This window comes from Hyperolius riggenbachi, chromosome 4, assembly GCF_040937935.1.
Source record: "Hyperolius riggenbachi isolate aHypRig1 chromosome 4, aHypRig1.pri, whole genome shotgun sequence".
NCBI lineage: Eukaryota > Metazoa > Chordata > Amphibia > Anura > Hyperoliidae > Hyperolius > Hyperolius riggenbachi.
The window spans coordinates 15679027-15823205 of NC_090649.1; the positions used below are offsets into that span (position 1 = coordinate 15679027).

At 49.1% G+C, this 144179-nt stretch overlaps 1 protein-coding gene across 3 annotated transcripts; it reads right to left on the reverse strand.

Moving 5' to 3' along the window:
- Nucleotides 1-40755: 40755 nt before the first annotated feature.
- On the reverse strand, nucleotides 40756-96930 carry LOC137570311 (cytochrome P450 2G1-like). 3 transcript variants are annotated; one of them, XM_068278952.1, is made up of 9 exons: nucleotides 96853-96930; nucleotides 77978-78140; nucleotides 71236-71460; nucleotides 66985-67145; nucleotides 65869-66045; nucleotides 65179-65320; nucleotides 59545-59732; nucleotides 43160-43301; nucleotides 40756-41133 (listed from the first exon to the last, which is right to left on the reverse strand). In XM_068278952.1, exons 1-9 carry the CDS (start codon nucleotides 96895-96897, stop codon nucleotides 40925-40927), a joined length of 1452 nt encoding a protein of 483 aa, XP_068135053.1. In that variant the 5' UTR covers nucleotides 96898-96930; the 3' UTR covers nucleotides 40756-40924. The 3 variants fall into 3 exon arrangements, with proteins under 3 accessions (XP_068135053.1, XP_068135052.1, XP_068135054.1); XM_068278951.1 differs by lacking the exon at nucleotides 96853-96930 and adding an exon at nucleotides 88678-88845; XM_068278953.1 differs by lacking the exon at nucleotides 96853-96930 and adding an exon at nucleotides 87157-87283.
- Between the last annotated feature and the right edge of the window lie 47249 nt (nucleotides 96931-144179).

Consider the following 144179-nt stretch of genomic DNA (forward strand, 5'->3'; position numbering starts at 1 on the left):
CGCATACCATAAAGATTTCATAAGAAAATATGTAGTTTCATAATTCAAACCACACTGTTCCTTTCTACCCTGATTCATTGCCCTTCATATTAACATTTGTACATAAGAAATATATCAATTTGAAGAATGATAATAAAGTTTAGAACAAATGAATCAACTTTTTCAGTAGAAAACTACATATAATTACACAAATCTATACATCAGTCCTGAAAGAGGGACAAATGAGGAGGAAAGAGGGACAGCGGGACAGGGCTCCCAAAGAGGGACTGTCCCTCCAGAAGAGGGAGAGTTGGGTGCTATGGAGAATGTCCTCTCTCGGATGGAGGTGATGTGAGGTCTCAGACACACTGTAAGGGCCCTCTTCCACCAGCGCGTTTGCGCTGGCTGAATCGCAAAGACGCAAACCGCTAGCGATTTTACAATCGCTACGGTTTGCTTTTTAACATAGGAATCGCGGTAGGTAATTTCCACTACCGCGATTCGTTTTTTACGGGAACGCGAACGCGCGGCGGAGCTATATTTGCCGCGATTTTGCTATGCAGTGCATAGCATAGCAAAATCGCGGCCGCAAACGTCGGGGAATCGCGATTCAGCAATCGCTAGCGTTATTATTATTATTATTTAGTATTTATATAGCGCCGACAAATTATGCAGCGCTGTACAGTGTATATATATATATCTTGTCACTAACTGTCCCTCAAAGGAGCTCACAATCTAATCCCTACCATTGCCATATGTCTATATTATGTAGTGTAAGTACTGTAGTCTAGGGCCAATTTTTAGGGGGAGCCAATTAACGTATCCGTATGTTTTTGGAATGTGGGAGGAAACCGGAGTGCCCGGAGGAAACCCACGCAGACACGGAGAGAACATACAAACTCTTTGCAGATAGTGCCCTGGCTGGGATTCGAACCAGGGACCCAGCGCTGCAAGGCGAGAGAGCTAACCACTACGCCACCGTGCTGCCCCTAGCGTTCAGCGTGAACGCTAGCGACTGCTGGTGGAAAAGGGCCCTAAGTGCTTTTCTGTGTGCTTTTTGGCCTCCAGAGCTGTCTGAGAGCATTTAAAAAAAAAACAAAAAAACAAAAAAAAAAACACTCCCATTGACTTACATTAAAATCATGGTAAAATTGATTTTACTGCAATTTTAATGTAAATCAGTGGGAGCGTTTTTTTTTTTTGTTTTTTTTTGGTTTTTTTTTATAAAAGCTTTCAGAAATGCACTTATAGTGTGTCTGAGCCCTGATGGTGCATAATCCTGTAGTCTTCTTCTAAAAGCCGGAAAGAACAGGAAGAGAAAGAGGTAGAGTACAGTGGTCCCAGACAGTCTGCAGACATCTTTAACCACTTGAGGACCACAGTGGTAAACCCCCCTAAAGACCAGGCTGATTTTTACTAAAATGGCCACTGCAGCTTTAAGGCAAAGCTGCAGGGCCGCACAACACAGCACACGAGTGATCCCCCCCTTTTCCACCCACCAACAGAGCTCTCTGTTGGTGGGGTCTGATCACCCCCCAGTTGTTTATTTTTTTAAATAAATATTTATGTGCATGTTTTTGTGTTATTTTTTAATGTTTTCCTTTTTTTTTTCCATCAGCAAACCCCTCCCTCCCCTCAGCCGGCCAATTGTGGCTGTCATATGAGAGCCGATCACTCTCTTGTCCCCAGCACAGCGCTGCTGCCGATCACAGCACTGTACCGTGTAACTAGACGGCGATCACGCCTGCTCGGAGACTGAAGAGGGGGCGGAGCACCGCCCCCCCCCCCCCCCCCCCCCGAGAAGGAGATGCGTGCGCACCCTGCGTGCGATCTCCTTCAGTAGCCGACTCTAGGACCTGACGCCAATTGGCGTTAGACGGTCCTGGGGCTGCCGCCGCGGCCATGCCCGTTGCCGTGGAGCAGTCTTAGAGTAGTTAAAAAGTAGATCCGAGATAAACTTTTACTCATTGCATAATTGTGCCCCTTACATATTGTTTATAGGGCACGCCTCAAGCCAAATACTTTTTTGTTTGTTTTAATACCCTAATTTCCTATAAACTAAACAAACTTCGCCCACATCCCCTCCAGCACCTAGGCACTCTGAGACCCATGTAGCAAGGGCTTATGGGAGCTCAGTCTGGGCAGGAGGAGGAGGTGTTACTAGCCAGAGATTTCAGAGGCAAGGGGCCAGAGAGGGGAGTGGAGTTTTCACATGCTGAGGGATGGAGATGCAGAGCAGCTTGCCAGAAAATGGCTGCTCTCATTGTATCACAGGAAGAAATAAGCATATACTGTTGAAGCTGTTTGCAGATAGTTAGACTTGCTGTGTACACTATCTACACTTTAGATAAGATATATAGACAAGTTACTTGTTATAGTTAGTTTTTCATCTCGGATCCACTTTAAAGCACACCCGAGGTGAGAGGGACATGGAGGCTGCCATATTTATTTCCTTTTAAGCAATACCAGTTGCCTGGCTGCCCTGCTGACCCTCTGCCTCTAATACTTTCAGCCATAGCCCCTGAACAAGCATGCAGCAGATCAGGGGTTTCTGACATTACTGTCAGATCTGACAAGATTAGCTGCATGCTTGTCTCTGGTGTGATTCAGACACTTTTGCAGCCAAACAGACCAGCAGGGTTGCCAGGCAACTAAAAGGAAATAAACTTGGCAGCCTCCACAGTCTTCTCACTTCAGTTGCCCTTTAAGCAATACGGCCTGGCAGTTCGGCAGATCATCTCCCACAAATACTTTTACCCATATACCCTGAACAAGCATGCAGCAGATCAGGTGTTTGGGCCAGTGCACACCAAAAAGCACTAGCGTAATTGCAAATGCTCAGTGCTTTCTGAAGTGATTTTTCTAGGGCTCGTTTCCACTATTGCGTTGCGAATCGCCGCGGTAAAATGAAAATTCGCATGAATGACGCTGTATGCGAATTTAACCATGGCAGTGCCAGTGTGCATTTACATTGATTTCCATGCAAATTCACATGCAAATTCGCATGAAAATTCGCATACCAAAGCCGCAGGTGATTTCCCTATTAAATACATTAGCGGCGATTCGCATGCATTCCACTCACAGGCGAATTCTGCGGCTCTTTGTGCGTTTTTTCACTGCTGAAAAAAAATGCACCTCAACAACGCTACAGTGGAAACAGGCCCATCCACTTGCATTACATGTGCGAATCCGCATGCGTTGGACGCATGCAGATTCGCGATAGTGGAAACGTGCCCTTAGGCTGCATTTCCACTTGTGCGGTGCGAATCGCCGCGGTAAAAATTTTCATGCGGATACGAAATTCGCATGCGGGTCCATGCGAATTTTCATGCGAATTCGCATGGATGACGATGTATGCGAATTTAACCATGGCAGTGCTGGTGTGCTTTTCCATTGTTTCTATGCAAATTCGCATGAAAATTCGCATACCCAAACCTCATGCGAATTTCCTATTAAATACATTGTATGCGATTCGCATAGCGGTATGCCGTATGCGAATTCTGATGGCTCTGCCATGCAAATTTTTTCTGCACAGAAAAACGCAAAGGAATCCTGACAAGTGGAAACAGTCCCATTCACTTGTATTGCTATGCGAATTTGCATGCGAAAAAAACGCATGCGAATTCGCGATAGTGGAAATGAGCCCTAAGCCACTCTAGGCATGTGCCTAGCAATTTTCTAATCATGCCTAGTGATTTTTGGAGCGTTTTGGTGTAGCGTTTTATTTTTTTGTTACAGTAGAGCTGCAACTGAACAGCTTCTGTAACAAAACCGCTTGGAAAATCATTAAAAATACAATAAAACACTATACCACTGCATCACCATTGACATACATTGTGTGCTTTTTGGAAAAATATTCTGCAAGTTCAGCGGTTTCTAAAACCCACATTGCAGAACGCGAACAAATGTGTTTTTTCATGCGCCCCATTGACTTACATTATGTACATTTTACGCAACGCTAGCGTTTCTGCCTAGTGTGTTCCCACCCTATGAGATCACTACTCCACAAAATCCATCCCCTTCCTGATTGGAAGGTGATGCTGAAGCTGGTGCTAAAGTCAGGAAGTGAAAAGCTCAATCGCTCATCAAAATTGCCCAGTGCTCAGAAAACGCTGGGAATCGCTTGGGGGAAAAAAAAACACGCACACAAAAACGCTCAGCCCCTGCGATCGCGCTTATGCATTATAATGCGAACACAGCCTAAACGCTTAAAAAGTGCTCTAGTGGGTTCCAAGCTTCATAGTGGCTGCAGAAATGTCTCTCGTGAAATGTAAGGGCACAGCACATGCACATTGCATCTGCATGCCAGAGTATGCAGGGTCTACACTGACCATACTGCTGTATCCTGCAGGAATCAGTCTGCGCAAAATCATTTGCATCTCAACAGGGCCACATTGTTGTGACGGCCTCTTCGCTGCCCCCAAACGAAGAACAGCACTAGTGTCAAAAACACACTCTCACTGCCTGGAAGTGCCCTGATTACAACCGGGGTGGGCAGAATAACCCCAGACAGTCTTCCCCTCAGGCCTCTTTTCCACGGACAGTTGAACTGTGTGCCTCACCATACCCCCCCTTCCCCCTTTCCCCTACCCCACCTGTCGCTTGTTGATGGTAAGTATTGGTTAAGCTGTGGCACCTCGGAGGACGTGCGGATCACAGCACTTGCTGTGCACTACACGTCAGACAAGGGGCCACAGAGAAAGTAAGGTGGTAATCCTGGAACTCGGGCCCAGAGGTTCGCCTCAGACCAGAGTCCAGGACCCATAAGCATTAGCCGGCAGGGGCATGTGAGAAGGACGGCTAGAGGCACTTTGCCCACGGTCATCCTTGTGCATCTCCCTCCCGGTAGATACCTAGCCCATGAACCCAGTTGGTAACAACTGGGGCAGGGGGGGCCCTCTCATGCCTTCGGGAAATGAGATGCCCCTTTGAGAAGGACCCAGAGGGCGCCGCATGCCTGGTTTTGTGGCAGTGTTATAAAGGCACTGCCATTTTCCCCGGGTATGCGACTTTAAGCCCTAATATTCAGGGCCCCTGCCGAAAGGCTGGAGCCAAGAAAGTTGAACTGTGTGGTAATTAGGCCTCCTTTCCACGGACTGTTGAGCTGTGTGCTCAGCAAGCAGTTACCAGGCAGCAGTGAGCAGTTTCCAGGCAGCAGTGAGCAGTTTCCAGGCAGCAGTGAGCAGTTGTGAGGGCTGGTGCACACCAGACTGGTTCCTGAGCGTTTTTGGAAATGCTAGCGGTTTAAAAACTGCTTGGCTAGTGTATTTCAATGGCCTTGTGCACACCAGAGCGGCTCGTTTTTTCCACAAACGGAAACTCGGGGGCTGCAGTATTTTTTAGATTTCTGAGGCGTTTGTGCCTCAATGTTAAAGGGGCACTATTGCTAATTTCATCTATTTTCATCCCCTTAACATACATATGCCTTATTGGAGTTATGCTATTGCTCAGTATATAGTCCTATCAAAATGTAATTTTACACTTGTAATAAACATTTACAGCCAGGCAGTCACGTCAGTAGTAAAACCTTTCCGACGCCAGTTCAGCATAAACCATTCTGTAGCAGGGAGGCATCTGCTACTGATCCTTGAGCTGCCGTTATTTTCAACCCCTCTCGCCAGCTCATTTATTCTTTACCACGTTGTAACTGCACTAATGTGCAGTTACTGAGCGTGCAGTTACAGAGCCCACAGCAGCCGCCGTAAAGTGCAGCACGGCAGCACGCAGCATCCTCCGTACAGCGCAGGATGTACCTGTACGGCTGTGTGATGATACGCTGCCCGGCTGCTAAGGACCCCTTTTGTGAAGCCGGCAGTTTGTGGAAAAGAAGCCTAACAGTTTGTGGAAAGGAGGCCTTATTGTAGTCATCTCCCAGGGGAGGACCGTCCATGGATTACAACCCCAAAGAAAAGTTTCCTACCTGGTAGCAAATAGCATGAAGGCCCATTTCCACTATTGCGATTTCGCATGCGTTTTTCGCATGCAAATTCGCATAGCAATACAAGTGAACGGGACTGTTTCCACATGTCAGGATTCCTTTGCGTTTTTCTGTGCAGAAAAAATTCGCATGGCAGAGCCATCAGAATTCGCATACCGCATACCGCTATGCGAATGGCATACAATGTATTTAATAGGAAATTCGCATGAGGTTTGGGCATGCGAATTTTCATGCGAATTCGCATGCGAATTTGCATAGAAACAATGGAAAAGCACACCAGCACTGCCATGGTTAAATTCGCATACATCGTCATCCGTGCGAATTCGCGCGCGAATTTGCATGAAAATTCGCATGGGCCCGCATGCGAATTTCGCATCCGCATGCGAATTTTTACCGCGGCGATTCGCACCGCACAAGTGGAAAAGCAGCTTGAATGCAAGAGTACACAAACGGTGATCTTAGAGGTATTTCACTGCCTATCAACTGTCCGTGGAGAAGAGGCCTGACGCTTGCCTGCTTGGCCCAATACCAGATGGGGAATAGCGTGTAGTAACGCAGGTATTCCCCGAAGCCCTATTTCTGGCGGTGCAATGCAGTCCAGTGGAAGCGACATACTCATACTACATCACTGCTGCCAGTTTACAGTGTGAAACCAGCCTCAGCCAGAGACCCTGAACCAGCATAATCAACAAATCAGGTACTCTGACTACGAGATTAGCCATATGCTTGTTCCAGGGTTTTGATTCAGACACTACATATGCCAGAAGATCAACAGGACTCCGAAGCAACTGACATTGTTACAAGGAAATAAATATGGCAGCCTCCATGTCCCTCTCACCTCGGCTTCCCTTTAAGACCTGGAACCCATTAGGCAGGGCCGGCCTTAGGTTTCACAGCGCCCTGAGCGAAACCCCCTCTTCATCCTCTTCCCACGTGCATATACACCCACGCACGCACGTATACACACACACAGGCCCATATGCAATTCCCCTTTTCTCCTGAGATATCTCCTAGAACAGGGGTTCCCAACCTTTTTGACGTTGTGACACATCACGCCAAACGCTCAGATCTCCATGACACGTCACATATGTATAATAGAAATAATACTATTAATAACCACGAATGGATGGAAAGAATGCATTATCCTGAATACACTTAAAAATGAAGGCTAGAACCTTTCAGGAATATTAAGAAAAACAATCAGTGGGACAGTTAGCCGCCTCCCCCCATTTAGAATGATAGCACAGTACTGACAATTTGCACCACGCGTTGCGTCCCCCCCAAACGCCCTCAGACTCAGTACAGGTAGGTAGCCAGGTATAGGTGCCCCCAGTATAGGATCTCATGTGTGGGTGCCCTCAATATAGGTTGCCAAGCATAGGTGCCCCCAGTATAGGAAGTCAGTTGAAGGTCTCCATCCCCCCTATAGGTAGCCAGGCATAGGGGCCTCCAGTATAGGAAGTCAGGTGTTGGTGCCCTCAGTAAAGGTAGCCAGCTATAGGTGCCCTCAGTATAGGCAACCAGCTATAGGCGCCCCCTTGGAAGCTGGCGCCCTGAGCGAATATCAAAGGCCGGCTATGCCATTAAGTAACACAGCACTTTAATATCACCGCAGGGCTGTGTACAGTGATTAACCGATGTTTACAAGCGCTGTACAGTAAACTGTACAGCGCTTCCGTTTAGCAATTCACCCTTTAAAAAAAATAAAATAACTTTATTATACTTGCCTGGTGTCTGACTTCCATCTGTAGCCCCACCCCCTAAAGGAAGAGGTCATAGGTGCTTCTCTTAAACCAATCAGAGAAGCGCCTGTGACCTCTTCCTTTAAGGGGTGGAGCTATGGACATAAGCAGGAAATCCAGACACCAGCTGAGTTTAAAGTTTTATTTAAAGTGCAATCGCTCGGCCCCCCAAAGCGTTGCAAAATCACTTTGAAAAGCGATTTTTTTTTCAGCGCTTATATACTTTAGCATTGAGCGTAAACGCACTACATGTCCTCAGAATCATTTAGTTCACCAAGCATGACTGGATCATGCCCGGAATTGGATTTGGCACAGTTCAAACTCGGAGCAAAGCAAGACAGTAATAAAAGCACAATAAGACAATAGATAAAAAGATAAAAGCACAATAAGACAGTAACACTAGCAGACCGTGGACACTGGACAGCAAAAGAGGTGGTGACATAGTAGCTACAGTATAGTATCCAGCTGCAGTTGCGGTTACCACCACTCACTTTCAATCACCGGTGATCCCAAAACGCTGCCAAAATCGCTCTAGTGCAGTGATGGCTAACCTTTCAGAGGCCGAGTGCCCAAACTGCGACCTAACATCGACTTATTTATCTACGAGTGCCACTGGGGGGTTGGGGTCGCGCGCCGTGCCGAAAAATGGGCGTGGCCATGATATTGTATGGGCGGAGCTAACTTAATGATGTAACAGCGAGGCATAAGAAAGCAGTGTTTTCCGCCATGATGTGGTGAAACGAGGTTTCGCATCATGGGTGTGCAGAAACTGTATGATGCTATTTATACCCGCCGTAACCCCAAAGCAGCAAATATAGCCAACTATGACCATTAAGGGCTCATTCACACTATTTGCTGCACTGTCAGTTTTGATGCAACGCACATAATGTAAGATTCATATGGTAACATGAAAGTTAATAGACTTCCATGTTACCATTCACACTACAGGTGTGCGTTCCCATGCGTTACGTTGTAACGCATCTGGGAACATTTTAACGCACAACGCATACGTTTCCCCGATGGGTACAGCTGCCGATGTCCATGCTTTAGCGCACCACAACGTGCATTCAGTGCGATCACTGTGCGTTGGCAGCGCATGCATGAAATCGCGTTCGTGCATACGTTCTGTAGTGTGAATGAGCCCTTAATAATAAATGCAGCAACAGTTACCCCAGACACCAGAAAATAAACGCAATGTGTGCAACATTTCAGCAGAAAATCTTGCAATGTGGGCCACATTGCACCAGAAAATAGACGCAGTGGGCCACATTGCACCAGAAAACAAACAGCGGGCAGCATTTCACTAGAAAACAAACAGTGGGCCACATTTCACTAGAAAACAAACAGTGGGCCACATTTCACCAGAAAACAAACGCAGAGGGTAGCATTTCACCAGCAAACAAACGCAGTGGGCCACATTTCACCAGAAAATAAACGCAGAGGGTAGCATTTCACCAGAAAACAAACAGCGGGCAGCATTCCACTAGAAAACAAACAGTGGGCCACATTTTACCAGAAAACAAACGCAGTGGGCCACATTTCACCAGAAAACAAACGCAGAGGGTAGCATTTCACCAGCAAACAAACGCAGTGGGCCACGTTTCACCAGAAAATAAACGCAGAGGGTAGCATTTCACCAGAAAACAAACGCAGTGGGCCACATTTCACCAGAAAACAAACGCAGAGGGTAGCATTTCACCAGAAAACAAACACAGTGGGCCACATTTCACCAGAAAACAAACGCAGCGGGCAGCATTTCACCAGAAAACAAACGCAGTGGGACACATTTCACCAGAAAACAAACGCAGCGGGCAGCATTTCACCAGAAAACAAACGCAGTGGGCCACATTTCACCAGAAAAACGCAGTGGGCCACATTTCACCAGAAAACAAACACAGTGGACAGCATTTCACCAGAAAACAAACACAGTGGACAGCATGTCACAGGACATAAACACAATGTGACAAAACATTTTACCAGAAAATAACACAGTGGGCCGCATTTTACCTGAAAAAAAAAAAGTAATGTACTCACCTGACAGAAGTCTTCTCTCTCGGCTGGGCTCTGGCGCGCATCTCCCCCGGACATTTCTCCTGCAGTCTCCCGCGCTGCCGCTGACAGGCAGAGTGCAGGGCTATGGGAAGATGGCGCCCGAAGCCCTGTACTGGAGACACAAAGAGACTGCGGGGCTGCGGGATATGAACTGGTTCGGCGGCGTCTAGTAGACGCTGCGGCCAGTTCATAAGCAGCGGTGGCGTGCCAGCAGATGTACCACACACGTGTACTCAATTTTTCCCCAATTATGAAAAAAATGATTAAAAACGCAGAGAAAATTGCTTGGGTGTGTCTATTCATAAATTGCCAATCAATTTTCCTAAAAATTGATCACAAAAACCAAACACACCCGATCAACTTTTATCGAATAAAAATAGGAAATCCGAACGTATTTCTTGCTCTAATAAAAAAAAAACTTTCGATTTTTCAGGAAATCATTTTTATTGAATTGTCATAAAATTGGATCATTTTATTGGATAGTGTGTGCCCAGGGTTATCAAATGGTGCTGAGACACTAGCGGATTATTTGATTGACTGCCTCCCTTTAAGAGGTGATTATGAATGAAGTAATTTGTGTTGAATGAGGAGCTTTAGCCAACATTTTTATGTAACAAAGAGTGAATGAGGATTACAGGCCAGGGGCTGCGTTGTCCTCACACTTGGCTCATCTGGAATACGCCAGAGGCGAAGTTACAGGAAGTGGCAGCGTCCGCTCCCTCAGCCCCTGCCAGACAACTATCTTCACTGAAGAGACGTCTGTTACTGACACACCATGTGAGCTGCTTTTGTGTGTTTTCTGAGATGTTAACATTGAAGGATTTTCCTCAGGCTGGGAACACGCTAGGCGGTGCGTGAAAGGTTGCGTTTTGCTGCATATGTCATAATGAAGTGAGTTTTGAGTGCATCCGCGTTTCACGCATACATTTTTCTTGCGTTTTACAGTGTTTGCGTTTTGCACATATGAATCGCAAGTGCGTTTTTGTGCGTTTAGTATGCATTTCTGATATATGTTTTGTGCATATTTTTGGGAATGTGGCCAGTATAAAAGTATGTTCTTGCACAATTCTTTCATGACTTCATCAGGAAGTCAACAGGAAGCAGAAATACATCCTCAAAAATGATTTATACAAAAACGCATGGAAAAAAACATCAACAAATTAAAAACACAATAAAGCGCTATACCCCTTGTCACGGACGGTTGCGGGGCCGCAGGCGCGTCCTGTAACCGCCCGTGAAGAAAAAGCGATCGCACTCGATTCCCTGCATCGATTGCGCTTCAAATCGATACAATCTGGGTTGAGTGTGTAGGGGGAGCTGAAGTCCTTTTCTTAGCAGAGAGAGCACCATCCTAAAGGCTGGATGGCTCTTTTGATATGCTAATGAGCCTGGGCCCAGAGAGTCCCTGGCTTCAAGCTGTGCGGATGGCCCATCCATCAGGTATAAGGTGACACCTAGCTGATCTCATGTAGATGTTAATTAACCAAGGGGTGATCAGGATGCCTAGGTGCAGCCAGGCAGGCTACAAATCTCCGGGAGGTCTTGACACCTTGCTCACTGGTAAAGATCAAAGGGAAGTCAGCTGTTAGCAGCTAGAACACATCCTGAATAAACCTGAGTCTCATAGCATAATCCATAACTTCCCAGATCTGTCATATTTCTGGGGTTCCTGAGATGGCAGCTTCGCCAAACGTGGGGGGAAGTGTAGCATGAGCCCCGGTGCTGGTTCTGAGGAAGTTTCAGAACATTCTGAGGTAAGGACTGCCAGTTAGGCAGTTTGAAAATGCCCTGATGATACCACAGGGGTCCCACCCCTCATGTCTGGTATCAGGGCGCTGGGTAAATCAAGACAGACCTGAAAATGTTAATAAATCTGCCCTGACCTGTACGGTTCTGTGAGATAGAGCCCATATGGTTAAGGCATGATTTCTGGCCCCCAGGACAAGGGGAGGGCTCATCTCATCTTCTAAGGGGGTGTATGGCTCCCCGCCCTCACTCCCTCCTACTGAATCAGGGGCATAAGAATGGCAGAGGAGCCAAACTCAGTGTCCTCCACCCTGAAAACATCTTGAACTCATCAGATGCCAGCTTGAGGATATGCTGGCATCCACCTGGTCTGAACTCTGAACTCAAATTGAAACCCAGAACTCTGTTTTCCCACAAAAAGGACATCTTTCCAGGAACTAAGTATTTTTCTCCCTTCTTTTATTTTTTATACTGGCTATTACTGTCTTAATAATTGTGATTTTAATAATTGTCTGTATATATTAATTATTTATATTGCGTGAATAAACGACTTTCTCCAAGTCATTCACTGTCCGCTACCCTGCTTATCAGCACACGCAGAACTGATCCCGGGTCTCTGAAGATACGCTACTGTTTGTTTGTTGTTGGCTAGACAGAATACCGTGTGTTTAACCGTTTTATTCGCAGGACTAGTCAGTCAGTTAGTGGGCTCCACGGTCCCATGGTAACCGCGGTGGTGGCAGTTTACTCTGAACCAGTAGGTGACGTTGTAATTACCCGTGTCTCACAGGCTCCCTTCTGAGTTGTCTGCGGCTAATTCTTAACGGTTCCTGCGCATTGACTGCGACCAGAGTTCGCACGATCTGTGCGCTGGCACCGTTTAGAAGGCTAAGTGCGGTCAGCCACTAGGGCTCCTGTGACAGTGTTAGGCAGCGGTTGGGACCTGTGTTGTGCTGAAAGTATCTACGATAGCGCTAGCGCTATCGAGAAACGAACTAATTCGTTGGTGTAGCTGGAAGGCAATATATTTTTTATATATACAGAGAGACTGTGTAGCCAGTACCCCTCCCCAAAAGTTTTATTTTATTTGGCATGGAAATGTCCGGGAACTACAAGAAAATGTGCCTGGCGGACCTGCAAAATCTTTGCCAAGAGAGAGGCATTGATTTCGGCCGCAAGACACAACGGGACCTGGTAACGGAATTGTTTCAATGGGATACCCAGCAACTGCGGGAGCCGGGGGTGTCCGCTGAAGTGGATACCAGCCCATCTGACCCAAGTCAAGGGGAGCCAGAGACTGAAGATTCTGCGCATACGGAGGTTGAGCATCCTGTGGGCCCTGCTGCAACAGTTACGCAGGAGAATGTCAGTGTGGACCCCAATCCCAGAGTTTCTGAAAGTACTCGCCTGGAACCGGCCAGTACTGGACTGTCCGTTTGTACTGATCCGCTGATGCAGCAGGCATTACAAAAGCTGATGGACACTGACCTGGACAAGTACCTGCAGTACATGCGTGAGGAGCGCCAAATGCGGGAGGAACGGGAGCGGCAAGCCGCTGCAGCCGCAGAACGCCACGCAGAGAGGGATGCCGCTGAGCGAGAACGGGAGCGCCAACGACAGCATGAGCTAAACATGGCAAAAGTGCAACAGGCCAGCCGGAGTTCACCGCCCAGCCTCCCTGCTGAAGGAGCTGCACCACCCGTAAGTGCAAAATTTAAATTTGCTAATATTGAAAAAGACACAGACATTGACTTGTTTTTGCGGTCTTTTAAAAAAGCATGCCGTCAGTATCGTCTGTCCCAAGACCAGTGGGCCAGACATCTGACACCTTTGCTGCGCTACAAAGCGCTTGATGCCTTCGCAGAATTGCCTGCGGAGAAGGATAATGATTATGCTGCTATAAAAGACGCTATCATTACTAAGTACCAGCTGACGCCAGAAGCCTATCGGAAAAAGTTCAGGGCCTGGCAGAAAAAGTCTTCTGATTCGTACCAAGATGTGGCCAGCAGCTTGCTCACCACACTACGGCAGTGGACTCTAGGCCTCACCAAAGGGTCTTATGGCGTCCTGGAGGACTTGATAGTCCTCGAACAATTTCTGAACATTTGCCCTGCTGATGTACGGCAGTTTGTGTTGGAGCGCAAGCCTGCATCAGCAACTGTCGCTGCAGACCTCGCGGAGACCTTTGCAACTACCCGGGTGTCTGATGCACGCCGAACCGCACCATCCAGCTGGAGGGGAGGTCAGTCCAATACCTTGGCAGACTCTCCTGCCCCTGTGAGCCGTCCGCCACAGAGGCCACCCAGCGCAGCTGCTGCACCCAGGCCTGCAGCGCCTGGAGAGGTCACCTGTCACTACTGCCGCCAGCCCGGACACATGAAATTCGACTGTCCGGAGCGGAGACAGACACCACCAGCACCTGGATCATCTGCATCACCTGCACCTCACCCACAGCAGAGGCAACCCGCCAGCGAACCACAGCCTGGATCATCAGATTTTGTCCTGTTTGCACGCGGAAAGGAAATCCGCGACCGAACCGACCAGCAGCAACTTGTTAGAGTGAACGGCAAAGTTGTCACCGGATTTCGAGACACCGGAGCTGACATCACGTTAGTTCACTCACATCTCGTGCCAAAGGAGAGCATCAGCTCCAGCCGATCCCTTGCCCTTACTGGAGTAGAGGGCACCCTTTTCCACATAGCCCACGCAAGAGTGAAGCTGGATTGGGGATTAGGGATCCGCGAAAGGGTTGTTGGGGTTATGAAGGATCTCCCAGTCCCTGTGTTGCTGGGGACTGATTTGGGCAAGCTTGTGTCCTACTATGAACCTGCCACGACCGCCTTGTCGCTCACGGAAGGAGACGGACTCTCCACCCACCACCAGGTACTTTATACACTTGGGGGAGCACCAGGGGGAGGCGGGTTGAATGTGCCCAGTTCAAGGGTACCAGGTTCAATAGTGCCTGCTTCAAAGGCACCTGAGTTTGATGTACAGACTGTCTGTTGTGATGATGCTGTAACTGTACCTGAGTTTACTGTACAACCTGTCTGTAATGAAAAAATGTCTATACCTGTCAATGTCATTACAGCATGCAATGATAACTTGAGTAATGTCCGTCTGTGCCATTCTGACAGTGTACCTGTGCTAGCAGTACCGCGCCGCTGCACTGCTCAGAACCCGAGCTCAGAACAGGTGGAGGGGGTTCCGGCCTCCTCCCCCTCCTCTGACCGCAGGGATGAGACCTTTCAGCCGCTGGCCTCGTGTGACATGAGCCAGTTGGCTGAAACTAACAGCGCCGTATTCTCAGCCGCACTACAACGTGACCCAAGCCTGGAGGTGCTCAGGCAGCAAGCCGCTGAGCCCCTCGCAGACCGGGCCGCTTTCAAGGTGTACTGGGAAGGTGGGAGACTGTACAGTGAGTCTGTACAGCCCCCTACAGGTAGATCCCACGCGAATACCAAATGGCTTGTGGTCCCGAGTGCGTTCAGGGGACATGTGCTGAAATCCGCACATGGTAATCCTCTGACAGGGCACTCAGGGGTCCGCAGGACACTTGCCGGTATTCGGAAAACAGTTTTATTGGCCCCGGATGAACAGGGATGTAGCAAACTACTGCAGAGCATGTGCCGTCTGTCAGGAGCTGGGAAGGTCCAGGGATCCCCGCGGGGTTCCCTTAGGTCCACAGCCACTTAGCAGGGGAACCCTGCGTGGGCTGGCTGTTGACGTAACCAACCCACTGCCCGTTGTCAGCAGTCCCGGCAGACACCACGACTGCAGTGGCGCAAACGCCCTGTCCAGAACGGTCCATGTCGGGTCAACCCGGTTGGTAGCAGACCGCGACCGGTCCAGGGGAACCGAGCCACAGGCTCCAATAGGTTTTCCCGCCGCACCGGCAACCCGAGACCCGTCAGCCTGGTTGGCCGACACGCAGCGGGCAGCCGACCCCAGAACGCCAACGGGGAACTAGATCAGATCTCGCAGGTTAGCGGCAACGACACACATCTTGCTGATGAATGTCTATCTGCCTTCTCCCCAGGGAGGGCTGTCACGGACGGTTGCGGGGCCGCAGGCGCGTCCTGTAACCGCCCGTGAAGAAAAAGCGATCGCACTCGATTCCCTGCATCGATTGCGCTTCAAATCGATACAATCTGGGTTGAGTGTGTAGGGGGAGCTGAAGTCCTTTTCTTAGCAGAGAGAGCACCATCCTAAAGGCTGGATGGCTCTTTTGATATGCTAATGAGCCCGAGCCCAGAGAGTCCCTGGCTTCAAGCTGTGCGGATGGCCCATCCATCAGGTATAAGGTGACACCTAGCTGATCTCATGTAGATGTTAATTAACCAAGGGGTGATCAGGATGCCTAGGTGCAGCCAGGCAGGCTACAAATCTCCGGGAGGTCTTGACACCTTGCTCACTGGTAAAGATCAAAGGGAAGTCAGCTGTTAGCAGCTAAAACACATCCTGAATAAACCTGAGTCTCATAGCATAATCCATAACTTCCCAGATCTGTCATATTTCTGGGGTTCCTGAGATGGCAGCTTCGCCAAACGTGGGGGAAGTGTAGCATGAGCCCCGGTGCTGGTTCTGAGGAAGTTTCAGAACATTCTGAGGTAAGGACTGCCAGTTAGGCAGTTTGAAAATGCCCTGATGATACCACAGGGGTCCCACCCCTCATGTCTGGTATCAGGGCGCTGGGTAAATCAAGACAGACCTGAAAATGTTAATAAATCTGCCCTGACCTGTACGGTTCTGTGAGATAGAGCCCATATATGGTTAACCACCCTGGCGTTCTGATTAAATCGCCAGGGTGGCTGCGGGAGGGTTTTTTTTAAATAAAAAAAAAACTATTTCATGCAGCCAACTGAAAGTTGGCTGCATGAAAGCCCACTAGAGGGCGCTCCGGAGGCGTTCTTCCGATCGCCTCCGGCGCCCAGAATAAACAAGGAAGGCCGCAATGAGCGGCCTTCCTTGTTTTGCTTAGATCGTCGCCATAGCGACGAGCGGAGTGACGTCATCGACGTCAGCCGCCTCCGATCCAGCCCTTAGCGCTGGCCGGAACTTTTTGTTCCGGCTACGCTGGGCTCAGGCGGCTGGGGGGACCCTCTTTCGCCGCTGCTCGCTGCGGATCGCCGCAGAGCGGCGGCGATCAGGCAGCACACGCGGCTGGCAAAGTGCCGGCTGCGTGTGCTGCTTTTTATTTGACGAAAATCGGCCCAGCAGGGCCTGAGCGGCAGCCTCTGGAGGTGTTGGACGAGCTGAGCTCGTCCAGACCGCTCAGCAGGTTAAGGCATGATTTCTGGCCCCCAGGACAAGGGGAGGGCTCATCTCATCTTCTAAGGGGGTGTATGGCTCCCCGCCCTCACTCCCTCCTACTGAATCAGGGGCATAAGAATGGCAGAGGAGCCAAACTCAGTGTCCTCCACCCTGAAAACATCTTGAACTCATCAGATGCCAGCTTGAGGATATGCTGGCATCCACCTGGTCTGAACTCAAATTGAAACCCAGAACTCTGTTTTCCCACAAAAAGGACATCTTTCCAGGAACTAAGTATTTTTCTCCCTTCTTTTATTTTTTATACTGGCTATTACTGTCTTAATAATTGTGATTTTAATAATTGTCTGTATATATTAATTATTTATATTGCGTGAATAAACGACTTTCTCCAAGTCATTCACTGTCCGCTACCCTGCTTATCAGCACACGCAGAACTGATCCCGGGTCTCTGAAGATACGCTACTGTTTGTTTGTTGTTGGCTAGACAGAATACCGTGTGTTTAACCGTTTTATTCGCAGGACTAGTCAGTCAGTTAGTGGGCTCCACGGTCCCATGGTAACCGCGGTGGTGGCAGTTTACTCTGAACCAGTAGGTGACGTTGTAATTACCCGTGTCTCACAGGCTCCCTTCTGAGTTGTCTGCGGCTAATTCTTAACGGTTCCTGCGCATTGACTGCGACCAGAGTTCGCACGATCTGTGCGCTGGCACCGTTTAGAAGGCTAAGTGCGGTCAGCCACTAGGGCTCCTGTGACAGTGTTAGGCAGCGGTTGGGACCTGTGTTGTGCTGAAAGTATCTACGATAGCGCTAGCGCTATCGAGAAACGAACTAATTCGTTGGTGTAGCTGGAAGGCAATATATTTTTTATATATACAGAGAGACTGTGTAGCCAGTACCCCTCCCCAAAAGTTTTATTTTATTTGGCATGGAAATGTCCGGGAACTACAAGAAAATGTGCCTGGCGGACCTGCAAAATCTTTGCCAAGAGAGAGGCATTGATTTCGGCCGCAAGACACAACGGGACCTGGTAACGGAATTGTTTCAATGGGATACCCAGCAACTGCGGGAGCCGGGGGTGTCCGCTGAAGTGGATACCAGCCCATCTGACCCAAGTCAAGGGGAGCCAGAGACTGAAGATTCTGCGCATACGGAGGTTGAGCATCCTGTGGGCCCTGCTGCAACAGTTACGCAGGAGAATGTCAGTGTGGACCCCAATCCCAGAGTTTCTGAAAGTACTCGCCTGGAACCGGCCAGTACTGGACTGTCCGTTTGTACTGATCCGCTGATGCAGCAGGCATTACAAAAGCTGATGGACACTGACCTGGACAAGTACCTGCAGTACATGCGTGAGGAGCGCCAAATGCGGGAGGAACGGGAGCGGCAAGCCGCTGCAGCCGCAGAACGCCACGCAGAGAGGGATGCCGCTGAGCGAGAACGGGAGCGCCAACGACAGCATGAGCTAAACATGGCAAAAGTGCAACAGGCCAGCCGGAGTTCACCGCCCAGCCTCCCTGCTGAAGGAGCTGCACCACCCGTAAGTGCAAAATTTAAATTTGCTAATATTGAAAAAGACACAGACATTGACTTGTTTTTGCGGTCTTTTGAAAAAGCATGCCGTCAGTATCGTCTGTCCCAAGACCAGTGGGCCAGACACCTTTGCTGCGCTACAAAGCGCTTGATGCCTTCGCAGAATTGCCTGCGGAGAAGGATAATGATTATGCTGCTATAAAAGACGCTATCATTACTAAGTACCAGCTGACGCCAGAAGCCTATCGGAAAAAGTTCAGGGCCTGGCAGAAAAAGTCTTCTGATTCGTACCGAGATGTGGCCAGCAGCTTGCTCACCACACTACGGCAGTGGACTCTAGGCCTCACCAAAGGGTCTTATGGCGTCCTGGAGGACTTGATAGTCCTCGAACAATTTCTGAACATTTGCCCTGCTGATGTACGGCAGTTTGTGTTGGAGCGCAAGCCTGCATCAGCAACTGTCGCTGCAGACCTCGCGGAGACCTTTGCAACTACCCGGGTGTCTGATGCACGCCGAACCGCACCATCCAGCTGGAGGGGAGGTCAGTCCAATACCTTGGCAGACTCTCCTGCCCCTGTGAGCCGTCCGCCACAGAGGCCACCCAGCGCAGCTGCTGCACCCAGGCCTGCAGCGCCTGGAGAGGTCACCTGTCACTACTGCCGCCAGCCCGGACACATGAAATTCGACTGTCCGGAGCGGAGACAGACACCACCAGCACCTGGATCATCTGCATCACCTGCACCTCACCCACAGCAGAGGCAACCCGCCAGCGAACCACAGCCTGGATCATCAGATTTTGTCCTGTTTGCACGCGGAAAGGAAATCCGCGACCGAACCGACCAGCAGCAACTTGTTAGAGTGAACGGCAAAGTTGTCACCGGATTTCGAGACACCGGAGCTGACATCACGTTAGTTCACTCACATCTCGTGCCAAAGGAGAGCATCAGCTCCAGCCGATCCCTTGCCCTTACTGGAGTAGAGGGCACCCTTTTCCACATAGCCCACGCAAGAGTGAAGCTGGATTGGGGATTAGGGATCCGCGAAAGGGTTGTTGGGGTTATGAAGGATCTCCCAGTCCCTGTGTTGCTGGGGACTGATTTGGGCAAGCTTGTGTCCTACTATGAACCTGCCACGACCGCCTTGTCGCTCACGGAAGGAGACGGACTCTCCACCCACCACCAGGTACTTTATACACTTGGGGGAGCACCAGGGGGAGGCGGGTTGAATGTGCCCAGTTCAAGGGTACCAGGTTCAATAGTGCCTGCTTCAAAGGCACCTGAGTTTGATGTACAGACTGTCTGTTGTGATGATGCTGTAACTGTACCTGAGTTTACTGTACAACCTGTCTGTAATGAAAAAATGTCTATACCTGTCAATGTCATTACTGCATGCAATGATAACTTGAGTAATGTCCGTCTGTGCCATTCTGACAGTGTACCTGTGCTAGCAGTACCGCGCCGCTGCACTGCTCAGAACCCGAGCTCAGAACAGGTGGAGGGGGTTCCGGCCTCCTCCCCCTCCTCTGACCGCAGGGATGAGACCTTTCAGCCGCTGGCCTCGTGTGACATGAGCCAGTTGGCTGAAACTAACAGCGCCGTATTCTCAGCCGCACTACAACGTGACCCAAGCCTGGAGGTGCTCAGGCAGCAAGCCGCTGAGCCCCTCGCAGACCGGGCCGCTTTCAAGGTGTACTGGGAAGGTGGGAGACTGTACAGTGAGTCTGTACAGCCCCCTACAGGTAGATCCCACGCGAATACCAAATGGCTTGTGGTCCCGAGTGCGTTCAGGGGACATGTGCTGAAATCCGCACATGGTAATCCTCTGACAGGGCACTCAGGGGTCCGCAGGACACTTGCCGGTATTCGGAAAACAGTTTTATTGGCCCCGGATGAACAGGGATGTAGCAAACTACTGCAGAGCATGTGCCGTCTGTCAGGAGCTGGGAAGGTCCAGGGATCCCCGCGGGGTTCCCTTAGGTCCACAGCCACTTAGCAGGGGAACCCTGCGTGGGCTGGCTGTTGACGTAACCAACCCACTGCCCGTTGTCAGCAGTCCCGGCAGACACCACGACTGCAGTGGCGCAAACGCCCTGTCCAGAACGGTCCATGTCGGGTCAACCCGGTTGGTAGCAGACCGCGACCGGTCCAGGGGAACCGAGCCACAGGCTCCAATAGGTTTTCCCGCCGCACCGGCAACCCGAGACCCGTCAGCCTGGTTGGCCGACACGCAGCGGGCAGCCGACCCCAGAACGCCAACGGGGAACTAGATCAGATCTCGCAGGTTAGCGGCAACGACACACATCTTGCTGATGAATGTCTATCTGCCTTCTCCCCAGGGAGGGCTGTCACGGACGGTTGCGGGGCCGCAGGCGCATCCTGTAACCGCCCGTGAAGAAAAAGCGATCGCACTCGATTCCCTGCATCGATTGCGCTTCAAATCGATACAATCTGGGTTGAGTGTGTAGGGGGAGCTGAAGTCCTTTTCTTAGCAGAGAGAGCACCATCCTAAAGGCTGGATGGCTCTTTTGATATGCTAATGAGCCCGAGCCCAGAGAGTCCCTGGCTTCAAGCTGTGCGGATGGCCCATCCATCAGGTATAAGGTGACACCTAGCTGATCTCATGTAGATGTTAATTAACCAAGGGGTGATCAGGATGCCTAGGTGCAGCCAGGCAGGCTACAAATCTCCGGGAGGTCTTGACACCTTGCTCACTGGTAAAGATCAAAGGGAAGTCAGCTGTTAGCAGCTAGAACACATCCTGAATAAACCTGAGTCTCATAGCATAATCCATAACTTCCCAGATCTGTCATATTTCTGGGGTTCCTGAGATGGCAGCTTCGCCAAACGTGGGGGAAGTGTAGCATGAGCCCCGGTGCTGGTTCTGAGGAAGTTTCAGAACATTCTGAGGTAAGGACTGCCAGTTAGGCAGTTTGAAAATGCCCTGATGATACCACAGGGGTCCCACCCCTCATGTCTGGTATCAGGGCGCTGGGTAAATCAAGACAGACCTGAAAATGTTAATAAATCTGCCCTGACCTGTACGGTTCTGTGAGATAGAGCCCATATATGGTTAACCACCCTGGCGTTCTGATTAAATCGCCAGGGTGGCTGCGGGAGGGTTTTTTTTAAATAAAAAAAAAACTATTTCATGCAGCCAACTGAAAGTTGGCTGCATGAAAGCCCACTAGAGGGCGCTCCGGAGGCGTTCTTCCGATCGCCTCCGGCGCCCAGAATAAACAAGGAAGGCCGCAATGAGCGGCCTTCCTTGTTTTGCTTAGATCGTCGCCATAGCGACGAGCGGAGTGACGTCATCGACGTCAGCCGCCTCCGATCCAGCCCTTAGCGCTGGCCGGAACTTTTTGTTCCGGCTACGCTGGGCTCAGGCGGCTGGGGGGACCCTCTTTCGCCGCTGCTCGCGGCGGATCGCCGCAGAGCGGCGGCGATCAGGCAGCACACGCGGCTGGCAAAGTGCCGGCTGCGTGTGCTGCTTTTTATTTGACGAAAATCGGCCCAGCAGGGCCTGAGCGGCAGCCTCTGGAGGTGTTGGACGAGCTGAGCTCGTCCAGACCGCTCAGCAGGTTAAGGCATGATTTCTGGCCCCCAGGACAAGGGGAGGGCTCATCTCATCTTCTAAGGGGGTGTATGGCTCCCCGCCCTCACTCCCTCCTACTGAATCAGGGGCATAAGAATGGCAGAGGAGCCAAACTCAGTGTCCTCCACCCTGAAAACATCTTGAACTCATCAGATGCCAGCTTGAGGATATGCTGGCATCCACCTGGTCTGAACTCAAATTGAAACCCAGAACTCTGTTTTCCCACAAAAAGGACATCTTTCCAGGAACTAAGTATTTTTCTCCCTTCTTTTATTTTTTATACTGGCTATTACTGTCTTAATAATTGTGATTTTAATAATTGTCTGTATATATTAATTATTTATATTGCGTGAATAAACGACTTTCTCCAAGTCATTCACTGTCCGCTACCCTGCTTATCAGCACACGCAGAACTGATCCCGGGTCTCTGAAGATACGCTACTGTTTGTTTGTTGTTGGCTAGACAGAATACCGTGTGTTTAACCGTTTTATTCGCAGGACTAGTCAGTCAGTTAGTGGGCTCCACGGTCCCATGGTAACCGCGGTGGTGGCAGTTTACTCTGAACCAGTAGGTGACGTTGTAATTACCCGTGTCTCACAGGCTCCCTTCTGAGTTGTCTGCGGCTAATTCTTAACGGTTCCTGCGCATTGACTGCGACCAGAGTTCGCACGATCTGTGCACTGGCACCGTTTAGAAGGCTAAGTGCGGTCAGCCACTAGGGCTCCTGTGACAGTGTTAGGCAGCGGTTGGGACCTGTGTTGTGCTGAAAGTATCTACGATAGCGCTAGCGCTATCGAGAAACGAACTAATTCGTTGGTGTAGCTGGAAGGCAATATATTTTTTATATATACAGAGAGACTGTGTAGCCAGTACCCCTCCCCAAAAGTTTTATTTTATTTGGCATGGAAATGTCCGGGAACTACAAGAAAATGTGCCTGGCGGACCTGCAAAATCTTTGCCAAGAGAGAGGCATTGATTTCGGCCGCAAGACACAACGGGACCTGGTAACGGAATTGTTTCAATGGGATACCCAGCAACTGCGGGAGCCGGGGGTGTCCGCTGAAGTGGATACCAGCCCATCTGACCCAAGTCAAGGGGAGCCAGAGACTGAAGATTCTGCGCATACGGAGGTTGAGCATCCTGTGGGCCCTGCTGCAACAGTTACGCAGGAGAATGTCAGTGTGGACCCCAATCCCAGAGTTTCTGAAAGTACTCGCCTGGAACCGGCCAGTACTGGACTGTCCGTTTGTACTGATCCGCTGATGCAGCAGGCATTACAAAAGCTGATGGACACTGACCTGGACAAGTACCTGCAGTACATGCGTGAGGAGCGCCAAATGCGGGAGGAACGGGAGCGGCAAGCCGCTGCAGCCGCAGAACGCCACGCAGAGAGGGATGCCGCTGAGCGAGAACGGGAGCGCCAACGACAGCATGAGCTAAACATGGCAAAAGTGCAACAGGCCAGCCGGAGTTCACCGCCCAGCCTCCCTGCTGAAGGAGCTGCACCACCCGTAAGTGCAAAATTTAAATTTGCTAATATTGAAAAAGACACAGACATTGACTTGTTTTTGCGGTCTTTTGAAAAAGCATGCCGTCAGTATCGTCTGTCCCAAGACCAGTGGGCCAGACATCTGACACCTTTGCTGCGCTACAAAGCGCTTGATGCCTTCGCAGAATTGCCTGCGGAGAAGGATAATGATTATGCTGCTATAAAAGACGCTATCATTACTAAGTACCAGCTGACGCCAGAAGCCTATCGGAAAAAGTTCAGGGCCTGGCAGAAAAAGTCTTCTGATTCGTACCGAGATGTGGCCAGCAGCTTGCTCACCACACTACGGCAGTGGACTCTAGGCCTCACCAAAGGGTCTTATGGCGTCCTGGAGGACTTGATAGTCCTCGAACAATTTCTGAACATTTGCCCTGCTGATGTACGGCAGTTTGTGTTGGAGCGCAAGCCTGCATCAGCAACTGTCGCTGCAGACCTCGCGGAGACCTTTGCAACTACCCGGGTGTCTGATGCGCGCCGAACCGCACCATCCAGCTGGAGGGGAGGTCAGTCCAATACCTTGGCAGACTCTCCTGCCCCTGTGAGCCGTCCGCCACAGAGGCCACCCAGCGCAGCTGCTGCACCCAGGCCTGCAGCGCCTGGAGAGGTCACCTGTCACTACTGCCGCCAGCCCGGACACATGAAATTCGACTGTCCGGAGCGGAGACAGACACCACCAGCACCTGGATCATCTGCATCACCTGCACCTCACCCACAGCAGAGGCAACCCGCCAGCGAACCACAGCCTGGATCATCAGATTTTGTCCTGTTTGCACGCGGAAAGGAAATCCGCGACCGAACCGACCAGCAGCAACTTGTTAGAGTGAACGGCAAAGTTGTCACCGGATTTCGAGACACCGGAGCTGACATCACGTTAGTTCACTCACATCTCGTGCCAAAGGAGAGCATCAGCTCCAGCCGATCCCTTGCCCTTACTGGAGTAGAGGGCACCCTTTTTCACATAGCCCACGCGACAGTGAAGCTGGATTGGGGATTAGGGATCCACGAAAGGGTTGTTGGGGTTATGAAGGATCTCCCAGTCCCTGTGTTGCTGGGGACTGATTTGGGCAAGCTTGTGTCCTACTATGAACCTGCCACGACCGCCTTGTCGCTCACGGAAGGAGACGGACTCTCCACCCACCACCAGGTACTTTATACACTTGGGGGAGCACCAGGGGGAGGCGGGTTGAATGTGCCCAGTTCAAGGGTACCAGGTTCAATAGTGCCTGCTTCAAAGGCACCTGAGTTTGATGTACAGACTGTCTGTTGTGATGATGCTGTAACTGTACCTGAGTTTACTGTACAACCTGTCTGTAATGAAAAAATGTCTATACCTGTCAATGTCATTACTGCATGCAATGATAACTTGAGTAATGTCCGTCTGTGCCATTCTGACAGTGTACCTGTGCTAGCAGTACCGCGCCGCTGCACTGCTCAGAACCCGAGCTCAGAACAGGTGGAGGGGGTTCCGGCCTCCTCCCCCTCCTCTGACCGCAGGGATGAGACCTTTCAGCCGCTGGCCTCGTGTGACATGAGCCAGTTGGCTGAAACTAACAGCGCCGTATTCTCAGCCGCACTACAACGTGACCCAAGCCTGGAGGTGCTCAGGCAGCAAGCCGCTGAGCCCCTCGCAGACCGGGCCGCTTTCAAGGTGTACTGGGAAGGTGGGAGACTGTACAGTGAGTCTGTACAGCCCCCTACAGGTAGATCCCACGCGAATACCAAATGGCTTGTGGTCCCGAGTGCGTTCAGGGGACATGTGCTGAAATCCGCACATGGTAATCCTCTGACAGGGCACTCAGGGGTCCGCAGGACACTTGCCGGTATTCGGAAAACAGTTTTATTGGCCCCGGATGAACAGGGATGTAGCAAACTACTGCAGAGCATGTGCCGTCTGTCAGGAGCTGGGAAGGTCCAGGGATCCCCGCGGGGTTCCCTTAGGTCCACAGCCACTTAGCAGGGGAACCCTGCGTGGGCTGGCTGTTGACGTAACCAACCCACTGCCCGTTGTCAGCAGTCCCGGCAGACACCACGACTGCAGTGGCGCAAACGCCCTGTCCAGAACGGTCCATGTCGGGTCAACCCGGTTGGTAGCAGACCGCGACCGGTCCAGGGGAACCGAGCCACAGGCTCCAATAGGTTTTCCCGCCGCACCGGCAACTCGAGACCCGTCAGCCTGGTTGGCCGACACGCAGCGGGCAGCCGACCCCAGAACGCCAACGGGGAACTAGATCAGATCTCGCAGGTTAGCGGCAACGACACACATCTTGCTGATGAATGTCTATCTGCCTTCTCCCCAGGGAGGGCTGTCACGGACGGTTGCGGGGCCGCAGGCGCGTCCTGTAACCGCCCGTGAAGAAAAAGCGATCGCACTCGATTCCCTGCATCGATTGCGCTTCAAATCGATACAATCTGGGTTGAGTGTGTAGGGGGAGCTGAAGTCCTTTTCTTAGCAGAGAGAGCACCATCCTAAAGGCTGGATGGCTCTTTTGATATGCTAATGAGCCCGAGCCCAGAGAGTCCCTGGCTTCAAGCTGTGCGGATGGCCCATCCATCAGGTATAAGGTGACACCTAGCTGATCTCATGTAGATGTTAATTAACCAAGGGGTGATCAGGATGCCTAGGTGCAGCCAGGCAGGCTACAAATCTCCGGGAGGTCTTGACACCTTGCTCACTGGTAAAGATCAAAGGGAAGTCAGCTGTTAGCAGCTAGAACACATCCTGAATAAACCTGAGTCTCATAGCATAATCCATAACTTCCCAGATCTGTCATATTTCTGGGGTTCCTGAGATGGCAGCTTCGCCAAACGTGGGGGAAGTGTAGCATGAGCCCCGGTGCTGGTTCTGAGGAAGTTTCAGAACATTCTGAGGTAAGGACTGCCAGTTAGGCAGTTTGAAAATGCCCTGATGATACCACAGGGGTCCCACCCCTCATGTCTGGTATCAGGGCGCTGGGTAAATCAAGACAGACCTGAAAATGTTAATAAATCTGCCCTGACCTGTACGGTTCTGTGAGATAGAGCCCATATATGGTTAACCACCCTGGCGTTCTGATTAAATCGCCAGGGTGGCTGCGGGAGGGTTTTTTTTAAATTAAAAAAAAACTATTTCATGCAGCCAACTGAAAGTTGGCTGCATGAAAGCCCACTAGAGGGCGCTCCGGAGGCGTTCTTCCGATTGCCTCCGGCGCCCAGAATAAACAAGGAAGGCCGCAATGAGCGGCCTTCCTTGTTTTGCTTAGATCGTCGCCATAGCGACGAGCGGAGTGACGTCATCGACGTCAGCCGCCTCCGATCCAGCCCTTAGCGCTGGCCGGAACTTTTTGTTCCGGCTACGCTGGGCTCAGGCGGCTGGGGGGACCCTCTTTCGCCGCTGCTCGCGGCGGATCGCCGCAGAGCGGCGGCGATCAGGCAGCACACGCGGCTGGCAAAGTGCCGGCTGCGTGTGCTGCTTTTTATTTGATGAAAATCGGCCCAGCAGGGCCTGAGCGGCAGCCTCTGGAGGTGTTGGACGAGCTGAGCTCGTCCAGACCGCTCAGCAGGTTAAGGCATGATTTCTGGCCCCCAGGACAAGGGGAGGGCTCATCTCATCTTCTAAGGGGGTGTATGGCTCCCCGCCCTCACTCCCTCCTACTGAATCAGGGGCATAAGAATGGCAGAAGAGCCAAACTCAGTGTCCTCCACCCTGAAAACATCTTGAACTCATCAGATGCCAGCTTGAGGATATGCTGGCATCCACCTGGTCTGAACTCAAATTGAAACCCAGAACTCTGTTTTCCCACAAAAAGGACATCTTTCCAGGAACTAAGTATTTTTCTCCCTTCTTTTATTTTTTATACTGGCTATTACTGTCTTAATAATTGTGATTTTAATAATTGTCTGTATATATTAATTATTTATATTGCGTGAATAAACGACTTTCTCCAAGTCATTCACTGTCCGCTACCCTGCTTATCAGCACACGCAGAACTGATCCCGGGTCTCTGAAGATACGCTACTGTTTGTTTGTTGTTGGCTAGACAGAATACCGTGTGTTTAACCGTTTTATTCGCAGGACTAGTCAGTCAGTTAGTGGGCTCCACGGTCCCATGGTAACCGCGGTGGTGGCAGTTTACTCTGAACCAGTAGGTGACGTTGTAATTACCCGTGTCTCACAGGCTCCCTTCTGAGTTGTCTGTGGCTAATTCTTAACGGTTCCTGCGCATTGACTGCGACCAGAGTTCGCACGATCTGTGCGCTGGCACCGTTTAGAAGGCTAAGTGCGGTCAGCCACTAGGGCTCCTGTGACACCCCTGCACCATCATTGACACACATTGGGCTCTATTCTCAAAGAGGCCAAATCACCGCAAAATTACCGCCAGCGGTAATCTCCGCATTTTTTTTTTGCATTCACTAAAATTTTCCGCATGTTTTCCGCATGCGGTAAAAAGAGTGCGGAAACGGCCATTAAACATGCGGTAAACATGCGGTAAAAAGGTTGCATGTAAAATAGTTTAGAAAAAAAAATTCAAAGTCCACCAAGCACAGCACTTAAGCCTCCAGATGTCATTAAAATCAATGGGATGCAAAATATATCACCTACTACTTGTACGTGATAAAAAAAATCGGTAATTAACGCTGAAATAATGCGTCTGAAATATTTTGTAAATGTGTTTTTTTTTTGGCGAAAATACCGACTTTTGCTGAACTTTTTACGCATTACTACCACAAATTTACCACATGCGGAAAATTTTGTGAATCTCAACATGGCGATGTTTTGGTCGCAAATTTCCCACACTGACTTTACCGCATACGGGAAGTCATTGAGGGCTCGTTTCCACTATCGCGAATCCGCATCCGTCCAATGCATGCGGATTCGCACATGTAATGCAAGTGGATGGGCCTGTTTCCACTGTAGCGTTGTGGAGGTGCGTTTTTTTTCAGCGGTGAAAAAACGCACAAAAGAGCCGCAGAATTCGCCTGCGAGTGGAATGCATGCGAATCGCATGCAATGTATTTAATAGGGAAATCGCATGCGGATTCCCCATGCGTTTTTTGCTACGAATTCGCATAGGTACAAATGTAAATTCACACAGGCAGTGACATGGTTAAAATCGCATATACCCTCACCTATGCGAATCCGCGGCAAAAAACGCATGGGGAATCACATCCGCATGCGATTTCATCAGCGGTGGAATCCAGGCGAATCTGCACCGCAATAGTGGAAACTAACCCTGAGAATAGAGCCCAATACGTGTGTTTTAGATGGGTTTTGGAAAAATATGCAGCAAGTTCTGCATTTCAAAAATGCACCTTACAGAATCCAAACAAATGTGCTTCTTTCATGCAGCCCATTGACTTACATTATGGCTATCATTCATAAAGGAGCTGTCGGTAAGGGGAATCAATGCAGAAAAACACCGCTGCCGGTATTTTGGACTTCTGGGTGGGTATTCATAGAAAAGGATACAGTTGCGATAGCAGTGCGGAGATTCCCCGAGCTAAGCTGGCGGTAGGCTGGCGGTAGGCTTGCGGAGACACGGAAGCTGCCGAGTTGATACATTTCTCCGTGTTCCGCTCTGCTGCAGCTGCCTGGGAGGTCTGTGTGTCTCCATTCACTTGCATTGGTATCGCCACATCAGAGGGAGCGGTACTTCCCGACCTCACACCGCTTGCGGTAATCTTTATGAATTGACAGTTTGTTACATTTTTTATGATAATCACCGCACAAGGCGGTGATTTATCACTCTGCTCGGTAGTGTCATTTTTTCATGCGGAAAGAGCCTTTATGAATGCAGACTTTGCTAAGTGGTCTGTAAAGTCAGCTGTTTTCAGCCTTTCCACATGCGGAAATGCTTTATGAATGATAGCCTATGTGTGCTAACGCTAGCGGTTCTGCCTAGTGTGTCCCTACTCTGTATTCTCTTCCAGTGTCCCCAAAATCTGAAAATACTCGATAATAGAAGAAAAAACAAACAAACGGGCACCATTCCAAAGGTGACACGATTCATCTTTCCTTTTTTTTTTTTTTTGTGTCATACGATTTTGATCTGTTCGATTATTTTATCAAACCGACCATACACCATTTCAAAGCAATGAACATGATTTTTCCAACACATCCAATCAGATTTTTAAAACAGAATAATCGATTGATTTTTTTCGATCAAAAAAAGATTATTTTCAATTTCTTCTGTATTCGATCATTTTGGTTGAATAAATGGGAAAATGGAACTGTTTGATTGTACCATGTATGGGCACCCGAAACCTCAAGAAAGAAATAAAAAAGAATCTTCATATTCCTTACCACAATTAGACAGGAGTACATGTAGTCGGCCTGACAGCCTGCGCAGTACACTCCGCACCACGTCAGTGTGACCACGGGCGGCGCTCGCGCAGGCGCAGTAGATGCCGACCTGGTGAGGTCAACATCTTCAACAGAGGGGATCCCAGGACACCAGAGCTGCGGGGAGGGACATATCGGCTGCCGGGGCTGGAGGAAGCACTTGGTAAGTAGAACTCAGTTTTAGGCCCAGTGCACACCAAAACCGCTAGCAGATCCGCAATACGCTAGCGGTTTTGGGAGCTGATTTCAGAGCGATTCTAGGTATGTTTAGAGAGGTTTTCTAAACATGCCGAGCGTTTTTGGGAGTGTTTTTGTGTAGCAGATTACACATATTGTTACAGTAAAAGCTGTTACTGAACAGCTACTGTAACAAAAAAACCTGGCAAACCGCTCTGATCTAGCGTTTTTCAGAGCGGTTTGCGTTTTTCCTATACTTTACATTGAGGACGAAACGCTTCCCAAAACTGCAAACGCGCAGCAGGAGGCGCGTTTGCGGCTTGGCAAAAACCGCAAACCGCCGGTGTGCACCATCCCATTGCAATACATTAGACAAGCGCTTTTAGAGGCGGATGCGGCCGGCGGATCGCTCCACAAACCGCTCGGTGTGCACTGGGCCTTATTAATATTTCTATATATTGCCTGATGCTTCCTTTAGGGCTGGAAGCCACAAGAGCGGTTTTGTGAGCATTTCTGGAGCGATTCAAAATGCTAGCATTTTGCCAAAACGCTCAGCTAATGTTAATGGATGGGGCAACTTCCACTGGAGCGTTTGCGATACCCCAAATCACAAACGCAGGACCTGCAGCATTTTGGGAGCGTTAGCGCTTCAATGTAAAGTATATAAACGCTGGCTTAATCGCTCATTAAAACCTGCATGGAACGATTTTGCTAGCGTTTTAACCTTACCACACACTGTAACAAAATGAAAATTAATTGAAAGGACCAATCAGACTTTAAAATGCTAATCGCTAATCGCTACACAATCGCCGGCAAATTGATAAACTTTGTAAAATCACTTCCTAAGACACTCATGAGACCGCTGACAAACTGCTCATACAAAATGCTAGCGCTTGCGAATTAGCGATAGCATTTTGCAGTGGGTTCCAGGCCTGAGGCTGGTTTCACAGTGCGAAGTTAAAGTCCCACGTTACAGCAGCCAGTAACGCAGCCTAACTCCCAGCAATGTAAAATCAATGTGCTGTTCACAGTGCCCACGTTGCGTTGTAGTATAACGCAGCACGGTAAATGAAAGTGCTGCATGCTGTGCGTTACACTCGTATGTGGCTGCGTTAGACTGTTTGCACATGCTCAGTAATTTTTTTATTTTTTTTTAATGTCCCGCATGCGCCGTTTTCGTTCGACCCATATGAGTCAAAAAGTATGCATCACGTTCGCATGAAGAGACGCATAACGCAGATCAATGTAACGTCCAACTTCAAAGCTAACATGCGTTGCGTTAAGGGCACGTTATGCGACCTTAACATCGCATGTAACGCAACGTCTTAGTGGGAAAGAGCCCTTAAAGGGAACCTTAACTGAGAGGGATATGGATGTTTCCTTTTTACCACTTAAGGACCACAGTGGTAAACCCCCCTAAAGACCAGGCTAATTTTTACTAAAATGGCCACTGCAGCTTTAAGGCCAAGCTGCAGGGCTGCACAACACAGCACAGATAAGTGCTCCTGTAAGGCCAGTTCTAGACTTTCTGCTGTACTTCTGCTGGAGCGGCCATACTTGTGCAGGGGCGGCCATACTTGTGCAGGTGCGGCCGTACTTGTGCAGGGGCGGCCGTACTTGTGCAGGAGCGGCCGTACTTGTGCAGGAGCGGCCATACTTGTGCAGGGGCGGCCATACTTGTGCAGGGGCGGCCGTACTTGTGCAGGGGCGGCCGTACTTGTGTAGGTGTGGCCGTACTTGTGCAGGGGCGGCCGTACTTGTGCTGGAGCGGCCGTACTTGTGCAGGTGCGGCCGTACTTGTGCTGGAGCGGCCGTACTTGTGCTGGAGCGGCCGTACTTGTGCAGGGGCGGCCATACTTGTGCAGGAGCGGCCGTACTTGTGCAGGTGCGGCCGTACTTGTGCTGGAGCGGCCGTACTTGTGCAGGGGCGGCCATACTTGTGCAGGTGCGGCCGTACTTGTGCAGGTGCGGCCGTACTTGTGCAGGGGCGGCCGTACTTGTGCAGGGGCGGCCATACTTGTGCAGGGGCGGCCGTACTTGTGCAGGGGCGGCCGTACTTGTGCAGGGGCGGCCGTACTTGTGCAGGGGCGGCCGTACTTGTGCAGGTGCGGCCGTACTTGTGCAGGTGCGGCCGTACTTGTGCAGGGGCGGCCGTACTTGTGCAGGGGCGGCCATACTTGTGCAGGGGCGGCCATACTTGTGCTGGAGCGGCCGTACTTGTGCAGGTGCGGCCGCACTTGTGCTGGAGCGGCCGTACTTGTGCTGGAGCGGCCGTACTTGTGCTGGAGCGGCCGTACTTGTGCAGGTGCGGCCGTACTTGTGCTGGAGCGGCCGTACTTGTGCAGGTGCGGCCGTACTTGTGCTGGAGCGGCCGTACTTGTGCTGGAGCGGCCGTACTTGTGCTGGAGCGGCCGTACTTGTGCTGGAGCGGCCGTACTTGTGCTGGAGCGGCCATACTTGTGCTGGAGCGGCCGTACTTGTGCTGGAGCGGCCGTACTTGTGCAGGTGCGGCCGTACTTGTGCTGGAGCGGCCGTACTTGTGCTGGAGCGGCCGTACTTGTGCAGGTGCGGCCGTACTTGTGCTGGAGCGGCCGTACTTGTGCTGGAGCGGCTGTACTTGTGCAGGTGCGGCCGTACTTGTGCTGGAGCGGCCGTACTTGTGCTGGAGCGGCTGTACTTGTGCAGGTGCAGCCATGGTTGGGCAGGTGCAGCTATGCTTGTGCAGTTGTGGTCATATTTGTGCTGGAACAGCTGTGTGAGGAATGGATATGGTGTGAGGATATGGATGGTATATGTGGTGATGACGATATGTACAGTAATACGCAGGACATGGCGACTATTTATGATATGGTCATGATATTAGCGGTAACTTCCATCTGGTTTGTCTGCTATATCTCCCATGTGTATTCTGCTTTGAAGCGATTGTCATCTGGCTGTACTACATTTGCATCTACAGTAGACTTCAGTGAATAGAGCTGGGGTTAATCAGACAATGGCAGAAATTAAGGGTTTTGTTCCACCTTATCTGGAGCTGAAGCTTTGAAGTCATTGACAATTGAAACATTTACACTTCTGTTGATGAAGGCTGTTAAAGCATTGTGAAGAACTCTAGACTAGTCAGGAAGAGTCTCCTCACTATTTCATTGTGAGGAAATTGAATTATTGGTAGAGGTGCAAACTATATCCTGTAAATTACATCTATTGGAAGGGGTTGGAAATCTCTTCAGACTTTAAAAACGGAGACAGGAAAGCTTTGATGCTAGGAAATAATGTTGAGGAAGCCTTTTGATGTCTGTTAGGATACAATCTTACCTGTTGAATCCTGCAACCTTCAAAAAGCTAAAACAGGAACCCTTTAAAGTTCGCATATCACAGGAAGACTAGGACAAGCGTTCGGTGATGTCACAAACGGGGAAATTGCATTAGTTCCTGGGGGCTGGACATTAAATGCCCCAGAAGTCACTTCGGACTATTTAAGTTGGTCCAGGACAGTCACAGGTATCTTCTCCTAGAGATAGTGCATAGCTAGGGATGATCTCGAGTCCTGGTCGAAAAAACTCCCGCCGACAACGTTTAGACATTCAAGTTGGTAACGTTTTAATCCCTATTTTTATTTTTACGCAAATATCCTTGTGTGTATTTTTGTAACTTTTATCTTGTAACTTTTACTTTGTACTTTTTTACTTTGTTTTTGTACATCTTTTGTATATATTAATTTTCTGCATTGTTCCACGTTTTTCTGGAATATTAAATTGTTATTTAAATAAGTTTGACTTCTGCTGTACTAAACTAACACTCATAGCCTAGAAGAGACTGAAGTGCAACTGTGTATAAATCCATGCCTAATTGTACGTTTGAGCAACCCTACCGTATGAGATAGTAATTGCATTGTGTGTGGGGGCGTTTGTCATATGTTGGCCTAAAGCGCGCAGCTGACCCAACGTACGAAAACGCCAGTGCGAGTAGCTCGACAGCAGAGTGGCTAACAGTATCCAGTATAGTGAACGACTGAACCAGACTCAGCGGCTCGATCCTGGGCAAGGAGAGCTGGTGCCGGTGCACTCCTCCACGCAGGTACACCACCCCTGCTCCACACAGTGATACTTATATTCGAGAAGGAGGCACTCCACAGGCTTGAACTTGCGTTCAGTTTATTGCATGTCGTTACAGTATCGTTCGGAACGACTGTTAGTGGTTTTGCTTCACTACAGTGTAAGATTGCAACTGTGCGTGTGTGTGCGTGGCGCTCCCGTATTCGGCCTAAAGCGCAAAGCTGACCCGAATACGAAAACGGGAATTGCGTGTTGAACACTCGACAGCCGAGTGGACGTGTCTAGCAAACCGCTAGTGGTGGCAGTAAGGAGCTTTTGAGGGGTCACAGCCTTATTTGTAGCTCGAATAAGGCTGCTCCCTGCTTGATCTGGTCAAACCCGCAGTTGGGAACCGTATACGCAGGCATGCCGCGGGCCGGTTCCTGACAAGCTGTACTTCTGTAGGTGCAGCTATGCTTGTGCAGGTGCAGCTACCGTATGCTTGTGCCGGTGCAGCCGTACTTCAGTAGGTGCATCTATGCTTGCACAGGTGCAGCCATACTTGTTTAGGTGTAGCCGTACTTGCGCAGATGCAGCAATACTTGCACAGGTGCAAAAGTTACTGTGCAAGTGCAACCGTACTTGGGCAGGTGCAGCCATACTTGTGCAGGTGCAGCCATACTTGTGCAGGTGCAGCCATACTTGTGCAGGTGCAGCCATACTTGTGCAGGTGCAGCCATACTTGTGCAGGTGCAGCCATACTTGTGCAGGTGCAGAAATACTTGTGCAGGTGCAGCCATACTTGTGCAGGTGCAGCCATACTTGTGCAGGTGCAGAAATACTTGTGCAGGTGCAGCCGTACTTGTACAGGTGCAGCCGTACTTGTGCAGGTGCAGCAATACTTGCACAGGTGTAAGAGTTACTGTGCAGGTGCAGCCGTACTTGCTCAGGTGCAGCCGAACTTACGCAGGTGCAGCCGTACTTGGGCAGGTGCAGCCGTACTTGCGCAGGTGCAGCCATACTTGCGCAGGTGCAGCCGTACTTGTGCAGTATAGTCGCACTCATTGAGGGTGAGTTGCATGGCATCCAATGTCTTCCCTTGTGCAGGTGCAGCCGTACTTGTGCAGGTGCAGCAATACTTGCTCAGGTGCAGCAATACTTGTGCAGGTGTAGCCGTACTCGCGCAGGTGTAGCCGCACTTGCGCAGGTGTAGCCGTACTTGGGCAGGTGTAGCCGTACTTGGGCAGGTGTAGCCGTACTTGTGCAGGTGCAGCAATACTTATGCAGGTGCAGCAATACTTGTGCAGGTGTAGCCGTACTCGCGCAGGTGTAGCCGCACTTGCGCAGGTGCAGCCGTACTTGGGCAGGTGCAGCCGTACTTGGGCAGGTGCAGCCGTACTTGCGCAGTACAGTCGCACTCATTGAGGACTAGTTGCATGGCATCCAATGTCTTCCCTCCACTTAGCTAAGTATCTGTTTTTTTGCTTTTCTCCAGTTTGGGGTTGCTGTACAGCCAGTGTCTGTTAATGTTCCTACAGATGTATGGAGAGCGTTTCTATACATGGACAGGAATGTCTGCAGCTCGGAGAGTTCATTACACAGGTTATGAGTCCAGTATTTGGGTACAGGGTGTTCTAGTCAGCCATTAACTTGGAAGCTATTTCACCTTCTATAATAAAGTCCATATTTTTTCAGTAAACACATCATGCAGGGAACTCCTATATTTAGAGGGGTTAGCAGAGCTGTGGTTAAACAAACTTTACTTAAAGCAAATGTCAGTTGTTTGACCTAAAAATTAGCCCGGCCACTGGGGATGGTTGATAAGATATATGTCAGAGTTGATGCAAGATTATGTATGTAAATTTTTGTGTGCCAATTTATGCAACTTGAAAATAGACCAATTGCATCCCGCCGAGCCGGCATTCAGCTGGACCATTGTCAGGCCTGGATCACTAGCTAATGAAAGCCTATGGCAGGGATTCCACAGGAGGGGTGTGCCACCTGCAGCCATTTCTGCCACTCCCCTCCTGCGCTCAGGAGGGTGGCGAGGGACCCACCTGTGCTTATGGGGCTGGAGGAAGCCCCGGGGAAGTAAACTTCTTTTGGGCAGCACGGTGGTGTAGTGGTTAGCGCTCTCGCCTTGCAGAGCTGGGTCACCAGTTCAAATCCCAGCCAGGTCATCTACAAGGAGTTTTTACATTCTCCCCGTGTCTGCGTGGGTTTCCTCTGGGCACTCTGGTTTCCTCCCATATCCCATACAGATATGTTCCTCCCATATCCCATACAGTTAATGTTCCTCCTCCCCACCAATGTGCGGCCACCCTCTCCTCTTATGCTGTGACTAGTGTTGGGCAGAGGCGTAGCTAGGATTTTCAGCGCCCGGGGACAAAGACTATTAATGCGCCCCCCCCCCAAAGTCAAGGTTGCGGCGCGCGCAGCGTGCCGGGCCAAAAAGGGGCGTGGTCACATAATAAATGTGGGTGTAATTGTGGGTGGAGCCAAATGTATATGGAGGTTAGCAGGCTCACGCTCACCCACCCTCCCTCAGTATGTACCTTCCAGCATGTTCCAAGACAAATTCAGCAATCATGAGCCCCCCCCCCCATCAAGACAAATTCCGCAATCATGAGGCCCCCAACATAACCAACTCAGCAATCATGAGGCCCCCATCAAGACAAATTTAGCAATCATGAGGCCCCCAACAAGACAAATTCAGCAATCATGAGGCCCCCATCAAGACAAATTTAGCAATCATGAGGCCCCCAACAAGACAAATTCAGCAATCATGAGGCCCCCAACAAGACAAATTCAGCGATCTTGAGGCCCCCAACAAATCATGAGGCCCCCAACAAGACAAATTCAGTAACCATGAGGCCCCCAAAAAGACAAATTCAGCAGTCATGAGTCACATAAATAGACAGCATTTCACATAAATAGGTAGAATGCCCCCTTAATATGGTAGACACCTCTCACCTGGCAGCAGTTCTCCAAAATACACTCAATCTGACGTGGTTCCCCAAAAATAGGTAGCCCCAGGTCTATAGTTGTCCCCAGAATAGGTGGCCAGCAGTATAGATGTCCCCAGAATAGGTGGCCAGCGGTATATATGTCCCCAGAACAGGTAGCCAGGGGTAGAGATGTCCACAGAACAGTTAGCCAGGGGTATATGTGCCCAGTATATGTAGGCAGGGGTATGTGTGCCCAGTATATGTAGCCAGAGGTATATGTGCCCAGTATATGTAGCCAGTGGTATATATGCCCAGTATATGTAGCCAGGAGAATAATATGTGCCCAGTATATATAGTCAGGTGTATATGTGCCCAGTATATGTAGCCAGGGGTATATATGCCCAGTATATGTAGCCAGGGGGTATATATATGCCCAGTCCACGTAGCCAGGGGGTATATATGCCCAGTATATGTAGCCAGGGGTATATATGCCCAATATATGTAGGCAGAGGGTATATATGCCCAGTATATGTAGCCAGGGGTATATATGCCCAGTATATGTAGCCAGGGGTATATATGCCCAGTATATGTAGCCAGGGGTATATATGCCCAGTATATGTAGCCAGGGGGTATATATGCCCAGTCCACGTAGCCAGGGGGTATATATGCCCAGTATATGTAGCCAGGGGTATATATGCCCAGTATATGTAGCCAGGGGTATATATGCACAGTATAAGTAGCCAGGGGGTATATATGCCCAGTCCACGTAGCCAGGGGGTATATATGCCAAGTATATGTAGCCAGGGGTATATATGCCAAGTATATGTAGCCAGGGGTATATATGCCCAGTATATGTAGCCAGGGGTATATATGCCCAGTATATGTAGCCAGGGGGTATATATGCCCAGTCCACGTAGCCAGGGGGTATATATGCCCAGTATATGTAGCCAGGGGTATATATGCCCAGTATATGTAGCCAGGGGTATATATGCCCAGTATATGTAGCCAGGGGGTATATATGCCCAGTCCACGTAGCCAGGGGGTATATATGCCAAGTATATGTAGCCAGGGGTATATATGCCCAGTATATGTAGCCAGGGGGTATATATGCCCAGTCCACGTAGCCAGGGGGTATATATGCCCAGTATATGTAGCCAGGGGTATATATGCCCAGTATATGTAGCCAGGGGTATATATGCCCAGTATATGTAGCCAGGGGTATATATGCCCAGTATAAGTAGCCAGGGGGTATATATGCCCAGTCCACGTAGCCAGGGGGTATATATGCCCAGTCCACGTAGCCAGGGGGTATATATGCCCAGTATATGTAGCCAGGGGTATATATGCCCAGTATATGTAGGCAGGGGTATATGTGCCCAGAATAGGTAGCCAGGGGTATATGTGCCCAGAGTAGGTAGCCAGGGGTATATGCCCAGTATATGTAGTTAGGGGTATATGTGCCCATTATATGTAGGCAGGGGTATATGTGCCCAGAGTAGGTAGCCAGGGTTATATGTGGCCAGAGTAGGTAGCCAGGGGTATATGCCCAGTATATGTAGTTAGGGGTATATGTGCCCAATATATGTAGGCAGGGGTATATGTGCCCAGAGTAGGTAGCCAGGGGTATATGTGCCCAGAGTAGGTCACCAGGGGTATATGTGCCCAGAGTAGGTAGCCAGTAGCCAGGGGTATATGTGCCCAGAGTAGGTAGCCAGAGGTATAGGTGCCCAGAGTAGGTAGCCAGGTGTCTCCCTCCCCAGCAGGAGGGGAGCAACGCAGAGAAGAGCTGCTCTCTCTCCCTCGCTGTCCCCTCCAATGTCTGTCCGGTGGCTGGCAGCGGCGGGCGGAACTTACCTCCGTCTCGTCGCAGCGCCGGATGGATCTGCCGCTACTCCGGTCTGGTTCAGACCAGAGCAGCGGCTGCGCACCCGAACTTCCGGCCGGCGCTGGAGCGAGACGGAGGTGAGTTCCGCCGGCCGCTGCCAGCCACCGGACAGACATTGGAGGGGACAGCGAGGGAGAGAGAGAGCACCTAAGGTGAGGGAAGGAGGGGGGAGATGGCACAGCTCTCTCTCTTCTCTGCGCTGCTCCCCTCAGCCCCGCAAAAAAACCAAAAACCCGAAGCTCAGCTGGGCGCCCTTGGGGACCCGGCACCCCGGGGCACTTGTCCTACCCTGACCCCCCCCCTAGCTCCGCGCCTGGTGTTGGGCGAACAGTGTTCGCCACTGTTCGGGTTCTGCAGAACATCACCCTGTTCGGGTGATGTTCGAGTTCGGCCGAACACCTGATGGTGTTCGGCCTTTTAAGTTCGGGTTCGCCCCGAACTACTAATTGGCCGCCGAACAGGGCCGAACAGGGCCCCTGTTCGGCCGAATACTGCCCCCCTATGGGGTCGCAGGCATAAGGGGGGAGCATGCCCCGATCGCGGGGGGGGGGGGGGTCGGAAATTCCCCCCACCCCCTCCGCTAGCGCTCCCCCCTCTGCCCGCTTCCCCATACAAAAGTTTCAGGAAGTACCGGTCCGGTGGTAGTGGGTGACTGGCAGTGGGCGGCACTGTGAAGTGAGTGACTGAGGAGGAGGAGTCCGGAGAGTGACGCGTTGAGGGAGGCCGGGCAGCGGGCGGTTCAGCAGTAGTACCGTACTACTGCTGAACCACCCGCTGCCCGGCCTCCCTCAACGCGTCACTCTCCGGACTCCTCCTCCTCAGTCACTCACTTCACAGTGCCGCCCACTGCCAGCCACCCTACCACCGGACCGGTACTTCCTGAAACTTTTGTATGGGGAAGCGGGCAGAGGGGGGAGCGCTAGCGGAGGGGGTGGGGGGGATTTCCGACCCCCCCGCGATCGAGGCATGCTCCCCCCTTATGCCTGCGACCCCATAGGGCCTCCAAAAGCGGGATGTTCGGGGAGTTCGGGGTTCGGCCCGAACATGCCAAACATTGCGGCCATGTTCGGCGAACTTTCCCGAACCCGAACATCCAGGTGTTCGCCCAACACTAGCTGTGACCCCTCCTGCCCCCCAAAAGGCCCTGAGCAAGAGGGGGGCCCGTTTTTTTTTTTGCAGGGGGGCCCAGGGATTTCTAGGTACGCCCCTGCCCCGACCACAGAGGACTTCAGAAGTCTTAAGGAGCTGAGTGCTCCTGAAGACAGATGGTTCCGTACTGCACACACGCGAGAGAGGGCTCTTGCACGGGAGAAGCACGTAGCTGCCTATCTTCAGGAATACTCGGGCTCCTGAAGCCTCTTTCTGCGGCGGACAGCAGTATTTGAGCAATTGGTGGAATACTGCTACCGGGGGAGCCAACGCTGGAACGAGAGGACCATGAGTGGATCGGGAAGACTCTATAGGACCCAGAGCCTTCCCTCTCCTTAGATAAGTATCTGGCTGATTTTTATTTTTTTTTAACAGTTCCCACTGACTTTAAGGTTGAGCTCATACAGAACAATGCTCATCCCAAAAAGTTTCTCCAAGTTGCGAGGCCTGGGATGTCCACCTGCTTCCAGCACTGCGGGTTTCCTCCATGCTTCACAGCTGCACACTCTCTTCTGCCGTTCGCCATCACCTGATCACATGACCACATGAGTCATGTGATCAGGAGCTGGAAGCAAGCAAATATAACTCAGCTCCTGCTGTTACTCTGCAATGTGGGGATTGGGTATGGCAGGGGGGAGTTTGGATCCCATGACAATTTCACAGAGGGGCCCCCTGGGATCTAACCCCCCCCCCCCCCCCCTCCTTACCCAATGATGAATGCTCTCACTGATGTTTAATGCATGAAGCACCTGTTTGCTGAGTTATACATGGTTCAGGGTTAGGGGAAACCTTGAGGAGGTTATCTGGCTTGCACAAAATGCTGCAGCCTTTTTGGAAACTACGGTGCTCCATTTTAAACAGAAGTCATGATTTTATTTCAGTCTGTGGAAAAGGCTCTTATGTGTATTCAGAGGGCAAACAGGTCATTTCTGTCACAAGTTAACACCGGCCATTCTAAGAAAAGGAACAACGTTTCTCTTTTGTAACTTTTTGATCCAAGAATCTATTAAATTGGGGTCTCTATTTTTGAAGTCCATTCTTCATTCCAGTTCTGGGTTCGGCTATCAGGTGGAAGGACAATCCCTTTTTTCGGAAGTCCCTTCGCCGCTCCTTGAGGTTGAAGGTGTCGGTGGGGTTGGCGGGATGGAACGTGAACTTCTGGAGCAGAGCGGTGATGAAGAGGAAGACCTCCATCCGGGCCAGACCCTCCCCTGGACAGACTCTCCTTCCTGCAACAGAAGTTTATGCAGGAAAGTTATAGCACCCATTTATTTACAGTAAACCTGTTCATTTAAAAAAAATAAAAACAGTAACCCCATCACCAACAACAGGAGGACTTTAATTAGTAACACACATTAAAATTAGTTTCCATTCTCTTTATTGCCCATACAGTTGGGATTTTTACACAGATGTCATTACTTGCGTACAAAGGCAAGTTCCCCAAGCACATTGAACAGCTCATTGAATAGCATTACTGGGAGCTGTCATTACAAGGAAAAAGTGGATGATTAAATTCAACTATCATTATTTTTGGTGGAAAAAAGCTAAGCTTTTCTGTTGTTAGGGCCCATTCACACATAAGCGTTTTGACGGCGATTTTGGTAAACGCTCAAACGCTATCGCTTTTGAAAGCGCTAGTGTAATTAAAACCTATGGGCCCGTTCTTACTTGGTTGTGCTAATCGCCGCAAATCACCCAAAATCATGAAACGCAAACGCGTCCCCTGCACCATTTTTAGGCGATATCTCGGTCGATCGCGTTTCAGTGCTATAGAAGCGCTAAACGTGATCGCGGAAAAAGCGCCGCAGTGTTCAGTGATTTTTCCGCTGAAAAATCACTCACTCAAAATGCCGGCGGTTTTGCGCTTTCAAGTGTGAATGGGGCCTTAAGAGGAGTTGTTCAAGCAGTTGATAACATTGAACAAACAGAGCAATTATAGTGTTTAAGGAGTACATTTGCTACCTGATAGGCTTTGTGCTGTAAAACACACACTGTTAATCGGTATTCAATCTCTCTGGTGACAGTGTGAGGCAGAGTTCTGTACAGACATGTTGCTAACCTTCAGTGCTGTTGCTATGGAGGTGGGAGGAGGGACAATATTGCAATGTAATGCAAGACATCCTAATTACAGCTTACATATGTTTTGCATTGGACATATAGCAAACCTTTATTGAGTAAAATTATCTAGAATTCAATTAGGGGTCATGGTAATTACCACTTCTTCCAGATCTGCAAAGAATGCTGACAACTGCTAATAAACAGAGCAAGATTTAATAAGGACCAGCTAACGCCCATAGGCGTCAGCAGGTCTTAAGTGGGTTACCATGGAAACGGCCGCTCGACCGAGGGGCCTTTCCATGTCAGTTCACGGAGGGTGTCTCCGTGAACAGCCGGAGAGCCGCCGATCGCGGCTCGCCGGCAAAATGTAAGCACGCGGGGAAGAAATCCCTGCTGTTTACATCATATGGCGCTGCTGCGCAGCAGCGCCGTGACGTAGATCGGCGTTCCCTGGCCTCTGATTGGCCGGGGATCGCCGGCATATGATAGGCTGAAGCCTATCCTTCAATGCGCAGGACGGATATCCGTCCTGCGCAGCCCATGGAGGGAGAGGGAGGGACGGGAAGGCAGGGAGCGCAGAAAATGCTACGGAGCGGCATACAGAGTTCCCAGTGATGGGGGGGTGCATACAGAGTTCCCAGTGATGTCGCAGAGAGTTAGTGCCACTACGTATTTTCCGCAGTGACGTTTTTGATTTATCTCTGACGCTAGGGCACACCTATGTTACCATGTGGCTCTGCGGCGACCTGCAGCGTATTTCAGTGGACAAGAAGTCATGTAAGCCTATGGCATGACGTGTGTGTTAAAATGCCCGCCGCAAGTTTTACGCTTTGTGCATTTGCAGAAGGTAATTTTAGCAATATGCTTTTATGCTTTGATCGCTTTGGCCACAGGAAGTGAGCGTCACTTCCAGCTGCCAGACAGGGATTACCGCATACTAACGCGGTAATCCCCAAAGACCTGTTTTGGGCGGTGCAGTGCGCCCTCCCGGGCTGCACCATACCGCTACCACCAATCTGCAGTCTGAATCCGGCCTCAGGCTTACAAAAAGTCAAAAGCCACAATTTTTTCGACTTCAGGCTTTGATCATTTCTATCTCTCCATTCTCAGTAGGAGACATGCCTAATATGCTGGTGCAATGGAAACTCTTACTGGTGTGGGTGTGATACCCATAGAGGTCTGGTGTGGGTGTGATACCTATAGAGAATGGAATTAGTGCCTCCTGTTTGCAGAAGTTGCCCTCGTCGTCCAGGAAGTTCTCCGGGTCAAACTCATAAGGGTTCTTCCATTGCTCGGGGTCCGCCAGGGAGGAGGCAAGAGCCACAAACACTTTGGTTCCCTGAAAAAGAAATGTCAGTTTAAACTGTAGAATTGATCTCGGTTGTTGCATTGCTATGGAGAAATGTTGGCAGAGGAGCTCACACTTACTGAAGATGAATTTTACCAATAGGGATGGTCGCTGGATTCCGCTGGATTAAAAATTCTGTGATTCCGGCCGGAACTTGATGATTCCGTTCCGTTTTCCGTTTTGCTATATCACTATGGCGGAATTTCCACGGAAAAATATGAAATTCCGCAGAAATTTTTTTTCCCACCGAACTGATTTCGGCCTAATAAGAAGAATTTCTGCTCAACATACTTCCTTTCTCCCTCCTCCTCCCTTCCTCCCCCGGGGGGGTCTTGTCTTCCAGGGAATTGTAGGATTTCAAAAGCCAGCTTACATACCTTGGCCGGGAATCAAACCTAGGTCTAGTGCTTGGTAGGCTGTTTGGTAGGCAGCTCTCTCCACCACTATACCACCACCAACACTACATGCTGAAGTCAGCCTAGTATGAACCATTATGATATATCCAAGAGAAAAATGAGCTTGCTTAGGGAATTGTTGGATTTCAAAAGCCAACTCACATACATTGGCCAGGAATCGAACCCAGGCCTGCCGCTCTGTAGGTTGCTATCCTAACCATTATACCACCAACACAACACACTACAATGCTACATGCTGAAGCCAGCCTAGCATGTACCCTTGTGATGTACCCAAGAGAAAAGTGAGCTTGCTTAGGGAATTGTAGGATTTCAAAAGCCAGCTTCCATACATTGGCCGGGAATCGAACCCAGGTCTTGTGCTTGGTAGGCTGCTATTCGGGAGGAGGAAGGGAGGAAGGAAGGAGAAAGAGGACTAAGGGAACAGTCAATAGGGTCTATGGGCTACCATTTAGCATAAATAAGGTTCCATTTGCGATTATTTAAATTTTTCCGTCGGAATCCAGAATTCCACAGAATTTCGCAAAAATCCGGCGGGAATTCTCATAGCGACGGAATTCAGCGATGGCGGAATCCGCGAATTCCGGCGGAACAGAATTTGCTCTTTCCGATCATCCCTATTTACCAATCTAATCTGTCAAATGTAAGTTAGAGAAGCATTCTGTACATTTTTTTTTAAATGTAATTAAAGTATAAGAATCTGTACAGATGTTCAATCCTTGAAGTCAACAGATGTTCACTGAAGGTTTTATACAAAGCAGCGCTTTCAGTTGGTCAAACATGGATGGAAAGTACTTTTGGCCAGTTTGGATTTGCCTAAATACAGAGCTGCAAGCAATTTATATCAAATTTCATGCAATCGAGAATCATTATAGAGACTATCACCAGCTATTATTACACAGTCAGAATACTTGGCACTGAAGTTGATGAAAGCATAGATACCGAAGGTGAGTATAGAATCGTAATTTAACGCCAGGGCATACCAAAAATGCTAGCGGATCCGCAAACGCTACTGGTTTTTGAAGAGATTTTCAGAGCAGTTCTAAGCATGTTTAGAGAGATTTTCTAAACATGCCGAGCGTTATTGGAGCATTTTTGTGTAGCACGCGGATCTAGCGGTTTTCAGAGCGGTTTTCCACTTTCCTATTGTCACGGACGGTTGCGGGGCCGCAGGCGCGTCCTGGAACCGCCCGTGAAGAAAAAGCAATCGCACTCGATTCCCTGCATCGATTGCGCTTCAAATCGGTACGATCTGGGTTGAGTGTGTAGGGACAGCTGAAGTCCTTTTCTTAGCAAAGAGAGCACCATCCTAAAGGCTGGATGGCTCTTTTGATATGCTAATGAGCCTGAGCCTAATCTGCCCCAGAGAGTCCCTGGCTTCAAGCTGTGCTGATGGCCCATCCATCAGGTATAAGGTGACAAGCATCATGGCAGAAGCAATCTAGTTGGGCTAAAAGCCAGACCCACTGGCTCATTCCCAGCAGGGGAGGCGACACCTCGCTGGCTGCTCCAAACTTCAAAGAGCCTTTGCCTGGGAATAACCTGAGTCTCATAGCAAATCCATAACTTCCCAGATCTGTCATATTTCTGGGGTTCCTGAGATGGCAGCTTCGCCAAACGTGGGGGAAGTGTAGCATGAGCCCCGGTGCTGGTTCTGAGGAAGTTTCAGAACATTCTGAGGTAAGGACTGCCAGTTAGGCAGTTTGAAAGTGCCTGATGATACCACAGGGGTCCCACCCCTCATGTCTGGTATCAGGGCGCTGGGTAAATCGAGACAGACCTGAAAATGTTAATAAATCTGCCCTGACCTGTACGGTTCTGTGAGATAGAGCCCATATATGGGTAGATATGATTTCTAGCCCCCAGTACAAGGGGAGGGCTCATCTCATCTTCTAAGGGGGTGTATGGCTCCCCGCCCTCACTCCCTCCTACTGAAGCAGGGGCATAAGAATGGCAGAGGACCCAAACTCAGTGTCCTCCACACTGAAACATCTTGAGCTCATCAGATGCCAGCTTGAGGATATGCTGGCATCCACCTGGTCCGAACTCTGAACTCAAATTGAAGACCCAGAACTCTGTTTTTCCACAAAAAGGACATCTTTCCAGGAACTAAGTATTTTTCTCCCTTCTTTTATTTTTTATACTGGCTATTACTGTTTTAATAATTGTTGATTTTAATAATTGTCTGTATATATTAATTATTTATATTGCTGTGAATAAAAGACTTCCTCCAAGTCATTCACTGTCTGCTACCCTGCTTATCAGCACACACAGAATTGATCCCGGGTCTCTGAAGATACGCTACTGTTTGTTTGTTGTTGGCTAGACAGAATATCGTGTGTTTAACCGTTTTATTCGCAGGATTAGTCAGTTAATGGGCTCCACGGTCCCATGGTAACCGCGGTGGTGGCAGTACCCTGAACCAGTGGGTGAAGTTGTAATCACCCGTGTCTCACAGGCTCCCTTCTGAGTTGTCTGCGGCTAATTCTTAACGGTTCCTGCGCATTGACTGCGACCAGAGTTCGCACGATCTGTGCGCTGGCACCGTTTAGAAGGCTAAGTGCGGTCAGCCACTAGAGCTCCTGTGACAGTGGTGGCAGCGGTGGGATCTGTGTTGTGCTGAAAGTATCTGCGATAGCGCTAGCGCTATCGAGAAACGAACTAATTCGTTGGTGTAGCTGGAAGGCAATATATTTTTTATATATACAGAGAGACTGTGTAGCCAGTACCCCTCCCCAAAAGTTTTATTTTATTTGGCGTGGAAATGTCCGGGAACTACAAGAAAATGTGCCTGGCGGACCTGCAAAATCTTTGCCAAGAGAGAGGCATTGATGTCGGCCGCAAGAAACAAGGGGACCTGGTAACGGAATTGTTTCAATGGGATACCCAGCAACTGCAGGAGCTGGATGTGTCTGCTGAGGTAGACGCTGACCCATCTGACTCAAGGCAAGGGGAACCAGAGACTGAGACTCCTGACCGTACAGAGGTTGTGCATCCTGAGGGCCCTGCATCAACAGTTACGCAGGAGAATGTCAGTGTGGACCCCAACCCCAGAGTTTCTGAAAGTACTCGCCTGGAACCGGCCAGTACTGGACTGTCCGTTTGTACTGATCCGCTAATGCAGCAGGCATTACAAAAGCTGATGGACACTGACCTGGACAAGTACCTGCAGTACATGCGTGAAGAGCGCCAAATGCGGGAGGAACGGGAGCGGCAAGCTGCTGCTGCTGCTGCTGCTGAACGCCACGCAGAGAGGGATGCCGCTGAGCGAGAACGGGAGCGCCAATCTGCAGAGGCGCGGGAGAGACGACAGCATGAGCTCAACATGGCAAAGGTTCAACAGGCCAGCCGGAGTTCACCGCCCAGCCTCCCTGCTGAAGGAGCTGCACCACCCGTAAGTGCAAAATTTAAATTTGCTAATATTGAAAAAGACACAGACATTGACTTGTTTTTGCGGTCTTTTGAAAAAGCATGCCGTCAGTATCGTCTGTCCCAAGACTAGGGATGGTCGGAATGCCAATTTCTGATTCCGCGGTAAATCCGCATTCCGTCATGTACCGATTACCGATTCCGCCTTCCGCTACCAATTTCCGCATTCTAATGCGGAATTTCCGCCGGAAATCGCGGAAATTCCGCCCGACTTTAACATCGATTTTCTCAAAAACTATAAGGTCTTTTTGAAAACTTTTTTTTGCATCTTGTTCAGAAGATTCTGTTTAATAAACCCTAAAAATTTGGTGTTTCTAGGACTTACGGTGGCTTTGCTATTAACTGCTAAAGTCGGCAGATTTTTACTGTAATATAAAATGCAGAAAATAGGCAGATGCAGATTTTCTGCATTTTACATTACAGTAAAAATCCACCGACTTTAATGGTTAATAACAAAGCCCCCTTAAGTCCTAGAAACACCAAATTTTCAGGGTTTATTAAACCAAATCTTGTGAACAAGATGCAAAAAAAAGTTTTCAAAAAGACCTTATAGTTTTTGAGAAAATCGATGTTAAAGTCGGGTAGAATTTCCGCGATTTCCGGCGGAAATTTCCGCGATATCCGGCGGAAATCCGCCTACGGCACTTACATTACCGATTTCCGCATTCCGATGCGGAAATGCAATTTCCGATCGGAATTTCGGAAATTGCATTTCCGCGGAATCCGAATGAGCATCCCTACCCAAGACCAGTGGGCCAGACATCTGACACCTTTGCTGCGCTACAAAGCGCTTGATGCCTTCGCAGAATTGCCTGCGGAGAAGGATAATGATTATGCTGCTATAAAAGACGCTATCATTACTAAGTACCAGCTGACGCCAGAAGCCTATCGGAAAAAGTTTAGGGCCTGGCAGAAAAAGTCTTCTGATTCGTACCGAGATGTGGCCAGCAGCTTGCTCACCACACTCCGCCAGTGGACACTAGGCCTCACCAAAGGGTCTTATGATGTCCTGGAGGACTTGATAGTCCTGGAACAATTTCTGAACATTTGCCCTGCTGATGTACGCCAGTTTGTGCTAGAACGCAGGCCGGCTTCAGCAACTGTCGCTGCAGACCTTGCTGAGACTTTTGCAACTACCCAGGTGGCTGATACCCGCAGAACTGTCCCATCCAGCTGGAGAGCAGGTCAGCCCAATACCTCGGCAGACCCTCCTGCCCCTGTGAGCCGTCCGCCACAGAGGCCACCCAGCGCAGCTGCTGCACCCAGGCCTGCAGCGCCTGGAGAGGTCACCTGTCCCTACTGCCGCCAGCCCGGACACATGAAATTCGACTGTCCGGAGCGGAGACAGACACCACCAGCACCTGGATCATCTGCATCACCTGTACCTCACCCACAGCAGAGGCAACCCGCCAGCGAACCACAGCCTGGATCATCAGATTTTGTCCTGTTTGCCCGCGGAAAGGAAATCCGCGACCGAACCGACCAGCAGCAACTTGTTAGAGTGAACGGCAAAGTTGTCACCGGATTTCGAGACACCGGAGCTGACATCACGTTAGTTCACTCACATCTTGTGCCAAAGGAGAGCATCAGGTCCAGCCGATCCCTTGCCCTTACTGGAGTAGAGGGCACCCTTTTTCACATAGCCCACGCGACAGTGAAGCTGGATTGGGGAGTGGGAGGAATCCAAGAAAGGGTTGTTGGGGTTATGAAGGATCTCCCAGTCCCTGTGTTGCTGGGGACTGATTTGGGCAAGCTTGTGTCCTACTATGAACCTGCCACGACCGCCTTGTCGCTCACGGAAGGAGACGGACTCTCCACCCACCACCAGGTACTTTATACACTTGGGGGAGCACCAGGGGGAGGTGGGTTGAATGTGCCCAGTTCAAGGGTACCAGGTTCAATAGTGCCTGCTTCAAAGGCACCTGAGTTTGATGTACAGACTGTCTGTTGTGATGATGCTGTAACTGTACCTGAGTTTACTGTACAACCTGTCTGTAATGAAAAAATGTCTATACCTGTCAATGTCATTACTGCATGCAATGATGATTTGAGTAATGTCCGTCTGTGCCATTCTGACAGTGTACCTGTGCTAGCAGTACCGCGCAGCTGCACTGCTCAGAACCCGAGCTCAGAACAGGTGGAGGGGGTTCCGGCCTCCTCCCCCTTCTCTGACCACAGGGATGAGACCTTTCAGCCGCTGGCCTCGTGTGACATGAGCCAGTTGGCTGAAACTGACAGCGCCGTATTCTCAGCCGCACTACAAAGTGACCCAAGCCTGAAGGTGCTCAGGCAGCAAGCCGCTGAGCCCCTCGCAGACGGGGCCGCTTTCAAGGTGTGCTGGGAAGGTGGGAGACTGTACAGTGAGTCTGTACAGCCCCCTACAGGTAGATCCCACGCGAATACCAAATGGCTTGTGGTCCCGAGTGCGTTCAGGGGACATGTGCTGAAATCCGCACATGGTAATCCTCTGACAGGGCACTCAGGGGTCCGCAAGACACTTGCCGGTATTCGGAAACAGTTTTATTGGCCCCGGATGAACAGGGATGTAGCAAACTACTGCAGAGCATGTGCCGTCTGTCAGGAGCTGGGAAGGTCCAGGGATCCCCGCGGGGTTCCCGTAGGTCCACAGCCACTTAGCAGGGGAACCCCGCGTGGGCTGGCTGTTGACCTAACCAACCCACTGCCCGTTGTCAGCAGTCCCGGCAGACACCACGTCCGACTGCAGTGGCGCAAACGCCCTGTCCAGAACTGTCCATGTCGGGTCAACCCTGAGGGTAGCAGACCGCGCCCGGTCCAGGGAAACCGAGCCACAGGCTCCAATAGGTTTTCCCGCCGCACCGGCAACCCGAGACCCGTCAGCCAGGTTGGCCGACACGCAGCGGGCAGCCGACCCCAGAACGCCAACGGGGAACTAGATCAGATCTCGCAGGTTAGCGGCAACGACACACATCTTGCTGATGAATGTCTATCTGCCTTCTCCCCAGGGAGGGCTGTCACGGACGGTTGCGGGGCCGCAGGCGCGTCCTGGAACCGCCCGTGAAGAAAAAGCAATCGCACTCGATTCCCTGCATCGATTGCGCTTCAAATTGGTACGATCTGGGTTGAGTGTGTAGGGACAGCTGAAGTCCTTTTCTTAGCAAAGAGAGCACCATCCTAAAGGCTGGATGGCTCTTTTGATATGCTAATGAGCCTGAGCCTAATCTGCCCCAGAGAGTCCCTGGCTTCAAGCTGTGCTGATGGCCCATCCATCAGGTATAAGGTGACAAGCATCATGGCAGAAGCAATCTAGTTGGGCTAAAAGCCAGACCCGCTGGCTCATTCCCAGCAGGGGAGGCGACACCTCGCTGGCTGCTCCAAACTTCAAAGAGCCTTTGCCTGGGAATAACCTGAGTCTCATAGCAAATCCATAACTTCCCAGATCTGTCATATTTCTGGGGTTCCTGAGATGGCAGCTTCGCCAAACGTGGGGGAAGTGTAGCATGAGCCCCGGTGCTGGTTCTGAGGAAGTTTCAGAACATTCTGAGGTAAGGACTGCAAGTTAGGCAGTTTGAAAGTGCCTGATGATACCACAGGGGTCCCACCCCTCATGTCTGGTATCAGGGCGCTGGGTAAATCGAGACAGACCTGAAAATGTTAATAAATCTGCCCTGACCTGTACGGTTCTGTGAGATAGAGCCCATATATGGGTAGATATGATTTCTAGCCCCCAGTACAAGGGGAGGGCTCATCTCATCTTCTAAGGGGGTGTATGGCTCCCCGCCCTCACTCCCTCCTACTGAAGCAGGGGCATAAGAATGGCAGAGGACCCAAACTCAGTGTCCTCCACATTGAAACATCTTGAGCTCATCAGATGCCAGCTTGAGGATATGCTGGCATCCACCTGGTCCGAACTCTGAACTCAAATTGAAAACCCAGAACTCTGTTTTCCCACAAAAAGGACATCTTTCCAGGAACTAAGTATTTTTCTCCCTTCTTTTATTTTTTATACTGGCTATTACTGTTTTAATAATTGTTGATTTTAATAATTGTCTGTATATATTAATTATTTATATTGCTGTGAATAAAAGACTTCCTCCAAGTCATTCACTGTCTGCTACCCTGCTTATCAGCACACACAGAACTGATCCCGGGTCTCTGAAGATACGCTACTGTTTGTTTGTTGTTGGCTAGACAGAATATCGTGTGTTTAACCGTTTTATTCGCAGGATTAGTCAGTTAATGGGCTCCACGGTCCCATGGTAACCGCGGTGGTGGCAGTACCCTGAACCAGTGGGTGAAGTTGTAATCACCCGTGTCTCACAGGCTCCCTTCTGAGTTGTCTGCGGCTAATTCTTAACGGTTCCTGCGCATTGACTGCGACCAGAGTTCGCACGATCTGTGCGCTGGCACCGTTTAGAAGGCTAAGTGCGGTCAGCCACTAGAGCTCCTGTGACACCTATACTTTACAATGAGGCAGAAACGCCTCAGAAAACCGCAAAAATGCACCAGCCCAATTACTTTCATTAGCCAAGTGGTTTTCCCCCTGCAAGCGTTTTAAAAAAGGCTCAGAACCATTCTTGGTGTGCACCAGTCCTTAGGGCTGGTGCACACCAGAGCGGGAGGCGTTTTGCAGAAACGCATACTCCCGGGCTGCTGCAGATTTTGGATTGTGGATGCGTTTCTGCCTCAATGTTAAGTATAGGAAAAACGCAAACCGCTCTGAAAAATGGCACTTCAGAGCGGTTTGCCAAGCGTTTTTTGTTACAGTAGCTGTTCAGTAACAGCTTTACTGTAACAATACATGAAACCTACTACACCAAAAACGCTTCACAAAACCGCAAATTGCTAGCTGAAACGCTACAGAAAAAGAAGAAAAAGCGTTTCAAAATCTGCTAGCATTTTGCGGATCTGCTAGCGGTTTTTGGTGTGCACCAGGCCTTTGAGTCAGAAATCATTTAGGAGGTTTAGGATTAGGGGAAAGGACAGTGAGAAGCTAGATTTAATTCTTAGTCGTAGAGACGGTCAGTGGGATGCAAATAGTTTGAGTTGATGCAGGATTATGCTATTTTCATGCAAATGTATGTAACTTAAAAATGGACCAATTGAAATTCCACCGTTGTGGGATTTGACTTGTCTGTAATCAATCTGCATACATTTGCATTCAAACTTTGCATAATCCTACATCAGTTTAGAATTATTGGCATCTCATTGTAGTGATAGGGAAAATAGCTGAAATGCAATGGGACAGCACAGTGGTGTAGTGGTAGGCGCTCTTGCCTCGTGGCGGTGGGTCCTGATTAGAATCCCAGCCAGGGCACTATCCGCAGATAAGTTATTTGGTTTCCCTCTAAATTGGCCCTAGACTACTATTAGTGTTGGGCGAACACCTAGATGTTCGGGTTCGCGAACGTTCGCCGAACATCGCCGCGATGTTCGAGTGTTCGCGCCGAACTCCGAACATAATGGAAGTCAATGGGGACCCGAACTTTCGTGCTTTTTAAAGCTTCCTTACATGCTACATACCCCAAATTAGCAGGGTATGTGCACCTTGGGAGTGGGTACAAGAGGAAAAAAAAATATTTGAAAAAGAGCTTATAGTTTTTGAGAAAATTGATTGTAAAGTTTCAAAGGAAAAACTGTCTTTTAAATGTGGAAAATGTCATGTTTCTTTGCACAGGTAACATGCTTTTTACCGCCATGCAGTCATAAATGTAATAAAGAGAAGAGGTTCCATAAACAGGGACCGGTAACGCTAACCCAGCAGCAGCAGCAGCACACGTGATGGAACAGGAGGAGGCGCAGGAGGAGAAGGCCACGCTTTGTGAGACACAACAACCCAGGCCTTGCATGAGGACAAGAAGCGTGCGGATAGCATGCTTTGTACCGCCATGCAGTCATAAATGTAATAAAGATAAGTGGTTCAATAAACAGGGACCACGCGGCAACGCTAACCCAGCAGCAGCAGACGTGATGGAACAGGAGGAGGCGGAGGAGGAGAAGGCCACGCTTTGTGAGACACAACAACCCAGGCCTTGGATGAGGACAAGAAGCGTGCGGATAGCATGCTTTGTACCGCCATGCAGTCATAAATGTAATAAAGATAAGTGGTTCAATAAACAGGGACCACGCGGCAACGCTAACCCAGCAGCAGCAGACGTTATGGAACAGGAGGAGGCGCAGGAGGAGAAGGCCACGCTTTGTGAGACACAACAACCCAGGCCTTGCATGAGGACAAAAAGCATGCGGATATAGCAGCAATGCTTTTTGCCACCATGTAGTCATAAATGTAATACAGATGAGAGGTTCAATAAACAGGGACCGGAAACGCTACACCATCCCAGATGTTCATTGGTCATGTTACTTGGTTGGGGTCCTGGAGTGTTGCGTAGTCATTTCCAATCCAGGATTGATTCATTTTAATTTGAGTCAGACGGTCTGCATTTTCTGTGGAGAGGCGGATACGCCGATCTGTGACGATGCCTCCGGCAGCACTGAAACAGCGTTCCGACATAACGCTGTCTGCCGGGCAAGCCAGCACCTCTATTGCGTACATTGCCAGTTCGTGCCAGGTGTCTAGCTTCGATACCCAATAGTTGAAGGGTGCAGATGGATTGTTCGACACAGCTACGTCATCTGACATGTAGTCCTTGACCATCTTCTCCAGGCGATCGGTGTTGGAGGTGGATCTGCACGCTTGCTGTTCAGTGGGCTGCTGCTGCATGGGTGTCAGAAAATTTTCCCACTCCAAGGACACTGCCGATACCATTCCCTTTTGGGCACTAGTTGCGGCTTGCGTTGTTTGCTGCCCTCCTGGTCGTCCTGGGTTTGCGGAAGTCAGTCTGTCGGCGTACAACTGGCTAGAGGAGGGGGAGGATGTCAATCTCCTCTCTAAAGTCTCCACAAGGGCCTGCTGGTATTCTTCCATTTTGACCTGTCTGACTCTTTCTTCAAGCAGTTTTGGAACATTGTGTTTGTACCGTGGATCCAGAAGGGTATAAACCCAGTAATTGGTGTTGTCCAAAATGCGCACAATGCGTGGGTCACGTTCAATGCAGTCTAGCATGAATTGAGCCATGTGTGCCAGAGTCCTACCAGAATCCTCATCATCCTCTTGTGAGCGTTGTGATAGTTGTTGTGATGCATCATAGTCGTCACCTTCCTCCTGGTCTGCTTCTGCTGACCATTCGCGCTGAATTGTGGAAGTCCAACGTGCACCGCTCTGGCCCTCGTCAGTGGTGGCATGAAATTCCTGCTCCAACTCCAGCTGTTCCTCCTCATCTTCTTCGTCATAGCTGCTGGGGCCAGCGTTCCCTGAGGCGGATGGCCTGATGTTGGTACCATCACGCTGATCGTTTTCTCCTTCAGATTCCCCCAGTTGCATCATGACAGCTGTTTCCTTGATTTTCAACATTGACCTCTTCAGTAAACACAGCAATGGTATGGTAATGCTGACTGAAGAGTTGTCACTGCTCACAAGCAACGTGGATTGCTCAAAATTTTGGAGGACTTGGCAGAGGTCCAACATGTTGGCCCAATCGGATCCACAGAAGCTTGGCAGCTGTCCGGATGCGCCTCGGTACTGCGCCGTCATGTACTGGACCACTGCACTCTTCTGCTCACAAAAGCGGGCTAGCATGTGCAGCGTAGAATTCCAGCGCGTAGGGACATCACACAGCAAGCGATGGTGGGGGAGATTGAAGCGCTCCTGCATCTTGGCGAGTGCCCCCGAAGCAGTACTGAAATTTCTACAATGTTTGGCCACTCGACGCACCTTCAACAGAAGATCGGCCACGCCTGGGTATGTCCTCAGGAACCGCTGAACTACTAGGTTCATCACGTGCGCCAGGCAAGGGATGTGTGTCAGCTTAGCCAACCTTAAAGCGCGAATGAGATTACTCCCATTATCACACACAACCATGCCCGGTTTCAGGTCCAGCGGTGCCAGCCACAAATCCGTCTGTTCCTTTATTCCCTTCCAAATTTCCTCCCCTGTGTGCTGCTTATCCCCAAGGCAGATCAGCTTCAGCAACGCTTGCTGACGCATGCCAACAGCTGTGCTGCACTGCTTCCACGATCCTACTGCTGCTGGGTTAGCGTTTCCGGATGAGGTACAGCTTTGAGATGCGTTGGAGGAGAAGGAGTCAGAGAGGTAGGTGCTGCTGTTGTTATCCAGTGGGAGGGACGGCGGTGCAGCTGTTTGCGGCGTGGGCAACACCCGCGCCGTAGCAGGTGAGGAATCGCTGCCAGGCTCCACAAGGTTCACCCAGTGCGCTGTACGCACTCGTCCAGGTGTCAGTGGTGAGGTGAACCTTGCAGGCAACGGCATTCTTCAAGCTTCGGGTTATTTTGCTGACCACGTGCTCATGCAACTCAGGCACTGCAGAGCGCGCAAAGTGGTAGCGGCTGGGAACCACGTAACGTGGGATGGCCACTGACATCATGCCCTTGAAGCTGTTTGTCTCCACCACTCGATATGGCAGCATTTCGCAGGCCAGAAGCTTGGCTATGCTGGCTGTTACTGCCACGGCCCGGGGGTCATTTGCTGGCAATTTCCTCTTGCGCTCAAACATCTCCGACACAGACAACTGAACCGTAGCGCTGCACACGGAAGGGCTGTTGGTTGTTGTGTTTGATGAACACTGGGAGACCTCAAGAGCACTACTCCGGAAAGTGACAGTGTCAGCGTCGTCTGATGTTTGTGAATGTTGTGAACCACGCAATGGCTGGGCTACCGCTGCTGCTGAGGCGGGTCTGGTGGTGAGTCTGGTGAACCCAAGGGAGGCAGTGTTGCTGGTACCCTGTCCTGCCGAGTTTGCCCACAGAGTGGGATGTTTGGATAGCATGTGGCGGCTCATGCTGGTGGTGGAGAGGTTGTTAATACTTTTCCCCCTGCTCAGGCGGGTCTTGCACACCTTGCAAATCGCCATGGTAACATCCTCAGTGCAGTCTTCAAAGAAAGCCCAGACTTTGGAGCACCTGCCTCCTTGCTGGCGATTTCTGTTTCCTCCTCTTTTGCCTCTCACTTGAACTTCCACGCTTGTGGTGCCTGAAATTGCGCGCCGCCTACCTTGTGGCACAAGGCGAACTCGTGCAGCAGTGGGTTCTTCAACAGACTCATCTGTGCTGCTGCTACGACGGCGATGTTCTCGTTCACAAACAAAATCTGGGTCTCTGTCCACATTGTCCATACCCTCCTCTTCCATCTCCTCAAACTCGTCATATGTCATTGTGGGGGCCGCCGCCGTGGAGTAGAGCTCCCCAGAACAACCTCTGCGCAGCTCACTCCAACGTCGTCTTCCAGATCTTGTCGGCCGACCTCCTGCAATTGCAACCCCTCCTGCCCAACTTGCTCTGGGATTTGGGTTTCCGAGTCCTCCTCGGACTCGCCTTGTATTTCAGTGCGCGGTGCATTTCCCACAGTTAATGGTTGTGAATCTGGGCACAACATTTCTGGCTGTTCCTCCATTGACCTTTGAAAGGTGGAAGTTTGTTGGGCTGGGAATAGCTTCTGCGAATACCCCATTGTGTCCTGAGGTAATTCATCGGACTGGTTATCTGGCAGTTGTGTGCGTGGTGTCGCTGCCGGTTGTGTCAGCTTTGTGCCCACTGGCTCCTTGTAACTGGCTGAGGACTCGGACCTCGTGCGTGATGTGCTGGTGCTGCTTAACCCACTGCTGGACGCTTGAGAGGTCATCCAAGTAATTATCTGGTCCTGTTCTTTTGGATCTGTGAGGGTGGTTGTCCTGGACAACATGGGCGGTATTGAGTGGGTTTTCTTGGGTGCTCCCCTGTGGCCTGTACGTAAACCGTCAGGGAAAACACCTCTTCCCTTGCCCCTCCCTCTTTCACCGGATTTCTTCCTCATTTTACTTATCCTTACAGTACACGCTGACTGGCAGCAGTACAGTGGCAGTACAGAAATGCTATACAGTACCACTATTCCCAGCAGCGACACAGAGCACAATGCTATACAGTGGCGGGTGAGCGGTGTACCACTATTCCCAGCAGCGACACAGAGCACAATGCTATACAGTGGCGGGTGAGCGGTGTACCACTATTCCCAGCAGCGACACAGAGCACAATGCTATACAGTGGCGGGTGAGCGGTGTACCACTATTCCCAGCAGCGACACAGAGCACAATGCTATACAGTGGCGGGTGAGCGGTGTACTACTATTCCCAGAAGACACAGAGTGGCAGTAAACAGAATGCTATATAGTGTGGCTGAGCGAGGTACACAGAGTGGCAGTAAACAGAATGCTATATAGTGTGGCTGAGCGAGCGGTGTACTACTATTCCCAGCAGACACAGAACAGTAAACAGAATGCTATATAGTGTGGCTGAGCGGTGTACCACTATTCCCAGCAGCGACACACAGCACAATGCTATACAGTGGCGGGTGAGCGGTGTACCACTATTCCCAGCAGCGACACAGAGCACAATGCTATACAATGGCGGGTGAGCGGTGTACCACTATTCCCAGCAGCGACACAGAGCACAATGCTATACAGTGGCGGGTGAGCGGTGTACCACTATTCCCAGCAGCGACACAGAGAACAATGCTATACAGTGGCGGGTGAGCGGTGTACTACTATTCCCAGAAGACACAGAGTGGCAGTAAACAGAATGCTATATAGTGTGGCTGAGCGAGGTACACAGAGTGGCAGTAAACAGAATGCTATATAGTGTGGCTGAGCGAGCGGTGTACTACTATTCCCAGCAGACACAGAACAGTAAACAGAATGCTATATAGTGTGGCTGAGCGAGCGGTGTACTACTATTCCCAGCAGACACAGAACAGTAAACAGAATGCTATATAGTGTGGCTGAGCGAGGTACACAGAGTGGCAGTAAACAGAATGCTGAGCGAGCGGTGTACTACTATTCCCAGCAGCGACACAATGACTGGGGGGACCCTGGCTAGCGTGGCTGGAGCGCGAACTACCCTGCCTGCCTACCCAAAGCTAAACCCACAGACAAATGGCGGAAATATGACGTGGTTCGGGTATTTATTTACCCGAACCACGTGACAGTTCGGCCAATCAGAGCGCGTTCGGGTCCGAACCACGTGACCCGTTCGGCCAATCACAGCGCTAGCTGAACGTTCGGGGAACGTTCGGCCATGCGCTCTTAGTTCGGCCATGTGGCCGAACGGTTTGGCCGAACACCACTAGGTGTTCGGCCGAAGTCGAACATCACCCGAACAGGGTGATGTTCTGCAGAACCCGAACAGTGGCGAACACTGTTCGCCCAACACTAACTACTATACACACACACTACATGATACATATATACACATATGACAATGGTAGGGACTAGATTGTGAGCCACTCTGAAGGACAATTAGTGACAAGACAATATGCTCTGTACAGCACTGTGGAAGATGTTGGTGCTAAATAAATACTAAATAATAATTAATATTTTCCTGACATTTTTCATTTTGGTGCAGGGAGAAGTCGGAAGAGGCAATCTCAGGGAAAATAACAAATGTTTTTACTTTACTGATAACCTAATTTCTCCCTTCCTGCACATGACATAATTCGGTTCCAGCTATTGCCGACATCCAAATTACGGTGATTTTATTGCGGTGACCAAATCTGGCACAGTGCGGGTCCGGAGCGTACACCAAAATAACCTGCTTCGATCTACGCCTCTTTGGCTAAATGACCTCCTTCACCCCCTGTATTCCCACAGGCCACAGTCAGCGGGAAGTTTCCTCACCAGGGGCGTAGCAATAGGGGGTGCAGAGGTAGCGACCGCATCGGGGCCCTTGGGCCAGAGGGGCCCCGTAGGGCCCTTCCTCAACTACAGCATTAGCTCTCTATTGGTCCTGTACTCATAATAATCACTTCTATAGATACTTTGAATAGTGGTAATCATTAACAAGCTGTTCCCCATCCCTTTCTCGCACCTCTGACACTGTAGTTGCCATTGGCAGGGATTGCTATGTATAGAGTGCTTGGGGGTAATCAGTAACAAGCTGCTCCCCATCCCCTTCTTGCACCTCTGACACTGTAGTTGCCATTGGCAGGGATTGCTATGTATAGAGTGCTTGGGGTAATCAGTAACAAGCTGCTCCCCATCCCCTTCTTGCACCTCTGACACTGTAGTGGCCATTGGCAGGGATTGCTATGTATAGAGTGCTTGGGGGTAATCAGTAACAAGCTGCTCCCCATCCCCTTCTTGCACCTCTGACACTGTAGTTGCCATTGGCAGGGATTGCTATGTATAGAGTGCTTGGGGGGTAATCAGTAACAAGCTGTTCCCCATCCCTTTCTCGCACCTCTGACACTGTAGTTGCCATAGGCAGGGTTTGGTGCGCCATATCAATTGTTATGTATAGAGTGTTTGGGGGGCCCCACTGTAAAACTTGCATCGGGGCCCACAGCTCCTTAGCTACGCCACTGTTCCTCACCTTGGGAATGTTGCATCCTCTGAACTTTGTGTCTTCTGCCATTTTGTGTGCAACCCCCAATGGAGAGATGTCCACGAATCTCATCACCTCATGCACCACGGCGTTGGAATACGGTAGCTGGAAACGGTCTGCGATTCCGGGAAGTCTGTCTGGACCAATCACCTCATCCAACTCCTTCTGCATTTGCTCTGCAGACAAACAGGTCAGTGTTCACCCAACATCTAGGTAACAACCATAACAGTTTTCTTCCTGAGCGATTGGATTCCCTGCAAAGGCTTTTTGGGGAACTGTCATGGTGGCCACACGTGATACAAAAATGATCCAAAGGACAGGTTGTACAGAAGAACTGGATGGTTTTTTTTTTTATCTGTTTGAGAAACTTGATTGAATTAGCTTTTTTTTTTCAATTAAAGAAGATTGGGAGTCGTGGATTCATTTTTTATATAACATTTAATGGTGTAGGGTAGAGTGCCCATTTTTTGATTTATAGATCCAATAATTCTTTTTTCAGAGTTTCCCATTCCAAATTGGAGAAAAGTGTATTTTTTTTCATTTTATCTCGTTTTTCCCTATAAAATACATAGAAAATAAAGTAATTACTGAAAACAAGTATTACCCACAAAAAGCCTGATTTGTGGCAAGAAAAAACAAGATATAGGTCATTCAGGTGTGAGAAGTAGTGATAAAGTTATGGCCAAATTAATGGTAGTAGCGCTGACAGGTAAAAATGGCTCTTGATGGTAAGGGTAAAATAGCCTGTGGGCTGAAGTCGTTAAATAGGCCCTGTAGTGACACATAGTGGATCACCATAAATTATTCAGGATAGACATTTTCATGTTAATTTTCCTGGTTTCAGCATAAAAAACATGTCCTATGTCTATATATTGCTGTATATTGGTATGTAACCCCTCCCTCCCAGTGATGTCACAGCCCAGGCTGTTTAGCTATACAGAATTCTCCTCCCAGAACATTTCTGGAAACCAGGTATTGTTTCTACTGGCTTCAGAACACAGAGTAAACAAAACATTCTGCAGAGACCACCTGACAGGACTAAAGATGTGATGAATTTCAGACTGTAAATCAGGGTGAGGAAAGATTTTACAATGAGCAAAAACTGACTAAATAATCTATAAATGAACATTGTAGAGCAAATAAAAAAAGGAGGTTTATTCATTTCATTATTTTTGCCACAGTTCCTCTTTAAGATGCATATTTTGACTTAATTGCCATTTGTGGTTAATCCTATATGACTGTGAGGCCCGGTGGATATCCTGTCTTCTAACCAGTGCCTATGCCCCAATCTCCCCCGCAGTCTTCACCCTGCGTGGCACATTCCCGCTCAGCCTCGGGAGACTCTCCACGTCTGTACAGAATGTGGGTACATGCGAAAATGGCGCATGGTGATGCCGCTAATCTGTCTTCCGCTGATTGTTAATTGACGTTAACACTAAATCGTTAATTACCGTTTTAAAAGCGTCTTCTCAAAAACGCTAACTAATGTTTATATTGATATTAATAACTCTAACGCTCTTAATAGTAATCTTTATTTAAAGCTATTATTTTTTTCTTGACTAATTGCTATTTTTCATTTTCATTGCTTATAGTTTATGAACCTTAACGGTAGGCTATGCAATGAAAATTTAATTTCCTATTTTCTTTTGGAAGATTTTTATTTTTTTTTTAAACCTCCAATCCTGCAGTTACAGTGTATTAAAGTTAGTTAACGCTTACAGTACTGCACATTACTTGAACAAAGTTGATAACGTTAATGTTAATATTGTTTTTTTTTTAAATCCTGAATCTGGGACATCTTTAGAATTTTTAACAGTGTTACATTAAATCCTTTCACCGTTGTGCAGTTAACTAATAGTCTGCTGTTTGACTTATGTATGGCGCTATTGATAAATAAGGGCACTGTGCGCAATAACGTCTACTGTTTGGCATATGTATTGTACTATTGATAAACAGGCCCGTTTTTAGGGCCGTGCGGTCGCCCTGGGCGCCGAAGGAGTTGTGGGCGCTGCAATGGAGGGGGGAGTCAGCCACGGAGAGGGCAGCCAGACCTCCCCCTCCCTTCCTCGCCGCGGGCGCCCTCCGTGCTCCCCCCTCTGAGTCTGACTGCAGGGAAGGGAAGCGATGTCACCGCTGTGTAGGGAGGGGCAACTCACCTCCCTGGATCCAATCGCAGCCGGTCTCCTCTTCTGGCTTCTCCTTACAGCCGCTGATACACACGCTGCTTCCGGCTACAGGGAGCAGCGTGTGTATCAGCGGCTATGAAGAGAAGACAGAAGAGGAGACCGGCTGCGATTGGATCCAGGGAGGTGAGTTGCCCCTCCCTACACAGCGGTGACTTATATGTACAGCGCTATTGATAAATAACACTACTGTGCACAATAACGACTGCTGTTTGGCATATGTACTGAGCTATTGATAAATAACGTCACTGTGCGCAATAACGTCTGCTGTTTGGCATATGTACTGAGCTATTGATAAATAACGTTACTGTGCGCAATGACGTCTGCTGTTTGGCATATGTATTGCACTATTGATAAATAACGGCACTGTGCGCAATAACGTCTGCTGTTTGGCATATGTACTGAGCTATTGATGAATAACGGCACTGTGCACAATAACGACTGCTGTTTGGCATATGTACTGAGCTATTGATAAATAACGGCACTGTGCACAATAACGACTGCTGTTTGGCATATGTACAGCGCTATTGTTAAATAACAGCACTGTGCGCAATAACGTCTGCTGTTTGGCATATGTACTGAGCTATTGATAAATAACGTTACTGTGCGCAATGACGTCTGCTGTTTGGCATATGTATTGCACTATTGATAAATAACGTCACTGTGCGCAATAACGACTGCTGTTTGGCATATGTACAGCGCTATTGATAAATAACAGCACTGTGCGCAATAACGTCTGCTGTTTGGCATATGTACTGAGCTATTGATAAATAACGTCACTGTGCGCAATAACGTCTGCTGTTTGGCATATGTATTGCACTATTGATAAATAACGCTACTGTGCACAATAACGACTGCTGTTTGGCATATGTACAGCGCTATTGATAAATAACAGCACTGTGCGCAATAACGTCTGCTGTTTGGCATATGTACTGAGCTATTGATAAATAACGTTACTGTGCGCAATGACGTCTGCTGTTTGGCATATGTATTGCACTATTGATAAATAACAGCACTGTGCGCAATGACGTCTGCTGTTTGGCATATGTACTGAGCTATTGATAAATAACGTTACTGTGCGCAATGACGTCTGCTGTTTGGCATATGTACAGCGCTATTGATAAATAAAAGCACTGTGCGCAATAACGTCTGCTGTTTGGCATATGTACTGAGCTATTGATAAATAACGTCACTGTGCACAATAACGTCTGCTGTTTGGCATATGTACAGCGCTATTGATAAATAACAGCACTGTGCGCAATAACGTCTGCTGTTTGGCATATGTACTGAGCTATTGATAAATAACGTTACTGTGCGCAATGACGTCTGCTGTTTGGCATATGTATTGCACTATTGATAAATAACGTCACTGTGCGCAATAACGTCTGCTGTTTGGCATATGTATTGCACTATTGATAAATAACGTCACTGTGCGCAATAACGTCTGCTGTTTGGCATATGTACAGCGCTATTGATAAATAACAGCACTGTGCGCAATAACGTCTGCTGTTTGGCATATGTATTGCACTATTGATAAATAATAGCACTGTGCGCAATAACGTCTGCTGTTTGGCATATGTATTGCACTATTGATAAATAACGGCACTGTGCACAATAACGTCTGCTGTTTGGCATATGTACTGCGCTATTTATAAATAAGGGCACTGTGCGCAATAACGTCTGCTGTTTGGCATATGTACTGAGCTATTGATAAATAACGTTACTGTGCGCAATGACGTCTGCTGTTTGGCATATGTATTGCACTATTGATAAATAACAGCACTGTGCGCAATGACGTCTGCTGTTTGGCATATGTACTGAGCTATTGATAAATAACGTTACTGTGCGCAATGACGTCTGCTGTTTGGCATATGTACAGCGCTATTGATAAATAACAGCACTGTGCGCAATAACGTCTGCTGTTTGGCATATGTACTGAGCTATTGATAAATAACGTCACTGTGCACAATAACGTCTGCTGTTTGGCATATGTACAGCGCTATTGATAAATAACAGCACTGTGCGCAATAACGTCTGCTGTTTGGCATATGTACTGAGCTATTGATAAATAACGTTACTGTGCGCAATGACGTCTGCTGTTTGGCATATGTATTGCACTATTGATAAATAACGTCACTGTGCGCAATAACGTCTGCTGTTTGGCATATGTATTGCACTATTGATAAATAACGTCACTGTGCGCAATAACGTCTGCTGTTTGGCATATGTACAGCGCTATTGATAAATAACAGCACTGTGCGCAATAACGTCTGCTGTTTGGCATATGTATTGCACTATTGATAAATAATAGCACTGTGCGCAATAACGTCTGCTGTTTGGCATATGTATTGCACTATTGATAAATAACGGCACTGTGCACAATAACGTCTGCTGTTTGGCATATGTACTGCGCTATTTATAAATAAGGGCACTGTGCGCAATAACGTCTGCTGTTTGGCATATGTACTGAGCTATTGTTATTTATATAGCGCCGACATATTACGCAGCGCTGTACAGTGTGTGTGTATATATATATATATATATATATATATATATTGTCTTGTCCCTAACTGTCCCTCAAAGGAGCTCACAATCTAATCCCTACCATTGCCATATGTCTATATTATGTAGTGTAAGTACTGTAGTCGAGGGCCAATTTTTTTTTTTAGGGGGAGCCAATTAACTTATCTGTATGTTTTTGGAATGTGGTAGGAAACCGGAGTGCCCGGAGGAAACCCACGCAGACACAGAGAGAACATACAAACTCTTTGCAGATAGTGCCCTGGCTGGGATTCGAACCAGGGACCCAGCGCTGCAAGGCGAGAGAGCTAACCACTACGCCACCGTGCTGCTATTGATAAATAACGGCACTGTGCACAATAACGTCTGCTGTTTGGCATATGTACTGCGCTATTTATAAATAAGGGCACTGTGCGCAATAACGTCTGCTGTTTGGCATATGTACTGCGCTATTTATAAATAAGGGCACTGTGCGCAATAACGTCTGCTGTTTGGCATATGTACTGCGGTATTGATAAATAACGTTACTGTGCACAATAACATCTGCTGTTTGGCATATGTACTGCGCCATTGATAAATAAATAACGGCACTGTGCGCAATAACGTCTGCTGTTTGGCATATGTACTGCGCTATTGATAAATAACGGCACTGTGCGCAATAACGTCTGCTGTTTGGCATATGTACTGCGCTATTGATAAATAACGGCACTGTGCGCTGTCTTTGTTTTTCTCTGTGCGCCATCATTATGCAGTACGATTGTTAAATAGCGATAAGCGTATGTTTTCAATGCGGCGCCATTTTGAAGCATAGGCAGTGAGCGCCATTATTCTCTGATCCGCAGCATGTGGTTACACACAGGCCTTTATGTGTGAAGTTTAGGAACTGATTGCATTGAGATACCACCCAAAAATCACCTACCCTGGATACGTGGGTAACTTATCATCGCCAGCAGAGCGAACTGCAAGGTGTTGGCCGTGGTGTCTGTTCCTCCAACAAACATCTCGAAGATGGTGGCCAGGAGGTTTTCTTCACAGAAGATTCTATTTTCTTCTTCACTTTCCTGAAATGTAAAAAATATGATAGTGGGCAGTTTCAATGGCTTTTAAGAACGTCTGCTTATTGCCTAGAAGCAACTGGCTGCTCTAGAGAGAGTCCACCGGGTGTTGATAGATCTTCTGTTCTCGCAACATAAGGGGGGGGGGGGGGTTAGACAGCACACAAGGAGAATTAAAACACTTTAAAATTGGAAGAAAAAACGCATATCTGCCCTGATGAACCAGCCAAACTTATAGGACTGGTAAGTTTTGCACATGACAGAGATAGGACACGTTTCGTGGGTGTCCCCCGTTTCTTCAGGTACTTTTCTTTGGACATTTCCTGTCACCTTACTGCTCTCCATCACCTGGGGCAACCACTGCTGTGGGCCCAGGAAGATCAGAATCAACACTTTTACTTGGGATTAGTGATAGCTTTCATAAAAATGTAATGCAAACAAAAAGCTAAAATCCAAACAGGTGTCGGCAAATCACACAAACAGATCTGATATCAAATAAGTATTGAGGAACATAGAGGAAAGTTTCCAGTATCTAAAAATCTCCTACAACCAACCTTCTCGGCCTGGATGAGGAAGCAGTCGATGAAGTCTCGGGGAGAGTCGGGGTTGAAGGACCTCTTGTGACGCTGGATCTCCTCCTTGATGAACGATTTCACCTCCTCGCAGTCCTGGAAGACCTTCTGATGGGGGCCGGGCAGATGGTCCATGGTCTTGTGGAAGATGTTGTACACCTGGAGACACAATGAAGCCAAAAAAGAACTTACAAGAACATCACCAGCAATTTATTGAGCTAAAGACATTTCTGCCAGAGAGGAGATCCCAACACGTCAGTAACACTAAACTGAGAGATATCGGGCCTGATCCAATTCACTTCCCTTCCTGGGTGATTTTCACAGCTTATAAATAAAAACACCCGTTAAACGACCAGCAAGCAAGGAAATACTCAGAATGATTTTTACAGTAATTTTTTACCTACTTGTTGGTACTTTTTCAGTTGCAGTTGAGTGCTGAAAACGTACCTTTTACAGAAGAGGTAAAAGTGAATTGGATGTGGCCTGTTATTCTCATGGTATGAAGCTCTCCTGCGCCCCTTCTAGAGATTCTGGAATCTGAAAGGAAATTCTACCCACCTAGTCATTAGTAAAGCAGTCAGGGCCACCACTGCCATAGAGGCAAGAGGGGAATTGCCCCAGGGCCCTGACCTCTGCAGGGGCCCCCAACCCAACTGTGCCAAATGCTGCTCTCCCCACAGTCCTCCGCAGGGCCCCCTGCATATTGAAGCTGCATTAATTGCTCACCCACAGGGCCAGTTCTAGAGTTTTTTTCTACCTGAGGCAAACTATTGTTAGCTAGGTACAGTTGCCCCCAGTATAGGTTAGCCAAGTACAGTTGCCCCCAGTATAGGTTGGCCAGGTACAGTTGCCTCCACCCTCCAGTATAGGTTAGCCAGGTACAGTTGCCTCCAGTATAGGTTAGCCAGGTACAGTTGCCCCCAGTATAGGTTGGCCAGGCACTCTTTTCACCTCCTGTTCCTGCCTGGTGCTGCCCCCAGATTTCTGCCGCCTGAGTAAGTCGCCTCACTTGGCATCATGGGCGGACGGGGCCTGCTCACCCATCCCGGCGGGTACTTTCTACATGAAACCTCCATGAACTCAGTAACAGACACTAACCACTCCCAGAGGATTCCGGACTAACACAAACATGTTGTTGATGATCTGGATGAATTTCAGAAAGGTCTTATCTTCATAGTCCCAGCGACGGCCGAACACCACCAGGTTGATCAGCACGTTCACAGCACGTCCCAGACCCGACTGAGGATCGAAAGGTTTGCCTGGAAACAGAAGACGATGTGTCACCCCAACCACGGCATTTCCCTGTTTAATGTGGGTCCAACGTGGGTCCAAGCATGTCCGATTGACACATTCAACCTATTTTGTCCAGAAATCAGTTGAATCGTCACTCCGGCATGCTTGCGACAGCATCGATTCGATAATTATTGAATTGGTTGGTCAGTCGGCCTCCAAGTCACTAGATGTATGGCCACCTTTATACTAGTCCCAGTTTATTAGTAAACACTAAAGTAAGTCAGCATCAGATACTTCTGGAGCACCAGAAGGGAGCGGAGGACGAGCAGGGCGTCCTCCGTGGATTATGATAATAAAAAGGTAAAGTGTCATTTTAGTAATTTTGGCCTCGGAAGTCCTTTAAGGCAGGGGTCCCCAACCTTTTCCGGCCCGGGGACCACTTTCTGACCAAATTTTTTTCCGGGCCCGCCATGGGGTGGGTGGTCGAGGGTCGGGAAGTGGGTCTGGCGAGGGTGCAGTGGCATAGCTAGCATAGTTGCCCCAGTATAGCCAGTATAGTGCCCCAGTATAGCCAGTATAGTGCCCCAGTATAGCCAGTATAGTGCCCCAGTATAGCTAGTATAGTGCCCCAGTATAGCCAGTATAGTGCCCCAGTATAGCTAGTATAGTGCTCCAGTATAGTGCCCCAGTATAGCCAGTATAGTGCCCCAGTATAGTGCCCCAGTATAACTAGTATAGTCCCCCAGTATAGCTAGTATAGTGCCCCAGTATAGCCAGTATAGTGCCCCAGTATAGCCAGTATAGAGCCCCAGTATAGCCAGTATAGAGCCCCAGTATAGCCATTATAGAGCCCCAGTATAGCCAGTATAGTGCCCCAGTATAGCTAGTATAGTGCCCCAGTATAGATAGTATAGTGCCCCAGTATAGCCAGTATAGTGCCCAGTATAGCCCCCCAGTATAGTGCCCCAGTATAGCCAGTATAGTGCCCCAGTATAGCCAGTATAGTGCCCCGGTATAGCCAGTATAGTGCCCCAGTATAGTGCCCCGGTATAGCCAGTATAGTGCCCTGGTATAGCCAGTATAGTGCCCCAGTATAGTGCCCCGGTATAGCCAGTATAGTGCCCCAGTATGGGTAGGTGGTGCCCCCCGCCCGTCCCCGCCGCTGTTATTACCTTAACAGCGGCCACTCTCCCCTCTCCGGCGCGTGTATTTATTCAAGCAGCGTATCTCCCGGCTGCTCTGTGTGATGCGGCAGGAAGCAGGGCAGCGGCTTCCTGTAGCGGCGATGTGTATCGCCGTTACTATGGTAACCGAGCCCTGCCTCCTGCGCATCACACAGAGCAGCCGGGAGATACGCTGCTTGAATAAATACACGCGCCGGAGAGGGGAGAGTGGCCGCTGTTAAGGTAATAACAGCGGCGGGGACGGGCGGAAGGGGGGGGGGGGAAGAGGACAGTCCTGCGGCCCAACTGGGAGCGTCCCGCTGACCACCAGTGGGTCGCGGACCACAGGTTGGTGATCCCTGCTTTAAGGGGTAGAGAGCGCTGGTAGCATAAACGATGGAATACCAGCACGGTGGCGTAGTGGTTAGCTCTCTCGCCTTGCAGCGCTGGGTCCCTGGTTCGAATCCCGGCCAGGGCACTATCTGCAAAGAGTTTGTATGTTCTCTCCGTGTCTGTGTGGGTTTCCTCCGGGCACTCCGGTTTCCTCCCACATTCCAAAAACATACAGATAAGTTAATTGGCTCCCCCTAAAAAAAAAATTGGCCCTAGACTACAGTACTTACAGTACATAATATAGATATATGGCAATGGTAGGGATTAGATTGTGAGCTCCTTTGAGGGACAGTTAGTGACAAGATATATATATACACTGTACAGCGCTGCGTAATATGTCAGCGCTATATAAATACTAAATAATAATAATAATAATAAATAATACCAAAAAATTACCGCTCATACTGGGTGCAAGCGCCATCCACGCCACACACCGGGAACCTCGGGCCACCCACTCTGCTGTCTCTTATGACGGCAGAGCTCTGTGAGCTGGTCAGGAGCCGCTTTCATTGGCTCCTGACAGTGTCTATCAATGTAAGGCAATGGGAGCTGCTTACATTGATAGACACGGCAAGGAGCTAAGGAAACGGCTCCTGACCGGAGCACAGAGGTCTGCCGTCATATAGACAGCAGGGCGAGTGAGCATCGGCGGGAAACGTGCGGCGTCTGTGAGCTGAAATCTACGCCCTGGCAGCCACAACAGCATCAAAACAGGACATAGATTTCAACTAGTGTCATCCTTAACAGGTTATCGGATGACACACAGCGACTGTTTGAGTTTTTAACAACATTTCTGTAAAATGTGTCCAACAATTACTTGCTGACCAGCAGCTAAACCACTGGAGATGAAATGGGGCCTGGGGCAAGGTAGCAGTTTTTACCCACTACTGATGATCACCTGGCTTTTTTTAGTAAGATTTGGTGGGGCTAGCATCTATTAGGCCTCCAGGCTCTAGGCAGCTGCCTAAGGTTTTCCTTGTGTATGATCCAGCTCTATTACAAGGAGTGGGGTGGGTGGCCCTCTGGGTGGTGTAAGGGTGAGTACTGATTACTAACTTACCAGCTGTGTCCTCTATGGCCTGTATCAGGTGCTGAGCTTCCTCCTGCACTCGCTCCTCCATGAGTGACCTCATACCTGCTGTGTCCTCTATGGCCTGTATCATGTGCTGAGCTTCCTCCTGTACTCTCTCCTCCATGAGTGGCCTCTTACCTGCTGTGTCCTCTATGGCCTGTATCAGGTGCTGAGCTTCCTCCTGCACTCGCTCCTCCATGAGTAGCCTCTTAACTGCTGTGTCCTCTATGGCTCGTATCAGGTGCTGAGCTTCCTCCTGCACTCTCTCCTCCATGAGTGGCCTCTTACCTGCTGTGTCCTCTATGGCTCGTATCAGGTGCTGAGCTTCCTTCTGTGCTCTCTCCTCCATGAGTGACCTCTTACCTGCTGTGTCCTCTATGGCCTGTATCAGGTGCTGAGCCTCTTCCTGCACTCTCTCCTCCATGAGTGACCTCTTACCTGCTGTGTCCTCTATGGCCTGTATCAGGTGCTGAGCTTCCTCCTGCACTCGCTCCTCCATGAGTGACCTCATACCTGCTTTGTCCTCTATGGCCTGTATCAGGTGCTGAGCCTCCTCCTGCACTCGCTCCTCCATGAGTGACCTCATACCTGCTTTGTCCTCTATGGCCTGTATCAGGTGCTGAGCCTCCTCCTGCACTCTCTCCTCCATGAGTGACCTCATACCTGCTTTGTCCTCTATGGCCTGTATCAGGTGCTGAGCCTCCTCCTGCACTCGCTCCTTCATGAGTGACCTCATACCTGCTTTGTCCTCTATGGCCTGTATCAGGTGCTGAGCCTCTTCCTGCACTCTCTCCTCCATGAGTGACCTCTTACCTGCTGTGTCCTCTATGGCCTGTATCAGGTGCTGAGCTTCCTCCTGCACTCGCTCCTCCATGAGTGACCTCATACCTGCTTTGTCCTCTATGGCCTGTATCAGGTGCTGAGCCTCCTCCTGCACTCGCTCCTCCATGAGTGACCTCATACCTGCTTTGTCCTCTATGGCCTGTATCAGGTGCTGAGCCTCCTCCTGCACTCTCTCCTCCATGAGTGACCTCATACCTGCTTTGTCCTCTATGGCCTGTATCAGGTGCTGAGCCTCCTCCTGCACTCTCTCCTTCATGAGTGACCTCTTACCTGCTGTGTCTTCTATGGCCTGTATCAGGTGCCGAGCTTCCTCCTGCACTCGCTCCTTCATGAGTGACCTCATACCTGCTTTGTCCTCTATGGCCTGTATCAGGTGCTGAGCCTCCTCCTGCACTCGCTCCTCCATGAGTGACCTCATACCTGCTTTGTCCTCTATGGCCTGTATCAGGTGCTGAGCCTCCTCCTGCACTCTCTCCTCCATGAGTGACCTCTTGCCTGCTGTGTCCTCTATGGCCTGTATCAGGGGCTGAGCTTCCTCCTGCACTCTCTCCTCCATGAGTGGCCTCTTACCTGCTGTGTCCTCTATGGCCTGTATCAGGTGCTGAGCTTCCTCCTGCACTCTCTCCTCCATGAGTGGCCTCTTACCTGCTGTCTCCTCTACGGCTTGTAAGAGGTGCTGGGCTTCCTCCTGCACTCGCTCCTCCATGAGTGACCTCTTACCTGCTGTCTCCTCTACGGCTTGTAAGAGGTGCTGGGCTTCCTCCTGCACTCGCTCCTCCATGGATCTCTTGCCCATGCCGAAGTTCCGGAGTGTGGTCACTGGAAACCTCTTCGTCTGTTGCCAGTGCTCACCATTCCTTGTGACAATACCTAAAGTGGAGACAGGACACACAGGCTGTGACACCGTGACATACTCCACACTGGAGACCAATGCGATACAGCAAACCATTCCTGAGTCTGTTCAAATAAAATAGTCAGGAGGGAAGATTATTGGGGGATAAAATAGGAAACTGATAGGCCACTATAGTGTGGTATGTAATGCTAGATATACAGTATATAGAAGAATGATACAACTGTGGCTCATCACTAAGGCAAGCACTGTGCAGGCTGGTGGGGAGAAGAAACCCCACTCAGGTTAAGATAGATTTGAAAATAACGCAAACAGTCCACGCAGGGGCGTAACAGTAGGGGATGCAGCCCCTGCACCTGTGGGGGGCCCGGTGCCCCCCTAGGGTCCACTCAGGGCCTTTTTGGGGGGCAGGAGGAGTCACAACATGAGGGGAGAGCTTTGCACATTGGCGGGGAGGGGGACAGCCCCCCCTCCCTAACCGCGGGCTCTCCCCTCTGCGCTCCCCCCCTGCAATTATTTGTGGCAGCGGGCGGGCGGAGGCAGGCTGAACACATATCTCCATCGCGTTGGAGGTTCCGATCTGTAAGTGCTTCATGTTACTTCCTGTGTAAACAGGAAGTAGCATGAAGCTATTAGAGATCGGAGACCACAGTCCACTCCCTCCCATTTTTTTTTTTTATGTATTTTACTCTTCCTGGCACCTCTGCTTCATAATGCCTGATTCATCAAGCTGCTTAGCAGTGCAGCTTAATGTGAAAGAGCGCCCACTTTGCCTGCCTTGCATAGCAACGCTCACTGCTATGTAAGGAGCGTGCCTTCCTTAGTTACGTGCATTGCTTACATAGCAACGTGCATAACTGCGGGCAGTCCTGTGAAGTACCGTTACCGTGATACTTCACTCGCGGCTGCTACTGTTAATTTATATAGTTACAACTGAACTATGTACATTAGCATAGAAGCAGCCGCGAGTGAAGTATCGCGGTAATGATACTTCACAGGACTGCCCGCAGTTATGCATGTTGCTATGTAAGCAATGCACGTAACTAAGAAAGGCACGCAAGCGCTGCTATGTAAGGCAGGGAAAGTGGGCTCTCCTTCACATTAAGTTCACATCCTAAGCACTAAGCAGCGCAGCTTCATGAATCAGGCCCATGGTCTTCAACATTAAGGTGTCAATTCCTTAAAATATCGCATTTGGTATTTTAGACTTTTGTGTGCTAATTAATCGTTCTTTTCACAGGTGTGGTAGAAGTCCGGTAATTTCCCAAAGCCCAGTTGTTGGTAACAGACGAAAAGTGTGAGTTGCCCGTGTTGTTACATCTGTTCTCCGTGCAGAGACAGCGTTACAATAGTAAGAGGCATCCCAACATGCCTTTAGATGTACATGTTTTGTTGTACTGCCTCTGCTCGCTCTGAATCTGTCCATTGGTCTCCATTAGTCTTTCTTAAAATTGTATTTCTTTGCCACAGCTAAGATGAACTCCAAGAGACTTTACACATGCCCTGCTTAGGTGATTTCCCCACTAGTTCCTCTGCATCTTTAAATAGGAATGGAAGAGGTTAAACTGCCGAAGGGAGGCAGGGGAAGCGTCTTTTGTTCTTTCTCTCTCTCCTCGCTGCCTGGAGGGCAGGAAAGCTGGACCCGCTTCGGGTTCAATCAAAATCACTTGCAGGAAACAGGGGCTATTCCTATTGGCTTCTGCTCCTGTCAGTCATAGGGAATCGTCTCTGCTTCTGTGAGTTTTGGGAGTCCCACACTGACACCAACAGACGTGAACTGCCGGTAATCATCCAGGGCTTTACCGCATGCTGTAACCTTTATGAATTGACATTTACTGACATGAGTTGAGGTAATTACTGCACAAGGCGGTAATTTATCTCACTGCTCAGGAATGTCAGTTTTTCATGCAGTAACAGCTTTTATGAATTGACACTTTGCTAAGTGCTTGGTAAAGTCAGCTGTTTTCAGCATTACCGAATGAGGTAATGCTTGGTGAATTGACACCTAAGTGGGAGAAGTTTGCAATCTGGACCTGTGTCATATCAGATCACAGCAAAGGACACTGTGCGGTTGTGGATTGAACAGCTGTGCAGCTGCAGTTCATTTCCATTACTTAAAGTGGAGCTGAACTGTTGCACAGGACAGAAGCACAGAGAAATGCCCCCTCTATGTATTCAGAGAGTTTAGCCTGCCTAATTTACCCTCATCTGTGACTAATCACAAGTTGTAATTTGATCTCTCAGATGTGTCAGCTGACTGCCTTGGCAGAGCAGCTAATTTGTATACAGAGGATGTTAACCCTATGTCTGCTTTCGTGAAAGCAGGATGTAGACACACTGCAGATTCATTGCAGGATTTGTATCAGCTGTAACAAAGAAATGTTTTTCTGTAAAGGTTACTATGCTGTTGCTTACCTTTTAAAGCAGAGAGGAAGTTGTGAGCACTTCCTCAGGCTTCTGACCTCAATGTATAGGCTCCATGAAGCTGCCCCCCCCTACAATCAGCACAAATACAAATTGCATCATGCTTGGTTAGTGCTACGTTTGTGCCCATTTGTGCTGCAAAATTCAAAAATTCACTCATCGACTCTACAACATTGCAAAGGCTGAGGGAGCCTGAGTGAACTTTTGACCTTTATAAAAACATGAATATCTTAAAAACTATAAAAGATAGAAAAGATGATTTTGCAGCACGAATGAGCACATGCGCAGCACTACCCACCCACACCATTTCCATGTCTGTAGGTTGCTGTATGGGGGCCGGGTGATGGGATTGTTTTAGAAATAACGTGTTATTATCTTCAAAATGAAAGCAGCACAAATCTTAATTTTTGCAGCACAAATGAGCACAAACGTAGCACTAACCAAGCATGATGGAATTTTTATTTGTGCTGATTGTAGGGAGCCTGCTTCACACATATCCCATTTGGGGAAAGCAGTAGGCTAATAAAAGGAGCAGGGGAAACTGAAAAGTCTGCCATCTACAAACCGAGAATTGTTGTGTTAACAATGAAGGGAAAATATGCGTATGAGAGGAATCGGCGCAGGAGACTTGGGCGCAGGATACAGCCGGTATATGGCTGATCCTGCTTCTGCACAAGTTCCCGGCGGCGGTAATTACTATTCCCCCTCCTGGCCGCCATGGATAGTGGGGGATGGTGTAATTCGGCTTCCGGCGATTGCTGGAGGCCGAATTATAGTGTTGTATAAGTAACTTTAGCGAAGTTGCTCCCTGTGCGCTGCTATAGCAGTTATTCCTATTATGGCTTATGGTGGTGCTGGCTGCGTCCAAATCTCCTGCGCTGAAATGGAAGTGTTCGGGAAAATAGATCTGTTTATTGAGCAATTATAGGGACACTTTAGCTGTTCAGCGAATTAAAAGGTCTGTTTATTTTTAACATCAAATGCTTTCATAATATACAGTAAAGGTGGCCAGTTATGCTACTAATTCTGGTATATTCAACTATAATGCAAGCTGTATGCAATGTGTAACTGGGCCAATCACAATTCTTCAGGCTGGGTTCACATATGGCATAGCGTAAATAAGTAGTGTTTTAGGATGGCGCGTTTGCGATTTTCTATTGCGTTTTTACCGCATTTTTGGTGCATTTTGCGTTTGCGGATTTTTTTACGCAAATGCGTTTTTATGCGTTTTGCATGTGTTTTTATGCGTTTGCTGTTCGCTAATCGAAAAACATAAGTGCGTTTTGTATGTGTTTTTTTTTTTTTCATTTAAATTTATTCAAATCACTAAAAAGACAACAGGAAGTGGAAACACACCAGAGATCTTTATTTTTTAATTAAAAACGCTACATACAACGCATGGAAAACACAATGCATATGCATCACTATAGACTTTCATTATGTGCGCTTTGGCAGTCATCCTGCATATTATGCAACACTATGAGCGTCCCATAGACTAACATTGCTGCATAAAACACAGCGTTTCCCACTGCGCTAACGCTTCTGTTATGTGTGCACCCGGCCTCAGGAGGTGCAATTTGTAGGATGCCTGGAAGGAGTGATCAGGGGGGAACCGGCCTCTGGTCTTCCGATAAAAGGTGTCCATCCTGGTCCCAGAGGCGGGACAAGGTCCTCCAGCACCCAAGGCTGAGACACCAAAGTGCGCCCCTCCATCCCTGCCACCCCAGCCGTCACACACTGATTGCTATTAGACTAAGAGGCGCCACAGGGCCCACAACCTCCCCAACACCTTAATCTCTAGTTATCTGGCTTGCAGTCACTGCCATATATCCCCTTTTCTTATTTCTTTCTGCTTCAAACACAATTAGGAATGACAGCTGAATGAATTCTGCGCCCCCTCCTTCACTGCGCCCTGAGGCTGGAGCCTCTCCAGCCTATGCCTCGGCCCGGCCCTGCCTGGTCCATCAACTCCCCAGAGGCTGACTGAATGGATCTACCATGACCGAAGCTGAAGGGCTGGGGGCTTTGCTTAGGCATACTGCCCCTGGAAGTGGCGCTCCAGGTGCACCTGAAAAAACCTGAGATGTGGCAGATCTCAGGCGGAAGTAGGGTGCTTTGGTCTGTACTGCCCATATGCATCGCCAACTAACGCAGCTCCCCGGCCTTTTGGCTAGGGAGAGTGCGGAATTTTTATTACTCCGGCCGCAAGGCCGGGGCCAGCTTGCTGGCCCGGGGACTTGTCCCCAGGGGACTTCGGTTCCCACCTGGCTCCCCCTCGGGGGAGCCATGGACCGTGTGGGAGGCCATGTGGCCTTTGGGTCACCACTGTGGGGCCCGTGGCTGCCCATGCACGTTTTGTGGGGGTGTTTGTGCACTCCCACTTTTTCCGTGCACGGGGCTAATAGCCTTGCTTACTCCAGAACTCCTGTTGCATGAAACAGGAGCCAAGAAAGCTTAAAAAAAATTGTTGGCCCTGTTCACAGCTGCATGCAATTTGCAATCGCCACCATCATTAGCGATCTCTAAAGAAAAGTGTTTCATTATTTTGTCATCAGAGTACTTTGTTACCAGGAGCTGCTCTGATTGGCTGGCAGCAGCCTGGGTTTGGCATTCACAACAAAACTTTCTCAAACGGAAAATAAATTGCAAAATGGCCTTTACAGCAAAGCAAAACAGTATACTGACTACTCAGGATGGAAAGGAAATTATTTTATTTTCTCGGTGAGTGAGTGCTGCACATGACTTTACTACACACAGGGCTGCAGCTACCATAGGAAAAAATGGGCAATTGCCCCAGGGCCCCAGAGCCTGTAGGGGCCCCCAAGGTGTCCCTCCCCCATCTTAACTGTTTCTCCCCAGGGACTCTGCAGAGTCTGTTAAGTTGGGAGGTGGAAATGCAATGCTAACTATAATCAGAGAAAAAGCATGTGTGCATCAACCAAGTGAACCTGACAAATCTGGCTTTGCAAATTTGGCCTATTGGCTAATCACGAGACATTGCTCATGCAAATAAGCATTTGCTTTCGCATGCCTAAATATGCAGGGTCAAAACCAAAAACCGCAAATGGGGGCAATGGGAAGCCTCCTCGTGGCGCCCCTGGATAGTGCTGTATAGCATGAACTAATTCCCGCAGGGCGATTGTTTTGCGGTTTTTGGTTTTGACCCTGCATATTTAGGCATGCGAAAGCAAATGCTTATTTGCATGAGCAATGTCTCGTGATTAGCCAATAGGCCAAATTTGCTAAGCCAGATTTGTCAGGTTCACTTGGTTGATGCACACATGCTTTTTCTCTGATTATAGTTAGCATTGCATTTCTTTCTTCTGAGGGCAGGTAGTGAGTGGCTTGTTTTAGGAGGTGAGAGCCCTGGAGCAGGCTATTTGCGCCTGTCCGCCCCTTATGTGTCGCGCCCAGGTTATGCGCATATAGCAGAACGCAATGGACGTTGAGGTAAGTGCCTGTTTTTAATCCTGGGAGGTGTGTGCGGGCGGCTCTTCCCGGCGCTGGCCACGCTGGGGAGATCGCCTGCACCCCCTGGCCTCCACCTCCGGGGTGCCGCTGTGTGGGTTCCAGGCGGTGAGAGTGCCTGGGACCCCCGCGGCCCCCCGGTTGTATGGGGGCAATGGGAAGCCTCCTCGTGGCGCCCCTGGATAGTGCTGTATAGCATGAACTAATTCCCGCAGGGCGATTGTTTTGCGGTTTTTGGTTTTGACCCTGCATATTTAGGCATGCGAAAGCAAATGCTTATTTGCATGAGCAATGTCTCGTGATTAGCCAATAGGCCAAATTTGCTAAGCCAGATTTGTCAGGTTCACTTGGTTGATGCACACATGCTTTTTCTCTGATTATAGTTAAGTTGGGAGGTGATTGGGGGAGGGTCAGCAGCCAGCTCAGGGTCCCAGGTAGACAGTTTGGCTGCAACAAAGGTCATCTAATGGCGCTTTTTGGTCGGGGGGTGTCTGTTGGGGGGCCTCCAGGCTAATTTTGCCTTAGGGCCCAGTTGTTACTTGAACCGGCCCTAACTACACATGTAGTGCAAGAGTAGTTGTGCCTCACTTGTAGATACAGTATTTTAAAGTAACAAGTTATCTTATTGTATCTGGAAACACTCACCATATCCTTTCACCAGCCTCCCAGTTACGGCTACCGGCCAGCGTTCACTGAACTGAGGGGCGAAGGTGATCAATGCTTCCTTGATTGTCTTGTATCCACAAAGCACAACTGCGGGATAAGGTCCCATCCAAATAGTGAAGACGTCCCCATACTTCCTCCAGAACTTAAGGAAAACAAGAAGTGAGTGTGAGAAATGCAAAAGGGATTTATAAAGATCACATCCTAAATGGTATAAAAAAAATCTGTGTCGTACCACAAGGTTCAGAGTTCAGACCAATTCTTATAATATATTTATTTATTTATTTGTTAATCATTCAATATTTTAACTGCATCAAACAAAAGAAAAAAGGCAGGTACAGTCAATAAGTAAGAAGGTCACATATCACGTATCATATGGAAGTGTACATAATACAATAACATTTGTAAAGCACTTTTCTCCCATAGGACTCAAAGAGCATAGCTGTGTCTCAGATTAATACAGGGTTGCAGGCTGGGTTGTGTTACAGAGGAGATAGTCAGATGTTCATGAATGCCAGACTAAAGAGGTAGGTTTTCAGTTTAGACTTAAATGCTTCCAGGGATGGAGCTGTCCTGGTTGGGTGTGGCAGGGAGTTCTAAAGTGTAGGGGCAGCATGACAAAAGGCTCTGTTTTCAAAGGTTTTGAGGTGGACTCTGGGGGTGACCAAGGTGTTACGTCCTTTTGATCTAAGATTGTGGGGGGTGTGATGTAGTTGCAACAAGTCCTTCAGGTATCCAGGGCCCAGATTGTGCAAGGATTTGAATGTCAGTAAGCCAATCTTAAACAGAATTCTCCATTTTATCGGTAGCCAGTGGAGTGAGCTCAGGGTTGGTGTTATGTGGCAATGGCGGAGTTGGCTTGTTAACAGCCTTGCGGCAGCATTCTGTACTAATTGCAGGCGGTGTAAGTCTTTCTTATGCAGGCCTGTGTAGAGGACGTTGCAGTAGTCTAAACTTGATGTGATGAAGGCATGAACTAGAGTTGGAAGGTCGGCTGGAGGTATGAGGTGTTTAATCCTTGCAATATTCCTTAGATGAAAGAAGGAATGTTTCACAACAGCTGATTCCTGAAGCTTAATTTCCCATCAATTAGTATCCTGGTTATCTCAATGAAGAAAAGAAAAATAACTGGGTACAACAGTGTTGTTTTGAGGCAGTAACAGACAATCCTACCTAATAAAACCCCTGTGTCACTGTGACCTCCTCCTGTTGTCCCTGTGTCCGTGCTTCTGTGTACTGCGCATGCGCAGCACGGGTGCGGAGTTTAGAGCAGGAGGAAGACGGTGCCAGGGGGTGGGCATGTGCGCACGGGTGCAAGGACGGATGCGTGCGCGGGCATGCCCGCACATGCGCGGTGACATGCGGCCTGCGGCGGTGAAGGGCGGGAGGGGAGACTGATTGTGAGGGTGGCCTAGAGCCCATTATTATAACGGGCTTAGGTCCACTAGTTAGAGAATAAGCTTCCACAAGTTAAGTTAAAGGGTCCCTGGTCTAGGGGGTACAAGAATGAAAGAGAAAAAGTCAAAAAAGGGAGAGAGAAGAAAAGGGCAGATCAAACAGAGAGGGAAAAACAGGAGGGTAAGGACCTAAGATGATTGACCTCTAATTGCGTTTTTGTAATCATCAGAATCCTTGAACAAGGCCCAACAGGCCCAAGTTTTGACGTACTGATCCGCCTTTGTAACGATTGTGGAATTCTCTCCGTGGTCAGCGCACAAGACGTGCACTGACACTGCGGAAATCCTCCACAAGCGTATAATTTGAGAGAACCCAGCAAAAGGTGCAATGCACCTGTAGAGGGAAATTCCTGTCGGCAGATGGAGCTGTGGAGTGCAGAGGAACAGATCCTCTGCCCTGCCACAGACGCCAGACAGGAATTGTACGGAGGGAAGAAACACAGGGCAAGATAGCCCTGGTAGAGAGAGAGCAAAGCGACAGAGAGTATGTGTGTCCACCAATCTAGTCGCCACCCTGCGACGATGAACACACAACCATGAAGATCAGGTGAGAAGGCAATCGCAAGAGATGGCGATTGCTAACAGTGACACAAGACCGAATAAGCACAGAGGAGGAATGTATGTATGTCCACCAATCTAGTCGCCAACCCACGACGGTGCATACACAACAGCAGATATGAAGTAGGAACGCAATCGCGAGAGAGGCGATTGCCAGAGGTGACACAAGGCTACAGCAAGGCAGAGCACGAGAGTAGCAAAGGCACAGCAAATCATACAATGAGAAGATAAGGAAAATAACAAACGCTAACCAAACGCAAACACCGCACTCATTCGCAACAGCGAACGCGTTTTCTGCACGGTTTCCGCGTGTTAAGCACAACAGAGACAAGCACGCCTAACTAACCACCGACAGACAAACATGAAACAGAGGACGCGAGCGCTTGCTTAACGGTTAGCTCACCTAGCCTCCAGCAAGCGTTCGTAGCAGACAAGACAGGTACACAGAAACAGGGATAAGTGCGAGATACGATCCACTGCTCTTTCCGCCAGAGCGAGTGCGATCCAAGTAAGGCAACAGAGCTTGCAGGATCCCCTGCTCTTTCCGCCAGAGCAAGTGCAATCCAAGTACAGCAAGATAGCTAGCAGGATCCACTGCTCTTTCCGCCAGAGCGAGTGTGATCCAAGTATAGAAACAGAGCAAGCTGAATCCACTGCTCTTTCCGCCAGAGCAAGTGCAATCCAAATACAGCAAGGGAGACAGAACAGGCAATACAAATAATACAATCCTAACTGCACTAGCAAGGATGCCTAGCGCAGTCCCAGGAATTACTCTAAGCTAATCTTCAAACGATAAGCATGGCTGACACTCCAGGAGTGTTTCACAGGACAAACCCTTATGACCAGCGACGTACTGTGGGATCACATGGTATATATAGAGCAAGCCTACAAAGGATGTGGCTAGGCAATTTGCATGACAAACGTATGCAAATTCCTCAGCAGCAGCAAGGTGCAAAACTGACAAAAGGTCTCTCTTCCAGAGACCTGCAGAATGCAGACCTGAACAGTGGTCAAAAAACAGCCTGCCTGCGCAGGCAGCCGAGCGGATCATTACAGCCTTATCCTGTGAGGAAGGAATAATCTCCTCCATTTGGGCGATTCCATCAACTCTGGCCCACCATTGGCCAATAGTGGGGATCTCTTGTTTTTTCCAGTAGATGGGGATCATAGCCCGATTTATTTATTTATAAATAATATTTAGTAGAGCTTGTTTTACACAGTTACATAGTTATTTGGGTTGAAAAAAGTTCGAGTTCATCCAGAGTACAAAGTACAACACCAGCCTGCTCCCTCACATATCTCTGTTGATCCAGAGGAAGGCAAAAAAACCCTTACAAGGAATGGTCCAATTAGCCCCAAAAGGGAAAAAAATCCTTTCCGACTCCAGATGGCAATCAGATAAAATCCCTGGATCAACATCATTTGACATCCATAGAAGGTATCTCCAGATTGTAAGCTGACCAAGACAATTAAAATGATCCTGGAATAAAAACTGGAAAAAAAACCTGGAAAAAAAATAAAAACTGAGTGAAATTTGTAATCCTAATCTGCAGCTTCTTTCGGAAGAAGTTACTTGTGTTTTAGATTTTGTGGAAAAGAGTTATAGCCGCTTTGGGGTTGTTATTGCTGTCCTGCATCCTCCTCTGGGACAAAGTATATTAGTTCCTTATCAGAAATGTCTCTAACCCTGACAGAGATGGCTGCAAATTAAACAGTCGCATGCCTAGAGGGAGGCAGGCATGGCTCGTGCCACGGACGCCACAGTGCCATGGGCACCATCCCTGCCCCCTCCTCCCACATGCTGCACCACAATACTGCGGGAGGACTCTCACTTCCTATACTGGGAGACTATTTATACTGGGGAACACCACTCATTAACTTTACTGGGGGGACACCTCCCAGCACCTATACTGGGGGAATCTATTGCTACCTTTATTGAAGGGGGAGGCTACTTATACTAAGAGACTCCTCTTACTACCTATACTGGGGGGTCTACTTATACTGGAGGACTTCTCTTACTACCTACACCGAGGGGATACCTCCCACTAACTATACTAGGGGTGCTACTTATAATGAGGGACACCTCTTATTACCTATACTGGTGGGACACCTCTCACTCCCTATACTAAAGGAGGCTATTTATGCTGGGGAGACACCACTAACTACCATTACTGGGAGGGCAACCAAAACTGGGGGGCTACCTATACTGGGTGAACTGCCTCTGGCTATCTATACTAGAGAACTACTTCTAAGTACCTAGACTGGGGGGCTAACTCTAGGGACTTATACTGGGGGGAGGGGGAGGGTAGCAATATCAGTGTTTACCATGGGCTCTATATTACACTGATATGCCCTTGAAATGAAAACTAGTAAAAACTGAAGTGAGGGGAAAATAGTCAGATACTTACAGTGCTGCCCATAATTATTCATACTCCTGGCAGATTTTGACTTAAAATTACTTTTATTCAACCAGCAAGTAATTTGTTGATGGAAAATGACATAGGTGTCTCCCAAAAGATAAGACAATGTACAAAAGGCATTATTGTGGGGAAAAAAACATTTCTCCGTTTTTATTTACATTTGAGCAAAAAGTCCAGTCCAAATTATTCATACCCTTCAGAAACTTTCACAGCCTGTGGGAAAATCCAAAATTCTATACCATTCCAAATAGTCCAAGCTGTTCTAAAGCATCCTAATTACCTTGATTGGTTGGGATCAGCTCTCTGCAGTTGGTTTGTGGACAGCCATGGCTAAGACAAAGGAGCTCAGTGAGGACCTGCAGCTGTGCATTTGTGGCTGCTCACAAGTCAGGAAAGGGCTACAAGGCCATTTATAAAGGTTTTCCAGATCCAGTGGCTACAGTGCAAAGTATTATTAAAAAATACAAAATGTTTTGTACTGTGGAAAGTCTCAGAGGACGTGGTCAGAAGCCAAAAGTGACACCTGTGCTGGCCAGGAGGATAGTGAGAGAGGTGAAAAAGAATCCAAGGATCGCCACCAAGGCCATCCTGGTGAATCTGGGCTCTGCTGCTGGCAATGTCTCAAGGCAGACAATCCAACGGACACTGCACACTGCTGGGTTCCACGGATGTAGACCAAGAAGGAAGCCACTTCTCCAGATAAGGCACACAACAGCTCGCTTGGCCTTTGCAAATGTTCATCTGGACAAAGAAGAAGACTTCTGGTCTTCTGTGTTATGGTCAGATGAAGCAAAAATTGAATTTCCAGCCAGGCAAAGTGCATTGTTTAAAAGGAAATAAATATTGCAGCCTCCATATCACTCTCACGTCAGGTGTCCTTTAAAGAGAGACTGAAGTGAGTCTAATAGCATGGTATTACTGTAATGCACCTTACATAGTGCTAAACCGCCACTATTCCGTGGCAAAACGAGGGGTCTTTACCCCCCAAATCCCCTCTGTAAACTTGGGGGAGTGCTTCCTGAAGAGGCAGAGCTTAGCCCTGTAGCTCTGCCTCTCAGCGCATCAATCCCGGCTGATCGCCGCCTCTCCCCACCCCTCTCAATCTTCCTTCACAGAGAGGGGCGGGGAGAGGCGGAGATCCGTGCGGCGATTGACGCACCCTGAGGCAGAGCTGCAACTCATAGCTCTGCCTCCATGAGCAGCAAAATCCACCACCAAGAAAGTCGTGTATTTTGCAGGGGGGATAGACCCCTTGTTTTGCCGCGGGGTAGCGGCGGTTTAGCACTATGTAAGGTGCTTTACAGTAATAACATGCTTGTAGACTCACTTCAGAGTCTCTTTAAATGCAAGCCTGAATCCCAGGCATCTTATCGAGCATCTCTCTCATGAAGCGTTAGAATCTTTGTACTCATCATCTCTTGAACCCAGCACCACCGGGGTGTATCTCAAGCCACTAATCTCTATTGTGGTTCCACAAGTAGTGAAACAGTGAGATGTTTCTCCAGTGAGGGCACAGAAAGTAATAAAAACCCATAAAGGTTTTTTTTTTTTGGATCCTATCCAGACTATCCAAAACTATTACCTGTGCTGCAGCTAGTAAGAGTCCCTCTGTATATATATAATATATAAAAGTATGAGGTCACAAGGAACAAGATGGCTCCCTGAGCTTCATGTGTTCTGTATTGGGTGCAAATTTTATGCAAATGGTATGCAGCTTGAAGCCGGCCAATCAAATGTCGATCCTACCCTCAGGATTGGCTCCAAGTGTAAACAATAGTGTGAGGCGTTACTAGAATGCTCCTCCCATGCAATACAGCAAGCAGTGCAGTCAGAGTAGTAACTTACCTGACCACTCTCCAGTCATGTGATCTCCACTCTGGCTTTGGCGTCGTCTCTAATCATGTGACCCTCCTGTATGTTTCAGTGGTCACATGAAGAGTGACGCCACTGTAGCCATGGGTTGCCAACCCAATTTCTTATTTTTCCTGGACAAAATGGTCAAAAAATCTGGACACCCCAAGGTTTGGACGGACAGGGGGTGGAGTCAGGGGGCGGAGTCAATAGCGGCTTTTTAAGAAACTTCTTGTGAATTTCAGGAGGAGAGAAACAGCTGAAGCAGGTGATTACCACATAAGGTTCATCCTTCAGCATCTTCAGGAAGGCCCTCAAAACTCATCTTTTCACTCTGGCCCCCTACCTTTTGTGTCCCTACCTCTCCCTCTAGACAGTAAGCCTTCGGGCAGGGTCCTCCTTGTGTCCCTTACCTGATCATGCACCTCCATTACCGTACACCCATCCTATGGATGTGAGTGAACTCGACTTGCCTAATCTCCATGCTCCCATCCAGTGACTGACTAAGCATTACCTGGTACTCATACTGTGCTGTGTGATCTGGTTTTCTTGTATTCCTGTATTGTCATATTGCTGTATGTCACCCCTAAATATTGTCTGTAACCTAAACTAATGTCCAGCGCTGCATAATATGTTGGCGCTTTATAAATACACTATATAAATAAAAAGTGAAACCGTCCTTCTAAATTTACACATGATGCTGCCCTGCAGAAGCCTGTCAGTGCCACACACAGTGCTGCCCCGCAGATGTCTGCCACACACAGTGCTGCCCCGCAGAGGTCTGCCACACACAGTGCTGCCCCGCAGAGGTCTGCCACACACAGTGCTGCCCCGCAGAGGTCTGCCACACACAATGCTGCCCTGCAGAGGTCTGCCACACACAGTGCTGCCCCGCAGAGGTCTGCCACACACAGTGCTGCCCCGCAGAGGTCTGCCACACGCAATGCTGCCCCGCAGAGGTCCGCCACACGCAATGCTGCCCCGCAGAGGTCCGCCACACGCAATGCTGCCCCGCAGAGGTCCGCCACACACAGTGCTGCCCCGCAGAGGTCTGCCACACATAGTGCTGCCCCGCAGAGGTCTGCCACACATAATGCTGCCCCGCAGAGGTCTGCCACACATAATGCTGCCCCGCAGATGTCTGCCACACACAGTGCTGCCCCGCAGAGGTCTGCCACACACAGTGCTGCCCCGCAGAGGTCTGCCACACACAGTGCTGCCCCGCAGAGGTCTGCCACACACAATGCTGCCCTGCAGAGGTCTGCCACACACAGTGCTGCCCCGCAGAGGTCTGCCACACACAGTGCTGCCCCGCAGAGGTCTGCCACACGCAATGCTGCCCCGCAGAGGTCCGCCACACGCAATGCTGCCCCGCAGAGGTCCGCCACACGCAATGCTGCCCCGCAGAGGTCCGCCACACACAGTGCTGCCCCGCAGAGGTCTGCCACACATAGTGCTGCCCCGCAGAGGTCTGCCACACATAATGCTGCCCCGCAGAGGTCTGCCACACATAATGCTGCCCCGCAGAGGTCTGCCACACACAGTGCTGCCCCGCAGAGGTCTGCCGCACACAATGCTGCCCCGCAGAGGTCCGCCACACACAATGCTGCCCCGCAGAGGTCTGCCACACACAATGCTGCCCTGCAGAGGTCTGCCACACATAATGCTGCCCCGCAGAGGTCTGCCACACACAATGCTGCCCTGCAGAGGTCTGCCACACATAATGCTGCCCCGCAGAGGTCCGCCACACGCAATGCTGCCCCGCAGAGGTCTGCCACACATAATGCTGCCCCGCAGAGGTCCGCCACACACAGTGCTGCCCCGCAGAGGTCTGCCACACACAGTGCTGCCCCGCAGAGGTCTGCCACACATAATGCTGCCCCGCAGAGGTCTGCCACACATAATGCTGCCCCGCAGAGGTCTGCCACACATAATGCTGCCCCGCAGAGGTCAGCCACACGCAATGCTGCCCCGCAGAGGTCTGCCACACATAATGCTGCCCCGCAGAGGTCCGCCACACACAGTGCTGCCCCGCAGAGGTCTGCCACACATAATGCTGCCCTGAAGAGGTCTGCCACACATAATGCTGCCCTGAAGAGGTCTGCCACACATAATGCTGCCCCGCAGAGGTCTGCCACACATAATGCTGCCCTGAAGAGGTCTGCCACACATAATGCTGCCCTGAAGAGGTCTGCCACACATAATGCTGCCCCGCAGATGTCCGCCACACATAATGCTGCCCTGCAGCGGTCTGCCACACACAACAGTGCTCTACAGAGGTCTGCCAGATACAATGCTGCCCTGCAGAGGTCTAAAGTGACAGCTAGAAGATAGAGGGAGAGAGGAGAGGTGGATGATAGCACACAGGACAGAAAGGCGAGGCCACTACTGGAGGAAAAGTGAGACAGACATGGGCATGGTAAAGTGTTAGGTGAAGGGCATATAGTACATTGAGTAGCAGAAGGATTTTACATTGGAATGAGGCACAAACAGTGAGACAACTATCTCTGCAGAAACTAAGACAGGTATTCATATCCCATTATTTTCAACAGTGTGATTGTATATGATAATGGGGGGCATTACACTGTGATCAGATGATCATATGCAGGCAGCTCAGTCAGATCCAGGCCTTTGCAATGCAGTAAATGGAGGGTAAAACTAGCTGCCTGCTTGCCACTTTTAGCTGGGGGAAGACAGCCACAGCAGGACTCCCACCCTTTACATTCCATCCCTGACTGACCCTGTTCCTGACCCTTCAAGCAGTTTATCACTGGCTTCAATAACATTCAGTCCGTTAGAGTGCAGCCACCAGCCAGCAGATGATCATCTAAGTAAGCGAGCCTGCCTGAGGCTTAGCCACACACACACTTGTTACCTGGCTCAGCTGGCTGTGGCTGCTGCAGTGCTCAGTGTGTCATGCTGGAGGAGAGTGGCTTGGGGGAGGATAGGATCACCCAGCAGCGGCACCCAGCAGCTCCAGGAGTCTCTGCTCATCACCACGTGCTTCCCTCTCCTGGATTGTAAACAGGAGATGACAGGCGTGGTGGGGGTGGGATTGGCTTGGCTGCCCCTCTCTTCTTATTGGCAGGAGAAAGGTGCCATTCACAGAAGGCTGTCAGTGATTGGAGGGGAGGGACAGAGGATTCCTAGTAGTGTTGTCCGGATCATGAACGATTCGGATCTTTGATCCGAATCTATTTTATGAGTCGATCATCCGAATCATCAAAATGAGTGATTCGGATCGTAAAAGGGGCGGGGCCAGGAGCGACACGCCCCCTCTCAGCGGGTAGCGGGGTCCTGGAAGCAGAGCTGAGATGGATCGCTCTGTTGGAAGGGAGCCAGCCTTGCAGGGAGACAGCCATCTACCTGTCTGAGACAGGTAGATGAGAGAGAGGGGACATCGGTGCCACTGCCAGATATGTGTAAAACACACATACTGGCTATAACGTGCTGCCCATTATAGGCTGGCTGTTCCGTAGTGCTGCACAGTGATCACATTGGAAGCTTTTGGCTCAGCACAGCTCAGTAACTTTGCAGACAGTGTGATTGAAAGGCAATATAATCCTCCTGCACTCGGCACTAAACAGCTGCACTTATCTTCTGGGAATGCTTTCTTTCACTGTGCGACCTTTTCTTTCAAAGTGTACAGATGAACATATAGGTGAAATACATGTAAAGCATATGACTCCAGCATGTGGGTATTGTGTGCAAACATTTCTGCTCTCTGCTCGTCCCTCCTCCCTTCTCTGTCCACTCCCTGCCCTCTGTCCATCTTCTCCCCTTCTCTGTGTGTCCACTCCCTCCCCTTCTCCTGTCCACAGACCTGTCCTGCTGTTCATTTCACCCCCGAATGCTTCCGGTAGTAAAATGATCCGAGATTCGGATCAAAGATCCGGATCTCTTCAATGATCCGATTCGAATCATCCGGATCATTGAAAAGATCCGAACTTCCCATCTCTAATTCCTAGCTGAGCTGCCCGGGAGATTTGCAGTTTTCTACAGCCGCATGCGCATTGCGCATTGCAGCAAAAAGTAAACATTTTGGACGGACGCCTGTTAGCAAGTACGGGCAGAGACGGACACAGGATTTTGGGGGTCATTTGGACGGACAGTCCGTACTTTCACGGACGGTTGGCAACCCCATGATAATATGATAAAGAGGAGGCAAAAATGAGACCCTGGAACGCGGACAGGTAAGTTCACACATGTGTGGTCCAGCAACATTTGGGGCACTGTGGTGGGCAATGATGCTAATGACAATCAGGGTACACTATAGCCATAGTGACATGCCTGTTGTGAGAGTGGATTCCAGTGTGGCCACTTTAGGATGCTTTTCAGACACACAGACAACTGTCTATACTGAATAGTCTGTCACTGACCCCTGAGAGTGACTTACCTTGGGGTAGGTCTGGTAGAGCAGGGAGCCTCCGTTGAGCAGGTTCCCCACCAGCGGCAGAGGGGCGGGGCCTGGCGGGAGCTGCGCTCTCCTCCTGTGCATGCGCCATGCTGAGAGGAGGAGGTAGAAGAGGGGGAGGAGGAGGAAGAACAGGCCCATCACCTCCATGTCCAGCACAGGAGTGAGGAAAGTCTATAGGTCTCTCTGCTTTCACTGCTGCTACCTGCAATGATTAACAACCTATAGCACAGAGAATGTTACAGGATAACCAGGGAAGAATTTACAGTCCTGATTCTAGTCTAGACAATGAAGTACTTTCACTGATAGTGTTTATTATTGCCTGATAGGGACCTGATTTTTTGTTTATCTGCCTTGAAAAAGGAACACAAAAGTTGGCTCAAAATGCTGGATTACAGATCGATACATTTTTGGACTGTTTGCATTCTGGAGAGCCAACTGGGACTTTTTTTACTTGTTTGACTTCTCATCACATGGACCCTAACCCCTCTCACTGACCCCCAACCCTCACACTAACCTGCACACTGACCTCCAACCTCACACTGACCCCCACCCCTCACACTAACCTGCACACTGACCTCCAACCGCACGCTGACCCCCAACCCTCACACTAACCTGCACACTGACCTCCAACCTCACACTGACCCCACCCCTCACACTAACCTGTACACTGACCCCAACCCTCACACTAACCTGCACACTGAAACACAATTATTAACCCTCTGCACTCACAACCCACTCACAGCAGGCTGGAACTCTAGCAGCAATAAAAACTCCTAGGTTGCAAAATTGTATTTAGTACTAAGAATGTACATTAGCTTCCAAAATAATTGCATGCAACAACATTCTGTATTGGACCAGTTCACCAGCATTGAGGTTCCCGCCATATAAAGGGTCCTACTCCCTATCAGTGGCGTAGCTAAGGAGCTGTGGGCGCCGATGCAAGATTTACAATGGGGCCCCCCATGCACTCTATATATAACAATTGATACGACGCACCAAAACCTGCCAATGGCAACTACAGTGTCAGAGGTGCAAGAAGGGGATGGGGAACAGCTTGTTACTGATTACCCCCAAGCACTCTATACATAGCAATCCCTGCCAATGGCAACTACAGTGTCAGAGGAGCAAGAAGGGGATGGGGAGCAGCTTGTTACTGATTACCCCCAAGCACTCTATACATAGCAATCCCTGCCAATGGCAACTACAGTGTCAGAGGTGCAAGAAGGGGATGGGGAGCAGCTTGTTACTGATTACCCCCAAGCACTCTATACATAGCAATCCCTGCCAATGGCAACTACAGTGTCAGAGGAGCAAGAAGGGGATGGGGGGCAGCTTGTTACTGATTACCCCCCAAGCACTCTATACATAGCAATCCCTGCCAATGGCAACTACAGTGTCAGAGGTGCAAGAAGGGGATGGAGAGCAGCTTGTTACTGATTACCCCCAATCACTCTATACATAGCAATCCCTGCCAATGGCAACTACAGTGTCAGAGGGGCAAGAAGGGGATGGGGAGCAGCTTGTTACTGATTACCCCCAAGCATTCTATACATAGCAATCCCTGCCAATGGCAACTACAGTGTCAGAGGAGCAAGAAGGGGATGGGGAACAGCTTGTTACTGATTACCCCCAAGCACTCTATACATAGCAATCCCTGCCAATGGCAACTACAGTGTCAGAGGTGCAAGAAGGGGATGGGGAACAGCTTGTTACTGATTACCCCCAAGCACTCTATACATAGCAATCCCTGCCAATGGCAACTACAGTGTCAGAGGTGCAAGAAGGGGATGGGGAACAGCTTGTTACTGATTACCCCCAAGCACTCTATACATAGCAATCCCTGCCAATGGCAACTACAGTGTCAGAGGTGCAAGAAGGGGAGGGGAGCAGCTTGTTACTGATTACCCCCAAGCACTCTATACATAGCAATCCCTGCCAATGGCAACTACAGTGTCAGAGGTGCAAGAAGGGGTGGGGAGCAGCTTGTTACTGATTACCCTCCAAGCACTCTATACATAGCAATCCCTGCCAATGGCAACTACAGTGTCAGAGGTGCAAGAAGGGGATGGGGAGCAGCTTGTTACTGATTACCCCCAAGCACTCTATACATAGCAATCCCTGCCAATGGCAACTACAGTGTCAGAGGAGCAAGAAGGGGATGGGGAGCAGCTTGTTACTGATTACCCCCAATCACTCTATACATAGCAATCCCTGCCAATGGCAACTACAGTGTCAGAGGGGCAAGAAGGGGATGGGGAGCAGCTTGTTCCTGATTACCCCCAAGCATTCTATACATAGCAATCCCTGCCAATGGCAACTACAGTGTCAGAGGAGCAAGAAGGGGATGGGGAACAGCTTGTTACTGATTACCCCCAAGCACTCTATACATAGCAATCCCTGCCAATGGCAACTACAGTGTCAGAGGTGCAAGAAGGGGATGGGGAACAGCTTGTTACTGATTACCCCCAAGCACTCTATACATAGCAATCCCTGCCAATGGCAACTACAGTGTCAGAGGTGCAAGAAGGGGATGGGGAACAGCTTGTTACTGATTACCCCCAAGCACTCTATACATAGCAATCCCTGCCAATGGCAACTACAGTGTCAGAGGTGCAAGAAGGGGAGGGGAGCAGCTTGTTACTGATTACCCCCAAGCACTCTATACATAGCAATCCCTGCCAATGGCAACTACAGTGTCAGAGGTGCAAGAAGGGGTGGGGAGCAGCTTGTTACTGATTACCCTCCAAGCACTCTATACATAGCAATCCCTGCCAATGGCAACTACAGTGTCAGAGGTGCAAGAAGGGGATGGGGAGCAGCTTGTTACTGATTACCCCCAAGCACTCTATACATAGCAATCCCTGCCAATGGCCACTACAGTGTCAGAGGTACAAGAAGGGGATGGGGAGCAGCTTGTTACTGATTACCCCCAAGCACTCTATACATAGCAATCCCTGCCAATGGCAACTACAGTGTCAGAGGTGCAAGAAGGGGATGGGGAGCAGCTTGTTACTGATTACCCCCAAGCACTCTATACATAGCAATCCCTGCCAATGGCAACTACAGTGTCAGAGGTGCAAGAAGGGGATGGGGAACAGCTTGTTACTGATTACCCCCAAGCACTCTATACATAGCAATCCCTGCCAATGGCAACTACAGTGTCAGAGGAGCAAGAAGGGGATGGGGAACAGCTTGTTACTGATTACCCCCAAGCACTCTATACATAGCAATCCCTGCCAATGGCAACTACAGTGTCAGAGGTGCAAGAAGGGGATGGGGAACAGCTTGTTACTGATTACCCCCAAGCACTGTATACATAGCAATCCCTGCCAATGGCAACTACAGTGTCAGAGGTGCAAGAAGGGGATGGGGAACAGCTTGTTACTGATTACCCCCAAGCACTCTATACATAGCAATCCCTGCCAATGGCAACTACAGTGTCAGAGGTGCAAGAAGGGGATGGGGAACAGCTTGTTACTGATTACCCCCAAGCACTCTATACATAGCAATCCCTGCCAATGGCAACCACAGTGTCAGAGGTACAAGAAGGGGATGGGGAGCAGCTTGTTACTGATTACCCCCAAGCACTCTATACATAGCAATCCCTGCCAATGGCAAATACAGTGTCAGAGGTACAAGAAGGGGATGGGGAGCAGCTTGTTACTGATTACCCCCAAGCACTCTATACATAGCAATCCCTGCCAATGGCAACCACAGTGTCAGAGGTACAAGAAGGGGATGGGGAGCAGCTTGTTACTGATTACCCCCAAGCACTCTATACATAGCAATCCCTGCCAATGGCAACTACAGTGTCCGAGGTGCAAGAAGGGGAGGGGAACAGCTTGTTACTGATTACCCCCAAGCACTCTATACATAGCAATCCCTGCCAATGGCAACTACAGTGTCAGAGGTGCAAGAAGGGGTGGGGAGCAGCTTGTTACTGATTACCCTCCAAGCACTCTATACATAGCAATCCCTGCCAATGGCAACTACAGTGTCAGAGGTGCAAGAAGGGGAGGGGAACAGCTTGTTACTGATTACCCCCAAGCACTCTATACATAGCAATCCCTGCCAATGGCCACTACAGTGTCAGAGGTACAAGAAGGGGATGGGGAGCAGCTTGTTACTGATTACCCCCAAGCACTGTATACATAGCAATCCCTGCCAATGGCAACTACAGTGTCAGAGGTGCAAGAAGGGGGTGGGGAGCAGCTTGTTACTGATTACCCCCAAGCACTGTATACATAGCAATCCCTGCCAATGGCAACTACAGTGTCAGAGGTGCAAGAAGGGGATGGGGAACAGCTTGTTACTGATTACCCCCAAGCACTCTATACATAGCAATCCCTGCCAATGGCAACTACAGTGTCAGAGGAGCAAGAAGGGGATGGGGAGCAGCTTGTTACTGATTACCCCCCAAGCACTGTATACATAGCAATCCCTGCCAATGGCAACTACAGTGTCAGAGGTACAAGAAGGGGATGGGGAACAGCTTGTTACTGATTACCCCCAAGCACTCTATACATAGCAATCCCTGCCAATGGCAACTACAGTGTCAGAGGAGCAAGAAGGGGATGGGAAATAGCTTGTTACTGATTACCCCCAAGCACTCTATACATAGCAATCCCTGCCAATGGCAACTACAGTGTCAGAGGAGCAAGAAGGGGATGGGGAGCAGCTTGTTACTGATTACCCCCAAGCACTCTATACATAGCAATCCCTGCCAATGGCAACTACAGTGTCAGAGGTACAAGAAGGGGATGGGGAACAGCTTGTTACTGATTACCCCCAAGCACTCTATACATAGCAATCCCTGCCAATGGCAACTACAGTGTCAGAGGAGCAAGAAGGGGATGGGGAGCAGCTTGTTACTGATTACCCCCAAGCACTCTATACATAGCAATCCCTGCCAATGGCAACTACAGTGTCAGAGGTGCAAGAAGGGGATGGGGAACAGCTTGTTACTGATTACCCTCCAAGCACTCTATACATAGCAATCCCTGCCAATGGCAACTACAGTGTCAGAGGTACAAGAAGGGGATGGGGAACAGCTTGTTACTGATTACCCTCCAAGCACTCTATACATAGCAATCCCTGCCAATGGCAACTACAGTGTCAGAGGAGCAAGAAGGGGATGGGGAACAGCTTGTTAATGATTACTACTATTCAAAGTATCTATAGAAGGGATTATCATGAACACAGGACCAATAGAGAGCTAATACTGTAGTTGAGGAAGGGCCCTTCGGGGCACCTCTGGCCCAAGGGCCCCGATGCAGTGGCTACCTCTGCAACTCCTATTGCTACGCCCCTGATCCCTATTCTACCTACACCGTTCAGCAAGGAAACCATTCATGTCCATGAACCTGAGATTCATGCTGAGGCACAGTCAGGTTCTACCATTATAGGGAACACCTAAATCAGCCTCATGACCTCCAGACCAACTATCAGATCTCTCTCTGACTGACTCTGATCGTTGTTGGATCTATTGGATGCCCACACACTGTACAGATTTTCAATCGATTCCAGCATGAAATTGATTAAAAATCTGTGGAGCCGCCGTCTTCATAGGGGAGACCTGGGCGGCCCAGGAAATGTGTATATAGCCTCTCGGGGGCACACAGGTGGGGGATCTCTGCGCCTCCCAGGTGGCTGAATGCACGCTGGACCTCTAGTGTTTGACCTCCAGCTTTTGTCACATTACACAGTGAGAGAAGACACAGGGAGGAGGAGCACCGCGGCGTGAAGAAAAGCCACCAGACACGGGAGGAACACAGGAGGAGGCGTGCCAGAGGGACGGGGGCGGCTCTGCTTCCATTGCTCTGCGTCGGTCATCGACAAACTGAATGCCGCAAATGACATTCTCCAAACCCACCACCGATCAAGCAAGATCTTCCATCCTGCGCTATCGAGCAAGTGCAGAGAGAAATCCATCGATCGGACATTGTTTGCGGCATTTATTTCTATCAGATTCAATCACAACTACAGAAGACAATGAAGAATGACAAAGTCAGTGGGAAAGAGAGTGTTGGCAGACGACGACATGCAGTCACCTGCGGGGAATGGATGAGATTATCCAGCACGTCACTCTATTGCACTCAATGGCTAAACATCCAATACATCATCCTGACACTCAATGGACCTCAGTTCTACTACAATACTTCCATTATCAGGAATAAAGTGATGTCATCGAACACTTTATTGTCTACAGATAGGTGATTGTCACTCAATGACATCTGAGTGTGTGGGTGGTCATCTAGTAATTCATGAAAAAAAATACACAAGAACCTCAGTTTGGAGGACACTGAAGGTCTAATCTGTAACATCAAAACCTCCCCTGTAGGGTACTCACCTTGGGTGGGGGAAGCCTTCGGATCCTAATGAGGCTTCCCACGCCGTCCTCCGTCCCTCGGGGGTCTCGCTGCAGCCCTCCGAACAGCCGCCAGACAGACCCGACTGTTAGTTCAATATTTACCTTCCCGGCTCTTGCGCAGGCGCTCTGATGGCTGTCGGCTCCGAAGTAGGCGTAAATACCCGATCGCCGTCGGGTCTGCTCTACTGCGCAGGCGCAAGTCTCCGCCACCTGCGCAGTAGAGCGGACCCAACTGAGATCGGGTATTTCCGTGTAGTTTGGAGCCGAAAGCAGCCACAGCGCCCCCGCTGGAGCCTGCAAAGGTAAATATTGAACTAACAGTCGGGTCTGTCTTGCGGCTGTTCGGAGGGCTGCAGCGAGACCCCTGAGGGATGGAGGATGGCGTGGGAAGCCTCATTGGGACCCCTGAGGCTTCCCCCACCCAAGGTGAGTACCCCCCAGGGGATATTTTTGATGTTGCAGTGTCTCTTTAACTTTCAGGGCTCGTTTCCACTATAGCGAATCTGCATGCGGACACCGCATGCGGATTCGCATAGGCAATACAAATGGATGGGATTGTTTCCACTTGTGCGTCATGCGGGTGCGTTTTGGTGTGCGGGTGAAATCTGCATGGCAGAGCCGTCAGATTTCGCGTGCGGCTGGAATGCGGGTGAATCGCCCGCAATGCTTTTAATAGGGAAATCGCTTTGGGGGGTACTTTTTGCTAAAAATTATTTTCTAAAAATTAAGTCTAAAAGTATTTTATCAGGAAAAAGAAGAGAAAAATTGAAAAAAAATCAATATTTTTCTGTTTTTGGCCTTTATAGTTTTAAAATAATACATGCTACCGTAATTAAAACCCACACATTTTATTTGCCCATTTGTCCCGGTTATTGCAACATTTACAATTTTTCCCTAGTACAATGTATGGCGCCAATATTTAATTTGGAAATAAAGTTGCATTTTTTCAGTTTTGCCTCCATCCATGATTACAAGCCCATTATTTTTAAAGTAATAGTAATATACCCTCTTGACATACATATTAAAAAAGTTTTTACTGTTATTTATGTATTTTTTTTTTTTTTGTCTGTTTGTTTTTTTTAATTAAAAAAAAAATAATTGCTAACTATTGGGGAGTGTGGAAGGCCAGGGGTTAATGTAAAAAGTAAAAATAAGGTAACGCGCGGCGGGGAGGGGCGTGGTAGCTACGCCCTTGCAAGCAGTTATGGCATTTTGCAGGGACGTAGTTACTCCTTCTGGGGGAGGGGAAGTGGTCAAACCTGATTTGATACTTGAATAAAACACAAGCAAAACTCCAAAGGGCAATTTGTCTTTGTGGAAAAAATAAATAGTTCCTTCCAAAACATTATTATGTATCTTGCAGATTCCAGCAAACACTTCTGAACGGACCCTTCTTGTCAGTGCTTTGTCTCACGTGGGATCTCACGTATTGCAGAGCTGGGTTTGAAGTGGGTATGGCTACACTTGGCCTGTGAGCAGACATTTGGCATGCTGGCATACTTATATATATCATATTTCTCGAAACCGATCAGGTGGTAGACTAGCAGCACCAGATGTAATTTATCATGTGCAACGTACTAACGAAGTACCCTTGGCCACAGGTCCCCAGGTGTGATTGTTTTTACCTCTTTTATTTGTTTTATTCGGTTTTATGCATTCAAGGATAGTTTACCCTTAGAGGGGTTTATTTGCTTTGTTTACTGGATGCAGCATTGTTTATGTGATTTAGTTGTTTTATGAGACTGCTGCTTGTTATTGTTTTATGTAGATGTGAACAGTCATACCTGCATGAAAGACTCAAAATCTGCCAAACAATAGACTGTTGTCATGGCTACCAGAAAGCCAGACTCGGCATGCTGGACTGTTGTCATGGCTACCAGGAAGCCAGACTCGACATGCTGGACTGTTGTCATGGCTACCAAGAAGCTAGACTCAGCATGCTGACTGTTGTCATGGCTACCAAGAAGCTAGACTCGGCATGCTGGACTGTTGTCATGGCTACCAGGAAGCCAGACTTGGCATGCTGGACTGTTGTCATGGCTACCAGGAAGCCAGACTCAGTGTGCTTGTTACATATAAAAATATATTTACCAGGAAAGAGAAGTTATATATTAACATTTGTTCTGGCCCCTCGTGCTGTATAAGTAAATGAATTGCGCTTCGGAGTAAAGGGCATCAACATGAAATCTCAGAACCAAGACAGCCAGTGATCAACACAATCCACAGTGATATCTGTACATACTGGCACTCTTCTCGAACAGTTTATCAGATACACGGCAGTGTAGAGGTCCTGTATACTGCTGGTTAGTGTTGTCCGGATCATGAACGATTCGGATCTTTGATCCGAATCTATTTTGTGAGTCGAATCATCCGAATCATCAAAATGAGTGATTCGGATCGCAAAGGGGCGGGGCCAGGAGCGACACGCCCCCTCTCAGCGTGCAGCGGGGTCCTGGAAGCAGAGCTGAGATGGATCGCTCTGTTGGAGGGGAGGCAGCCTTGCAGGGAGACAGGTAGATGAGAGAGCGGGGACATGGGTGCCACTGCCAGATATGTGTAGAGCACACATACTGGCTATAACGTGCTGCTGATTATAGGCTGTCTGTTCCGTAGTTGTGCACAGTGAACACATTGGAAGCTTTTGGCTCAGCTCAGCACAGCTCAGTAACTTTGCAGGCACTGTGATTGCTGTGCAATATGATCCTCCTGCACTGCTCTAAACAGCTGCACTTCACTTCTGGGAATGCTTTGGGGAATGGGAGTTGGGAGTATACAGATGAACATATAGGTGAAATATATGTAAAGCATAGGATTTCGGCATGTGGGTATTGTGTGCAAGCAAACATTTCTGCTCTCTGCTCCTCCCTCCTCCCTTCTCTGTCCACTCCCTGCCCTCTGTCTATCTTCTCCCCTTCTCTGTGTGTCCACCCCCCTCCCCTTCTCTGCCCACTGCAGGGAAAGACCTGTCCTGCTAGTCATTTCACCCCCGAATGCTTCCGTAGTAAAATGATCCGAGATTCGGATCAAAGATCCGGATCTTTTCAATGATCCGATTCGAATCATCCGGATCATTGAAAAGATCCGAACTTCCCATCTCTACTGCTGGTTGCGTGCCCCCTGGTGACCATTTATGGAATAGCAGCTGGATTTATCCAAGTGAATACGGCCATAAAAAAGGGGAGGCACCTTTTCTTTGCAGTGTAGGGAATATCCATACAAAGAACTGTGTATTTCTTTTACAATCTTTTCATATCTCCCTAAATATGCCTAAAAGTCCCATTCCATGTGACGTGATCTGCCTTCATCATGTTTACCAGTTGTTGGGTCACCTATAGTGATTCTCATGACTGCTCTTTGTATTTCTGGCCTCACTTGCTTCACACCTATTACTTGGGGGCCTTTCTGTAACTTCAAACAGGGTCTGTTAGCCTTACACCGTGATTGATTTGCATTTGTAGACACCACCCCCTGCTGCTTAAAGGAAACCTGAGACTAGAACATGGGGCTTCCTTGAGCGCTCGTCCCTCGCCGTCTCCTGGGTAACTGTCAATTCAGCCAGAAAGCCATCATACATGCCAGGCACACTCCCCTGTCCCGCTCTTAGCCACGGGAGCGCAATGGACAAACGCGCCGGGCCGTGCATGCGCAATGAAGAGTGACTTGGCAAGGCTTTTGGCCTGAATTGCGGTAGACAGGAGTCCCCCGGGGAGACGGCAAGGATGAGCAGCCTAAAGGGGGCTTAAGGAAGCCCCAGGTAAGTATAGAACCTTCTCATGTCAGGTTCCCTTTAGTATCCTGATCCACTCTCACCTCAGGAAGTCTTCCTGAGTAGACATTTGCCCTGGCTGTCTATGTAAGAAAAGCCTGCAGTCAGCTTTGGGTGACCTGTCAGCTGGGTGCGCTTTTTTAAAGAGTAGATTTTTTTAAGGGTGAAACAATCCAATTAACCAGAATGCCCCAGCAATTCAACACAATTCTGCAACACACCAGGGATGGATCTGGGGGGGGGGGGGGGGGGGGGGGGGGCGGCAGGTGGGTCTCTTGCCCCCGGTGCAGTTTGTTGAATTCTTAAAAAGGCGGCAAGATTTGGATGGGGAATGGCAGTTTAGGCACCAAAACCTGACCTTTAGGCGCCAAAACTGGATGGGGAATGGCAGTTTAGGCACCAAAATCTGACCTTTAGGCGCCAAAACTGGATGGGGAATGGCAGTTTAGGCACCAAAACTGGATGGGGAATGGCAGTTTAGGCACCAAAATCTGACCTTTAGGCGCCAAAACTGGATGGGGAATGGCAGTTTAGGCACCAAAACCTGACCTTTAGGCGCCAAAACTGGATGGGGAATGGCAGTTTAGGCGCCAAAACTTGACCTTCAGACGCCAAAACCTGACCTTGCCCCAGGCGCAACTTGGTCTGGAGCCGTCCCTGCAACACACCAAAGGTAACTTCCTCTGCTTGATAACCTCAGGTTGATTTCTGAATGTTAGAATTTAAATATTATATGATTGAATTCGTAGGCCTCAGTTACTTTAACTGAGGTTAGTTAAAAGACTTGATTTGCAGAGTATACCTTTAAAGAGGATTTCTAGAAGCACTGAAGAACAGTACAAGGATACGATGTACAGACAGAGAGGCAGTCTTGTTCTGTAAACATCGAGTGTTTGCATATTTTCAAAAGGTAAACAATGGCCTCCTCAGAACAAGATGACCGGTGCCTGGAACATGGAATTTTACAGGCCGTGCGCAGTAAAGACTGTGCTTGTCATGTCTTATCAGCCAATAGCAGGCGATGAGTTAGTGATCCGTCCCTGCTCAGATGATGTCACATTTCACTTTAGAGTTTAGTAAAAGAAGAGGTAACGAGTGCCCAGGGGGCTACTTCTGCTGCTTCAGACTTCTGGCTGATGACTTCCACCCTTTACTCTTTTTGTAATGTATTGTCATCTTATCTAACTATGCTGTATATAGGCCTACGTGCCACGTAGTATAGATGTAACATAAGAGAAAGCCTGGTCGCCATGCAATGGGACCACGAGCTGTAATGCAAAGAGGACTTACTACAGAACAATTGCTTCGCTGTGTAGAAATGAGCATCTGTATATCTGTTTACTGAATAAACTCCTGAAACCAGGGCCGTGCAGAGGGTCCTTAAGTGGGGGGTGCTCAAATTTAAAAAAGGGTCCTGGCAATACCTTCCCCCGCATGCCCCTCCCCCCTTCCTCGTTTCTGGCTAGGGGGGTATTGATTGTCATGCTGCTGAATGCAGATGATGGGTGCCATGTGGGTTCTGGGTGCTGGCACAGGGATTCTGGCTGTATGGGTGTGTATCAACCATCATGTAGGTGTTTATTGCAGGTACTCAGTCCCTTTTGAGTTCTGGGTGCAAGTACTGGATGTCATATATGAGTGCTTGGTGTGGGTGCTGGGCACTAAGTGGAGGCTTAGTGCAACTGGAACTACTGCAGATGAAACATGTGGGTGTTGGGTGCAGGTACTAGGTATCACATAGGTGCAAATACTTGGTGCCATGCCTGCACTGGGTGCTAGCTCTGGGGGGTGTTGTGTGTCACGTGAGTGCAGGTACATCGGGTGCCAGTACTGGTTATGTGAGTGGGTGCCATGTGGAGGCTGTGTGCAGGTGTGAGTAGTGAGTGACATGACAGAGCTGCGTGCAAGTACTGTGCCATGTAGGTGTGAGTAATGGGTGCCAGCTATAGGGTGAAGGGGTGCAGGTATTGGGTGTCATGTGACTGTTTGATGCAAGTACTAAGTGCCATATTGAGGCTGGATGTGAGTATTGGGTGCAGGGTGCTTGGTGCAAGTACTGGGTGCTTGCTATAGTGGGGGTTACTGGTTGAGTGTAATGTGGGTGCTGAATATTGGTGGAATTGCTGTGGGTGCAGGGGGTGGGAGGTCACTGTGTCTACTGCTATGAATGGCATAGTTGCTGCTAGGGGAGGTCGAGGTCAGTGTGGTTGATGGGGGAAGGGTAGGTCACTGTGGGTGCTGGGGGAGAAGTAACTGTGGGTGCTGTGGAAAGTAGAGGTCAGTATAGGTAGAGTGACCAGACATCCCGGATTGCCCAGAACGCGCCCCGGATTCGGGGTCCGCTGTCCCAGGCTGCATGAGGTCCCGGGAAACGTCCCGCTTTCTGCAGCGGGACGTCCCGGCCTCGGGACTCTGGTCACTCTATTCTCATGAACTGGCAGCAGCGTCTATAGACGCCGTGCCAGTTCATTGCCCGCAGCCCCGCTCCAGCCTCCTCTTCCGGTGTCTGTTCCGACACCGGCAGGCGAGCAGGGCTACGGCAAGATGGCTGCCAAAGCCCTGTACTGGAGACTATTTGTGTCTCCAGTACAGGGCTTCGGGCGCCATCTTGCCGTAGCCCTGCTCTGCCTGTCAGTGCGGGAGACTTCGGGAGGATCGTCCAGGGGAGATGCGCGCCAGAGGAGTCTTCTGCCAGGTGAGTAAATACTTTTTTTCCAGGTGAACTTTGCCCGCAGTGCATTTATTTTCTGGTGACATGTTTGCCCGGAGTGCGTTTATTTTCTGGTGACATGTTTGCCCGGAGTGCGTTTATTTTCTGGCGACATGTTTGCCCGGAGTGCGCTTATTTTCTGGCGACATGTATGCCCGCAGTGCTTTTATTTTCTGGTGACGTGTGCCCGCAGTGTGTTTATTTTCTGGTGACATGTTTGCCCACAATGTGTTTATTTTCTGGTGACATGTGTGCCCGCAGTGCGTTTATTTCCCAGGGTCGTCTCCAGGACAGCAACCCAGATGAGAGATGATCCCTTCCATTCACTAACGGAAAAGGAGGAAGGTCCGCACGTTGTCCTAAACGAAGTCCTTTATTGTAGATGTATCCAAAAAATCAGCACACACATTCAGACATCTCCAGCTGACATGTTTCAGACCTAGTGGTCCTTAATCATAGCTGAAGTAAAATTGACACAGGAAAAACCTATATACCCTCCCCCTGTGGAGGAGGCGGCCCTGTAAACCAGGGATACACCTCCAACCCCATTCACTGCTGGACAGGAAAAGGTTAAAAACACACAGCACCAGTAGGGTATATATAAGGATACTCCAGCTTACCCTAATCAGTTTGTTTCCTGTCCACGGAAGGAGAAGGTGCTGGAGGCTGCTGCTAAAGCAGTCTGAAGGGCTGATGCCGGGTGGCAGGGTCCTGGGTAGTCCATTCCTCCCTTGTAGGCGGCTGGTCAGAGAGAGTCAGCGCGGAGGGATGGCTGCCGGAGCTTACAGAAGCCAAAGTTCTGTCTGAGGTTTTGAAGGGGAGTGTGCGCGCGCACAGGAGGCCGGTCGTGGTGATTGGTTGCTGCCTAGTCAGATGACTAGGAAATGACGTCAGGACTCGGCTCAGCGCAGGCCGGAAGTGGAGTTGGCGTTTTTTTCCGGTGCTGCGAGATGCAGGTAACCCCTTCAGCGCTGGCTGGGAAGCACTGAAGGGCGATATTTAGCACAGGGGAACTAATGTTTAGGGGCAAGTGTCCGGCGGAGGTATTGTTCGGGCACTTTTTTACTTATTTTAAGCCTGCCTGCCCTGTCGATTAATGTGCATAATGGATTCGACAGAGGCAGGTCAGGAGGCTGCTGCTGCTGCCGCTATTGCTGATGCTCCTACCCCTGCTGTGGCTTTGGTATGTGAGGCTTCTATGGGGCTAATGTTAGGTTGGCACATTAGGGTTTTTTCTGATAGATTCTTCCCCTGTTTGTTTTTTTTTTTTTCAGTTAAAGACTGGGAAGTCTGCAAAGGGGAAGGATCCCAAGAAGGATACTCAGGGCTCTCATTCTGGGTCATCTTCCGCCCGCCAATCTGTTCCCTCTGCCTCTAAAACTAAGCCTAAATGTGTTTTTTGTGGTGTCAAGATTCCTGCTGATACCACAAGGCCTATCTGTAAGGGTTGTACTCAGGAGGTTGTTAAAGAAGAATCTCCTGCAGTGTTCAATGATTTACTAGGATGGATGAAATCGGAGATAGCCTCCACTTTTCAATCCTTAAAAGATTCCTCAAACATGGCTTCCACATCCTCAGCGGTGCCCGGCTCATTCCCCGCTACATCTGTTGCGCCCTCGTCTCCTTTTAGATTGCCCCCTCCTTCCCCGGGGGAGTCTGTCTCTCTTAGTTTGACCGACAGGCATTTGGCGCAAGTATCTAAAAGGAGGCGCAGTGGCGGTGACTCAGAGGTGGAGCGGTCTGAGGGTGAAATCTCTTCGCTTGAGGAAATGTCTGACTCAGAGGAAGAGAGGGTGCCTGTGGCTGAAAATACGAAATCCCAAAAATTTGCGTTTTCTACGGATCACATGGAAGAATTATTAAGTGCTATGTATGCGACCATGGATATAAAAGAGGAAGAAAAATCGCTTTCTGCCCTAGACAAGATGTATCAAATTTTAGCAGATAAACATACAAATGTAATTCCCGTCCATTCTACATTGAAAGATATGATTAAAAAAGAGTGGGAAGTTCCTGAAAGAAGAGCCTTTTGGCCTAGAGCTTTGAATAAACGTTTTCCCTATAATACGGACGATCAAAAGAATTGGGGTCCCGTGCCAAAGTTAGATCCTTCCTTATCTAAAATATCTAGAAAGACTGCACTACAGTTTGAAGATTTTGGGGTTCTAAAAGATCCGTTAGATAAGATGGTTGACAACCTTCTAAGGCGCACATGGGAATCCTCTACCTTATTGTTCAAACCTACTATTGCTGCTACGGCTTTTTCTAGAGCTCTTAAGGTTTGGCTCAAGCAAATGGAAGCTCATATTGCAGGGGGCACGGCCAGAGAGGTTATGTTGAGATCTTTTCCTAACATTTTTCACTGTATAAATTATCTATGTGATGCAGCCGATGAGTCCGTTAGGCTTACAGCCAGAACGTCGGCTCTTGCCAATTCAGCCAGAAGGGGTATTTGGGTGAGAACTTGGGATGGTGATCTGTCCTCCAAGGTAAAGTTATGTGGTATTCCCTGTGAAGGCACCTTTCTATTCGGTTCCAAATTAGCAGAAACGTTGGAAAGGTCAGCCGATTCTAAAAAGAATTTTCCTGAGAAAAAACGTGTGTTTAAATTTAAACGCTCCTTTCGTTCCTCCAGAGGCCCCGATCCCATTTTTCGGTCAGGTAAAAGGCAGTGGAGGTCCCAAAAGGACCAGAAGGGAAAGTCTTCCTTTCTCCCCAACTCCTCTAACCAACCTAAAAAACAATGACGCCAGGATTCCGGTGGGGGGGAGGTTGGCTCACTTTATAGAAAATTGGCAGACCCTTTTCCACAACAAATGGCTCATAACGATTGTACAGGAGGGTTACAGGTTAGAGTTCACAGAAGATCCCCCGCTAAGATATTTTGTGACCTCACCTCCAGTGTCACCAATAATGTCCTCAGCACTAGACATTGCAGTAACGGATTTATTCAACAAACAGGTGATAAGAAGAGTTCCACTATGTCAAGAGAAAAGAGGGTTTTATTCTCCAGTTTTCCTAGTTCAAAAACACCAGGGAGATTTCAGACTCATTCTGAATTTGAAGATTCTCAACAGATCAATCAAATATCGAAAATTCAAAATGGACAACATCCAGTCGGTCCTAAGTCTTTTACAGGAGGGTTCCTTCATGGCCTCACTGGACCTTCAGGACGCTTACCTTCATCTACCAATACACCCAGAGTCACAAGCTTTCCTGAGGTTTGCAGTTCATCAGTCAGGGGAGGTAAGACATTATCAATTCACGGCCTTGCCATTTGGGTTGTCCTCAGCACCTTGGCTCTTTACTAAGACAATGTCAGAAGTGTTAGCCCACTTAAGACTTTCTGAGGTTCAAGTTATTGGCTACCTGGATGACCTGTTTTTTTGGGGTAACTCCCCTATGTCAGTGTCCCTTATGATTCAGACCTCAGTGAGTGTTCTGCAATCCCTGGGCTGGGTCATTAACTGGAAAAAAAATCTTCTATACTGCCCTCCCAGTCTATGATTTTTTTGGGATTTCAGTTGAACACTATTGAACAGAAGGTTTATTTGCCTTTACAGAAACAGGAACTGCTTCTAACAAATGTATTTTCTTTCCAGGAGGCTTCTTCCATCTCTATAAGGGGAGCTATGTCCTTACTCGGTCTTATGACATCCTCCTTCCCGGCTGTCCAGTGGGGCCAACTGCATACACGACATCTCCAACACTGGATCCTGCAGGTTTGGAACAAGAAATTGCTCTTTTTAGACAAAAGGGTGTTGATCCCGCATTATGTAAAGGCCTCTGTACTATGGTGGACAGACAGAATTCATCTTTCAGAAGGCAGGCTATGGGACTGCCCTGTTCAAAGAGTGATTACCACAGATGCGAGCATGTGGGGGTGGGGGGCCCACATGGACGAAAACCCAGTGCAGGGAGCTTGGAGCAGGACTATGGGGAGGAGACACTCCAATCTCAGAGAGTTGGAAGCAGTAAGAAGAGCCTTGTTGCATTTTCAGACAGACATTATAGGTCACCATGTGCTAATAAGGTCAGACAACAACACGGTGGTAGCCCACCTGAATCATCAGGGGGGTACAAGGAGCAGGTCCTTCTCTTTACAGGCGGAAAGAATCTTTCTGTGGGCAGAGAAAAAATTGATCTCCTTAAAGAGACTCCGTAACAAAAATTGCATCCTGTTTTTTATCATCCTACATGTTCCAAAAGCTATTCTAATGTGTTCTGGCTAACTGCAGCACTTTCTACTATGACAGTCTCTGTAATAAATCAATGTATCTTTCCCCTGTCAGACTTGTCGGCCTGTGTCTGGAAGGCTGCCAAGTTCTTCAGTGTTGTGGTTCTGCTATGAACTCACCCTTTCTGGCCCCTCTATGCACACTGCCTGTGTGTTATTTAGATAAGAGAGAAGAGAGAAGCTGCTCTAATCAGCTGGATAAATCGTCCTCTGAGCTGGCTGGGCTTTCACATACTGAGGAATTACAAACAAGGGCAAAGCTGTTTGCAAGAAGAAAAGAGCAGCCTGAAACTTCAGTGCATGAGAACAGGGGGAAAGAAACACACAAATGATCTCTTGAGATTCAAAAGGAAGGCTGTATACAGCCTGCTTGTGTATGGATGTATTTTCTATGTGTGGACATACTGTACATCAACCTACTTCCTGTTTTGGTGGCCATTTTGTTTGTTTACAAACAAACTTTTTAAAACTGTTTTTAACCACTTTTAATGCGGCGAGGAGCGGCAAAATTGTGACAGAGGGGAATAGGAGATGTCCCCTAACGCACTGGTATGTTTACTTTTGTGCGATTTTAACAATACAGATTCTCTTTAAGGGCTGTTCACTTAAAGGGGACTTTAAATCAGTTGGCGGACTATCTGAGCAGGTCACAGTTGTGTCAGGACGAGTGGTCCCTGAATCAGGAGATCTTTCTGGAGTTAGTAGGCAAGTGGGGGCATCCGTCAATAGACTTATTTGCAACAAAACAGAATGCGAAGTGTCAAATGTTTTGCTCTCTGTGTCCCCTCGAGAAACCGTGGGCAGTGGACGCGTTTTCTCTGAAGTGGGAGTATCCTCTTCTCTATGCTTTTCCTCCCTTCAGTCTCATTTCCAGGACACTCAGGAAGATTATCCGGGACAAGGCTCTGGCAGTTGTGATAGCCCCATTCTGGCCAAAGAGACCCTGGTTTTCTCTACTGAAAAAGCTTGCTGTAACGGATCCTTTTATACTCCCAATCAGGCCGGATCTGTTGACACAGGGACCAGTATGTCATCCGCAGGTAAACATGCTGCACCTAGCAGCGTGGAAACTGAATGGGAACTTCTCAGAGGTAAGGGGTTCTCAAGAGACTTATCAGACACACTTCTTCAAAGCAGGAAATTAGTGACCAGAAGGATCTACGAGAAAGTTTGGAGAGTTTATGGTTCTTGGTGTAAGGAAAATAAGATGGACAAACAGCAGTCCCTTTCTGTTTTAGAGTTTCTTCAGGCTGGACTAAACAAGGGACTGAGTGCAAGTACGCTGAAAGTGCAAACATCAGCTCTTAGTGTTTTTCTACAAAGAAAACTGGCGGAGGAAGATTTCGTCATTAGATTCTTCAGGGCCATTCAAAGGATTAGACCACTTGTAAAGACATTTGTCCCTCCTTGGGATTTAAGCTTGGTTCTTCAAACTTTAATGGAACCCCCCTTTGAACCAATTGAGGAAATTTCAGAAAAGATTCTAACAATTAAGACTGCCTTTTTACTAGCTATCTCTTCTGCCAGAAGGGTGGGAGAAATTCAAGCTTTGTCCATCTCAGAACCCTATTTAATAATTGCTGATGACAGAATTACACTCCGCTTAGATCCTGCCTTTATTCCTAAAGTATGTTCCCAGTTTCATCGAGGTCAGGAGATATACTTACCATCTTTCTGTGATAATCCCAGTAATGAAAAGGAAAGACAGTTACATTGTTTAGACATTAGACGTTGTATACTTCAGTATCTGGAAATGACTAAAGTATGGAGAAAGACTAGAGCCTTATTTGTACTGTTTTCAGGTCCAAACAGGGGTAATCAGGCATCAAAAGCATCCATTTCTAGATGGATAAGACAATGCATTTCCATGTCATATCAGGTCAAGGGTCTTCAGGTTCCGTCCCTATTGAAAGCTCATTCTACACGGTCAGTTTCTGCCTCTTGGGCAGAGAAAGCTGGTGTTTCTATTGACCAGATCTGTAGAGCAGCCACCTGGTCAAGTAAAAATACTTTTATAAAGCATTATAGGTTAGATGTGTCGGCAAGTTCTGATCTGTCATTCGGTAGAAGGGTATTGCAAGCCGTTGTCCCTCCCTGATACGGTAATCTCTGTATCTCATCTGGGTTGCTGTCCTGGAGACGACCCTGGGAAAGACACTAGTTACTTACGGTAACGTCTTTTCCGGGAGTCGGAAGGACAGCACCCAAACTACCCACCCATTAGTACGTTATTAGTAGTAGGATATAAGTTTAAATTAGGTGGTCATCTCTGTTATTACTGATTAGGGTAAGCTGGAGTATCCTTATATATACCCTACTGGTGCTGTGTGTTTTTAACCTTTTCCTGTCCAGCAGTGAATGGAAGGGATCATCTCTCATCTGGGTTGCTGTCCTTCCGACTCCCGGAAAAGACGTTACCGTAAGTAACTAGTGTCTTTTCTGGTGACATTTGCCCGCAGTGCGTTTATTTTCTGGTGACGTGTGCCCGCAGTGTGTTTATTTTCTGGTGACATGTGTGCCCGCAGTGCGTTAATCTTCTGGTGATATGTGTGCCCGCAGTGCGTTTATTTTCTGGTGACATGTGTGCCCGCAGTGCGTTAATCTTCTGGTGATGTGTGCCCGCAGTGCGTTTATTTTCTGGTGACATGTTTGCCCGCAGTGCATTTATTTTCTGGTGACGTGTGCCCGCAGTGCGTTTATTTTCTGGCGACATGTTTGCTCGCAGTGCGTTTATTTTCTGGTGACGTTTGCCCGCAGTGCGTTTATTTTCTGGTGACGTTTGTCCGCAGTACGTTTATTTTCTGGTGGCGTGTGCCCGCAGTGCGTTTATTTTCTGGTGACGTGTGCCCGCAGTGTGTTTATTTTCTAGTGACATGTTTGCCCACAATGTGTTTATTTTCTGGTGACATGTTTGCCCGGAGTGCGTTTATTTTCTGGCGACATGTTTGCCCTGAGTGCGCTTATTTTCTGGCGACATGTTTGCCCGCAGTGCTTTTATTTTCTGGTGACGTGTGCCCGCAGTGTTTATTTTCTGGTGACATGTTTGCCCACAATGTGTTTATTTTCTGGTGACATGTGTGCCCGCAGTGCGTTTATTTTCTGGTGACATTTGCCCGCAGTGCGTTTATTTTCTGGTGACGTGTGCCCGCAGTGTGTTTATTTTCTGGTGACATGTGTGCCCGCAGTGCGTTAATCTTCTGGTGATATGTGTGCCCGCAGTGCGTTTATTTTCTGGTGACATGTGTGCCCGCAGTGCGTTAATCTTCTGGTGATGTGTGCCCGCAGTGCGTTTATTTTCTGGTGACATGTTTGCCCGCAGTGCATTTATTTTCTGGTGACGTGTGCCCGCAGTGCGTTTATTTTCTGGCGACATGTTTGCTCGCAGTGCGTTTATTTTCTGGTGACGTTTGCCCGCAGTGCGTTTATTTTCTGGTGACGTTTGTCCGCAGTACGTTTATTTTCTGGTGGCGTGTGCCCGCAGTGCGTTTATTTTCTGGTGACGTGTGCCCGCAGTGTGTTTATTTTCTAGTGACATGTTTGCCCACAATGTGTTTATTTTCTGGTGACGTGTGCCCACAGTGCGTTTATTTTCTGGTGACATGTTTGCCCGCAGTGCGTTTATTTTGTACTGACGTTGCCCACAGCGCGTTTATTTTGTGCTGACATGTTGCCCACAGTGCGTTTATTTTGTGCTGACATGTTGCCCACATTGCATTTATTTTGTACTGACAAGCTGCCCACATTGCATTTATTTTGTACTGACATGTTGCCCACAGTGCGTTTATTTTGTGCTGACATGTTTGCCCGCAGTGCGTTTATTTTGTGCCCACAATGCGTTTATTTTGTGCTGACATGTTGCCCATTGCGTTTATTTTGTGCTGACATGTTGCCCACAATGCGTTTATTTTGTGCTGACATGTTGCCCATTGCATTTATTTTGTGCTGAAATTTTGCCCACATTGCGTTTATTTTCTGGTGTCTGGGGTAACTGTTGCTGCATTTATTATTTAATGGTCATAGTTGGCTATACTTGCTGCTTTGGGGTTACGGTATACTATTAAATAGCATCACACAGTTTCTGCACACCCATGATGCGAATCCTCGTCTGACCACATCATGGAGTAAACACTACTTTCTTATGCCTCACTGTTAAATCATTATGTTAGTTCCGCGCATAGAATGTCATGGCCACACCCATTTTTCAGCGCGGCGCGCATCCCCCCATTTTTCAGCCCGGCGCGTGTAGCACGGCGCGCGTAGGGCGGCGCCCCTTCCCCCCCCCATCCCAGGTTGAGCCAACGAAAATCTGGTCACTCTAGTATAGGTGCTGGACAAAAGGGAGGTCACTGTGGGTCATTTGGGGGAGATCACTGTGGGTCTCGGGAGGTAGAGGTCATTGTGGGTGCAGGGGGTGGGAGGTCACTATGGGTGCTGCTATGAATGGCATAGTTGCTGGCTGCTGCTAAGGGAGGTAGAGGTCAGTGTGGGTGCTGGGGGAAGGGTAGGCCACTGTGGGTGCTGGGAGAAGTCAGTGTGGTTACTGGGGGAGGGATTGGATGCTGGGTATTGGGAGAAGCCACTGTGGGTGCTGGCAATGGGAGAGGTCACTGTAGGTGCTGCTTTTGGGATGGGAGGTCCCTGTGGGTGCTGCAGGGGACAGGAGGGTAGCCACTGGGGGAGGGAAAAATCACTGTGGGTGCTGGGGGAAGGGTTAGGTCAGTGTGGGTGCTGGGGTAGGCAGGATCACCGCTAGAGCTGGGGAGGGAGAGGTCACTGTGGGTGCTAGGTGGAGGGAGAGGTCACTATGGGTCCTAGGTGGAGGGAGATGTCACTGTGGGTGCTGGGGGAGGGAGAGGTCACTGTGGGTGCTGGGGGAGGGAGAGGTCACTGTGGGTGCTGGGGGAGGGAGAGGTCACTGTGGGTGCTGGGGGAGGGAGAGGTCACTGTGCGTGCTGAGGGAGGGAGAGGTCACTGTGGGTGCTGGGGGAGGTAGAGGTCACTGTGGGTGCTGGTGGAGGGAGAAGTCACTGTGGGTGCTGGGGGAGGGAGAGGTCACTGTGGGTGCTAGGTGGAGGGAGAGGTCACTGTGGGTGCTAGGTGGAGGGAGAGGTCACTGTGGGTGCTAGGTGGAGGGAGAGGTCACTGTGTGTGCTAGGTGGAGGGAGAGGTCACTGTGGGTGCTGGGTAAGAGAGAGGTCACTGTGGGTGCTAGGTGGAGGGAGAGGTCACTGTGGGTGCTGGGGGAATGAGAGGTCACTGTGGGTGCTGGGGAGGGAGAGGTCACTGTGGGTCCCAGGTGGAGGGAGAGGTCACTGTGGGTGCTAGATGGAGGGAGAGGTCACTGTGGGTACTGGGTAGGGAGAGGTCAGTATGGGTCCTAGGTGGAGGGAGAGGTCACTGTGAGTGCTAGGAGAGGGAGTGGTCACTGGGTACTAGGTGGAGGGAGAGGTCACTATGGGTCCTAGGTGGAGGGAGAGGTCAGTATGCCACACTAGGATTCCTGTCTGGGCCTCTTTACTTGAAAGTGTCCCATGCGGGGGCAGAGCTTCCCACGGGTGGGCGGGGCTTATCGCGACCGGGGGCGGGGCTTATTTTGCATCGCGAGTGGGGCTTTTTTTGAAGATTTTAAAAAGGAGGGTGCCTGGGCACCCAGAGCACCCCCCTGTGCACGTGCCTGCCTGAAACTGTGATGATGCCTAAGAAGTTCTATCTCCTGTGATGAGAGTCAAGTTATCACACTTCCTGTGATATGGTGCCGAACGAAGGTGTAGTATTGTTGCCCATAGCAACCAACGTATAGATTCTTACACTGAACACCATCCCAGCCCAGACAGACCATCATAAAACCTCTTGATGCATTCCCCCCACCGCCGGATCGCCCATAACGCTGACTGATGCACGTGTGTCAAGCGGCGTCCTCTAAGGGGCGGCATTCCGCATGCTCCCTTTCCCCATCCCCGAAACAGTGGTGTTCCTGCTAGCGTGCATATACAGGAAGTAATCTTAGTATACGCGGGCTAGCAGGGACACCACTGTGTCTTCACAGCGGGTGGATCATTGTTTTGGTTCATTGTCATTGTTTGGCATATTGTAAGTGGGATACTTTGTGGCATTTGCGTAGTAATGGCATTCTTCTGCCACACCTCATTTTTTCACCCAAAGTTCTTTGTAAGTATTTCCTTGCACCCTGAACAATGTTTCTAGCAGTTGTGGCTGAAATTTCAGTTGGTCTACATGAGCGCGTGGTTTGGATTCAACAGAACCCACTTCTTAAAGGATACCCTGAGGTGACATGTGACATGATGAGATAGACATGTGTATGTACAGTGCCTAGCACACACATAACTATGATGTGTTCCTTTGTTTTCTTTCTCTGCTTGAAAGAGTTAAATATCGGGTATGTAAGTAGCTGACTCAGTCCTGACTCAGACAGGAAGTGACTACAGTGTGACCCTCACTGATAAGTGATTCCCCTTTTTATCTCTTTCTTGCTCTCAGAAGCCATTTTCTGCTAGGAAAGTGTTTTATAGTTGGAATTTCTTATCAGTGAGGGTCACACTGTAGTCACTTTCTGTCTGAGTCAGGACTGAGTCAGCCACTTACATACCTGATATTTAACTCTTTCAGACAGAGAAAGGGAAAAAAAGGGACACAACATAGTTATTTGTGTGCTAGGCACTGTACATACACGTCTATCTCATCATGTCACATGTCACCTCGGGTATCCTTTAATTAGTGATTGAACACTGCTGATTGGCATTCTCAATTCCTTGGATAATTTCTTATATCCCTTTCCTGAGTCCAACTACCTTTTCCCGCAGATCCTTTGACATTCCGTTTGCTTTCCCCATGACATAAAATCCCCCACAAAAAAATGACAGCGGCACTGAATGTAAGATGCAAGGGTCCGTCAGGAGTCCAGAAACTCACTGACCTTTTATATAAGTCCACTAATTACATGCAAACAGATTACAGGTGAAGATGGTTAAAGAGCAATTAAACCCATTTGTTTCAAGTTGCGTGCGTGTTTTCAGGCCAAATCACCCGGGTATGTACACTTTTGATCAGGGTTATTTGGGTAGTTTGTGTAATGATTATGCTTTTAAACGCATAAACACTGGAATGCCGTGTATGTGAGATATATAGGTCAGCGGTCACTGTCTGCTAATGTACTGTTTGCTTTTCCTCATTCTGCACACATAAATAATGTACAGTATGTGTTAATTAACAACCAGCCCGACATCTACAGCAAACCTCCCTGCAGGATGCAGAGTATGTCTTCCTGCAGTTACACAACACACTGACACAGGAAGGACTTCTATTCCCTCCAGGCAGTTGTTCCACTGCAGGAAGGAATGTTGAGTGCCCAATAAATAGAGGCCCGTCTAACTCACATTTTTCATTTTTGAAAATTAGACAGTTATAATGTAGGGTTAGGATTAGTTGTGCTAGTAAAATACAGGTAACGTTTACCAGTGTTTTACTATCATCATTTCCATTACAAATATTTTTGCGTTTTTTATTTGGTGCCCAATATACAATGGTATTGATCATTTATATTTATATCAACTTCGCCCAGCGCCCTCTATTTCACGCTCAACTGCCAAAAAACTGTGTAGCAAGCAGGGAAGCTGGCCAGCATCATTGTTTAAATCCTTTTGAGGGAATATCTTTATAAAGAATAAAAGCTTTGCTGAGAATCCCCTATGAAGAGCTGGACTAGTCCAAAACCTGTCACTTCTGTCAGATTTCTACTACCTACTGTAAGTGACAGCAACATAGGAGAAAAGTAATTTATGTCTCATTTTACTCTGGAAAAAAATGTATTTCTTATTTGTTTATGTTTGCTCATATTTCAAATTTTACAATTTTTCGCCATAGTGCCCGTTTAACATTGCTTAAAGGGAAAATAAAAATACTAATCCACTTACCTGGGGCTTTCCTCCAGGCCGTGGCAGGCAGGACGTGCCCTCGATGCCGCTCCGGTTGGGTCCCGGTCTTCTCCGGTGGCTCACCTGACCTGACTTTGGAGCGCAGAAGAGCCCGACCTGGAAGCCGGCCTGGACAGGTCGGGTGAGCCACCGGAGAAAACCGGGAGCCTCCAGAGCGGCTTTGATAGCACGTCGGTCCTGCCTGCCACGGGCTGGAGGAAGCCCCAGGTAAGTGGATTAGTATTTTTATTTTTTTATCTCTCTTCCCTTTAATATGCTTAATATGCAGAATGGAGGGAGGGATTTGTAATGGAAGGAGGGGGTCAAAAAACAGGGAGGGAAACGCTTTGCGGTCACATTCTGGTAATGACCTCCCTATTACCCACAATGCTTTACTTCCAGCATCCAGAGAGGCAAAGTATCGCATGCAAATCAATAGCACCGCATAACTATCGACCGTTTATCGCTCGGTTTTCGCATCCATATCGCTCCATTATCGCTCCATTATCGCCTGCTACCGAGCACTCCTCTCTCTATCCTCACACAGTGGTGAATTGCAAACACAGTGTTAAAACACCACATGAGATAAAATACCGACCTTTTATCTCTTACTAACTCCTCTCTGGTGATTTGAGGCCTATGTGACAGTACACATGGGAATGCAGTCTTGTCAGTTACATGTATTATGACAGATCTCTGTTCTCTGATGTCATATCAAGTCTGCGCCAGGCACCATAAATGCGTTTATGGCTTCCCTGTGAAAGCAGTTTTTAAAGTGGACCTGAACTCTTGCACAGGACAGAAGGAGACCATACAGAAATGCACCCTGTGTGTATTTAGAGAGTTTAGCCTGTCTAATCCCCCCCTCATCTGTGACTAATCACAAGTGTAATTTGATCCCTCAGCTGTGTCAACTGGCTGCCTCGGCAGAGCAGCTAATTTGTAAACACAGGATGTTAACCCTATATCTGCCTCCATGAAAGCAGGAAGTAGACAAACTGCATATTTATTGCAGGATTTGCATTGGCTGTAACAAAGAATTTTTTTTTCTTTAAAGGTTATCTTTTAGAGTTGAGAGGAAGGTCTGAGTTCAGGTCCTCTTTAAGACTGTGTAGAGAAAGCATAAATAGCCCTGGGCAATTCGCTTCTACAGAAACATCTCTGGTTTTCCTTCCTCTAAAAAAGAATTAAGCTTAAAGGGAACCAGAGACGTTGGGGGAAAGCTTTTATACATACCTGGGGCTTCCTCCAGCCCCATACACACGGATCGCTCCCACGCCGCCGTCTTCCGCTGCCTGTATCCGCCGGTACCGGGTCTCGTCATTATCGCCAGTCGGCCAGTCAGCCGGCGGACGCGGCCAAGTGTCCGCATCAAAGGGGCTCCCTCCATATGCTTACACGTGCGGCTGCCTACTGCGCAGTCACATGCGTAAGGGTATGAAGGGAACCCCTGTGATGCGGACATTTGGCCGCGTCCGCCGGAAGTGACGGGACTCGGTACCAGCGATAGAGACAGCGGTGGATGGCGGCGTGGGAGCGATCCGTGCATATGGGGCTGGAGGAAGTCCCAGGTGGAGTTGGGCCGAACGGTTCGCCTGCGAACGGTTCCATGCGAACTTCAGTGGTTCGCGTTCGGGTCCCGCAGGCGAACTTTTGCGGTTCGCCCCATAATGCACCAAGTTCGGTTCGCCCCATAATGCACCATGAGGGTCAACTTTGACCCTCTACATCACAGTCAGCAGGCACAGTGTAGCCAATTAGGCTACACTAGCCCCTGGAGCCACTCCCCCCCTAATAAAAGGCAGGCAGCGGCGACCATTACGGTCACTCGTGTGCCTGCGTTAGTGAGAGTAGGGCGAGCTGCTGCAGACTGTCTCTCATAGGGAAAGATTAGTTAGGCTTAGCTTGTTCCTGACTGCATACCTGTTCTGTGAACCCACCACTGCATACCTGTGCTGTGAACCCACCACTGCATACCTGTTCAGTGAACCCACCACTGCATACCTGTTCAGTGAACCCACCACTGCATACCTGTTCAGTGAACCCGCCACTGCATACCTGTTCAGTGAACCCGCCACTGCATACCTGTTCTGTGAACCCACCACTGCATACCTGTACTGTGAATCCACCACTGCATACCTGTTCAGTGAACCCACCACTGCATACCTGTTCAGTGAACCCACCACTGCATACCTGTTCAGTGAACCCACCACTGCATACCTGTTCTGTGAACCCACCACTGCATACCTGTACTGTGAACCCACCACTGCATACCTGTTCAGTGAACCCGCCACTGCATACCTGTTCAGTGAACCCGCCACTGCATACCTGTTCAGTGAACCCGCCACTGCATACCTGTTCTGTGAACCCGCCACTGCATACCTGTACTGTGAACCCACCACTGCATACCTGTTCAGTGAACCCACCACTGCATACCTGTTCAGTGAACCCACCACTGCATACCTGTTCAGTGAACCTGCCACTGCATACCTGTTCAGTGAACCTGCCACTGCATACCTGTTCTGTGAACCCGTCACTGCATACCTGTACTGTGAACCCACCACTGCATACCTGTTCAGTGAACCCACCACTGCATACCTGTTCAGTGAACCCACCACTGCATACCTGTTCTGTGAACCCACCACTGCATACCTGTACTGTGAACCCACCACTGCATACCTGTTCAGTGAACCCACCACTGCATACCTGTTCAGTGAACCCGCCACTGCATACCTGTTTAGTGAACCTGCCACTGCATACCTGTTCTGTGAACCCGCCACTGCATACCTGTACTGTGAACCCACCACTGCATACCTGTTCAGTGAACCCACCACTGCATACCTGTTCAGTGAACCCACCACTGCATACCTGTTCAGTGAACCCGCCACTGCATACCTGTTCTGTGAACCCACCACTGCATACCTGTACTGTGATTGAACCCACCACTGCATACCTGTTCAGTGAACCCACCACTGCATACCTGTTCAGTGAACCCGCCACTGCATACCTGTTCTGTGAACCCACCACTGCATACCTGTTGTGTTCAGTGAACCCGCCACTGTATACCTGTTCAGTGAACCTGCCACTGCATACCTGTTCTGTGAACCCGCCACTGTATACCTGTTCTGTTCAGTGAACCCGCCACTGCATACCTGTTCTGTTCAGTGAACCCGCCACTGTATACCTGTTCAGTTAACCCGCCACTGTATACCTGTTCTGTTCAGTGAACCTGCCACTGCATAAATGTTCTGTGAACCCACCACTGCATACCTGTTCTGTTCAGTGAACCTGCCACTGCATACCTGTTCTGTGAACCCACCACTGCATACCTGTTCTGTTCAGTGAACCCGCCACTGCATACCTGTTCTGTGAACCCACCACTGCATACCTGTTCTGTTCAGTGAACCCGCCACTGCATACCTGTTCTGTTCAGTGAACCTGCCACTGTATACCTGTTCTGTTCAGTGAACCCACCACTGCATACCTGTTCAGTGAACCTGCCACTGCATACCTGTACTGTTCAGTGAACCCGCCACTGCATACCTGTTCTGTTCAGTGAACCCGCCACTGTATTCCTGTTCAGTGAACCCGCCACTGCATACCTGTTCTGTGAACCCACCACTGCATACCTGTTCTGTTCAGTGAACCCGCCACTGCATACCTGTTCTGCTCAGTGAACCTGCCACTGTATACCTGTTCTGTTCAGTGAACCCGCCACTGTATACCTGTTCTGTTCAGTGAACCCGCCACTGCATACCTGTTCTGTTCAGTGAACCCTCCACTGCATACCTGTTCAGTGAACTTGCCACTGCACTCTCGCCATGGTGCGCACCAGTCCAGCACGGCCATCACTACACAAACAGCTGTTTGCGGTGCGTTACACGGTGAGTTTGGTGTGTCAGTGTGAAGCAGAACTCTAATTACACTCCCTGATTGATGTATACACATGCAAGATGTTTGAAAGCACTTTAGGCCTGTCATTTAGCATTCAATGTGATTTCTGCCCTTAAAGGGAAGGTTCAAGCAAAATAAAAAAATGAGTTTCACTTACCTGGGGCTTCTACCAGCCCAATGCAGCCATCCTGTGCCCTCGTAGTCACTCACTGCTGCCCCAGTCCCCTGCTGGCAGCTTGCCGACCTGAGAGGTCGGCGGGATGCATTGCGTACATTTTTACGCATTCCCGCTAGTGCAGGAACATTAACACATACATTTTTACGCGTTACTGGTTCAATGCGTAAAAATTTACGCATTGAACCAGTACCGCGTAAAAATGTATGTGTTAATGTTCCTGCACTAGCGGGAATGCGTAAAAATGTACGCAATGCGTCCCGCCGACCTCCCAGGTCGGCAAGCTGCCAGCAGGGGACTGGAGCAGCAGTGAGTGACTACGAGGGCACAGGATGGCTGCATGGGGCTGGTAGAAGCCCCAGGTAAGTGAAACTCATTTTTTTATTTTGCTTGAACATTCCCTTTAAAACGCTGCTTTGCGTCACATCCAGATTTTTCCCAGGGACTTTTGGCATGTATCCCACTCCGCCATGCCCCCCTCCAGGTATTAGACCCCTTGAAACATCTTTTCCATCACTTTTGTGGCCAGCATAATTTTTTTTTTCTTTCAAAGTTCGCATCCCCATTAAAGTCTATTGTGGTTCGCGAACCTAAAATCGGAGGTTCGGCCCAACTCTAGTCCCAGGTATGTATAAAACCGTTTCCTATTTTTTATGCAGCTTCCTCTCTGGTTCCCTTTAAAGTGTAACTGAGCCGAAAGGCAAAAAAAAAAAAAATATCCATACCTGGTGCTTCCTCCAGTTCTTTCAGGCTGATTGCTGCCTCACTGTCCTCCCAGGCCACCTGTATCCTCCACTGGGAGGCCAGGTAAATCCACCACTCGGCATGGGCTCAATCCAGCCTGTCACGCTCCCATGGCTGGAAGCATTCTGTGCCTGTGCAGAGGGGCGCGCGAGCGGCTGGGCCATGGATGCACAGTACGCCCTGACACAGAATTAACCGGGCAGCTAGTGGTGGTGGGTGAAGGGGGGGGGGGGGGGGGGGGTGAGGGAGCGATCAGCCTGAAGGGGGCTGGAAGAAGCCCCAGGTATGTATCATTTTTTTCCTTTTCCTTTCAGGTTTCCTTTAAGGGGAACTCTGGAAAGTCTGCTCCTTGTGCTGACTTTGGACAAAAGGCGATTATTGATCACAGGTATGCATTTTCCTTAACTATTTAAGGATGACGCTAATTAAAATCTACTTAAAATCTAATTACAATGTTGATGCTGTTGTGGCTGCTGGCGGGGGCGTACATTTCAACCTTTCCATCATCAGGCACCCTGTAGGAATGTGCTTACAGTGCCTTATGGTAAATCCGGCCCTGCGCATTGCATTTAATAAAATCAACAGGACAGAAATCTAAATACCTGAACTAAAGTTTACCCACAGTGACAAAAAAGGTGGCCACACACAATACAACAAAATGATCCGATTTTACGGCAATTCGATAACTATGATTAGATCTCCCGAAAAAATCTAAAGCTTTTTTTTTTTCATTCGTCTGAAAAATCTGATCTGATTTCCCGTCTTTTTTTTTTTTTTTATTGATCCACAATGCTGAAAATTGTTCTTCAATTCTTCTAAAGATTGTATGGTGTGTGCTAGATTGACAATTTATTAATATACACACCCTAGCAATTTCCTCATATCATATCACCCAATGTGTTTTATCATAATTTGGGAAAAATGGAACATAGGTGTGTGGTACATTGGTCATATTTTTGAAATGTTACAATCAGTCAGAAAAATTGATTGCAATTCTTGAATTGAACAGATATGTGTATGGTGTGTGGCCACCTAAACAGTGTTCCAAAGGAAAGAATTGACATGCCCTCTGATGGTGCCTGTATTGTGTTTAACCTCCCTGGCGGTATGATAAGTGCGGCTGCGCAGCCGCGGGAGGGTTTTTCTCACTTTTTTTTTTTCAGCATGTAGCTAGCCTAGCGTCCCCACGTACCGTCAGATCGCTGCCGGCGCCGCTTGCCCATAAGGAAATCCCGTTCTGAATGGAATTTCCTTGAGGGCTTCCCCGTCGCCATGGCGACGAACGGAGTGACGTCACAGGGAATCCCGATCCACCCCATAGCGCAGCCTGGCGCTGATTGGCCAGGCTGCACAAGGGGTATGCGGGGGGGGGCCCTTTATCGCGGCGGGTAGCGGCACATCGGCGGCGGGCGGCAGCGATCGCAACAAACACGTGTTTGAAAAAAAAAATTATGCAAATCGGCTCAGCAGGGCCTGAGGAATCCTCCGCGGCGGCTTAGTTTTACTTTAACCTCCTTAGCGGTAACCCCGTCAGGGGCAAACGCAGGTTTTTAAAGGGGGGTCCTGAAAGGTCCAGAAGCACGTATGTCTCCAAGTGCTTCCGAATACAGGTAGCTCCATACTGCCCATGCACAAAAGTGCGCTGGCGTATTACGGAGCTGCCTATCTTTGGAAGTACTCAAGGACACGAGTGTTTCTGAGGGCTTCTGGTAGCAGCAAATGTGAACGGGGTACAGCGCTGGAACAACTCCACAAGAGAGGAACAGGAGATAGACTTAGTTTGGACAATTCAGTGGAATATGCTACATAGTGTCACATAGCGCAAGCGATACCCATATGATGCAGGGATATATGCATCTGCGGAAGATGGCAGCGCTATATAAATACTAAATAATAATAATTTACCTCACCAGGATTGCACTTTTATTTAGCTTTCCTGTATGACAAGAAGACACAGCCAGCTCTAGGGGAAGAGGGAAACAAAGGTGAATGGAGGCTGGTGCACACCAAGAGGGCTTCTGAGCGTTTTTCAAATCAACAGTGATTTGAAAAGCGCTTGGCTAATGTTACCCTATGACATTGTTCTCACAGCAGCGTTGTGATTTTTTCAAAATCACAAGTATACCGCATGTAGCATGTTTTTCAGCGATTCATTCAAAAATCGCTCTGAAAATCTCTTCACAAAATCACACTCACAAATTGCTAGCGATTGCTATTGTCATTTTGGCGTTGCACTAGCCCAGAGAGAGGAGTGGAGAAATTGAGAATAGCCTGAGATGGAGCAGAGAACTTATCTGTATTGCAGTCCCACATCACACAGGCTACTTGCCTGTAATTGGACTCCTGTCCCTGCCAGTCTCCCATACAAGTCAGAAAGCAGCCCTCCTGGAGTCTAGGGACTGGCAAAAACTTTTCAGCTTGTTAAACACCTTATCCACACATGCAGTCATTATAACAATGGGGAGAGACCAGACAGATGTTTGCCCACGGACCCTCCAGGCAAGCTCTGCATCATGCTGTGTATATTTACCAGCTTTCCTGCCCTCTAATTGCATCATGTCTGACACTTCTGCTCTGTGGAGAGTCCAGGACTCCAGAATCAACATTCTCTCACTGCAGGCTGCATCGTCTTGTGGGGGAAGCTCGGCTGCCTCTCTCATTCTATTAGCTGGAGGGAGGCACCAGAAGTAAGAAGGGAGGGAGAATGAGGCTGTTTATATTATGCGGGCTTCCCTGGTTGAATACACAGCTCAGTGCAGGGGGGGGGGGGGAGGTTCCAGACACCCGGAATAGCCCCCTCCATTCGCCAGTGCTGGACACGGGGTTACCGCTGAGGAGGTTAAAGTAAAACTTGATTGAAAAAAAATTATTTTTTTTACATACCCACCTATAAAGAGGGAGGGGCTCTGAGTCCTAAAGAGCCTTCCTGTTCCTCTCCCGGTCCCCATGTGCCAGCGCTGTCACCCCGGTAGCTGTGTTTGACCAACTGGTGGATATCAGCTCGGTCAGCCTCTGGGAGGCCTTGGAAGCGCTCGCGTCTCTGACAGCGTAATATCATACCTGCGCAGTACACTGCGGACAATGTGGGCTTGATTGACAGTGATGCTTCATGCAGGCACAGTAAGGACCACCTCGAGGCCGTCCTCTGCACCGTGCGGGGACCCCGGGCCAGATTCTGCAAACGAATCTGTCAGTGTGGGGGAGACAGCTGCGGGGGGCTGGAGAAAGCCCCAGTAAAGTAAATCGGCTTTCACATAACTTTGCCTGATGACTCCTTTAACCTCCCTGGCGTTCAATTGTTGCGGACTTTTGTCCGCGGGGGGCTATTTTTTTTTTAAAAAACTTGTTTTAAATCATGTAGCTAGCACTAGCACTAGGCTAGCTACACGTCTCCCGATTGCCCCGGTGCTGTGTCCCGCCCCCGATCGCCGCTGGCTATATTTACCGCTCCGGGATCAGGCCGCGAGAGCTGTAACCTCTTCATTCAGCTCCGGTCTTCGCTATGGCGATGATCGAACATGACGTCATCAATGTCATGACGATCCTTGTAGTCCCGATCCTCGCCAGCAACGCTCGCTTGGTGGTGATGGAAGAGGCTACAACAGCACGGGCTCTGGCAGGGGGTACGTATAACGCCGCCGAACGGGGTGGGGGGTCTGCGGTGGCAATTGCTATCCCCTCCGACGGTAATGGACAATCTGAGCTCATCCTTACCGCTCAGGAGGTTAAGCTCCCACCGCCTGCAGAACTTGGATTAGCGGCAATGGCTGGAAGTTTGTGTAGTGATAAAATAGCAAGCACCGGGGCTATGCAGATAGCAGCAAGCCCCCGCTACATATGGCTGCAATTTGCATAGCAGGTAGCCCCGCCCTCACTATTTTATCAGCTGCCTCCGGGTGCCCAAACCTGGCCATTGCCACTAGTCGCAGCTTTTATAATGGGCACCTATGGCACCGCCCTTCTTCCCAAGGCGTCTTCCGGCTCCGCCCAGGAGTGTGTCCGCAGCTACGCAAGACTTCCAGGCATACAGCTGCTAAAGTGTCATCTGATTGGGCCAGTTTTAAACTGCAAACGATTTATTACAAAGATTGCCCAATCTTAATCCACAACTCAAAATAATTGGCATGGAATTGATCCATCCCTAGCAACTGAACTCATTTTCATCTACTAATTTCCGAGGAAGTTGATTCACTCCTATGTATGTTTTTGTGATATGGAGGCGGAGCCAAATTATCCACAAGGCAATACTAGGCAGTTGCCCAGGGCCTGGAGAGAGTCTAGGGGCCTGGTGGATGCTAGCACCCGCTTAATGTTGCTCAAAAAAGCCCGATGATCATCAACAACAGGCAAAAACTGCTCTCAGGCCGAATCCTTTTCTGTGTGGGAGGAAACACGCACCAACATGGAATGTATATTAAGAAAGAAAGATTGCAGCAGCAGGCCCAGCACTGCAATAGGAGACAATATGATGTGACTTTCTGTCTATTAATACAGTGACGAGGGTTAAAGGGAATATGAAGAGAAAATAAACGTATGATATAATGATTTGTATGTATAGCACTGCTAAGAAATAAAACATTATTAGTACAGATATGAGTCTCATATTGTTTACAGTACTGAAAGAGTTAAGAAACTTCAGTTGTTATTTATGCAGAAGTGCTTCTCTGAGCTCTGTGACTTTATAAAGTGGACAGCACTGTCTTTTGAAGCACTTATCTCAACCGTCTCTCATTGTTTCTTTTTTGTTTATGGTTTTTCTGCAGCGAAACATTGAAAAGGTCATTAGCTCTGCTCTGTGAAATCATTTAAAATGCTGAGTGTGTTGTGGAAACTGCAACAGAGAATGATGCAATGTTATAAAAAAAAGCTATATACCTGAGAATAAAAATATGACACTATTTTCTTTGCTACTAATCTTCTATTAATTATCCGTACTACACAAGCAATTCATTGGGTATCATTCATAAAGCATTTCCGCATGCGGAAATGCTAAAAACAGCTGACTTTACCGACCACTCGGCAAAGTCAGCATTCATAAAGGCTCTTTCCGCATGAAAAAAAGACATACCGAGCAGAGTGATAAATCACCGCCTTGTGCGGTGATTAACGGAACAAATGTAGCAAAATGTTCATTCATAAAGAATACCGCCAGCGGTGTCAGGTCGGAAAGTCCCGCTCCTTCTGATGTGGCGATACCAATGCAAGTGAATGGAGACACACAGACCTCCCAGGCAGCTGCAGCAGAGCGGAACACGGAGAAATGTATCAACTCGGCAGCTTCCTGTGTCTCCGCCTGCCTACCGCCAGCCTAGTTCGGGGAATCTCCGCACTGCCACCGCACCTACACACTTCTTTATGAATGACCACCCAGAAGTCTAAAGTACCGGTTGCGGAGAAGAACGGTGTTTTCCCGCACTACCGACAGCCTCTTTATGAATGATACCGATTATATCATGAGTTTTTTTTCCCCTTCAGTGTCACTTTCAACTACTATTATACAACCAAGTACACCGGATGTGAGACAGAATCATAACCATATAACTTTTACACCACCGATAGATGGCGCTGTGCACTACAGCTCAGAGCGTCTGATATTCTCTGTTGCTTCCTACAGACTATATCCAACACTGAACAATACAAAACCCAACCAGCTCAGGGGAACTCACTTCTCTGTGTGCCACCAACAGATGGCGCTGCGCATCAGCTAGTTCTGCATAGACATCACAATGAAAAGCCATGCAACCAACAGATGGCGCTGTGCACAGAATAGACGCCACAGAGAAGTAGTGAAATCTATTCAACCAACAGATGGCGCTGTGTATCAGCTAGCTCTGCATAGACGTCACAGTGAAGTAGTGAAATTTATGCAACCAACAGATGGCGCTGTTCACCAGCTAGCTCTGCATAGACGTCTCAGTGAAGTAGGAAAAGTTTATGTAACCAACAGATGGCGCTGTGCCTCGGCTCGCTCTGCTTAGACGTCTCAGTGAAATAATGAAATCTATGCAACCAACAGATGGCGCTGTGCATCAGCTAGCTCTGCATGAATGTTACAGTGAAGTAGTGAAGTTCATGCAACCAACAGATGGCGCTGTGCCTCGGCTCGCTCTGCATAGACGTCTCAGTGAAATAATGAAATCTATGCAACCAACAGATGGCGCTGTGCATCAGCTAGCTCTGCATGAATGTTACAGTGAAGTAGTGAAGTTTATGCAACCAACAGATGGCGCTGTGCCTCGGCTCGCTCTGCATAGACGTCTCAGCGAAATAATGAAATCTATGCAACCAACAGATGGCGCTGTGCATCAGCTAGCTCTGCATGAATGTTACAGTGAAGTAGTGAAGTTTATGCAACCAACAGATGGCGCTGTGCCTCGGCTCGCTCTGCATAGACGTCTAATGGCCCGTACTCACGGGCTGCAAAACTCGCCTGTCGCCAGCACACGTGAGCGTGTGGGCGACAGGCCGGCGACAGCTTCTCGCCAGGTCCCTCCGCGTACACATGCGGAAGAGGGACCAGCGGCAAGGCGGAAGCTGTCGCTGACGTTCCTCCTCCCCCCGCCGGAAGCTCACCGGAAGGTCTGTGAACCTCAATGGAGGTTGCTGTCGCTAGTCCGCGTACTCACGCGGACTAGCGACAGTTGCGGCGGGGGGGCAGCGGCGACTGTCGCCATGCGATTGAAAGTTTCAATCGCATGGCGACATAGCGACGGGCGACAGTTCGGGGGCGCGCGCGCGTGCGACGGCCCATACTCACGGGCGACCTGTCGCCGCAACACGCGCGCGCCGCGTGTTGAGGCGACAAAAGTCCCTCGTGAGTATGGGCCATTAGTGAAATAATGAAATCTATGCAACCAACAGATGGCGCTGTGCTGGCCGCCGTACACTGCTGGGAATCCCTCTGGTTACCACGCTGTGATCGCAGCAGATAGCCCCCCTCCGGGTCTTTCCACGTTGGATGGCTGCAGTCATTTCTGTGCAGAGGGGGGTGGGGGGACGGGGGGGGGGGGGAACAGCAACATCTGATACATGGAAACCTCCCATAATACCATCAAAGGCAAGTAATCAATACAAAAAGTTGCAGCTCTTCTGCATTGAGATGTGACTCATCATGAGCTTGCTGGGCAGTCTGTAGAGAAGTAAAAGTAACTGTAGCTGTAGTATAATATAACATATACACTATGGCTATCATTCATAAAGCATTTCCGCATGCGGAAATTATACCGGTGACTTTACCAAACACTCTGCAAAATCCCCATTCATAAAGGCTCTTTCCGCATGAAAAGCTGACAGAACGATACATTTCCGCCTTGTGCGGTTACAAACACGTCCATTCATAAAGATTAGAGCAAGCGGTATCCGGAAGGAAAATACCGCTTGCTGGACAGTAGCGATAGGCGGGCGGATTACGTGTAAATGAATGGGACGGACCTCCCAAGCAGCATCAGACAGAGGAGCGCACGGAGGGAATCGGGCAGCTTTTATGTTTCCGCATGTCTTCCGCCACGCTGCCGCCAGCTTCCTCCAGAAAACCTCCGCACTTCTACCGCAACAGGCAACTTCTTTATGAATGACCACCCAGAAGTCTTAAGTGCCGCTTGCTGAGAAGAACGGTGTTTTCCCGCACTACCGACTGGTCCTTTATGAATGATAGCCATTGTATAGAGCAAAGCTGTATATACTGTACATGTATAATACGAGATTTGTGTTCCACTTTTTTTTTCCCGATTCCCGGTGCTTGGGTGGGCGATTCGTTTTTTTTGCTAAGCGGTTTTGTAATTCACTCCCTCTTGTGTCAGGAAGTGAGCTCTTTGACCCGGAAAAAAAATAAATACAATGGCTATCATTCATGAACAGGCTGTCGGTAAACAGAATCAGTGCGGGAAAACACCGCTGGCGGTGTTTTAGACTTCTGGGTGGGCATTCATAAAGAAGTATCCATGTGCGGAAGCAGTGCGGAGATTCCCCGAACTAGGCAGGCGGTAGGCTGGCGGTAGGCTTGCGGAGACACGGAAGCTGCCGAGTTGATTCATTTCTCCGTGTTCCGCTCTACTGCAGCTGCCTGGGAGGTCTGTGTGTCTCCATTCACTTACATTGTTATCGCCACATCAGAGGGAGCGGTACTTCCCGACCTCACACCGCTTGCGGTGATCTTTATGAATGAACATTTTGCTACATTTGTACCGATAATCATCGCACAAGGCGGTGATTTATCACTCTGCTCGGTAGTGTCATTTTTCCATGCGGAAAGAGGCTTTATGAATGCTGACTTTGCCGAGTGGTCGGTAAAGTCAGCTGTTTTAAGCATTTCCGCATGCGGAAATGCTTTATGAATGATAGCCAATCATTATCATTCATGAACAGGCTGTCGGTAAACAGAATCAGTGCGGGAAAACACCGCTGGCGGTGTTTTAGACTTCTGGGTGGGCATTCATAAAGAAGTATCCATGTGCGGAAGCAGTGCGGAGATTCCCCAAACTAGGCAGGCGGTAGGCTTGCGGAGACACGGAAGCTGCCGAGTTGATACATTTCTCCGTGTTCCGCTCTACTGCAGGTGCCTGGGAGGTCTGTGTGTCTCCATTCACTTACATTGTTATCGCCACATCAGAGGGAGCGGTACTTCCCGACCTCACACCGCTTGCGGTGATCTTTATGAATGAACATTTTGCTACATTTGTACCGATAATCATCGCACAAGGCGGTGATTTATCACTCTGCTCGGTAGTGTCATTTTTCCATGCGGAAAGAGGCTTTATGAATGTTGACTTTGCCGAGTGGTCGGTAAAGTGAGCTGTTTTAAGCATTTCCGCATGCGGAAATGCTTTATGAATGATAGCCAATCATTATCATTCATGAACAGGCTGTCGGTAAACAGAATCAGTGCGGGAAAACACCGCTGGCGGTGTTTTAGACTTCTGGGTGGGCATTCATAAAGAAGTATCCATGTGCGGAAGCAGTGCGGAGATTCCCCAAACTAGGCAGGCGGTAGGCAGGCGGTAGGCTTGCAGAGACACGGAAGCTGCCGAGTTGATACATTTCTCCGTGTTCCGCTCTACTGCAGGTGCCTGGGAGGTCTGTGTGTCTCCATTCACTTACATTGTTATCGCCACATCAGAGGGAGCGGTACTTCCTCACCTCACACCGCTTGCGGTGATCTTTATGAATGAACATTTTGCTACATTTGTACCGATAATCATCGCACAAGGCGGTGATTTATCACTCTGCTCGGTAGTGTCATTTTTCCATGCGGAAAGAGGCTTTATGAATGCTGACTTTGCCGAGTGGTCGGTAAAGTCAGCTGTTTTAAGCATTTCCGCATGCGGAAATGCTTTATGAATGATAGCCAATCATTATCATTCATGAACAGGCTGTCGGTAAACAGAATCAGTGCGGGAAAACACCGCTGGCGGATTTTTAGACTTCTGGGTGGGCATTCATGAAGATGTATCCATGTGCGGAAGCAGTGCGGAGATTCCCCGAACTAAGCTGGCGGTAGGCAGGCGGTAGGCTTGCGGAGACACGGAAGCTGCAGAGTTGATACATTTCTCCGTGTTCCGCTCTGCTGCAGCTGCTTGGGAGGTCGGTGTGTCTCCATTCACTTACATTGGTATCGCCACATCAGAGTGAGCGGTACTTCCCGACCTCACACCGCTTGCGCTGATCTTCATGAATGAACATTTTGCTACATTTGTACCGATAATCACCGCACAAGGCGGTGATTTATCACTCTGCTCGGTAGTGTCATTTTTCCATGCGGAAAGAGGCTTTATGAATGCTGACTTTGCCGAGTGGTCGGTAAAGTCAGCTGTTTTAAGCATTTCCGCATGCGGAAATGCTTTATGAATGATAGCCAATGTATTTATTCTTAAAAACGCGAGCACAATCGCTGCACAAAGCATTTTGGCTATCATTCATTATGCATTTCCGCATGCGGAAATGCCAAAAACAGCTGACTTTACCGACCACTCGGCAAAGTCAGCATTCATAAAGCCTCTTTCCGCATGAAAAAATGACACTACCGAGCAGAGTGATAAATCACCGCCTTGTGCGATGATTATCGGAACAAATGTAGCAAAATGTTTATTCATAAAGAATACCGCAAGCGGTGTGAGGTCGGGAAGTACCGCTCCCTCTGATGTGGCGATAACAATGTAAGTGAATGGAGACACACAGACCTCCCAGGCAGCTGCAGCAGAGCGGAACACGGAGAAATGTATCAACTCGGCAGCTTCCGTGTCTCCGCAAGCCTACCGCCTGTCTACCGCCAGCCTAGTTCGGGGAATCTCCGCACTGCTTCCGCACATGGATACGTCTTTATGAATGCCCACCCAGAAGTCTAAAACACAGCCAGCGGTGTTTTTCCGCATTGATTCCCCTTACCGACAGCCTCTTTATGAATGATACCCTGTGTGTTTTGCGCTGTTTTTCCTATACCTTTCACTGAGGCGGAATTGCCCCAAAAATGGCTCAAGCACCGCTTTTCTGAGCAGATCGTAAACGAAGTGCTGAGATGTGACCTCAGTGATAGAGAATCATTGCACAAGCGTTGTTAGGGAGATTTTTACAATCGCCCACGTTTGAAAAAAGGGCAAAAACGCCCTTAAAGTGAGCGAGCCCTAAGGGGGTGTACATTTGAATTTAGGGCCCTTTTCCACTGAGAGTGTTGGTATAATTGCAAATCACTGGTGCTTTCAGTAAGGTTTGCAAAATAAATTAGAAATCGCGGTAGGTGTTTGATTTTTACAAAAGCACGATCGCGCCTTGGAGCAGTTTTTACTGCAAATTTGCAGTGTATTGCATTGCATATGCAAAATCACAATCCTGTAAAAAAAAATTAGTGACTTTTGCAATCGCTTAGCAATTGCGATTGCTATTGGAAAAGGGTCCTTTGCTCTCAGTTATAACTGAAAGGACAACTGATTTTCAAAGTAATGCCCATGTTTTTTCTATGGCTCAGTTTACACTATAGCTATCATTCATGAAAGTGCTGTCGGTATGGAGAATCAGTGCGGGAAGACACCGCTGTCGGTGTTTTAGACTTCTGGCTGCTGATTCATAAATAAAAAAAAAGGATACAGGTGCGATAGCAGTGCGGAGATTCCCCGAACTAGGCAGGCGGTAGGCTTGCGGAGACACGGAAGCTGCCGAGTTGATACATGTCTCCGTGTTCCGCTCTGCTGCAGCTGCCTGGGAGGTCTGTGTGTCTCCATTCACTTACACCAGTGGTTCCCAAAGTTTTTCGGTTGTGGGCACCCTTGATGGCTCTGAAATTATTTTCAAGGCACCCCTCGGCAAAAATAACTACTGAAATGCTGTTACGACCCTTATTCAGCAGAACCCCCCAAAGGATGGGGATGAACGCCGAGGCACCCCTGGCATTTGCTCAAGGCGCACCAGGGTGCCGCGGCACTCAGTTTGAAAACCCCTGACTTACACTAACCCCCTCCCCATCTGTGCCGAACACCACACCCCTAGCTACACATACCACTACTAACACTGCCTCTAGTGGTTGAAATAACAACTATGATGCTTTACCACGTCCCCACTGCTATTCTATCCATTACATAATTCTGCTGTAGAGAAAATGTCAGCCAGCCATGATGCTTGTAGCGAAATGTAGCTGAATTTCCCTGTCGCTATCGGTCGCTCCAGTAATTCAGAATTTTAACATGGGTGCTTTTGGCATCCATCAAGCACAAATGACCTGCTTCTCATATGTGGGGACAATAGTGGCAGATCTGGTGACACAGAGGGCTGTCTATACAGATAGCACAGCATAGTGTTATATCCGGTCTGTAGGGGGTCATTGGCCTCGATTCATAAAGGGCTGTGCAATTAAAAAAAATCTGGTCGTTAAAATACCGCATTTGGTAGTTTAGACTTTTGCTTGCTAATTCATATAAATAGTCACAGGTGCGGTAGACGTTAGGTAATTTACCGGCGGCGCTCGCGCAGGCACAGTAGATGCTGACCTGGTGAGGCCGGCATCTGGAATGGAGGGGCCCCCGGGACACTGGAGCTGCAGGGAGGCTGCCAGGGGCTGGAGGAAGCCCCAGGTAAGTAGATTCCATTTTTTTGGCAGCTCGGAGGTATCCTTTAAGTGACAGTACACATGGGGATGCAGTCTTGTCAGTTACATGTATTATGACAGATCTCTGTTCTCTGATGTCATATCAAGTCTGCGCCAGACACCATAAATGCGTTTATGGCTTCCCTGTGAAAGTAGCTTTTAAAGTGGACCTGAACTCTTGCACAGGACAGAAGGAAAGCACAGAGAAATGCACCCTGTATGTATTTAGAGAGTTTAGCCTGTCTAATCCCCTCCTCACCTGTGACTAATCACAAGTTGTAATTTCATCCCTCAGTTGTGTCAGCTGGCTGTCTCGGCAGAGCAGCTAATTTGTAAACGCAGGATGTTAACCCTATATCTTCTTCCACGAAAGCAGGAAGTGGACAAACTGCAGATTTATTGCAGGATTTGTATCAGCTGTAACAAAGATTATGCTGTTGCTTAGCTTTTAGAGCTGAGAGGAAGGTCTGAGTTCATGTCTACTGGAAGACTCTGTGTAGAGAAAGCATAAATAGCCCTGGGCAATTCGCTTCTACAGAAACATCTCTGGGTTTCCTTTCTCTAAAAAAGATTGAAGCTTAAAGAGATTCTGTAACATAAATACCTCCCCTGGGGGGTACTCACCTCAGTAGGGGGAGCCTCTGGACCCTATCGAGGCTTCCCCCGTCCTCCTGTGTCCCACGGGGTCTCGCTGCAACCTCCGGAACGCACAGGCAACAATTTGTCAGGCTGTGCAATATTTACCTTTTCTGGCTCCAGCGGGGGCGCTGTTGTGGCTCTCCGCCTCGGAGATAGGCAAAAATAGCCGATCTCCGTCAAGTTCGCTCTACTACGCAGGCACAGGAGACTTGCAGGAGACTTGCACCTGCGCAGTAGAGCGGCCCGACAGCGATCAGCTATTTCCGCCTATCTCCGAGTGGAGAGCCGATACTGCGCCTGCGCTGGAGCCGGGAAGGTAAATATTTACATCCCCGCTGTTCGGAGGGGCACAGCGAGACCGCCCTGGGATACAGGAGGACGGGAGAAGCCTTAATAGGATCCGGAGGCTTCCCCCACCCGAGGTGAGTACCCCCCAGGGAAACTTTTTTCGTTACATATTAAGAGACTCAGATCTGAGTCAACTGCAGTTTTTTTTTACTTACCCGGGGCTTCCTCCAGCCCCATAAGCATGGATGTGTCCCTTGCCATCCTCCTGCGATCTCACGTTCAGCCACCGTCAACTCCAGGGGCGCGGCTCAGTCAGACTCAGCCTGACTGAGTGACGTCAGCTGGGGCCTACTGCGCTTGCCCAGAAGGTACGCACATGCGCAGAAGGTCGGCCGCTGACGTCACTGAGCTGCTTACCGGGGAAGATTCCAGCTTAACGGTGGTGCTGAAGAGGACGGCGAGGGAGGCATCCATGCTTATGGGGCTGGAGGAAGCCCCGGATAAGTAAAAACACGGCAGTATCACTCAGCTCTGAGTCTCTTTAAAGTGTAACTAAGCCAAAAGGCAAAAAAAAAAATATCCATACCTGGTGCTTCCTCCAGCCCCTTCAGGCTGATCACTCCCTAGCCGTCCTCCCAGGCCACCTGGATCCTCCACTGGGAGGCCAGGTAAATCCACCAGTCGGCTCCAGTCGGCATGGGCTAAATCCAGCCACACGCTCACCGTTCTGCTCCCATGACCAGAAGCATTCTGTGCTTGCACAGAAGTACTGTGCATGCGCAAGCCAATCCCTGGGGCGCGTGAGCGGCTGGGCCATGCATGCGCAGTACGCCCCGACTGGCAGAATCAACTGGGCAGCTAGTGAAGGATCCAGGTGGTGGAGGAGGACAGTGAAAGAGCGATCAGCCTGAAGGGGGCTGGAAGAAGCCCCAGGTATGTATCATTTTTTTTTCTTTTTCCTCTCAGGTTTCCTTTAAGGGGAACTCTGGAAAGTCTGCCCCTTGTGCTTACTTTGGACGAAAGGCGATTATTCGTTACAGGTATGCATACATTTATGATTTTTCCTTAACCATTTAAGGATGACGCTAATTAAAATCTACGCCCTGTTTTGATGCTTTTCTGGCTGCCAGGGCGTAGATTTCAACCTTTCCATCACCAGGCGCCTGTAGGAATGTGCCTACAGTGCCTTATGGTAAATCCGGCCCTGGGCATTGCATTTAAAAATAAACAGGACAGAAATATAAATGCCTGAACTAAAGTTTACCCACAGTGACAAAAACAGTGTTCCAAAGGAAAGAATTGACATGCCCTCTAATGGTCACAGTATTGTGGTTAAAGTAAAACTTGATTGAAAAAAATGATTTTTTTACATACTCACCTATAAAAAGGGAAGGGCTCTGAGTCCTAAAGAGCCTTCCTGTTCCTCTCCCGGTCCCCATGTGCCAGCGCTGTCAGCTGTGTTTGACCAACTGGTGGATATCAGCTCTGTCAGCCTCTGGGAAGCCTTGGAAGCACTCGCGTCTCTGAGATCGTACACTCGCGTCTGCGCAGTATAGAGCTGCTATCTGACCATAGTGGCAAATGTGCACGGGGTGAAAGGTAGAGATGGCCCGAACCTTCGATTTTAGGTTCGCGAACCCGGTTCGCAAACCTACCACGAAAGTTCGGTTAGCGCAAACTTTCGCGAACCGCAATAGACTTCAATGGGGAGGCGAACTTGGAAAACTAGAAATAATTATGCTGCCACAAAAATGATGGAAAAGATGTTTCAAGGGGTCTAACAGCTGGAGGGGGGCATGGCGGAGTGGGATACATGGCAAAAGTCCTGGGAAAAAATCTGGATGTGACGCAAAGCAGCGTTTTAAGGGCAGAAATCACATTGAACGCTAAATTGCAGGACTAAAGTGCTTTAAAACATCTTGCATGAGTATACATCAATCAGGGAGTGTAATTAGAGTACTGCTTCACACTGACACACCAAACTCACTGATCGAATTTGGTCTGTCCACAATGAAGCAACAACCTTATTATCTTGGGTGTGCTTCCCCACGAGACACTCATATAGCTGACGGTCATTACTTCATTGTGATACACAAGCCCCTTCACTGCGGCAAGGTAATGATCACGAAGGGAAAATGACACATGTACATGCCTTTTGTTTTGTTGTTGCAGCTGCAGTGCAGCCAGAAAAATTAGGCAGGCATGTACATGTACCAGAAAAATTATTATAGCAGCGACCTTAAAAATTCAGGAATCCACCTGGAGCCCTGGACCCTGTTGGTGGCGTCAGAGAAGGCAGTCAAGCGACCTGCAGGCAGAGATGCTGTGTGGGGAGCGACAAAGGGCCCGTTTCCACTATCGAGAATATGCATGCCTTGTCCGCATGCGGATTCGCACAGCCAATACAAATGGATGGGCCTGTTTCCACTTGTCAGTTTTTCTGTGCAGGATTTTTCTGCACGGCAGAGCCCTCAGAATTCGCCTGCGTGTGGAATGCAGGCAAATCGCACACAATGTATTTAATAGGGAAATCGCATGCGTTTTCCTGATGCGTTTTTTGCCGCGAATTCGCATAGGTACCAATGTAAACTTACACAGGCAGTGACATGGTTAAATCGCATATACCCTCACCTATGCGAATTCGCATGCGAATTCGTGGCAAAAAAACGCATGCGGAATCGCATCCGCATGCGATTTCATCAGCGGTGGAATCCAGGCGATTCCGCATCGCAGTAGTGGAAACGAGCCCTTAAGCTGGCCACTAACGGTCCAATTTCTAGCGAAAAATCGTTCGAGCGATCAGAAATTCTGATCGGATGAAAAATCGTACACTACACCATCAACTAACCAACCTTTGCTTCCTATCTATCACGACCACCAAGAAAATCCAAATTTTTGTTCGACGAAAATTCATTCGGGCGACATTTTTTTTCACTTGTTCATAGTCGATTGTGTCCACCAATGGAGATTATTTACAACCAATCCGATCAGAATTTCTGATCGCTCGAACGATTTTTCGCTAGAAATTGGACCATTAGTGGCCAGCTTTAGTCTTGGGGCAGGCAGTCAGTCACACGGCGTGCAGGCAGAGATGCTGTGTGTGCGGGGACTGACTTAGTCTTGGGGCAGGCAGCAGCCCTCCGGGATCCATGCCTCATTCATTTTGATAAAGGTGAGGTACTTAACACTTTTGTGACTTAGGCGACTTCTCTTCTCTGTGACAATGCCTCCAGCTGCACTGAAGGTCCTTTCTGACAGGACGCTTGAGGCAGGGCAAGACAGAAGTTGGATGACAAATTGGGACAGCTCTGGCCACAGGTCAAGCCTGCGCACCCAGTAGTCCAAGGGTTCATCGCTGTCTACATCCGCACTTAAGGCCAGGTAGTCGGCTACCTGCCGGTCCAGGTGTTGGTGGGGGTGGATCCCGAAGGGCTACGGCGAGGCTTTGAACTAAAGAATGTCCGCATGTCCGCCATCACCATGAGATCGGTAGAGTGTCCTGTCCTTGCCTGTGTGGACATGGTAAAAAGATAACTGGCAGTGGTACCTTTATTGCGTTGTGCTGTGACATCACCCTTAAACGCACTGTAAAGCATAGTTGCCAGCTTGTTCTACAAGTGCTGCATCCTTTCTGCCTTCAGGTGAGTTGGTAACATGTCCGCCACTTTGTGCCTGTACTGAGGGTCTAGTAGCATGGCCACCCAGTACAGCTCATTCCCCTTGAGTTTTTTTTTTATACGGGGTCCCTCAACAGGCTGGACAGCATGAAAGATGCCATCTGCACAAAGTTGGATCCAGACGTACTATCCATCTCCTCTTGATCTTCCTCAGTGACATCAGGTAAGTCCTCCTCCTCCCCCAGCCACAAACAGTAAAATTGAATACTTACCTTCCGGTAATTTTCCTTTCCTGGAACAGAAGATGGCGGCATACTGATGGGTTAGCCCCGCCCCTGACCCCGATTGGACAGTTCATAATATAAATTAAAAGAGCCCCCCCCCCCCTGCCATTCTCATGAAAATCAGTCCTCGAATGGACGAGAGGGTGGGTTCGTATGCCGCCATCTTCTGATCCAGGAAAGGAAAATTACCGGAAGGTAAGTATTCAATTTTCCTGTTTCCTGGAAAGAAATGGCGGCATACTGATGGGATATACAAAATCAGTCAGAGAGGGAGGGAAGATGCATAAACAAACATTTTATTTTTTAACAGTAGACAAAACTGCTTCACCAAATTTCAATGAGGTTAGTGCTGCTGGATTAACATGATAATGCTTCAAGAAAGTATGCTGTGAGGACCAGCTAGCTGCCTTACAAATAGTGTCCATAGAGACTTTAGCAAAGCATGCCCAGGAGGCTGCCATGCCCCTTGTAGAGTGAGCACGGATCTCTGAAGGTATCTGTAAACCTTTCAATTTATAAGAGAGTTGTATTACTTTCACTAGCCAGTTGGCCAAAGTCCTTGATGTAACAGGTTTACCCCTATTAGGGCCCACAATGTTCACGAACAAATGGTCAGATGACCTGAAGGAGCTTGTAGCGTCTAAATAAGCTCTAATACTCCTGCCTACGTCTAAAGGATGATGCTCCTGTTCTGACAAGAATGTTGGCAAAGTTAACTCCTGATTGATATGAAATGCAGATGAGACCTTTGGAATGTGCTGAAGTACTGGTCTAAGCACCACCCTGTCAGGAAAGAATTGCAGGAAATTTTCCGCACAACAAAGGCCTCGATTCATAAAGCATTCCCGCATTCGGAAATGCAAAAAAACGCTCACTTTACCGACCACACACCAAAATATGCATTCATAAAGGCTTTTTCCGCATGAAAAGCCGACATTTGCGAGCAGAGTGATCAATCACCGCCTTGCGCGGTGATTATCACAGCAACAGTAATAAATGTCAATTCATAAAGATTAGAGGTAGCGGTATGCGGACGGGTATTACCGCTACCTCTGATGTGGCGAGAAGCGTGCGGAATCCGTTGCAGTGAATGGGACAGACCTCCCAAGCAGCTGCAGAGAGAACACCGCACGGAGGGATTCCGCCTGCTTCCCCTGTTTCCGCACGTCTCCCGACAGCCTAACGCCTGCCTACAGCGGAGTATCTCCGCACGTATATCACAAGTAGCTAAATTTTTATGAATTACCACCCTGAAGGCGGAAATACTGACAGCGGTGTTTCCCCGCTCGACTTTCCCCGCTCGCAGGCAGTTTTATGAATCGAGGCCTTAGTGTCTGCAGATCAGATACCCTTTTTGCAGAAGCAATTGCAATCAAAAAGACAGTCTTCAACGTCGGATTCAAAAGAGAAGCACTGTCTATCGGATGAAAAGGATCCTCTGATAATACCTCCAGAACCACACAGAGATCCCACTGCGGGAAGAATGGCTTTCTAGGTGGCCTTAATTTTTGCACCACCTGCACAAACTGGATGACCAGAGGATTTTCTGCCCATTTATGATTGGTTAATGCTGATAGGGCTGATACCTGAACTTTTATGGCTGAAAGACTTAAAGAGAACCAGAGATGAAGCACCCTCTTGTATTTTACCTTATAAATCAGTGGGAACATGACAGTAAACACCTAATCTGCCCTTTGTTTCATTGTTCTCTGTGTAATCTGACTGTTATCACGTCTGATAAGAATCCCTGACTGAGAAGTCAGGCTGCTCCGTCTAGCTTTGCTACAGAAAGATTATAGCTAAGGGCTAGTTCACACTTAATTTAAAAACGTATCCGTAGCTACGTTTTTTGTCCCGGACGAAAAACGTAGCCACGGATACCAATGTTAAAAATAGGAACAGCACACACTCAAGTTAAAAACGTATCCGCGTGCGATCCGCGGAATACGTTTTTAAACCCGGAACGCTGAGTCCGGACTTGCAGCATTTTTCACGGACCCGTATACACGTACGGGTAGTGAAAATCAATGGGGAAACGGGCCTCCCTCTTCACTGACATTTTGGGACACTGGAAACGGATCAGTTTCCAGTGTCCCATGGTGAAGGAGGGGGCCGCCATGCTGAAGGGGGTAGCAGCCAGGACGGGGGGCTGCGGGCAAAGCGGCGGCCAGGGGGGGGGTCACATCCACCACCCCCCCCCCCCCTTGCTCACCTGGGTGCCCCCCTTCCCCGCTCCCCCTCCAGCTCGCATATAATGTAATAATTTGTACCTAATGAAGTTCGGCGAGCCGGGCACTTCCGCCCACACCGCTCGCCGTCACTTCCTGCGATGCCGCCCACTGAAATACAGAGGGCGACATTGCAGGAAGTGACGGCGAGCGGTGTGGGCGGAAGTGCCCGGCCGAACTTCATTAGGTACAAATTATTACATTATATGCGAGCTGGAGGGGGAGCGGGGACAGGGGGCACCCAGGTGAGCAAGGGGGGGGGGATGTGACCCCCCCTGGCCGCCGCTTTGCCCGCAGCCCCCCGTCCTGGCTGCTACCCCCTCTAGCAAAAAAAAAAAAAAAAACGCAAGCGGATCCAAAACGTGTGCTGCAAAAAAAGCAGCACGGATCCGTTTGCGTTCCGGGTTTTTAAAATCGGAGCCCGGACCGCGGATGCGTCCCGCACCCGGAGCTAGTGTGGCCCAGGCCTAAGTCTGTATTCTGTGGTGTTATTTCAAGCCCAAGCCTGCCCCCTTGTGGCTTTGCTATAATGACTCAGCTATAATCATTCCCAGCAAAGCCAGATTTAATTGCTCAGTCTGGGATTCTTGTGACTGCTGTTAACAGACACTTTTAGCAGTGAGGAGGAAACAGAGAGCATGGTAAGTGTTTTCTCTAATGTTCTTACTGATATACATGGTAAAATACACAAGGGTGCTTCCTCTCTGGTAGTGTTGGGCGAACAGTGTTCGCCACTGTTCGGGTTCTGCAGAACATCACCCTGTTCGGGTGATGTTCGAGTTCGGCCGAACACCTGACGGTGCTCGGCCAAACCGTTCGGCCATATGGCCGAACTAAGAGCGCATGGCCGAACGTTCCCCGAACGTTCGGCTAGCGCTGTGATTGGCCGAACGGGTCACGTGGTTCGGACCCGAACGCGCTCTGATTGGCCGAACTGTCACGTGGTTCGGGTAAATAAATACCCGAACCACGTCATATCTCCGCCATTTGTCTGTGGGTTTAGCTTTGGGTAGGCAGGCAGGGTAGTTCGCGCTCCAGCCACGCTAGCCAGGGTCCCCCCCAGTCATTGTGTGTCGCTGCTGGGAATAGTAGTACACCGCTCGCTCAGCATTCTGTTTACTGCCACTCTGTGTACCTCGCTCAGCCACACTATATAGCATTCTGTTTACTGCCACTCTGTGTCTGCTGGGAATAGTAGTACACCGCTTGCACAGCCACACTATATAGCATTCTGTTTACTGCCACTCTGTGTACCTCGCTCAGCCACACTATATAGCATTCTGTTTACTGCCACTCTGTGTCTGCTGGGAATAGTGGTACACCGCTCGCTCAGCCACACTATATAGCATTCTGTTCACTGTTCTGTGTCTGCTTGGAATAGTGGTACACCGCTCGTTCAGCCACACTATATAGCATTCTGTGTACTGTTCTGTGTCTGCTGGGAACAGTAGTACACCGCTCGTTCAGCCACACTATATAGCATTCTGTGTACTGTTCTGTGTCTGCTGGGAACAGTAGTACACCGCTCGCTCAGCCACACTATATAGCATTCTGTTCACTGTTCTGTGTCTGCTGGGAATAGTGGTACACCGCTCGCTCAGCCACACTATATAGCATTCTGTTCACTGTTCTGTGTCTGCTGGGAATAGTGGTACACCGCTCGCTCAGCCACACTATATAGCATTCTGTTTACTGTTCTGTGTCTGCTGGGAATAGTGGTACACCGCTCGCTCATCCACACTATATAGCATTCTGTTCACTGTTCTGTGTCTGCTGGGAATAGTGGTACACCGCTCGCTCAGCCACACTATATAGCATTCTGTTCACTGTTCTGTGTCTGCTGGGAATAGTGGTACACCGCTCGCTCAGCCACACTATATAGCATTCTGTTTACTGCCACTCTGTGTACCTCGCTCAGCCACACTATATAGCATTGCGTACTCTGCCAGTCAGTGTGTATATTGCTGGGATCAGTAATACTCCACTCACCGTCAACCACTATATGAGCTCAACATGAGTTCCCCAGAGACCTCCGCTGTGAGCAGCACTCCCAACAACAGCAACAGCCAACGCCCCACGCAAGCTATAACATCCACCCCAGCAGCCAGTGGTCAGCAGCAGCCCTCCCCGGAGGAGAACGTTGTGTCCATCAGTCCGTCGCCAGAGCGATTAATGAGGGCTGCCATTGAGGAGATGATGGGGCCTGATGTGGAGGAGGAGGTCTGGCTCAGGCCAGCATCCCAAGTTAATGTTGAGGACGATGAGGGGTCTGTGTCTGGGGATGTTGGGGTGGCAGAGGTGGTGGGTGGGTCAGACTCAGGAGAAGAGTTGTATGATGAGGATGATGATCGGGACCATCTGTATGTGCCTCAGAGTCCGACCCCGGAAAACATGTTGTATCGTGTGTTTAGGTACTAAAATCTGCGTTCCCTCCCAGTAGTGTTGGGCGAACAGTGTTTGCCACTGTTCGGGTTCTGCAGAACATCACCCTGTTCGGGGTGACTATATAGCAGACTATATAGCATTGTGTTTAATGCCACTCTGTGTACACGGCTCAGCCACACTATATAGCATTGTGTTTACTTCCACTCTGTGTCTGCTGGGAACAGTAGTACACCGCTCACCCGCCACTGTATAGCATTGTGCTCTGTGTCACTGCTGACAATAGTGGTACACCGCTCACCCACCACTGTATAGCATTTCTGTACTGCCACTGTACTGCTGCCAGTCAGCGTGTACTTTAAGGATAAGTGAAATGAGGAAGAAATCCGGTGAAAGAGGGAGGGGCAAGGGAAGAGGTGTTTCCCCTGACGGTTCACGTACAGGCCACAGGGGAGCACCCAAGAAAACCCACTCAATACTGCCCATGTTGTCCAGGACAACAACCCTCACAGATCCAAAAGAACAGGACCAGATAATTACTTGGATGACCTCTCAAGCGTCCAGCAGTGGGTTAAGCAGCACCAGCACATCACGCACGAGGTCCGAGTCCTCAGCCAGTTAAAGTCTGGGCTTTCTTTGAAGACTGCACTGAGGATGTTACCATGGCGATTTGCAAGGTGTGCAAGACCCGCCTGAGCAGGGGGAAAAGTATTAACAACCTCTCCACCACCAGCATGAGCCGCCACATTCTATCCAAACATCCCACTCTGTGGGCAAACGCGGCAGGACAGGGTACCACCAGCAACACTGCCTCCCTTGGGTTCACCAGACTCACCACCAGACCCGCCTCAGCAGCAGCAGTAGCCCAGCCATTGCGTGGTTCACAACATTCACAAACATCAGACGATGCTGACACTGTCACTTTCCGGACTAGTGCTCTTGAGGTCTCCCAGTGTTCATCAAACACAACAACCAACAGCCCTTCGGTGTGCAGCGCTACGGTTGAGTTGTCTGTTTCTGAGATGTTTGAGCACAAGAGGAAATTGCCAGCAAATGACCCCCGGGCCGTGGCAGTAACAGCCAGCCAGCATAGCCAAGCTTCTGGCCTGCGAAATGCTGCCATATCGAGTGGTGGAGACAAACAGCTTCAAGGGCATGATGTCAGTGGCCATCCCACGTTACGTGGTTCCCAGCCGCTACCACTTTGCGCGCTCTGCAGTGCCTGAGTTGCATGAGCACGTGGTCAGCTAAATAACCCGAAGCTTGAAGAATGCCGTTGCCTGCAAGGTTCACCTCACCACTGACACCTGGACGAGTGCGTTCGGCCAGGGTCGATACATCTCCCTTACCGCGCACTGGGTGAACCTTGTGGAGCCTGGCAGCGATTCCTCACCTGCTACGGCGCGGGTGTTGCCCACGCCGCAAACAGCTGGATAACAACAGCAGCACCTACCTCTCTGACTCCTTCTCCTCCAACGCATCTCAAAGCTGTACCTCATCCGGAAATGCTAACCCAGCACCAGCAGCAGTAGGATCGTGGAAGCAGTGCAGCACAGCTGTTGGCATGCGTCAGCAAGCGTTGCTGAAGCTGATCTGCCTTGGGGATAAGCAGCACACAGGGGAGGAAATTTGGAGGGGAATAAAGGAACAGACGGATTTGTGGCTGGCACCGCTGGACCTGAAACCGGGCATGAAGCTAGACACCTGGCACGAACTGGCAATGTACGCAATAGAGGTGCTGGCTTGCCCGGCAGCCAGCGTTATGTCGGAACGCTGTTTCAGTGCTGCCGGAGGCATCATCACAGATCGGCGTATCCGCCTCTCCACAGAAAATGCAGACCGTCTGACTCAAATTAAAATGAATCAATCCTGGATTGGAAACGACTACGCAACACTCCTGGACCCCAACCAAGTAACATGACCGATGAACATCTGGGATGGTTTAGCGTTTCCGGTCCCTGTTTATTGAACCTCTCATCTGTATTACATTTATGACTGCATGGCGGCAAAAAGCATTGCTGCTATATCCGCACGCTTTTTGTCCTCATGCAAGGCCTGGGTTGTTGTGTCTCACAAAGCGTGGCCTTCTCCTCCTGCGCCTCCTCCTGTTCCATCACGTGTGCTGCTGCTGCTGCTGCTGCTGGGTTAGCGTTGCCGCGTGGTCCCTGTTTATTGAACCTCTTATCTTTATTACATTTATGACTACATGGCGGTACAAAGCATGCTATCCGCACGCTTTTTGTCCTCATGCAAGGCCTGGGTTGTTGTGTCTCACAAAGCGTGGCCTTCTCCTCCTGCGCCTCCTCCTGTTCCATCACGTGTGCTGCTGCTGGGTTAGCGTTGCCGCGTGGTCCCTGTTTATTGAACCACTTATCTTTATTACATTTATGACTGCATGGTGGTACAAAGCATGCTATCCGCACGCTTCTTGTCCTCATGCAAGGCCTGGGTTGTTGTGTCTCAAAGCGTGGCCTTCTCCTCCTGCGCCACCCTCCTCCTGTTCCATCACGTGTGCTGCTGCTGGGTTAGCATTACCGGTCCCTTTTCCTGGAACCTCTTATATGTATTACATTTATGACTGCATGCCGACAAAAAGCATGTTACCTGTGCAAAGAAAACAGACATTTCCCGCATTTAAAAGACAGTTTTCCCTTTGAAACTTTAAAATCGATTTTCTCAAAAACTATAAGCTCTTTTTGCTAAATTTTTTTTTCCTCTTGTACCCACTCCCAAGGTGCACATACCCTGTAAATTTGGGGTATGTAGCATATAAGGAGGCTTTACAAAGCACAAAAGTTCGGGTCCCCATTGACTTCCATTATGTTCGGAGTTCGGGTCGAACACCCGAACATCGCGGCCATGTTCGGCCTGTTCGGCCCGAACCCGAACATCTAGATGTTCGCCCAACACTACTCTCTGGTTCCCTTTAACTGCAAGTCTACCCCTGTTTGAAGGAATGCCAGTATATTCTGAACTTTCGGCTGAAGAAATTCAAATTTATTAATTCTCGCAAAGTTCTCAAATTTTCCCCAAATTCTATGATATGTTGAATTTGTAGAAACTTTCCTGGCTTTCAGTAGTGTAGAAGTGACTTTGTCAGAGCATCCCAATGCTAAGAACTTTTGCCTCTCAATTTCCAGGCCGTTAAATTGAGATTGTTGACATTCGGGTATAGCAGAGGACCCTGGCAGAGAAGATCCGGAATTTGAGGAAGATTGATCGGTTGCTCCAGACTCAACTCTAACAAGAGAGTAAACCAAGGTCTCCGAGGCCAGTATGGCACAATAAGGATGATCGTGCATGGTTCCAGCAAGAGCCTCTGTAGTAGCCTCAGGATTAGTGGAAATGGAGGGAACGCATATCCCAGTTGAAAGTCCCATTCGTGCCCTCTGCTGTCGGATGGAAATATCGGGAGAAGAATCTCGGGAATTTCGAATTCCCTGCTGAAGCACATAGGTCTATCTGGGGAATACCCCATCTTTGCATGATCATGCTGAATACCTCGTTGTTCAATGTCCACTCGTGCGGACTGGCAAACTGTCTGCTCAGCTGGTCCGCTAACTGATTCTGAGGACCTGGAAGGTGAATAGCTGAAAGATGATCCAGGTGTCTTTGAGCCCATCTCATTATGTGAGAGGATTCTTCGAGGAGAGACTGGCTTCTCGTACCCCCCTGCCTCCTTATGTAGGCGACTGCTGAAACATTGTCTATTTGCAGCAGTACCGCCCTCCCCCTTATCAGGTGTTGAAAAGCATTTAACGCCAGAAAGGCTGCTCTGAGTTCCAAGATATTGGAGGGGACTTGTGCACACGGAAGCCTCCATCTCTGCTGTACCTGAGAGCTCTGACAATGGGCTCCCCAACCTGCTTGACTTGCGTCTGTCGTAATCACCACTGGTAGCGGAGGCTGAATTTGATGACAAGATCTTAAGTTCTTCTCCTGCATCCACCACTGTAGTGAAACCTTGACCTTGACAGGGACCCGGAGTTTCTGTGACAGGTTTCTCTTGTTCCAGCGACTGAGGAAGAATATTTGCAGAGTTCGCAAATTCCAGTGCGCCCACCTGACCATTGGGATTGCTGAGGACAAAGTCCCCAGCAAACTCAGACACGTTCTTGCTGATATGTGATTGCTGCATATCACTGC

Coding starts and splice junctions, on each gene's coding strand:
- LOC137570311 (XM_068278951.1), bottom strand. CDS start 88,845: ATGGAGGTGATGGGCCTGTTCTTCCTCCTCCTCCCCCTCTTCTACCTC. Junction 71,461..77,977: donor GAGGCTGGTGAAAGGATATG/GTGAGTGTTTCC, acceptor TCTCCACTTTAG/GTATTGTCACAAGGAATGGT. Junction 67,146..71,235: donor AGCCGTAGAGGAGACAGCAG/GTAAGAGGCCAC, acceptor TTCTGTTTCCAG/GCAAACCTTTCGATCCTCAG.